Consider the following 144,179-nt stretch of genomic DNA (forward strand, 5'->3'; position numbering starts at 1 on the left):
ATTCATTCCCAAAGTTATTACTATTGTTTTAACTTCAATGTTGGCACTGACATATAAATAATCCTTTTTATTTCCTTCTCTCTAAGATCTTAATGCCACTTAGTTTAAAAAAATCACAAATAATTGCAGTAAGTCACCAACAAGAAAAGGCCCCATCTATAACAACTTTTAAAGAGGAAAAACACATACATTTTTTTTAAAAAATCCACGCTATAGAAAAAGGACAATCCTATGCAACACAGTGCATGCTTGCTGAAACAGCCTTCACTGGTAACAAATACCACTTTGTAACTGGAAAATTGGAACGTTTCCAAATAATATAAAAATATCTCCCAAAGAATAGTTATTCAAAGAAAGAAATAAAAATCCCTGAGTAGGCCAAAGGCAACAGACACAACACCTAAGAAAATAGATTATCTAAGACCAGCGAGTATATTATTTAGAGAGTTGGTACATATATATGTTTGCATATGTATTCATATGCATCTATGGAGATATTGTATATGTATACATATATATCCTACATAAATATATGGATAATATATATACACGTTTCTATAGGAATAGTATATATACAGACAGACATATCACACATAACCATATCCACTAGATTTAGAATTATTATATTCACGTGTCGTCAAACTAACACCTAAGTCTGGAAGAGACAAATTTACAAAAATTAAGCACTTCAGGAAAGAATTGCATGGATTTAAGATGGAAATTCTCATTCTCTCGGTTTTAATACTAGAGCATGTAGAATAAGCACTCAATAAATATTTGTCGAATGAATGGGTGGATGGATGGAAAGATGATATTGTGAAATTATATAGCACATCACTTTTTCTGGTATCATGTTATGCTTTAGTAATATGACATTCCAGAACCACAGGGCACACCCTCCTCTAACTGGAAATAGTCTAGTCCAGAAGTATAGTATAGCTATTCTGAGTGTCATGCAGAAATTTGAATATCATGGACTTTTAGATAAAATAAAAAGCATAAATGTTCTTATACATTGGAGTTCAACAAGACACACTATCCATGTTAATGCATGTTTTTTCACATCATCTATTTCAACTCACACAAGGTTGCTGTGAAATTAATGCTATACCTATGCAGATAACTAATTTTAAGCATTTGGAAACAAGTGAAAACTAGTCTTCTTCGGGGTCTTTACTTCCTTTCTGCTGATGAACTTTTGTGATGAAAACAAAGAAATAACATAATTTAGTTACTTGTCCTTTTCAGCTTGGTAAAACTTCCTGAAAATATTTCCTTCATTTTTTTGGTTTCCTTCTCCAAAAGCAGTTTATATTTTAGATAAACCCATAAACACAAACTTTTTTTTTTTAAATTACCCCTCCATGAGAAGATACCAACACATTATTATGCATATGAGCAGTAAACATAAGAAAAAAATCCTTCAAAACTAATAAAACTTGGGGACAAATTAAAGAGAGAAAGAAAGAGATAAGAGGGTAGAGTAAATAATGCCACACCTTGACCTAAAGCAGAATTACTTGTAATTACAAGTTATTAAAAAAAATTAGCAGAATGGGGATTTATTTAAAGGCTTAAGCAGTCTTTTCCACAGCAACCCTGCTATTTAAATTAACTAGTTCTGCCTAAAAATTTTATTCACATAGTGAAACATGTAAGCCAAAATATAAGAAACCTGAAAGACTGAATGTTCAGGTCTTGAGAATTTCCTAAAATCAGTCAATCAGTTTTGTCAGTTTATAAAGTTTGATAATCCTTGGGTGACAAGGCACACATTTGTGTGTGTGTGTGTGTGTGTGCATGTGTGTGCGTGTGTGTGTGACAAAGAGAGAGCAAGAAATAGAAAAGGGTCAACAATCGAAATAGCCTGTTGTCTAAATTGACTTTAATTCAGTACATTCTCAAATTATGCTCACAAAGGAACCATCATCTTTAAAGATATCTATGAAAATGTGGGAAAATAGTGTAGAGGCATGGAAGTTGACCAGTACAAGGTCATTGGGTCGAATTTTAATACAGATCTTTATACACACACATTCACACCCCTACATGTATCCTCTTCAGTAACTCATGATTCTTTTCATTAACTTCATTAGTTCCCTTTGGGCACTGAGATTTTTTTTTTTTTTAACAATTACAGCATCTGACGGAGGAAGGAATTACACTGCTTGGGCCACAGATGAAAACAGGGGCATATGGTGAGCCTTTCTGCTGGAAAGTGGCCTTGCTTGTTGGTATAGGTGGGACTTTGGCTGTTCACACCAAGTCTCACAGATGGGCTGGAGGAGGGTTCAGGTACAAAGACAGTCCAAGCAACTCTCGGGAGAGGCATGCTCAGACAGTTCTGAGGATAACTGGTTCTTACTCAAAATAATTTCTTCCAAGACCCATTAAGAAGGTCAGAATTATGACACAGATGTTTATAGTATATGAAAGTGACCATTTTGTAAAAGCAGCAATCAACATCAGGAAAGGCCAGGATACCATGTGGGGAGTGCAACGGAGCAAGAGGCATCACGACCTGCAGAGAACCACGGAGACACGAGATGGCAGAAGGGTCCTCTCGCTGTGTTTCACGGCGCAACTCTCAGACGGGTGCGCCATTCTGGATAGCTCCGACCCGGACCAGCTTAGTTAGATGAAATGATGTGTACTTCACCAGTGCATACCTGTCCGTGATCGTTTTCTCTGTTTTTTACAAAGGCAATAGATAGGAAATACAAATAAACCTAGGGGTTAAAACAAAACAAAACAAAACTCAGTAAGCTCATTAGAAGGAGAGGCATTTCAGTTTATATAGTTGAAAATTTTCCATTTTGAAAATGATTTACAAATCATCATAATTTAGCGATATGTGAAAATGAAAAGAGGAGAGATACCTATGGCACAAAATGTATTTACTTCCACGAGATTTCATGCTTTATTATTTTTCTTTAGGTCTCTCCCCTCTTTAACAATCTCAGTGATACCAGTTTGAAAATGGAACAATGTTTTCTATCAAAATATCAAACCTTAGGCTTAAGTCTTATTTATTAGCTCTAGTTATACCATTTGCATACTATGATATTCATACTTCAGACAGAATAATGTGTTACTTAACAACAGGGGCTGTGGAGCCAAATGTCAGGTTTCATTCCCAGCTCTACCACGTGTGATTGGCCCAGGAAGCTTTCATTTCCTCAACTGTAAAGTGCAGATAACAATAGTATCTACCACATAGAGACTGGCTCGTTGTAATAAATGTCAGTTACTTTGTAATTCGATCTGTCCCATATGTGCAAATTACTTGCTAAATAGAACTTTACATATGAAAAAGTGATAGTATTATTTAGAAAAAAATTCCATCCACTATGTGAAAGGCATCAGGGGTGCCTCTACCTACAGCACTTAATTTAATGTTCTCTAAAGCAATGGTTCTGAACGTGTGGGCTCTGGTCCAGCAGCCTCAGCATCACGTGAGACATTTTCGGAACCAGAAACCCATGGGCGGTGCCCAGACACTGAATCACAAACTGTGGAGAGGGATCCGCAACCTGTGCTTAAACCAGCCCTGCTCTCCAGGTTGTTTTAAAGCTAGAGTCTCAGAAACCACTGCTTGAAGAAACGTATTTTAATATATTCCTGTGCACAAAACTATACAAATTGCTGATACATTTTCTATTTGTCAGTGCTCAAGTATATGTTGGGTATATGTTCTTAATCACTCAAAGGTCACTAGAACAAACCAAACATCCAAGGGTGTACCAGAGCCTCTTTTCTTTGATGATCCAACCTGAACTCAGAATTTAAAAATCTGGGTTCTAGGCCACTGGTCTCTTTCATTAAAATAGTAGTTGTATGAATATCGTTATTCAAAGGGGGGTTAATGATGCTTTATAAGATACATGGTACAAAGTGCCCATTGACTGAACAAGTGCCACACAAATACATCCTATATGAAATACGAGCCTCTGAATCTGTAAATCAATTGCAAGCATGGAACAGACATCACGTCCATTTCCTGACAGACTCACATTATTACATTTGCACTCATTCTCTATGGCACTCAGAGAATTCTAATGTCAGATATGTTAAGTGTTTCTTACCAATTACAACTGCTATGGCCCCTAGTGCTAATCCCAGGACCAGGATTAGAGGTGCAACAAATAATTTTCCAGCTGGAAAACAAAAGGCAAAACCATTTAGAGTCTTAGAGCAAATTTACCCAACCATTTCAGCTATGTTTTTTTAATACCACAGTGCATATTATTTTTTAAAGGAAGTCTAACGATAATGAAGGCAGTGTTTCTCTAAGGAAATGTATCAGGTGTAGAACAATTATATACAGATGTAGGTTTAGTAACTTCACTGCAGTCCTGGGCACATTAGTCCAACATCTCATAAATCATTTATCCTTTATAAGAAAAAAAAATGACGAAGCGACTGGCTCACTTTATTCTCCTAGGACCATTCATCTTTGTGCTTTTCCTTTAGGTCTCTTCCATGTTCAATTTTCAAGATTCTGAAAGATTAAGGAGTGACCCAATCTGAGTCGTGTCTCAAAAATGTAATTAGCTCACAGAATGGAAAGCTAGTAGGTGATGTAGAGGGCTCTGCCCAAGCCCACCTCTGGAAAAGTGATTTATTTACTTCCCGGGTCCAAAGGAAACAATATGGACACCTGATAAACAACTATCAGCAAGATATTGCAGTACTATTTTAGAGAAAACAACCAATAAACATACAATATATTGGAAGTTATTCAAGTAAATCATCTTTACAAATTTTAAAAGGAAGCACTCTAGAATAAGTGCTAAGGCTAAATGTTGATAAGGATGCCAAAAGGCATCAATCAGTCTTTTTTTTTCCTAAATAAATAATTGAGCACTGATTATAACCAACTCTATGTATATGCAAACATAGCAGAGTTCACAATCAGAATCCCACTAGCTCTGAAAGGCACTAGCACACACACAAAAGCCTAATAGTTAATATCCTGTCATTATGTCTTAATCTTAATCATCTTCGTCCTGAGGCATGTGACAGGGCAGTGTAGATGCAGAGCCCAGACACACGAAGAGATGAGGAAGGAATGGAGGGACTTGGCAGTAGAAACACGTAGCTGTTCAAAAATAAAGCAGCAACACTATTCTACAAATGAAGGACAGTAATTTGGAATACCCAATTACATAAAAACAACAGAAACGTAATGAAGCCAGGAAAAAATGTCAGTATTTTTATTCTTAAGAAATGGTCTTTGGAACCATTTGGAATCATGACCAGACAGATAGAAAATACAGTTTTTAACATGTAATTGTAAAAGATTGCCATTCAATTGACACCCTGGGTTTTACTTATAGTTTTCACCAATGACAGAATCCAATTAAGTAATACTAAATCTCATTGAACAATTACATTTTGTACATTCTTAAAGCTATGCTACACTGGTTAGAATATATTGGCTTGCATATTTTATTTATTAAAATATGTTTTTATTTATTTTTAGAAAGAGAAGAAGGGAGAGGGAGAAGGGAAAAGAGAGATAGAAACATTGATGACAGAGAAACATCCATCAGCTGCTTCCTGCACATCTCCTACTGGGGATCAAGCATGCAATCTGGGTATGCGCCCTGACCCGGAATCGAACGAGTGACCTCTTGGTGCATGGGTCAACACTCAACCACTGAGCAACACTGGCTGGGCTTGGCTTGCATATTTGAAAAGAATCTGTTTCTCTTCTGTGCATGTAGCTCAGTATGTTCATTCATGTATCCTTTTAAAATAATTATTAGTATATTTTTATAATAGCAATGAAACATGACTACAAAGTTAACAGCACTGATTTCCTCCCAACCATTACAGAACTCCAAGACTCAGATATGTGCATTTTCTCTCTGGGAAGTAATAAACTTATTCCAATCATGCAATCAATGTTTAATGCATGTTTAAGTCTACTTTTGAAACTGTCTTGAGGGATTAAGCATACACCCTTTTATTCCCAGATCACTAACAATTCTTTTAAAATATCCTTCTCAATAGTTAAAATAATGCTTTTTCATAACCATTTATCATATCTTATTTATTCTTTATTATTCCCTTTCATTGCTATTTTAAATTATACTTGCTATTTTAAATTATACTTGCTATTTTAAATTATACTTGCAAATACCATTGTTGACTATCTAGATACATTTTAAAATGTCCTTCACATTACTATCAAATTTCTTTGCAAAAGAAATGCACAAAATTTCTAATTCATTCAGTAGAGTAGGACAGTCCAGCACTGAGTATTAATTTGACAAAATATTTGCTAATCAGTAGTCCAAAAAACATATTTCATTTTAAGTTACATGTCTCTGTCTACTAATAACATTGGATATTTTTAAACACGTTTATTGGCTATTTCTATGTCTCAATTCTAATTCCAGTCTTCTTTGTCCTTTTAAAAAAATATTATTTGAGGGGGTGCCATTGTTTTTGTTCATGTAAATTATTTGTAATCTAGAAATCAATTAAAGATCTGTTTTTTCTTTGCCATTATACGCTTTAATTTGATGCTTTGTATATTTGTATGGAACAATATGAGAATGAAGCATTTTCCCTCACTTTTATTCCCCAAACCATTCATTGAATACTCTGCTTACTCTCTACCAGGGAGATGCTCCCATGTCAGAGGCGGCTAATCGTCCTCAAATCTCTGGTCCCATTGTTCTCTAGAACCTCTGATTTGTAACTGGGCCTGTGGCCATACATATTGTAGACCATGGTTCCCACATTCCAGCTGTGAGAGAAGAGCAGCCCCTCTGTGCCTCTGTCCAAGAACATCTGGAGGCGGTGGTCCCAAACCAAGGGAGCAAACTGGGTTACATCACATTAGAACAGCGGGCGGGAGGACTTCCCTAGGATCAATCCTTCTTCCCTCTTATATGGCAGCAAAGGTAAGCCCTGTGACAGAGTAGCCCCTTGTCCTGCCTTTTGTGCAGATGGGAGAAGTGGGAACCACTCCACAGGGAGTTTGGTCCTCAGGAGTTAGAGGCAGCTGCGCTGGAGGTGGAAGATCTGTGTGGGAGGGAGAGCTTATCCTAAGGCCAGCTGCTCCTACTTTGCAGGTTTGTTCTGACACATGCACACACACACTCAGAACAGAAATTAGGCCCAAAAGAAAATCATTTACAGAAAGCTGACCGTAACATTTTTAAATAAAAACAGAAAAGAAGGAACAGAGAAAATATTTCCCTGCTGACAATGTCTATGGGCTGTGCATTCTACAGGCTGCCAAATAACTCGACTCTTGTAATGCCCTGAGAAGAAGATTCTAGTGAATGGAAGGAAAAGAACGATCATGCCACAAAATGGCACTGAAGTAGGAAAGAAAAGAACAATGCAAAAAATTTAGGATTTTGTGTTTTTAGGTTGTTCTCTGCATGCATAGACTTACAAATAGATTACAGCTCAAAACTTAATTTGCAATTAGTTTTCTCATGGTATTACTATTATAAATAGGGGTTAGATTCTCTGGATATCCCTCCCAAGTCTATTAAACTAATACATAAATATTGGTTATATAATTACATCATATACCATTATAAGCAAATCCAATACTTGAAAATGATTAAAACCAATGTTGACTATATTGAATTATGTTGGCTATGGAAAATTATGTTTGAATTTCCGTAAGGACATTTTTATAGAGGTTATACAAGATTTTTAGAAAATGATGGCACTGGTCTCCATAAGTTAAAGTGAATTCTAAAATACATGTTCTCTCTTTTACCTGATTGGAATGTATCATCAGCACCAGCTCTGGTCTGATTAACCATCATAAGATTCTGGAGAGGGGAGTGGTTTACAATAGCAGTGATGGAGGGCTAAAGAGAGCTCTAAAACAGTTTCATGAAGTAGCGAGGCAAAAGGAGGTAGAAAACTGGCAATGTGGAAGATGTTAACAAGTGTTGCATATACATGGGAAACTACCACAGAAAGACACAATGGGGTTCTTTGTGATGAAACGAGAGGAAGAGATCCCACAGTGGGTACATTCCAGGGGAGTGCAGTGCTATTGACACAACTATGAGGTCTGAAGAACTGCCCACAGGAAGGAGGAACCAGGCCAGAGCAAAAACCTGTGTTTTTGTTTGCATATTTGTGAATGACATTGTGTGCTGTTGAAGATTAAGAGGGAGGAAAAACTGGGGTTTGTATGCTCTGAGGGCATTTGCTACTCAGTACAGTAACTGTTAGCTATTAATACAATAGAAAAGATATACAGTAACTTATCAACTATTTGGATACAACGGAACTCCATTAAGGGCTCTGAAACATATGGATGTTTTTTATTGTATAGCATTTCCTCTATGAATGAAGAGAGGGTAGGTGTAAGATTCACCGCTAGGTATTGTCAATATAAAAATAAATGTGAGTTTCTCTCAATAGGCGCCTTACAATAGGTTACAGAAATTTAAAATTAATTTTACATTTCTGCAGAGTAATTAATAATTTGTATTTTGAACAAAATCTGGTGGCTCACATAAGACGGTCCTGCCAAGAAACTTAAGTTTTTAGTTATAAATTCGAAGGGAGAGAGAATATCTCCCTCCTGTTTGGGGGCAAAGGCCCCATTGGGACGGCTGGCAGTGGTCAGCATTATCATGGCTATCCCATTTCTCAGTTCTGCTACCACTGCTCACTTCCCCAGGGAAGATTCCTCAAGGTCACGTCCTATACTTACCACAGACCGACCCTCGCACAAATCTCCTTAGATGAGGTCTCTCTGGGAGGTAGCGATATTTGCATCCAAATATACTGAGGTTTGATGTGTGGTCTCCAAAGAAACGGAGCTGGCGGTATCTCTCCCCACATCGATAACAAAAATTAGTGTTACATTGTGAACAGGTCATGTGATCACACCCTTCAGTTCTCTGGATGTGGATCTGTGTCCGCAAAAGAGGGAAAGGGAAGGAAAGGCGATTAAAACTTTCAACAAGTAAATCTGGCAAATGTTACAGAACAACATCTACAAGTGTTGCCACTAGATAAACCTTTCTTACATAGCAGTCCTGAGCCTTTCAATTTGCTTGTAATCATGTTCTCCAGGATCGTCTTTGTGTCAAACACTTGATGTGTGCAAAGCTCAGTAACATCTCAGGTACTCATATGCTGTTGGCTGGTTATGACTAATGCTTTAAACTAACACATCCCAAAGAAAGCTCACATGTCTTTCTAGACGTACACCCAACTCAATGGTCAGGAGGCATTTTAAAATGCTGGGAAAGTGGATGTTGTGTAAGCTGTGTTCAACAAGGTGACTGGGGGAATAAGTGGAGATAAAGAGTATTCCTTAAAAGCCCATATTATGTAAAACTTTTTCTGAATAAACATCAAGGAGCAGAAAGCTCTTTGTGTGGAAGGAAATGTTAGGAGCTAGAAGTGTATTCACAATACCATTTTAGTTTCCAACTGTAATATCATTTGCAAATATGTGTATAGAACTGTTTGCTGAATTCTGTTTGTGCAACCAAGCACCTTCCTCAATGGTTGCAGTCAAGTTACATGAAACACAACTTCACCCTTCATGCAACAGGCTTTTATTCTTGAATAGTCCACCGTATACCCAATGCGGCAGTCACTGTCTCAAGCACTGATTTTACTCTTTGAGATATAACTGGATACTTGACACAGACAGAATCCTCACGGACGCTCATAAATTGGAGCCATCTTTCATTCCAGGATGTGCACACTTAGTTTCTCAGGTGAGCATTCATGAAAGAGAACTTAGTATTTCATAAAAAAGGTTTGGTAACACTGTCCCACTCTCATGTGATTGAAACAGGACCAACTAAAAGCAGCCTTCCCATTTCACTACAGAGTAGGCACTTACTACATTCAAGCTACATCTCACTTATTCTTATCATAAATATATTTTTAATCATTATATCTTTATTTAGGAAATTTATTTAAAATGTCTCCAATACCACTTTGACTATTGAGCGTTTCAACCCATGACTTTGCTTTGGGACTAGTGTTCAGTGAATATTTTAATGTAATTGAGAACGTCACAATTAATCATGTGAGTCAAAACCTCCAGTGGTTGCTTGACTCTTTTTGGTTAAGCTTTGGCCACAGTCCACAACTTTACATATTTCATTTAAAATAATGTTCTCCTTCCGCAATACACAGTGTAGTTCCCTAAGCTTCTGTAGCAGTTACAATTATGTTTTTCAAAAACTGGACAAGGGTTATGGAAATGGGATAAAGTCACCCAGGAATAAGAGATCTTTCATGTAAAAGGAGTAATTAAAAGGTTGACAGATAATGAAAATTATCCAATTCAAATCTAACCTTGTTTTACAGATTTTGCAAATAAAATTTTTGGAGTAGCTAATTCAAAATCACATGCAGGGTTTCAGTTTAGTGATTAAATAACTGACATTTTAAACTTTGATTTAAAGAAACAATATGAATTTTAAAAGGACTTCTGAGGCTGCTTTTAAAATAACCAAAGATATTAATCATAGTAATGGTAAAAGCTTCTTGAGTCTGTATATCTACCTATCTATCTGCCTATTTATCTATCTACCTACCTGTGCACCCATCTGGAAAGCTTCTAGGGGACAGTGACTATTTTGAAGAGATAATAACTAAGCACAGGGCAGCACATTACAGGCACTTAATACAAGATCCGGGAAGGAACCAAGGAAGAAAAGTGCACTAAGTTTCTGACAGGATGCTAGGTATTCAAAATCATTAGGTGGATTGTAGGTTAAATGTCCATTCTCTCCCAGTGGCTGATTCTCAGCAGGTAACCCTCGGCCACTTAGGGAGGTTGAAAGAGCCTGGGTTTTGATTTTAAGAAGCCCTCTGTTTAAATTCTGGCTCCGCTAGCTGCATAAAAAAGTTACTCGAGCCCGGCCAGCATGGCTCAGTAGTTGAGAGTCGACCTATGAATCGAAGGTCACCGTCCAATTCTGGGTCAGGGCATATGCCCGAGTGGTAAGCTCAACCCCCAATAGGGAGCATGCAGGAGGCAGCCAATTAGTGATTCTCATCATTATGTTTCTATCTTTCACTCCCTCTCCCTTCCTCTCTGAGATCAGTGGGGAAAAAAAAAAAGTTACTTGACCTCTCCCAAGCCTCAGTTTCAATATTACTTCACATGTGATAATGCATGTACAGTGCTTACTTAACCCATTGTTGGACACATACTGAGTCAGAACAATATAATATGGGTTCCCCTTTATGCACAGAAAAATGCGAGAAACGTGGGCAATGTAACAGCACACCTCCTGATCTTGGGCGGATGCTGAACTAGACAACACCTTCCTAGATCGGGGAGGGCTAGCTGTGGTTAAGGGCAAAGAGCATCTGTGGTCAACGGTTACTAACAACTCATTATTTGGTCAATATAGGCAAAACTTACTTTTTCTGCTATTGGCCAATCCATCCTTTTAAAATTGTATTGAGCCCTGGCCGGTTTGGCTCAGTGGACAGAGCATCGGCTTGCGGGCTGAAGGGTCCCGGGTTCTATTCCGGCCAAGGGCACATGCCCAGGTTGTGGGCTGGATCCCCTATAGGCGGCGTGCAGGAGGCAGCCAATCAATGATTCCCTCTCATCATTGATGTTTCTATCTCTCTCTCTCTCCCTCCCTTGTTCTCTGAAACCAATAAAAATACATTACAAAAAAAAAAAAAAAATTGTATCGACTTTTTTCTTTTACCTGACAGTCTAGTTAGAGCAGATGCAGGTTTTATGGGGCCTGAAGGTTACCTGATTTGAGGGCCCTCTTTAAGGAGAAGAACGTAAATTACAAACGCAAATGAGAGACATGCCTACGAAAGGACTTGGCAGGTGAGGGTCTCTGAAGCCTAAGCTCTTTAGCTCCCAGGTAAACTCACCCCCAGCCCAGCATTTCCCTCTGCGGTGTCTGTTTCTGGGAACGATTCTGAAGAACGATTCCTGTGCCCATATCCACTTAGCACAGCGGCTGGTGTGCAGGAAGAATGTAGGCCAAAGGTCCTGCTGGACCTTGGCACCATTTCTGATCCTTCTTTAAACCACCTGAGCATGTTTAAAGAGAACGGCTGAGCAGCCAAAATAAAGGTGACTTCGTCATACACTCAACTTTTTCATTGTAGGCTGTATTTGATCTTGAAATGGAGACAATAAAGCTCAACTTTTCCTGATCACAAAGCGCAGTGTTGTATTTGACTAGCAAAGAGAAGAGGACTAATATTTGTTTAGAGCGCATGATGTGCCAAGCATTGTAAACAGATTAGCACCTTTAAGCCTCCTAACCGTACCATGAGACTGGCATTCTTACTCATAACCAGAGCTCAGAAAAGTAAGCTGCTAGAGTGAATAGAGAACGGGTTTTGATTCATGTCTGTGTCTTTATCATGCTAAGCAGCCTCTTATTATAAACTTAAAGATAAAATCAGAGGTCAATCATATCTTTGTTAAATGACAGAATAACGTTTGCATTAGTCTGACTTACATGTTTCCAGTCTCCTGCACAAGGCAAATCTGAGTCTTTCTGCTTGTTTTAGCTTTTTTTTGGGGGGGGGGGGGGGGCACCAACTCATTTCTTCTTTTAAAACAGTATCAAAACTTTTTCTGACAGGAAGGTTGTTCTAGTAAGTTCAACTTGTCACCAACAGTTCATTTTCCTCAAAATTTCACCTACCATTTGTCACATTATATCTGTGAGTAATATTGTTTCATTGACTTCTAAAATCTTTATGAGGCAAATTTACTTTTTCATTAAAATCACAAAGACAGCAATTTATAGTCTCTCTGAACAGTCTTTCCTTATTTCTAAAATAATATTCTGAGCACAGCAGGCAACTAAAATATTGTTGGTCCAATATTTCTGTACAGGAGGTGATAAAATTCCAAGCTCTGATAATACTCTATAGAAACCTTGTACATTGCAGGATTATATGGTTCTATAGATTAATTTGATCACTTCACACACATAAAGCAATGATTTAATCATGAGAAAATAATTTCATTAATTTACCAACTGTTAAATACATAGTACTACTTCCTTTAATATTACTGTGAATATACTTTGATTATATGAAAATATATTATAACTTGATACTAACAGAAAAACAAATGGATACAATGTAAGTTACTGTGCAACAGGGGGTATTACTTTTCACATTTGTTAAGCAAGTTGTAATTTTGGTCTCCTAACACCCAGGGGATAATATATTTCATATGCTAAATGAGTTCCCTATATATTTCATTCAAGAGCACATTTTGACAATGCCATCTTTATTTTTAAAACATAGAGCCTTAAAATGCAGGCTTAAATTACATTTACATAAATTATTTTATCAACAAAAATGTTTTATCATAGTTTCAAAACATTCATCAACTTAGTGTGCTAAAAACACACAAATAAATTGCCCAGTAGCTATAATTTAGAATCAAAATTTTGTTTTTACTTAAGAGACTGAAACAGAGTAGGACAGACCAGATATTCCTAATCTATTAGCTTGAACTGACTACTCATAAACCACAAAGGTCACTTGGTTTGATATTACTCACAGGGTTTTTCTCCATCTATAACAAATAAGGATGGCTGATACTTAAAGGAGTTGAATATATAAACACTAAATGCTGTGATATACCCCTTTACGCTTACAAGTCATGAGATGAATGTTCAGAATATGCCCGATATTTCTTTAATAAGAGTTTTTGCTATTAAGTTCACAATGTAGTAGACAGAAATAACAAAACGGACCATTTTTGAGCCTATGCTATTCATAGTACATAGCACCACTTGTAAATAAGGGATTATTCATAAAAAACACATATGCTTCTATAATGTAATTCTCATTATTGTCTGGCAACCTAAAATGGCATTATGTACTGCTGTGGCAGAAAGGCAATGGCAAGGCCATCAGTGTTTGGGCATAATAGGTCCAGATGATCCCTGAAAAACAGGTATGTAATTGGAAATATGCTTACGGTTTCCTAGGTAATAACAGCTTGATTTTAAAACAATGTACCAAAAGTATTTTGATTTTTGCTTTTCAAAACAACGTATTTTTAGTACCTGCCCTCCTCAATGTACTTGTGCTTCAATGTACTTGTTTTCTTTGTTACAGGAAATTTCATATACATCCCAAGTTAAGTCTTGTGATTTATGACAGAAATTTTTGAAGACGAGTGTAGAGTGCTGTCCAATTCTTATTCTCCAGGGTAGGGCTGTACTAAAAATTAGCCCCTAATTTTCTTCCTTCTTCCCTGGAGCTGATGCCTCATGCTCTCAGAAACCTTCAGACGCCAGTTTTCCCCTCCCTCACATTCACTTTGAACCCTTCCCCTCTGCAACTGTACCCTGCTTAGCCTGCCAATAGTCCAGGTATTGCCACATCCTAATAAATCCTTCCTCTAATTCCACATGAACTTCTAGCCAATAATTACCTTCACTCTTCCATTTTTATCAAGCTTCTTAAAAGAATACTCTATAGTCACTGCTTTTCTTTTACTTTTTTCTTTTTGTTAATCCTCACCTAAGGATACTTTTTCCATTAATTTTTAGAGAGTGGAAGGGAGAACGAGAGACAGAGAGAAACATCGATGTGAGAGAGACACACGGATTGGCTGCCTCCTGCATGCATCCCGACCAGGGCTGGGGAACCTGCAACCAAGGTACGTGTCCTTGACCAGAATGAAACTCAGGATCCTTGAGTCCACGGGCTGACGCTCTATCCACTGAGCCAAACTGGCTAGGGCTCACTGCTTTTCTTACTCATCTCCTCAGCTGGCTACAATCCCGTGTTACTGATACATCCAGATCAACTATTTTTTTCCTCCAGGAAACATTCACTCATTCATACATTCGACAATTAACTATTTGTCCATTGGTAAAATCTGATATGGTCCTGCCCTGCAAGAGCTTATAGTCTACAGTGTAGGAAGACATCACTCAAGTGTACAAATAAATATACACTCATAAGCTATGACAGATGCTATGAAAGAGAAGAACAAGTTGTGGAGAGAGTACTTGATAGATGGAGCTGGATGTGGTGTAAGGGTCAGAGAGGCTTCTCTAGGGAAGTGGCATTTGATCTGAAAAATAAAGGTCAAGTAGCAGTTTACCAGTTAAGAGGACTCGGACGCAGGGAGAGCATCCCCAGCACAGATATTCATGACACTGTATCCATGAAATGAGAAGCAACCTGCACTAGCCCTGTCGGAGCATTTCTTACTCTACATCTTAAAACTCTTTACCTGTATCCTTCCATCCAAACCCTCTACTCCCCCAGTTGATGAGATCTAAAAGGACTCAGATCATGTTCATCTTATTTATTGCTTTACTAGAGCCCGGTGCACAAAAATTGTGCAGGGGGGGGGGGGTGTTCTCTCAGCCTGGCCTGCACCCTCTCCAATCAGGGACCCCTTGGGTGATGTCTGACTGCCGGTTTAGGCCCGATAAGACATCCCTCTTGCAATTCAGGACCACTGGCTCCTCACTGCTCGCCTGCCTGCCTGGTCACCCCCCGACTGCTCCCCTGCTGGCCTGGCCGCCCCTCAACTGCCCCCCTGCTGGACTGGCTGCCCCCCAACTGCCCTCCTGCCAGCCTGGTCGCCCCCTAACTGCCACCCCTGCTGGCCTGATTGCCCCCTAACTGTCCGGAAGAAGTCAGACGTCCAGAAGATGTCTGGTCACCTGGTCTAATTAGCATAATGCCCTTTTATTAGTATAGACTAGAGGCCTGGTGCACGAAATTCATGCATGGAGGGGGGTTGTCCCTCAGCCCAGCCTGTACCCTCTTCAATATGGGACCCCTCAAGGGATGTCCGACTGCCCGTTTAGAAAGACATCCTAAACGGGCAGTCGGACATCCCTCTCACAATCCAGGACTGCTGGCTCCCAACTGCTTGCCTGCCTGCCTTCCTGATTGCCCCTAACCGCTTCTGCCTGCCAGCCTGATCACCCCCCTAACCACTCTGCTGCCAGCCTGTTTGCCCCCAACTTCCCTCCTCTGCCAGCCTGGTCACCCCTACCTGCCCTCTCCTGCAGGGTTGATCACCTCCAACTGCCCTCCCTTGCAGGCCTGGTCCTTCTCAACTGCCCTCCCTTGCAGGCTGGGTGCCTCCCAACTGCCCTCTCCTGCTGGCCATCTTGTGTCCACATGGGGGCAGGGTCTTTGACCACATGGGGGCAGCTATATTGTGTCTTGCAGTGATGATCAATCTGCATATTACTCTTTTATTAAATAGGATAGAGGCCTGGTACAGGGGTGGGGGCCAGCTGGTTTGCCCTGAAGGGTGTCCCGGATCAGGTGGGGGTTCCCTTGGGGCGTGGGGCGGCCTGAGCGAGGGGCCTGTGGTGGTTTGCAGGCCGGCCACACCCCCTGGCAACCCAAGCGGAGGCCCTGGTATCTGGAATTTATTTTCCTTCTACAATTGAAACTTTGTAGCCTGGAGCGGAGCCAAGCCTGGGGCTCCCTCTGAGGCCGGCCGGCAGCCATTTCTGTTGGGGTTATAATTGAAACTTTGTAGCCTTAAGCGGAGGCTGGGCCCGGACAGGATGTGTGGAAAGCTTTGCTTCCCCTGTTGCCGCTGGCAACCCTGGCCTGCTCTCTCAAGTTCCATTCTGCCACCATTTGTTTGAATTTGTTTACCTTCTATAATTAAAACTTTGTAGCTTGAGTGGAGGCTTAAGCCTGGCAAGGGCAGGCAGAAAGCTTGGCTTCCTCTGTTACCTAGGAAACCTTGCTCTCTGTGGCTGCAGCCATCTTGGTTCGGGTTAATTTGCATGCTCGCTCTGATTAGATGGTGGGCGTGGCTTGTGGGTGTGTCGGAGGTATGGTCAATTTGCATACTTGTCTATTATTAGGTAGATTACAGAAACTTGCACAGGTCCTGTCACATAGCATGTTCTCAATAATATCTTTAAAGAACAAATGAGTATTATCCATGACCTTCTATTCGCCAAATCCAATTTTTATCTAATTGTATCTCTCAGTGTCATTTAATCGCTTGACCACGATCTCCTTCTGACCTTTTATATACTCTTGCTTCAGTGCCACCCTTATTCCAGGTGCTCCTCCATATCTCTCTGAGGCTCCTATTTCTTCACCTATCCTTAATTCCACCCAGGGCTCACCACTTTGCACATACTCTTTAGGTAATCTCTTCAATACCCAAATGGTTTCAACTTCCTTCAACTAGATCTCATTTCTTAACTTCCACTGTGGACTGACTCCTGAGCTGCAGACTCATGAAGCACCTGTTAGCTGGTAATATATACCTATATGCCTTAAAGCCATTTCAAAGTCAAATAAGAAAAAGCAAATTCACCATCATTCCATGGCCCCCTGGTCCAACAACAACAAAATAAAACTAGGTCCATCTCCACATTTTATCTCAGGTTATGGTATATCCATCCACTTAGACACCCAAGCCAGATATCTGGTAGGTACACTCTTTTTACTTCCCACATCCAACTAATCATCAAGGTCAGGCAGTTTTAGGCCTACGATACTTATCTACTTCTCCAGCTGTTTGACCACTAGCTTAGCTCATACTGTCATCATTTCCTCCTACATGTCTACAACTACCTTCATATAATCAACAACAGCCAACATGATATATACATCTGATACCACCACTCCCCTCCTTACAACTTTTCATCTGGAGTATGAAATACAAGTTTCTTAATATTGCATGCAAAGCTCAGGCTTCTGTTTGTTTCTATAGCCCCACCTCTCACCACTTCCTTCTGTGAACCTTACGCTAAGGGAACCCACAAAGTACGTGTGGCTCTTTGTTCACAGCATACATTTCCTGGCTCTGTTCCCTTGTACCTCCGATTGTAATAGTTTCACTCCTGGATACCATCCATCAGGCCAAAATCCATCCAATAATCCTTAACAACCCACCTCTCCCTGGATTCCCCAAGATGAATGAGATATCCCATTATAAATTCAATCTCAGGAGAGTGAACAAATATTAAAATTATTTGTGATAAAGATGGGGCACTGGATGCAATAACGTTTAGATCCTAGAAAGTATTTGCCATAAAATAATCAGACTTTTCTCATAACTAAGGTCTAGATGTTGGTACAAGAAAATAATAGCAGTGATAACACTGCTCTGAAAGTAATGACTTCAAGCAATCTGGAGAATTAAAACAGATAATCAGTACTGAAGGAGAAGCTATTTTATTTTCTGAATGGGCACTATTTGAAGGCAGTCATGGGCCCCTCCTTGAATGTGATTTTGTAGTGGCTTGTGTGATACCAGAGAACTGCAGGACTGTAAGATCCAACATTAACAGTCCAAGTCCTTCAGCAATCATAGCTCAGATATAAGGGCCCACAGATATGGCTTTTGTGCTAATTTTATGTGAACAGGGGCAAATTAATCATTGTCTCTGAAAATATGTTCTTGCCCAAAGCAATCTATTACAGGATCAAGAGAATAAAATATCTAAAGGGAAATAGCATGACAAGTAAATTTCCTTAATTCCAAAATCACAATAAATTATGAATGAATATAATTCACTTTCCCCTGACTGCTTTTTCCAGTTACATAACCTCTCTGAAACTGTTTCTACATCTTGAAATGGGTAATTACCCTTTCCTCATAACTTTTTTTTGAGAATAAAATGAGACAACAAATATAACTTATATACTAAATTACTGTGAAAAATCTTAAGAGTTTCACCAAAAGGTACTGAATAATTGAAATCTACATGGCACACTGGAACTTAGTATCTCAGGGTTAAGGATTTGAAGGGACACATAAGTATAAAACTACAATGGAGACTAACATGTAGCAACTATCAGTATATGTCAGATAGTATTATTATAAATACTAGAGGCCCAATGCACAAAATTCATACAAGGGCCTTGGCCCTGGCCCCCGCCCCCGCCCCCTGTGGCTGGGGGCCCCTGCTGCCTCTGCCTCGGCCCCTGCCCGCTGCGGCTTTGTCTGGAAGGAAGAACGTCCAGAAGGACGTCCGGTCTAATTAGCATATTACCCTGTTATTATTATAGGTAATTATTGTTACTGTGGTAAGAACAAAAAGGAACACAGAGCATTGTACAAAGGCATTTTCATGAATAAAATAAAAATGGCATATCAGAATTCAGCACTCCCTATTCATGTTTTGGCATTTCTTAAAAAAAAATAAATCACATGAGTATGATCAATGGACACAGACAATAGGGGATGGGGGCATGTACTGGGGGGTGGAAGCATGTGGGGTGAGGTCAATAGGGGAAAAAGGAGACATATGTAAAACTTTTAACAATAAAGAATTTTAAAAATAATTTTAAAAAGTGACTATCCTGTCACCTAGAAATAGGGAATATGTATGTTGACACTGAAATAAAATAAATGACTTAATTGCTCATTAATTCATAAATCACATTACTTATATATTAGCCTATCAACATGTATAATTTCCTAATTAATTATCTCTATTCACCGTTTTAGAAAATGTCCTAATTTGAGATGTGGATTATTTAGATAAGAGGAAAATTAAGGTGGTTAGCTGCATGCAATCTAGTTCTGTGACTATATTTGTACCACAATACATAAATGTTTGTATAAATATTCCTCTTACCTTTGTATAAAAATATCTAATTGGGAAAGGAATGTTTGAGGGATTGTCCTTTAATTTTCTAAATAAAAAGAAAGCTAACCATTTTGAGAAATATTAAACCAACTTTGCTTTAGTAAGCCCATATTCTGAGCAACATTTAACTTTTACCTGAGGAAGGAAAAAAAAAATATAACAGCCAAATCCTTAGAGGTTGTGTAGACAAGTAGAGATGTTTAAACAGCCCCAGAGCTGGAATGGTACAGCTTTCTGTTCCACTGTTACATTTTATTTATTTCTAATCATGAGCTATTTCAAACATTTTAAAAATTAGAGATAACAATGTCATAGACATACATGGATTCACTACCTACATTTAATAATTGTAATATGTTGCAATATTTACTTGAGAAATAAATTTTTGAAGAGACAATGCTTCCTTTATATACTGCCTTCTTTATATAATTGTTTCTTAACTTCCTGTTTACTTTAAACTGGCTTACGTCAAATTATCAGTTAAAGGGCCAGAAGATATGGCTACTCTTTTGGAAGTACATTTGTTAAAAATAAATATACTCACGAGGGCAGAAATCTGGCACTGGGAAAAATGGGGTTTTAACAATTTAAAACTTCATAAAGGAAAAACATGATATGGATGACAGTCCAAATCTGGTTAAGACAAGTAACACTAATTAACTAATATTAAACCATTTGAGGAATAACTAGAAGATTGGATTATTAACCATTCTTACAAAGTCCCCCCCCCACATTCTCAAAGGCTTCATAACTGTAATCTTTAATAAAGTTTAGTATTATATTGGACAGTAATACCAAGATTTTTAATTCTTCTAAAATTTAAAATTTTCAGGCCTTCAGGAATATCTAGCTGGGGTTTTGCTACACATTTATAATAAATTAAAATAAATATTTATTTAAAAATTTGTTTTAAAGAAACAAGACTTTAAAACATATGTGTTGAACAATAAAATTATATGTGGTTACCACTTTCTAAAAACAAAAACAATAAAATAGATTACTTCAGTTTAAAGAATCGTAATGAGTATATACTTCAGAATAGTTTAAGTATTTCAAGCTTTCAAACAAAACATAAATTAAAAAAATACCCACCATTTGCACATAAAAATAGTTAAGATGCTAAATGTTATGTTTCTTTGTTTTTTTACCACAATACAAAAAACATGGGAGTCCTATATTGTTCCCAAAGTCATATGCCTAAAAGAAAACTGAAACCATTTACAGTATTCAAAACAGGCAATAAATTATGACTTAAACTGACATAAATGTCGTGGAACTTGAATCTCACCAGACAGTAGATTCTCTGCTACAAGGTGGTCACCTAAACTGATTCCACCTTCCTTGGCTCCTCTCCTTTCAGCTATTTCAAAGGTAATTCCCTCTAAAGCCCCGGTCTTATAGCCACTGCCTCACAAGGGAACCAGCACGAATGCTTCCCCTTAACTGTGCATCTTTGTTAAAACTGCGGGAAGTTTTCGATGCATTCAGTAAAGTCATTACAGTTGGCTGCCTCTTCTTTCTAGTATACATCAGAGTCCTTTTAATGTTAGATGAGGGATTACAGTAACAAAGGTATGTTTCTATGTATTACCTCAATTCATTCAGGATTTCCCACTGCATAATGCTGCAGTGTTGCTCATTCAGCATACAGTCTTACAGCCAGGCTAACAGGTAATTGTTTTCATAGCTTTCCAGAGAGATATAAAGTATATTTATGTACAAAATGTTAAGTAGAATGACTTAACAGCACATCTAAATTCCTACTGGCCTTCATTTAGTCTGAAACTGAGAAGTAGCTTTCAATAAACAGAAAAGACAACAGAGGGGGAAAGGCCTTATTTTTCCATTGTCCATCAATAGACGAAGAATAAAATGTACTGAGCAGCTGGATCGGAAGAAGCCCTAAAATCGAAAGGATAACTGCAGATGAAATTGCCATCTACAGGGAAAACAAAGGAAGTTTTAGCACAAACATCTATACACCTCACTTTTAAGAGAGCCAGGTCACCTAAAATATTTCCAAAATTTCTTCCAAATGACTAAGAATGTGACATGTTATTCCAGGCAATATTTTTACTTACTACATGTATAAACTAGTATGTGCATTTGGCATAGTGATTCATGCTCATTAGCCAGCCTCAGATATTTTTATTGCTTCAAGTTGAATTCACAATGATTAATTTAAAAATTTGTCTGAAACTTCAAATTTTATTTATCTGTTGCTAAATTTCTGGGAAAGAAATTGCAAAATTGTTCTTAACAGGAAATAAAGCCCAATTTAGACATGATTTTAAAAAACAAATTTGGCAAAAGGTGGAAACCCCATATATCAGATTACACAAATACATATACATACATATAATTTTCTAATGCGAACTTTAAAAAAAACACAACACTTCAAATTTCAACAATTCCTATTCTGCCATCATCAAATCCAAAGTTTTCTGGCTGAACTGACTTGCTGCTTTCTCTTTGGACACTCTTTCAACATCAAGGTCGAAGCTCAGATACCTGCTCACGCCTGCTTACTTGCATGATTATCAAGAGAAAGATGAAAAATGGAATTCATAGAATTGCTAAGTCCTGATTTTAGCATTTTTAGATTTACAAGAGGCAAATGATCAGTTTACTGTAATCCTCAAGTGACGAGCAGTGGCAGAGGGAAAAACAAGCAAAGGATTCAGAGCCTGCCTAGTGGAGAAGTTATTATAATACATGTGGCAAACTGGAAACAATACACGTATACCATTTTCATACTAGCTTTACCCTGTACACACATCTCCGTTTGTAAGTGGAAAAGAAGAATTTGGAAGTTTAAAGACAATTATTTATATCTGACCACCCTAAATTTTGAAATGTCATGCAAAAAAGCATATACATTGCTCATATACAAAATTTTCAATTTAGTTATCTAACCTAATAATAGACAAACATGCAAACTGACCGCACCTCCGCTATGCCCACAGCCAATCAGAGTGAACAAGATGGCGGTTAATTTGCATATGCGGGCGCTGAGCAGCCTGGGTCCCGTAAACATCCTCCGGACCCAGGCCGCTCAGAGCCTGTAGGCCCGCACTTAGGTCCTGAGCGGCAGGGGCCCAGAACGCCCCCTGGCCACTGGGAGCCTTGGCGGGGCGGGAACATTCCCGCGTCGCCATAGCGACGCGGGAATGTTCCCGCCCCCAAACACTTGCAGCAGTCTGGGGTCTGGGAAACATCCTTCAGACCCAAGCCTCTCAGATCCTGTAGGCCCGCGCTTAGGTCTTGGGCGGCCTGGGTCCCATAAACATCCTCCGGACCCAGGCGGATCGCTTAGGTCCTGAGCGGCGGGGGCCCCAGAACGCCCCCCTGGCCACTGGGAGCCTTGGCGGGTGTGAACATTCCCGTGTCGCCATAGTGACGCGGGAATGTTCCCGCCCCCAAACACTTGCAGCAGTCTGGGGTCTGGGACCTAAGCCGCTCAGAGCCTGTAGGCCCGCGCTTAGGTCCTGAGTGGCAGGGTCCCAGAATGCCCCCTGGCCACTTGGAGCCTAAGGGTGCAGGCGCCAAGGGGCTGGGTCCCGCAAACATCCTCAGGACTCAGGCCAGTCCGAGCCTGTAGGCCCCTTGCTTAGGTCCTGAGCGGCAGGGGTCCCAGAATGCCCCCTGGCCACTTGGAGCCTAAGGGTGCAGGCGCCAAGGGGCTGGGGGCGGGGCGGGGCGGAAACATCCCCTGTCACCATAGTGCCCCCAGCCGCTTGGGAATGCTCCAGCACCAAGAGGCAGTTTGGGTCCACGCCCCCAGCCTGGCGCACATGATGGGGGGCTGGCTGCTGGCCTCTGGGGTGTGTGGAGACCCTTGGCGGCCACCGCTGCGTGTGGCCCAGGGGTCCCTGCATGCCCCTCAGCCTGGCGCCCATGGTCAGGGCTCATACAGGAGGCAACCAATCAAAGTGTCCCTCTCACAATGATGTTTCTCTCTGTCTCTCCCTCTCTCTTCCACACTCTAAAAATCAATGGGAACATACCCTCAGGTGAGGATTAAAAAAAAAAAAATGCATATCCTATGAAAGACACATCTTGAAAATGCCTAAAGAAAGTTGTCATTTTTTTCTTGGTGAAGGGACTGGAGTCCGTGTTGATGAAAACACCTTGGTGGCTGTGGTGACTGGTAGTGGCTGCAGCAGCAGAGTGATGGGGCTGGTGCCTTCCCCTGATCAGCCCGGTTGCCTCCCACAAAGGAGCGTGGGGAGCGGGCCTAAGCCATCAGTAGGACATCCCCTGAGGGCACCCAGTATGTGAGAGGGGGCAGGTTGGGCTGAGGGACCCCCAACCCCAGTGCACGAATTTCGTGCACCGGGCCCCTAGTGTGATATAATTGCACTTCTACAATGAAAGAGCACATATTCTTCTCCTCACCTGCAATAATAAAGTTATACCTACAATTCACTTCCATGTTGTAGTAATATTACTCAATGACAGGTAGGTGCACACATGTCTGTCCTTTCCACCGACAGGTGAGCTCACCTTGCACTTTGGACACTTCTGGGCGTTCCGCTGGCCATGCTCAATCTCGCTGGCCCAGTGGCGCAACAGTTTGTCTCCTTTTTTGTACTCCTTGCAGTTAACACCTTCATGCCAAGGAGAGTGGCACTTAAAACACCAGACGAATTGGCAAGTGGGGCACTGGATCTGTGTAAAGAAACGTAGGGTTAAGCACTCGTAGAGAAATAGTCCAAAGGATAGGAATGCTGATGCTTGGGGAAATTAGCTAAACGGTTATCATTTACCCAGTTTTAAAGTATCTCCCCCTCTCCAAGACGTAAACTATAATGCAATATGCCTGTTCTGTTATTGAAGGAGGAAAGCAGTGCTTTGGCATGGATGATTCACTTGTTTGTAGGCGACACTGGAATTAAACACTGGACACATTCTGGAAATCATTTTGATCTTAAGAAAATCTCCCAGATGGAAACAGAATACAACCTGATCCACATCCACACACTCAGGAGGCGGCCTTTAAATTCACCTTCTCTTGAACCAAGTCACCAAGCATTTCCATTGCTCTTTTTATCAATGGCTTCATTCACTTTTATAAAAATCAAAATGCCCCAGATGCTTCATCAAGTGAAAAACACACTGGCAAACATACTGCATTTGCTATACCAGCATTTGCTATGAAGCACCACCAGAGATAATGGATAGCTCCTTTTTTTGCTGTCAATCTAAGGGAGGCTAATTATAAGAATAATACAAAGGATCCTATTAGAAATGTATCAGTCTTGGTGGTTCTGTGGCCTGTTAGCTGGGAAATCATCAGAAAGATGTCATTGTATTTTCACTGTGTGGCGGCGAATGTGAGAGTGTGTGTGTGTCTGTTCATTGAAAACGTATGTCCTCCATGTGACATGGAAGACTTTACCTGACTTCCTTTATTTTGAATGACAGTGGAGTACCTAATTCTTACACAATATTTCTGGTCCTCACTCTCAGAAGACATGGGCATGCCCTAGCCGGTGTGGCTCAGTGGATAGTGTCGGCCTTCGGAATGAAGGGTTCCAGGTTTGATTCCGGGCAACGGCACATACCTAGGTTGCAGGCTCAATCCCTGGCCCTGGTCAAGGAGCATGCGGGAGGCAACCAATAGATGTGTCTCTCTCTCATATCAATGTTACTCTATCTCTGTCTCTCCCCTTCCCTTCCACTCTCTAAAAATCAATAGAAAAATATACTCGGGTGAGGATTAACATACAAAAAAGAAAGAAAGAAAACACCTTGGTACAAAGCGGGAGAACCTGCAGCTCTCAGCTGCAGAGCTTCAGTTACATTAAGCAAAGTCTGACTTTATAAACCCGCTCTTAAGATCCAATTTTCGAGTGTTCCTCTGACCGCGCAGCACCCACAGGGGCTGGGTCCCCTCCTGGAGCTGCGGGCTCGCCGGGCGCCTCGCCATCTTGCAAGGAAAGGAGGATTTTAGTGGAAACCTGACTTTCTGCGACAACTGCAAACACTGAACTGCTGGGAGCACCAGACCACCTGTCCCCTATCAGCGCAAACACTCGGATTCAAAGAAACTCTTCACTGCACCACGGAAAGGTCAGATTTTGTCTGAAATAAGCTGCGGTTTCTAAACCCCGCGGTGGGTGAGGGAAGCGCTGGGTGAGGGAAGTGCGGCAGCCGCAGGACCGGCAGGAGCCGGGAGGTCTGTGCCTAGAAAAATCAGCGGCAGTTGGAACTGCCGTGATCCGTGAATGAGGAGGGGGGTCTTCTGAGCTGCTAACAGAAGTGACCTCTTGAAAGCAACTCATTTTAATCTGACGAGGAGGGTCAGACTAAGAATTTTCAAAGGAGTGCAGGCTCCTTAGTCTGGGGCACAGACCCACGGTCCGCACACCTGGGCTCTTTCCGACTCTGATTGCTAAGCCCAACACATAGAAAAACCCAGGTGGAAACCCTGAAAGACTGCAGGGGGAAGGTGTTTTTTCGGAACCTGGGGCCAGAGCTGCGTGTGACCATCAGAGATGCAGCTCTGAGGCGCACACCTCCACAAACTGGTAGTGAGTGCCATAGAAGGGGAAAAAAAGAAAAGAAAAAAGAGCTAGAGAGGCCCGGAAGACAATTCAGAAACACTGCCACCCAGGGGCTGAAATGCTAATTGTCTCTGGTGTAATAAAAAATAAATACGAGAAATTAAGACAGGGCTGGCTTAAAAAGCAGGACTGGCTTCCAACACTGAGGAGCCCTGGAATGAAGCTGAACTGAAATACCGCCCAGACTGGGAAAAAGGCGTACCAAACAGAATAATAGAGGAAGTGAATGACAGCCGCTACTGCACATTTTAGTCTTCCTATTTTTTAATTTTCAATTCTTTTTTCAATTTTTCAATTTTTTTATTCTCATATTTTTTTATTTTCATTTTTTGCATCTTTTACTTAAGAAACTAATATTTTTTTCTTTTTCCTCACTTGATTTTCACCTTTTTAATTATTACATTTTTATTTTCAATCAGCACTATTATTACTATTATTTTACTTTTTTTTTTTTAATGTCATTAGATTTTCCCTTTCTTTTATTTTTGGATTAGTGTCCTACATTCGATTTGCATCTTTCCCTTACAATCGCTTTACTCTATCTCAAAGCTAAAATTATGCCATCACTCTCCTCCTAACCTTTCCCCTTTTGGTCCCCAGTTTATCTTAACCCTTTCTGGCTTTAGATTTTCCCTACTTTTTCAGTTTACTCCCTGCTAAAACTTCACCCTACTTATATATCTAATTCCCAACCCCCTGCTCCAAATCCATACAAACTTCTCTCTACGCTACCTTTAAAAAATTATTTTTCTCTCGGGCCTTTTGTTGTTGTTTGCTTGAATGTTGATTAGATTGAATTTTTATGCTTTTTTTATGAGATTGTTTTGATTATTCTTTTTGTTGGTTTGGTTGGTTCTTTTGTTTGCTTTGTTTTTGTTTGTTTTTTACTTTTGTTTTCCCTTGCCTCACTTGATATTAGCTGCTGTTGCAGTTTGTATTAATCTCCAGGCTCGTGTTGCTGGAATTTGCTGGGAATAGTGGTTGTTCTAGTGGAGTTTACTCCCCATATATATAGTTTGTTCCCCTTTTCTCTCTTAGTATCATTCTTGTCTCTCTTACTTTTTTTTTTCTTTTCTTTTTCTTTTCTGCTTATTTTTTCTTTCTTTCTGCTCTTTTCCCAAGTTCAGATTCACACTCTTTGTTGTTGTTTTTTTTTTTTTTCTTCGTTGTTGTTCTTTCTTTTTACTCTCCCTCTTCCACTCCTATTCCCTAATTTGTCTTTCTCAGGTGGTTACCTTTATTGGAGGTTATTAATATCGTGAATACAATTCTGTTCAGTGCCTTGTCTGTTGTGCCTGGTTGTGTTGTATTTTATACCTTTAAATCAACGCCAGAGAGAGAAATCTATATAACCAGACATCCGGAGAAGAGAGACCATGGGGAGACAAAGAAACAGCCCAAACAGGAAAGAGAAGCAGGCATCACCAGAAAAGGAAGTAAACGATTTAGAGGCAAACAACCTATCAGAGAAAGAATTCAGAGAAATGGTCATAAAGTGGCTGAAAAGGATGGAAGACAAATTCGACAATATGAGTAAGAACCAAGAAGAAATGAAGAAGAACCAAGAAGAAATGAAAAATGACATCGCTGCTGTAAAGAACTCAATAGAAAGCATCAAGAGTAGACTAGATGAAGCAGAGGACCGCATAAGTGAGCTTGAAGACAAGATGGAAAAAAATACCCAATTACAACAGCTTCTAGAAACAAAAATTAGAAAGATTGAGGAGAGCGTAAGGGAACTTCGGGACAATACAAAACAAAACAACATCAGGATAATAGGGGTGCCAGAAGGAAAGGAAACTGAGCAAGGAATAGAAAACCTGTTTGAAGAAATAATAACAGAAAACTTCCCTGATATAGGGAAGAAAAAACCCACACAAATCCAAGAAGCTCACAGAGTTCCAAGCAAAATGAACCCCAAAAGACCGACGCCAAGGCACATTATAGTTAAGTTGGCAAACACCAACGACAAAGTAAGAATCTTACAAGCGGCCAGAGAGAGACAGACAGTTACATACAAAGGAACCCCCATCAGACTAGCAACTGATTTCTCAACAGAAACTCATCAGGCCAGAAGGGAATGGAATGAAATATACCAAGTCATGCAAAGGAAGGGTCTAAATCCAAGAATACTGTACCCAGCAAGGCTATCAATCAAAATTGAAGGTGAAATCAGGAGCTTCACAGACAAAAAAGGACTAAGGGAGTTTATCACCACCAAACCAGCAATGAAAGAAATGCTAAAGGGTCTGCTGTAAAAAAAAAAAAAAGAAAGAAAGAAATAGGAAGCAAAGAAGGTACACAGGGGTATAGAATAAAAATGGCGTCAAATAAGTACCTATCAATAATAACTTTAAATGTAAATGGATTGAATGCCCCAATCAAAAGACACAGGGTAACAGACTGGATAAGAAAACAAAACCCAGATATCTGCTGTCTACAGGAAACCCACCTCAAAAAAAAGGATGCATACAGACTGAGAGTAAAGGGATGGAAAAAGGTTTTCCAGGCAAATGGAAATGAAAAAAAAGCTGGGGTTGCAATACTTATATCTGACAAATTAGATCTCAAAGTGAAGGACATAACAAGAGATAATGAAGGCCACTTCATAATACTAAAGGGAGAAATCCAACAAGAAGAAATAACTCTGGTAAACATATATGCACCCAATACAGGAGCACCAAGATACATTAAAAAACTCCTGGAAGATATCAAAGGAGAGATTGACAGTAATACAATCATAGTAGGAGACTTCAATACCCCACTATCACCATTGGACAAATCCTCTAAACAAAAAATCAGCAAAGAAACATCAATCCTAAATGACTCACTAGAACAGATGGAATTAATCGACATCTTCAGAACATTTCACCCCAAAGCCACAGAATATACATTCTTCTCAAGTGCACATGGGTCATTTTCAAAGATAGACCATATGTTAGGACATAGGCAAAGTCTCTCCAAATTCAAGAAGATAGAAATCATATCAAGTATCTTCTCAGATCACAGTGGCATAAAACTGGAAATCAACTACAATAAAAACAACCCAAAGAAATCAAACACTTGGAGACTAAACAGCATGTTATTAAACCATGACTGGGTTACCAAAGACATCAAGGAAGAAATAAAAAACATCATGGCAACAAACGACAATGAAAACACAACAATCCAAAATCTATGGGACACAATGAAAGCAGTCCTGAGAGGGAAGTTCATAGCTCTACAAGCCTACTTCAAAAAACAAGAAACAATGGTAATAAATTACCTAACCCAACAACTCAAAGAGTTAGAGAGAGAGCAACAAGATAAGCCCAGTGTAAGCAGAAGGAAAGAAATAATAAAGATCAGAGCGGAGATAAACGACATAGAGACCAAAGAAACAATACAAAAGATCAACAAAACCAAGAGCTGGTTCTTTGAAAGGATAAACAAGATTGATGGACCTCTAGCCAGGCTCACCAAGAAGCAAAGAGAGAGGACCCAAATAAACAAAATCAGAAATGAAAGAGGTGAAATAACAACAGACCCCGACGAAATACAAAGGATTGTTACAAAATACTACGAACAACTCTATTCCAACAAACTGGACAACCTAGAGGAAATCGACATATTCCTAGAAAAATACAACCTTCCAAAACTCAATCAGGAAGATTCTAAACAGCTCAACATGCCAGTAACTATGGAAGAAATTGAAGCAGTCATCAAAAAGCTTCTGGCAAACAAAAGCCCGGGGCCAGATGGCTTCACAGGAGAGTTTTATCAAACTTTCAAGGAAGAACTAAAACCTATCCTCCTCAGACTATTCCAAAAAATTCAAGAGGAAGGAACACTTCCAGGCTCCTTCTATGAAGCCAGCATCACCCTAATACCAAAACCAGATAAAGACAACTCAATGAAAGAGAATTACAGGCCAATATCCCTCATGAACATTGATGCCAAAATCCTCAACAAAATTCTAGCAAATCGGCTCCAGCAGTACATCAGAAAGATCATACACCATGACCAAGTAGGATTTATTCCAGGAATGCAAGGATGGTACAATATCCGCAAATCAATAAACGTGATACATCACATAAACAAATTGAGAGATAAAAATCACATAGTCATATCAATTGATGCAGAAAAAGCATTTGACAAAATCCAACACCCTTTCTTGATAAAAACTCTCAACAAGGTGGGAATAGAAGGCTCATACCTCAACATAATAAAAGCTATTTATGATAAACCCACAGCAAACATCATACTCAATGGGCAAAAACTAAAACCATTTCCCCTAAGAACAGGAACAAGACAGGGATGCCCACTCTCACCACTCCTGTTTGACATAGTACTGGAAGTATTAGCTATCGCAATTAGGCAAGAAGAAGAAATAAGAGGCATCCAAATTGGAAAAGAAGAAGTGAAGCTGTCCTTATTTGCAGATGACATGATATTGTACATAAAAAACCCAAAAGATTCCATCAAAAAACTAATAGACTTAATAAATGAATTCGGCAATGTAGCGGGATACAAAATTAACGCCAAGAAATCTATGGCTTTTCTATACACCAATAATGAACTTACAGAAAGAGAGACTAAAAAAGCAATCCCATTTACCATCGCACCAAAAAAATTAAGATACCTAGGAATAAACTTAACTAAGGAGGTAAAAGACCTATACGCAGAAAACTACAGGACACTGAAAAAAGAGATAGAGGAAGAAGTAAACAGATGGAAGAACATACCATGTTCCTGGATTGGTAGAATCAACATCATTAAAATGTCCATACTACCCAAAGCAATCTACAGATTCAATGCACTCCCCATCAAAATACCAACAGCATATTTCACAGACCTAGAAAGAACTCTCCAAAAATTCATCTGGAATAAAAAAAGACCCCGACTAGCCTCAGCAATCCTCAGAAAGAAGAATAAAGTAGGTGGGATCTCAATACCAGATTTCAAGCTGTATTACAAAGCCACTGTTCTCAAAACAGCCTGGTACTGGCACAAGGACAGACATATTGATCAATGGAACAGAATAGAGAACCCAGATATCGACCCAAACCACTATGCTCAATTAATATTTGACAAAGGAGGCATGAACATACAATGGAGTCAAGACAGTCTCTTCAATAAATGGTGTTGGGAAAACTGGACAGATACATGCAAAAAAATGAAACTAGATCACCAACTTACACCATACACAAAAATAAACTCAAAATGGATACAGGACTTAAACATAAGACGGGAAACCATAAAAATACTAGAGGAATCCACAGGCAACAAAATCTCAGACATATGCCACAAGAACTTCTTCACTGACACTGCCCCTAGGGCAATGGAAGCTAAAGAGAAAATTAACAAATGGGACTACATCAAAATAAAAAGCTTTTTTACAGCAAAAGAAACCATCAACAAAACAACAAGAAAGCCCACTGCATGGGAAAACATATTTGCAAATGCTATCACTGATAAAGGTTTAATCTCCAACATCTACAGGCAGCTTATGCAACTCAATAAGAGGAAGATAAATGATCCAATAAAAAAATGGGCAACAGACCTAAACAGAATATTTTCAAAAGAAGACAGAAGGAAGGCCAAGAGACACATGAAAACATGTTCAAAGTCACTTATTATCCGAGAGATGCAAATCAAAACAACAATGAGGTACCATCTCACACCTGTCAGAATGGCTATCATCAACAAATCAACAAACAACAAGTGTTGGCGAGGATGCGGAGAAAAAGGAACCCTCGTGCACTGCTGGTGGGAATGCAGACTGGTGCAGCCACTGTGGAGAAAAGTATGGAGTTTCCTCAAAAAACTGAAAATGGAACTCCCATTTGACCCAGTAATCCCACTCCTGGGAATATATCCGAAGAAACTAGAAACACCAATCAGAAAGGATATATGCACCACTATGTTCATAGCAGCACAATTTACAATAGCTAAGATTTGGAAACAGCCTAGGTGCCCATCAGCAGATGACTGGATCGGAAAACTGTGGTACATCTACACAATGGAATATTATGCTGCCATAAAAAAGAAGGAATTCTCATTTTTTGCAGCAACCTGGATGGAAATGGAGAACATTATGCTAAGTGAAATAAGCCAGTCAATGAAAGAAAAATACCACATGATCTCACTCATTTAGGGATAGTAAAGAACATTATAAAGTGGTGAACAAAAAGATAGATACAGAGACAGTAAAGCATCAAACAGACTTTCAAAGTACAGGGGGAAAGTTTGGGAAAGGTGGGGGAGTTATGAAATCAAACGAAGGACTTGTATGCATGCATATAAGCATAAACAATGGACGCAAAACTCTGGGGGGGGAGGGCATGTGTGGGTGTGGGATGGGGGGGGTAATAGTAAGATATGTACACATATAATACCTCAATAAAAATATTAAAAAAAAAAAAGAAAGAAAGAAATATCTGTTCAATAAACAAACTTAAATTTATTTAAAAAAACAAAGCAAGAAAAATAACAACAGCATGGGCAGTTGTTGACTTTCTGACGTGTTTGATTATAGTGAATAAAATATCTGACTCTGAACAACACTGATTACTGACGATTCTTCTCTGAATTTCTGCATATTAATTACTTCACATGAGTGAATTTACTGACTACAGTTTGAAAATCAGTTAGAATTTCTTTTGGTAAACAATACAAAGTCACTACTTACTTTTTGGAAAACTACTTTTTTTTGGACAATGTTGATTCCAATATATACATTAATTGAGTGGCAATTATAATCATAACTCACAGCACTGCTGTTTTCACTTATGTCAAGAATAGACAATGCTATTCCCATGCAAATATGAAGTAACAAAAGTACTTTTGCTTTTAATTTATTTAAAAACAAAATCATATTTTGTCTACATTTTTTAAGTCTTCGTGTTTATTTATTTGTTGAAATTGTGTTACATGGTAATGTTTATACGGCTGCATCACATGCATTACTTAGTTTCATCAACAAAATAATTCTGCAAAGTAGGTATGGACACAAGTTTACAGAGGAAACTAAGGCTTACAGAGATTAAATAACTTGCCCAGAGTAACATCGCAAGTGTGTGTTAAAAAGAAATTGAAACAAGAAGTCTGCCTGGCTCCAAGGCCAGCTTTCTTCTCACTGTGCCAAAAGTCTTCCTCATACTCAACTGCATTCTTTCTTAGACGATTGAAAACCAAATTATAGAAGTCAAAGAAGGTCATGTAACTAAACTATCCAGTAAGTCAGAATTTTACATGATTACCAACATAAGGTGAACTTTAAAAATCTTTTTCAAGATTTTACTCACATAAAAATTAAGATAATCCTTGGCTTTTATTTTTAAAAAAGGACTTTACTAGCCAGTCACTTAAAATAACCATTTTTTGCTTTTTACTGATCATTAAAGTGAAAATATGTCATATTTAAAGAAGACAAAGTGAAAGCATGTGAACGCCAGATAATAAAAGAATACAAAGGGATTATCCCCCCCATGTCACTGAACTGTGAAGAAAAGATCTAGATATTACTTGGGGCCTAAATGAATGTAATTTTCAAATGTAATGAATGGAATGAGGAAGCTGTCAGAAGACTCTGCTTTTCCTCACGTAGCTGCCATTATGTCAGAAGGGTCTAAATACTTAATTCAGTTCCCTTCTCGTAGACATTATTCATAATTCTCAGTAACTGGACTCTAGCACCGTCACATAACTCTCTGGGTTTTAATCAGTCAGTCTTAGGTTATCTTTATGAAATGAACAGAAGGATGAAGGTAACGACGCTTTGAAACTGGGATTCATTCTATGAATGTTAGACATTACCATGGTTCAAGGATTTCGGGGGCCACGTGCTGAGCAATCACTTCTTTGGCTCTCTAATGAAGACCACGAGGAATGTGTGATTCTCCTAAGGTACCAGAATAATAAGGCATCTGCCAGTTGGTGTCGATACGAGGGACTCCTATCCATTTCCCATACTGAACAACCAAGTCCTACTGCGGATCCCGCTGCCAAGCCCCGCTATCAACACAGACTTGGCAGCCAACTGTGGAAGGAGTTCTGCATCAAGCTCTCAAGTAAAGATGAACCCTGCCTCTCACTGAAAACATGAAAGTGACTATTGCTTTGCTTTGCTTTGGATTGAACCATAAAAGGACTAACAGCCAACCCCAACAGCCTTGTTCTTCAGACTGCACCTCAATGCTCTAAATACTGACCTTTTGGTCTGAAGATGCCTTATTCGTTCTGGCCTTTACCCTATTCGAAAGCAGCCTTACCTAACTCACACAGAGACATCAGTGCTGCATCCTCCTCCATTCATTTACTGATACCTAGTCCTCCACACGCAGTGCCCTCTCACAGGCACAGACCCCCCACAGAGAGCCTGCCCTGAGTAACTGCAGTCACACGGGGGTCACCGTGCTCCAACCTCCCTACTCTCCCTGTGGCCAGAGGAGCAGCACCTGGGAGCTTGTTGCAAACAAAGACTTCATGTCACACCGAGACCTACTGAATCCGAGCTGCAATTTCACAAGGTCCCCAGACGATTCAAAGACACGCTGCCATTCCAGAAGCACTGCTCCGTACCATGTGACCCCGTCTCCCCGGACACAATGGATTGACAGCAAGAATGAGACCCCTAAGCCAAAAACACGTATCCAGGGGCTGGCAAGCAGCCTTGGGGGGGGGGGCTGGTATGCGCCTTGTGCAGCAGGCAGCTCACTGATGAATAGAGACTCGCCAAGCCAGACTCTATTTTTTAAAATTTCTTTTTATCGTTGCAAGTATAACAGATGTCCCATTCCCTCCTTCCTCACCCTCCACCCCTCGCCGCCTTCACCACACCATTGTCTGCGTCCGTGGGTCATGCATGTCAGTTCTTTGGTTAATCTCTTCCCCAGCCCTTTCCCGCTGAGATTCGTCAGTCTGCTCCATGCTTCTATGTCTCTGGATCTATTTAGTTCCTCAGTTGGAGGAGTGAAATGGCGATACACATACCCTTTGCCTTTGCTGTGGAGGCAAAGACGGAGGCGAGCTTAGGGACCATAGTGCAGATCAGGGGACCAGGGTCCGATTCTCCGCTAGGCCTGCCTGGGTGGCGGCGGAGACTGCTCCCCTGCCCTTCCTGCTTCCTGCGGAGCCTGGCAGTGACCTCAGTAAGTGAGGGAGCCGGAGAGAGCACATCTCTGCGTTGTGTAAGCGGGGAAAGTCCCATTAACTTTTGAATATCTAGCTGAGATCTGTCTACTGAAATCATATCCAGATCAGATGCTCCTTGTTTCAAGACGTCTTCTCTGCTCCCCTCGACAGATTCGGCGTCCGTCTTACAGCACATGTACACGGCTCATCTCCCTAGCGGCCTGCAAGCTCACGAGGGCAAAGGCTGCGTCTCATTCATCCTGTCTGTCCCGAGTTAAACAACACAGAGCTTCTGGCACATGGAAGATACTCAGTAAATCATGTAAAAAGTGAATTACTTTGCCCATAGCGAGTACTATATATTGGCTAACATTAAATGAGTCCAAGGAAAAACCAACACACCTGATTTATGACCAGTGACTGAGATGTTATCCCTACCTCTTAGGTCAGCAGGTGATGTTTACTAAATATTTTACCCACATGACATTTTGCTGAGCATCATGATTAATGTGCAAACCCTTCTACCAGAGGCAGGGCGGCAAGGGTTTCATGAAGAAAGTTATCAGAGTTAGGAATCTTAATTAACGTGTCCCAGACGCCGTAAAAGGTGAAATAACTTCATTTTACATTTTTAACTTTTGAATTCCCTTGGTTTTTCCAGAAATCTGAGGTCACAATAAGTTAAACCAACCCACTTTTCCTAAGCAAATGGTATTTTCTCTGGACAGTTCATCATGCCAAATAAAGAAATAACCCACAAAGTTAAAACAGAGTTCAAAACCGAAGAGCTCCCCAGGTAAGTTTTTCTTTGCCTAAATTCCATATATTCCTACATACATAATTATTTTAAATAAATCACAAAATCACTGCTTATCAAAGTCAGAATATTAGACAACACCCACGTGTAAATGTAGCATTACAAATACAAGCTAACTCAGTTTCCCAAGAAGAATTTGCTTCATAAGAACTTCAGGTTAAGACAAGTACTCAATAAGGAAACATATTCATCAATTCATTTGCTCATTCAGCAAATATTTATTGAGCACCTTCAAGCAGCAGGTACTGAGTGTACTGATTTTAGGCACATAAAAAAGAACGAAAATACTTGTCCTCAAGGAATGCACTGAGAGCAGACAGATATAAACCCAGAGAGGTATGTAGCCATGTAAGAACTGCAAGAAGCGATGCTTAGACAAGTGGGTACCATGGGATAGACGCTCCAGGGAAGAACGGAGGGTTAGTACGGCCTTGAAATATGAGTGGACTGTCACTGGGACAAGTGACAATGGGATAACACTTCAGCAAGCGGGCCCAGCCTGAACCCCCACTGAGGCCTGAGAGCACATGGTGCATTGGGGAAAGAGCAAGTGCTCTAGTGTAGCCCGAATAGAGCAGTCACCTCATCTGGCTGGACCCTGAGTCTTGCTGAAGTGTCCAAACACCGTGTCCAATGAGTCTCACATTAATGCACCTATTCTCTAGATGTCTCTCTCAAAATACACTGTGGTCCAAAAAACTCCTGATATGAAACATGTAAAACTTATGGCTGTCAGACTAGGGTCTGCCTAAAAATACCGATCAATGTGTAAATAATAGGCAAGTCTCGTACTTCTAAAAAGCTCTGTCACAAGTTAAGAAGTCCTGACACCTTCTAGACCACTTTATAACAAGCACCAGGCTTGGCTTACTTTTCTACCCACTACCCAGCAGGCCCCCAGAGAGAAGGGTTCTTCACTTGTCTCTTGTGCTGAGGATCCAAGGGATGATGCGATGAAGTGAAAAAAGAAACACACAGTTCCCAGTCCCACCGCAGGTCCGTGTATGGTAGTTGTAAGCCTTGATTATTACACTTATTGTAGTTTTTGTCAGAGGTGGGCTAAAAAAGCAAACGAATCCCAACGTTTGGCTTCCCTCCCTCCCCCATTTGGCTTTTGTTGTTAGATGTTCAAGCACAAGTAAAGACTATAAAACACTACGGCTAATTTATGCATCAAGAAAGCAACAGAGAACAACTTTAACGAAGCATGTCATTAGTAACTAGAGGGCAAAGTGTATCCTAATAAAATTTAGTAGTACTGCATCATAGCTGTGTGATATGCATTTTTTTCAAGGGTAACATATATAACACACCCATTCATTTAAGCTGACTTCGTTAAGCTGGGCCAGACGACATCATCCTTCTCTCCTTACAAATCTACGCTAGCAACAATCAAAAAACAACGCTTGTTTTCTATCGGATCCTGACATCATGATGCATTAATGCCAAGAAAAAACAGTATGTGTCACAAACTAAACTGATCTTGCAGGGCTGATGCACAATCTAATGCTCAGTTCGTAAACACTGTCAACTTAAAGGGCTGGTGTCAGAGAAAAACCGAAGAGCAAAGCAGCATGCTAACTAGGCTGTCATGGGAAAGCTTTAAACATTTTTATACAGAAAAATAATCTCAAGTCATCTTCACAAGAAGGAAGCTTAAGCACTATTCATTCTTTCATCTATCTAATTATACATGCAAGTTATTTATTAGAAACTAGAGGCCTAGTGCATGAAATTTGTGCACGGGGAGGGGGTGTCCCTCAGCCCAGCCTGCACCCTCTCCAATCTGGGACCCCTTGAGGGATGTCCGCCTGCCCGTTTAGGCCCGATCCCGGAGGATCGGGCCTAAATGGGTAGTCAGACACCCCTCTCACAATCCAGAACTGCTGGCTCCCAACTGCTCGCCTGCCTGCCTTCCTGATTGCCCCTAACTGCTTCTGCCTGCCAGCCTGATCACCCCCTAACCACTCCCCTGCCAGCCTGATTGATGTCTAACTGCTCCCCTGCCAGCCTGTTTGCCCCTAATTGCCCTTCCTTGCAGGCCTGGTCACCCCTAACTGCCCTCCCCTGCAGGCCTGGTCACCCCTAAATGCCCTCCCCTGCAGGCCTGGTCCTCCCCAACTGCCCTCCCCTGCAGGCCTGGTATCCCCCCCCCCCCGCAACTGCTCTCCCTTGCAGGCCTGGGTCCCCCCCAACTGCCCTTCCCTGCAGGCCCGGTCGCCCCCAACTTCCCTCCTCTGCCGGCCTGGTCATCCCTAACAGCCCTCCCCTGCAGGCCAGATCACCCCCAACTGCCATCCCTTGCAGGCCTGGTCCCTCCCAACTGCCCTCCCCTGCCATCTTGTGGTGGCCATCTTGTGGTGGCCATCTTGTGTCTACATGGGGGCAGCCATCTTTGACCACATGGGGGCAGCCATCGTGTGTTGGAGTGACAGTCAATTTGCATATTACTCTTTTATTAGATAGGATACAATTAAAGAGGTGCAGCTGGGATTTGAAAAAAACAAAGGATTGACAGGCCCCCCAGAAGCAGAAATCGTGGGCAGCTGTGGCCACTCCTAGGGCTAAAGAACCAAGTGAGTAAAGAAGTTTCTGGAGCCCAGTGAGAATAAGAAACATGGGTGAGAGAATACCTATGGGGAACTTACAGTCATACAGCTACTACGAGAGCTGTGCACTGACTTAGGAAGGGAGGGAAGAAGCAATGCATCCACTATTCTCTCTTTTCATACTATCTTTTGCCAATGACAACCCTCGGCCGAACACAAATAGAAATCGAGATGGTAAGGAGCCTGGAGAAGCAGTCCAGAGAGGCACTTTCTAGAGTACATGACAGGTCAGGGATGGTTCAACAACAGACACAGGAAGACGATTACCCAAATTCCAGCAGTTCACTTAAGCATTATTTAAATTACGCCAATTAGGAATAACAAACCCCTTCATTTGACTATATCCTTAAAGACCTTAGAACAGCTCTTATACCACTTGAGGAAATAATGTATTTGTGAGGTTTTATAAAATGTAATTTCTAAACAACTCCGAGACCATGTGGATTCCAGCAACAGAGAGGAATCGACAGGACTACTCCAGCCATGAAGACAGAAGAGAAGCAGTCCAGAGACGGAAGACGCTGATGTGGCCTTCCCATACTAGCAGTTAGCAGCTGTGCATCACTGCAGGTTGCCCAGGACCAAACCAGAGAGAGTCGGACCTGCATTACCACCATTTGTCCACCATCTAGAACTGTAATGTCAGTGCTGACATGTACACATAAGGAACTGTTGGACATTGAAATTGGGTCTCAAAAGAACTGTTGGCCCAGAAAGAAACTCACTAACTCACTACAGACTGATTCATTTGCCTGTCACCATAGCCATTATTGCTTGTCTCATTTTCGGTTCTTATAAGTGTATTTCTAATAGCACATGATCTCACTCATCTAGGGGAAATAATGAACAACATAGACTGATGAACAAGAACAGACCCAGAAACAAGGAGGCATGGATCAGACTGTCGGGCCTCAAAGGGAGGGTAGGGAAGGGTGGGGGTAAAGGGGAGAGATCAACCAAAGGACTTGTGTGCAAGCATATGAGCCTAACCAGCGGTTAAGGACAACGTGGGGGGGGGGGGCATGTGTGGGGAGGGGTATGGGATGGGAATGGGGGGATGAGGACAAATATGTGACACCTTAATCAATAAAGAAATTTTTTAAAAAAGTGATTTCTACCCAGAAGGTTTATAATTACGAGAAAAAGGAATGCTAAACATATAATGTAGGAACACAGGGCAAGTTTTCCCATGACATGTTATTGTGTGTTTTTTTCTTTTACCTTACGATTAGTACAAACACTAATTTGTGAGTTATCGAGGTTTTGCTTTACCTTTGTGGGAAGAACAGTGGGGATTACTATTAGTTTTGCTTCAAGGAAACCATTAAGAGAATTACCTCTAACACGTTCCCTATGCTGATTCACGGTATATCTGCCCTTCAGTGCACTCCAAATCAATGTGAAAATGGGGATCGTTTCTTCGTCTACACTTGGAAATAAGAAGGAAACCTAGAACTGCTCCTACCTCAGTAAAATAACGACATTTAATAATTTTCAATGATTTTCATCTTCCATGAAAAACTACAACTTGCACTACTTCCCCAAACATACTTTTTTTTCATTTCTGTGAATTCAGTGACCATCCCCCCTCCTAAATATTAATGCTTTCCATTAGATCACTACTGAGCATAAGATCCATGTTTCCTGAAAATCTCTTTGATGCCCCAAAGGGTCTTCAAACTTAACATTATCAACACATCATAAATGGAATTAGTTTTCCACCCACTAAAACCACTCATCTTCCTCAAGAGAGAGTCCGTTTCATGCCTCCTTTACTCCCACCATCCATCAGTCACCCAATCTTTTATTCCACCTCTATTCTTTCTGACTCCTCTATCCCCTTCCCAATAACCCAGGGTTGCTCATTCTGCTGTCCTTGCCAAAAAATGAGAACAAGCGTAATAATCTCTAGCGTGTGTTGAGAACACTTAGGATATGTCAGAGATGGTGCTAAGCACTTAACATGCGTGACATCATTTAGTCCTTACTAAACTCTTATGACAGGTACTATTACCACCCCAACTGCCACTAAAAGATGTACAGACTGTACTCAAGGTTATAGAGATGGTATGAGGCAGGGTGAGAGTTTATTTTTTATTTTATTATTAAAATGTATTTTTATTTATTTCAGAGAGGAAGGGAGAGGGAGAAAGAAACATCAATGAGGAGAGAATCACTGATCAGCTGCCTCCTACACACCCCCTACTGGGGATCATGCCCTTGACCAGAATCGAACCTGGGACCCTTCAGTCCGCAGGCTGATGCTCTATCCACTGAGTCAAACCAGCTAGGGCCAGGGTGAGAGTTTAAATCGAGTTTGAAATTACTGCTCTTCCTACCTTTCCCTGCTTGGCACATTCAAAATTTCAAGGCTTAGTTTAATGTGTCTAGTCTTTAATGAAGCCTTCCCAATCTCTTCTATCCTTTCTTTTCCTACACTCTCATCCACATTCATTATAATACACATTCTTACTTATACATTGGCCCATTTATTAGTTCTTTTCACAAATATATTTTGAGAGCATACTCTACCTGACACAGTGCCTGATACAGGTTGTCAGCAGTAAGCAAGCCTGGACCTGGCCTCCTGGAGACCAGGGGGAAGGAGAGACTTTAAGTAAATAACCACACAAATACACCATGAAGTCCCAGATGATAATTGCTATGGGGAACAACTTCAGGTGCTGGTGACGTGTCTGTCTCCGGGCATCGCCTGAGTGCCAGGAAAGCCGCAACCTCAACCTTTTTATTTCCCCATCACTAACTTGTTCCCTGTACTGATACCCAGTTGGAGTTGAGGTAATAAATTATAGGAACTGTTTAGGTTTGAAATTAGATTTCTAATTGGAAACAATAAAATCAAACTTGCAGAAATGGAATGGTAAAACTTTTTGGTCTCATAACAAAGATTTAAAGGGGCAAGACCACAAATATTATGAATGAAAAAGGCTGTCTCAATGTAAATCTTTCAATTCAGGAATGCATTTGTTATATTTGATATAGTATGAGTTTGACAGAGTTCAGAATATAATGAAAACCTTTTTTTATTCAAACGTTTGTCAGAAGGGAGATGCTGAGTGAAGGCCTGGAAGCATAAACTGGCACATGAGAGAGTTCTTGTTACTGCTTGTCGATATATTCTGTTTACACCTTTTTCATCTACTGAGTACAAAAAAATTAACCAGTGGTACTTATAACGCCCCCCCCAAAACTATTCAAATGAAATCCCCAAATATGATACTTGAGATCTCAAATTTCATGTGAGATACAATCAAAGGTTATTTCTTGCTATAAAATAACTGTGGTAGTTTCAAGCAATTTTTAACATTCTGTGCTAAATGCTTCTGAATTGACAGCTGACGCCATAATAAATACTCAAAGAGTGACATTTTGAATTGAGATATTGTAACTCAATGACACAGAAAGAATAATATTGAAATACACATTACAAAGGTTTTATCAATAAATACAAAACCTGCTGTAGGCTGTAAACAACAATAGAAAAAGATTTTAAATTGCTCAGACATGTCACACAGTGGTAGCAACCTTTTTTATTTATTTGTTGCCTTATGACTCAATTTATTGCATCCAAATACTTGAATTTACTGCTTTTAAAGTTATGATAAACTTGGAAGTGGGTTCTATTTTTTTGGGAAATGCAATTTTAAAAAATTCAGCAAACCTAAAAATTATTCCCTGGTTCACCACAAAGAAGGAACATCCTGGTCTCAGTTGGTTTGCTGGAGTATCCATGTCCCTACTCATCACATCCAGACAGGTATAAGCATGTAAATCAGGCAGTTAATGTTAATGTGAGACCTTGGAGTTCAATGGTTTGATGATGAAAACGCTACATTAATATTACACTAAACAATCAAATCATTTCTTCAGGAATTGTTTGAATGAGTCCTAGAACTTTGTGTAATATAAAACAGAGGGTTATTTACATTTTCTGTTATAGATCTTCTATAAAAGTAAAAAGGAGTAATAGCCATAATCATCCTCCAATTCTCTGTTGCTTTATTTTTCTTGAAAGTTGCTTACTAGTTTAATTTTACATTGAGATTTTCATCTCTCACCCATTTCCATAGATTTTAACTGCTTCATAGTCAGTAACATTTGTGTGTGTGTTTTTAAGTATATATTTTTACTGATTTCAGAGAGGAAGGGAGAGGGAGAGAGAGATAGAAACATCAATGTTGAAAATCATTGATTAGTGCCTCCTGCATGCCTCACACTGGGGATTGAGTGCACAACCCAGGTATGTGCCCTGACCGGAAATTGAACCGATAGGTCCACACTCAACCACTAAGCCACACCAGCTGGGCAGTAACATTTATTTTGTATTGAATTCCCCCTCCATAAATTTCCTTCTTTGCTCACCTAAAGTAAAAACCCAAGTTTATTAGATTTAAGACTTTGATCCATTTGCCCCCTGCTTCTCTTCTTACCTACAACTGCACTGACAGACACTGGAAGAAGCCTGATACTGGGAAATGTTACCAGAGTGCCCTTGGTTCATTCAGAATTATACAAACATAGGATCCTATCATTTTAATATTTTCCATATGAAATACATCTGCATTGTGATAAATTATGTCATCATAAGATAATTTGGTGATTTGGGATGAAATGAAATCTGTAACATTTTACTATTGCTATAATTGCATATTAAATTATATCGCCTTTTACCCACTTCATAAGAGCAATATATTTTTAAATTGTGTCCACTTTGATTCAATTATCCTATAAAAGGGTAATATGCAAATAGGCCAAACAGCAGAATGACCGGTGGCTATGAGGCACACTGACCACCAGGGGACAAACACTCAATGCAAGAGCTGCTCCCTGGTGGTCAGTGCACTCCCAGAGGGGGAGCGCTGCTCAGCCAGAAGCCGGGCTGATGGCTGGCGAGTGCAGCGGCAGTGATGGGAGCCTCTCCCGCCTCTGCAGCAGCACTAAGGATGTCCGACTGCTGGCCCGTGGGGAGTGGGCCTAAGCCGTCAGTTGGACATCCCCTGAAGCCTCCCGGACTGCAAAAGGGTGCAGGTGGGGCTGAGGGACTCCCCTCCAACCCCCCCAAGTGCACGAATATCATGCACCAGGCCTCTAGTGTATACATATTTTAATTGATACAAATTCTAAAATAGTATAGTCTGAGTTTATATATATTTGTAAATATATAAATTATAAATATATAAGTTATATAAATGCATATTATATAATATGTATAATAAGAAGTCCTTGTAACAGAAGTAATTTCTGACGGCATCAATAACATGGAATTAGAACAAAAATAACCTAAGACTATACAGTCAAATAAAAGTAATCTATTGCTAAGTCAACATTCAAAATCACTGTGAGGGTATTACTTAAGTTATAAAATTTTGTAACCCCAAATACACTCTTTAGAGAAGAAAAAAGTGAAAGATTTTTTTCTTCCTTACAGTTATACCTTAAAGAGACAAACCTGCACAAAATTAGAAAATAAAAAAAAATTAACTAGGAGGGTCTAGCAGTTTCAAAAACCAATGGGCCTTTAAGAGGCTTTCACTAACCTAATCTAGCTCATCACTATAACGGTGTGGAGGAAACTACTAGCTAAGAAGCCATGGTCCCCTCAAAGCTACAGAATGAAAAAATGCAGCAACTATTTCTTCCAAGCCACGGAACATGGGTGAAAACTTACCTTCAATGGAGATGACTTCAAACAGCCTTTGAGACCACTTCATCCTGCCATTCTGCTGTAATGACAAGGATGGAAACTACTGCCGCAGCCTCATCACTTTTCCACTTCCTTTACCGCAAAGTTCCCAGTGCTGCTGCACCTTAGCGTTCCCTAGTGAGGCTCAAAAATTTGCCAGACAACTCTTCTGGGGTGGGCCTGGGCCCTGGTGTCTAAAAGCGCTCCAGGTGATTCCAGGGTGCAGTCAAGGCCTGTGAACTATTGACTCGCTCCCAGAGTTGCTGCCTTAGGTTTCCCTGCCTTCAGTCTGCCCTCCTGTGACATCCTCTATTAACACTGCCAGAATGATCTTTCTGTAAGGCCTACAGAATTCAAGTCAAACTCCTGAGCTCAGTGTCAAAGACTCCACAGGATCTGCTCTTAAACACCTGACCAGCTGCCTCCCCACCTCTCTCTCCACCAGCTCTTGTTTTCCACACGTCAGCCTCAACCTCTGGGCCTGAGCACTGACTCATCTCTTGCTCGGAAATGCTCTCCGCTGTTTATCTGTTTATCTGCCTGGAGAGTGTCTTCTCTGTGAAGCCTCTCCTGACATCCTAACCCCCAGCCTCCCATCATGTTCTCAAAGCACAGGTGCACGGGTTTCACGTTTGTCTGTCTGGTTTTGCTGTTTGACTAGTCACATTGAAGTGTTATTTTAGAGCGCATGTCTCTCACCATCATTAGGCATTGTTTTGGAGCAAGGAGTATGTCTCATTTGCCTCTGTATCCCCCAAACTTAGCACACTGCCTAGCGTATACTGACATTTTGTATTTGCTGAATAAATGAATGAACAGCATTTTATACTATTTTCAATTATTACCAACAGAGCCAGACGGGATTCATATTGGGTCTATGAACAACTCAAGCTTATAGTAAATTTAAAAAGTCTTAATATTTATTTAATATTTAGTAATAGTAAGGACCATTTCTTTAAAGATTAGCCTTCCAATTACGCTTCTAGATGAATGAGAAACGTGGTTAAAGTCAAAGAAAAACCTTAATTAAGTCCTCAAGAGTGCTCTCTGATTATCAGCCTCCCCAGACCACACATTTGCAGAATCAGAGCCAATAGATACTCACCTTGGAGTACGGTTAGGGAAGGAAGCCCACTTAATGCCCACCACAAGTTGGCCTTACTTTGGCTGCTCCCATCATGTGACATTAACCCACAACTCTGGTGAACATGCTTACTTTGTATTTGCTTTCTGATCTGGAAGGGGTGGGAATATGTCCTTTTTTCTTGAAGGTTGTAAAGTGCTTGCATTGAGGGCATGGCTTGGTGCTGGCATCAATACGGCCAAGTTCCAAGAAGTATTTATATTTTATGGAGTCTTCATGCGTTAGGTTATAGACAACCGTTGTTTCCTCCAGGAATTCAAAGCATTCTGTGATAGGGCATTTGATTTCTACTTGGCCAAGCTGTACCTGCATGAAAGAGCAGACGGGAGAGAAAACAAAGCCACTGGTTATTGCATCTCTCTTCTTTTTCTTCACGTAGTATTTTTTAATTAACTGTTATTTTTCATGATTCCTAACATGGTAAATGCTAAGCACGTTGATACCTATATTGAGCAGTACCAAAATAACTAATCACTCTATGTTTCCAAAATGATTTATATTGTGTTTAAGCATTCTCTCTCATTATAGTATTTGTGAATGTCAAAGGACCTAAACCACAGGCTCGCCAAAGTAGCAAATTATCATCCCCCTCTCTGGAAACCCCAGGGTGAGACAGCCACTAAAGGAACAGCTGGGATGACAAGGTATTTCAGATATTTCAACCTTACTCCAGAACACCTCAGCACTAAACTTCAGGCACATGCAACCATTTTAAAAGAGATTATGAATATATATCTATATGTGTAATTTAAAAACTACCTGCTGAAAGTGTAAACGACTACATACTTTTATGCTACTATTGTACAAAACAGGATCCACAGAGGTTTTTCAAATATTTGCCCCAAATGATTTTTTTTCTACTTTTTATGAGTCTGCCTACAGTTGCGATCAGATTTTATTGCATCGTTAAAAGAGTTATGATGTTATTATATCCCACATGATGTTTTATCACAAATCATTTTCATGTATAGCTCAAGACAGAAGCCCTCTGAAGATTTTTAAATAGACACTATGTGTGCTATTATAAGAAACTGGCTTAATGAGATGGACAAGACATTTTAAAAATTAATGTTTCCTCTTTCACATTCTGTCGACATTTGTCCAGCCCGTGTCTGAGCCAGGTGCCGGGTTGGGCACTGGAGCTTTGCAAGTGTCTATCAGTCAAGAGGCAGTCGTGACACAAAGTGGTGAATATGGCTAACAGGGAGGATACAGGGGAGGCTTGGTAACCTCACACGCAGAAGGCTCAGATGAGTCTTCTTGGAAGAAGTGAGGTTTCAAGTGAGATCTTAAGATGAGCAGGACTTTGTCAGACAAAATAAAAGATGTTTCCACAGACAGAAGACACAGCAGGGGCAAAGGCCTGGCGGGAAAGAGCACAGAGCACACTGCAGGAGGGACACCCATCTTTCCCAACGCCCAGGGGATCCAGTATGCCCTCCGGTACACGCGCCCTAACTTAAAGATGCAGCCTTAGCGGCCCTGGGCGATGAGCAGGAAGACTGAAGGACAATGGGTAGTTCAGAAGGATGAGGCTGTACAGACAGATCAGGGCACCAGGGCAGAGCCGCAGAGCATGAAGCCATCAGAGAAGTCTGGACGTTTTCCTATGAGAGTGGAAAACTGGCTTTAGCGTGTAAAAGATGACTTCTTTTCACTCCTCACAGGGGCTCACTTGGGCCATCTCAGTGACTCTTATTTACTGGGAAGGAACATACTTTAGGGGGTAACAGCCGGAATTTTTTTTTTTTTTGCCCCAGGTCAATGTTTTAATCTGTCCTCCCTCAACTATAAATTTATTTGTTCTAACTATATAAATGATAACAATGGAAGTAGCAATTTCACAGCCACCCAGGAACAGTCAGATCCTATAGGAATGGAATATCCTTTAGGGACCAGAATGCAAGGCAGCTTATGGGAGCGGGTTATCGCGTTACTCCTCCGGCAGCGGTGTCTGTTACTACACCACATTAGGATACCTGCCATCTAACATCCAACCAAATACCGTTTCTTCTAAAGTGTTTCTCAAATCTGCCTGCAAATCTACTCCATCTCCATGGGACACATCATTTCCTTATGCTTTCACACTGTCTGCATTTTGCCTTTTCCATACCTTCTTTCTGAAAGCTCCCAAATCCCTACCCCACTACATTGAGTCAAATGATCTCATATTTTATTAAACAGAAGCACTATGATCATTTTCCCTCATATTTCCACTGCTAACTGCCCCCATCTATTTTTTTTTTTTTGTCTTTCTTCCTTTTACGGTATAGGGCCCGAATCTACTTCCAGGACAACGGCATGAGTCACTTGAAGTATTTGTTGAAAATTCAAGTTTACTGGCCCACAAAGCACCTACAAAATTTTAATCATTGCTGATAAGCTAGTCACTGGCAATTTGGAACAATTACTCATACAAGCCTTTGAATTACTCATACCTCTTCATATGAGCAATATCCATCTTTTCATAATAAAAGGCTACTCATGGCCTATATCTCTTGGTCTCTACAAGTCTATCTTTTTTTCAGAATAATTTCCTGAAAAAAATCACTAGCAAACAAGTCATCATGATTAAGCAAAGTACATTTATTTATTTACTCAACAAGATAACATATTTCATCAATTCAAGCATGCATTTTTTTTTCAACATTTTAATATCTCAGAAGTCAAGATTATCTTACAATCAATAGTCTTTAAACTATGGCATTATGCCATAGTTTAATTTGCAGTGTTTTTATTTTCTTGGTGGCTCAGAATACAATTCTGCAACCTACAATTGATCACGTCTTAGATTTCAATGAAATGTGGTTTTCATGGGTTAGGCAGTATGATGGCCTCTGGAGAGATGGAGAGACAGGACTTCTATTGGAGGCAATGTATGATACACAAGTGACTAAACCAGGCAGACTGTAATCAGTTATGACAGATACCACCAGAGAAGGTATGGCATCTGAGGAGGTGCCAGCTTAAACTGAGAACTAAAGGGCCTGTCATGCAGAGAACTTGGGGGAAGGGGCTGCAGGCAAAGGAAACAAGGACAATGGCCCCAGGGCAGAAGGTGCCCAATGAGCCTGTGTCCAGAGAACAGAACTGGGTGACTGGAACGCATCCGAAATGAACCAGAGCACACAGGCCTTGTTGGCTGTGGTAAGAAGTGTGAATTGTATTCTACGTTCAATATGAATCATTGACTGGTTTTATGATGAGTGATATACCTCAAGTTACATTAAAAAATCAGTCAGACTCTTCCTGTAGAATGAACTGTAGAAGAACAAAAGTGGAAACTGGGAGAATGGTAGGACTCTGGATTGCACCTGTTCTTACCACCAGTGGCATCTAACTGTGGCCGTTGTCCAGGCAGGAGATGATAGAAGATGGAACTAGGTAGCCAGAGGTAGGCAGGGGTTCTATATGGAAGCGAACCAAATGGGGTTCGGTGATGAACCAGATATGGAGCATAAAGTAAAGGAAGAAATCAAGGATGATTCCAGATTTTTGCTTGAAATAATCTGATTGGTACGTGCTACTTACTGAGTTTTTAATAAAATATAGTTTATGTGGATATGTGATATTTGTTGGAAGTGATTCACTGCAAATTTATTACAGTAACAAGAAAAAGATCACTAATTCATCCAAAAAACATATCGAGCTCCTACAATATCACACATAAAAGATATAAAGTAGTTTGAGTCATGAATCTTGCCTTAATGTAATATGAGGATATAGTGATTAAATTTGTGTTGACAGCCTCTTCTAGCAACTTGGGATTTGATGGTACTAATTCATTTAATATTTTACCCAATGTTTGAAATTCTTTTATTAGGGATAATCATAAACATATGCAAAAGTTGGCAGATTGGTATTATGAGACCGTAAGGACTCCTTCTTCAGCTTCAACAATAATCAACTCTTGTTTTTTTCTGTGCGCTGACACAGATGGCCCTCTCATATTATTTTGAAGCAAAAACCAGAAATTATGTCATTTCATTCATAAATATTGTAGTATTTATGAAAGAAAACAATTCTTTTAAAAAACATTACCAGGATATCAAATATCTCTCCAAAAGACAATAATTCTTCAAAATCAATTTAACAGTTTAAATAATGTGTCATCAAAATTGTGTATAGGATTTTATGTACTTAATATACTTAAAAACAAGGTATTTTTAATTTGTTATTTTCAATGCTGATACTACTGTTCATATCACTGGAAAATACACTTTCTAATTCTTCTGAACAAAATATGCCCAATCTTGTAAGACAAAATTTACTTAACTCTAAAACAATCTCCAAGGGTGCTAGTACTAGTAAGAGATACTCTTTTCCAATTAGTGCTCAAACTGCATGGATAATTTGCCACCCGGGAGGACTCAAAAGTAATTTAGTGACACAGGTGAAGGAGAACTCCGAAAGAATGGCAGATTAATTAATTAAATCATCCAGGGAAAAGAAGAGAGGAAGCATAAACCTTAGACTTTGAAGCTCAATTTATCTAATGTATGGTTTATGATTTTGGCCTTGGTTTTGAGTGTTGGTCATGATAATTTACAAGGTGCCTTGGCCTTTTCTTCACTTAATACCAGGGGATTTCATATTTCCATTTTTCCTTAAAAATGGAACATGTCAGGCCCAGCGGGCATGGCTCAATGGTTGAGCATCGACCTATGAAAGGTCACAGTTCAATTCCCTGTCAGGGCACATGCCTGGGGATGTGGACTCGATCCCCAGTGTGGGGCATGCAAGAGGCAGCCGATCAGTGATTCTCTCTCATCATTGATGTTTCTACCTCTCTCTCCCTCTCCCTTCCTCTCTGAAATCAATAAAAATGTGTGTTTGTTTTTTAAATGGAATATGTCAAGGTGGCAGGGAGAAGAGACCACCACAACAAAAGCATTAACAATAATAATGAAATGTATGCCATACCCCCTACATGCCAAGCACTGTTTTAAGCACTTTCTGTGCATTAATGATTTTGTGGAGCACAATAGAGTCAGATGCATTTTCAGGTTCATGGGTTTTCCCGTAAGTTTATCATCAGTGATTATAGGATGTGGCTGCTTTATTGATAAATGGGATTTTCTGTTTACAGAGCACTGTGCTAGGCACCTTTAATTATTAAAAATAATGAAAAACATCAAACCAAATATCCCAGAAACTCCCTCTGCCCCGTGCAAGATAAATATATAGAAAATCACACTTAGGCCCTTAAGTAAAAGTTCCAAAAGCCAAACAAAAGAAAGTTTCTTAAAGCAACAGAGAAAAAAGATATTCCCACATAGAAAACTTTGGTCCCAGGTGCCTTGTGGGTCAATTTCACTGGGAATTTAAGTATGAAACACCAATATTACACAATAACTATTGGAGAACAGGGAAAAGGCTGGGGGAGGATCACTGCTCAAGTTGTTTTATGAGGCCAGCATAATCGTGATACCAAAACCTGATAAGGATGTTGCAAGGAAGGAAAATTACTGACCTGTCTCTGCATAAACATAGATACAAAAATCCCAAACACAGTATTAGCAAACCAAACTGAACAATACATGCAAAAGATAACATATCAAGATCAAAAGGTTTATTCCAAGAACGTAAGGCTGGTCTAATATTAAAAAATCTATTGATGTAACTCACACATTAATAAAGGAGAAAAATCATATGATTATCTCAACAGAAAAAAGTATTAAATAAATTCAGCATTCATTCATGTTAAAATCTTAGCAAACTAGGAAGAGACGGAAACTTCCTTCATCTGACAGAGTATCTGTAAGAACATCTACAGGAAACATCATATTCAATGATGAAGTCCTGAGGGCTTTCTTCTTGAGACTGGACATGGGGCAAATACGCACTCCTTTCATTACTTAACACTGACTAGGGCTCACAGCCAATGCAAGAAAAGCAAAAGCAAAATGAACATAAAACAACTAGAAATGAAAATATGTAATTCCCCATTTCTTGCATATTGCAAGATTGTATACATAGAAAATCCAAAATAATCTACAAATAAACTATTAGAATTAATAAGTGAATTTAGCTAACTTGCTAAATAGGTTAGTATTCAAAAGTCAAATGTATCCGAAACCGGTTTGGCTCAGTGGATAGAGCGTCGCCCTGCGGACTCAAGGGTCCCAGGTTCGATTCCGGTCAAGGGCATGTACCTTGGTTGAGGGCACATCCCCAGTGGGGGGTGTGTAGGAGGCAGCTGATCGGTGTTTCTCTCTCATCGATGTTTCTGACTCTCTATCCCTCTCTCTTCTTCTCTGTAAAAAATCAATAAAATATATTAAAAAAAAAAGTCAAATGTATATCTATATGCTAGTCACAAGCAATTTGATAATAATATAGAAACACACTCTTGAAACCTGTATAATCTTGTTACCCAGTCACCCCAATACATTTAATAAAAAGATGGAATAATTGAAACAAATGAATATTCATAGGAAAAATATCATTAGAGCAATATTAAAAATATCAAGTATGAATAAATCTAATACAAGTTGTATAATACCTCTACACAGAAATATTTGAAATATTTTTGAGAAAATAAAAAGAAGCAAATAAATGGAGGGATATATCAGGTTCTTGAATTGAAAGGTTCAATATAGTAAAAATGTAAATTCAGTCTATATTGACCTACAGAGATTCAAGGCCATTTCAATAAAATATCCAGTTCTCTCTCTCTCTCTCTCTCTCTCTCTCTCTCTCTCTCTCTCTCTCTCTCTGTCTCTGACGGGAAGGTGGCTTCTAAATTGCAAGCTGATTCTAAAAACGTATGGACAGTCATGATACTCTTGATCTAGAAAAAGAAAGTAGTAAGACTTGTTCTACCAGATATAAGATGAAGCAAAAAGTTTTAGTAATTACAAGAGTGTGACGCTGACCCAAGGATAGATAAGGTCGTATAACAGAACAACAGAGCAGAAAAGAGTGCAGAACCTTACCATTTACCTCTGGACACTAGATGTACTGACACAATAGAGCAGTGGGGAGGATTGTTTCCCCCAATAAGTTATTCTGGGTCACTTTCCCTTGGCCTCCAAAATATGCTTAGATATCCTAAAAATGTCAAAAGCAAAAGCCGTTGGTGGTTTAGTTATGGAAAACTATTCTGTCCTTCCACAAATCCTAATAAATTCTCTAGCTAGCGGTCGCCAACTGGTGGTCTGTGAGGTCCGAAAGGTTGGCGACTGCTGCAAACGACTCTGAAAAGTGAAACAAGAAAGCGACACTTTGCAAATATAGATGATTTTGAGGTTTACGAATAGGCAGATTAGTGCCTTTGACTCAAGTGTGGACACATTTAAGGTAAAAGATTCAGGGAAATTATTGCAAAGTTGCCATGTTGGCCAAGAAGAGTAATATAGCAGCTCCCTAAATTTGTTCCGGTACACAGGCATTTTTCATTCTCTCTTGGGTCTTACAGGATGTGTTTACCCACGCTTCTTGGTCAAAGGATCTTCAAATATGAAGACAGTTATTGTGTCCCTCCACTCTCTTCTCCCGGGAAGACACCCTCACATCTTAGTTCCTCACATCTGGTTGGAAGTCCTTCCCTCTTCCTGGCTTTGTTGGTTGGTAACAAAGTGGGTCACCCAGAAACCAAAGCCATGATGCTAGTCTGGTCTGGCCACCGAGGAAACAGGATTATCCTCAACCACAGTAAAAACGGAAAGAAAGGAAAATGCAAAGAAAAAAGCTCCCAGGAATTTTAAGTTACCAATGTGAACCCAAGAAGTGGAACACCTGAATGGGCCAATCACAGTAGAAGACATTAGGGTATGTTGTCTTTCAGGAAAGCATCTATTCTCTGGGTTGTCACCTGTTGCAATGGAATAGTCTCTTATCTTCTCCCTCTTTCTCTCTGTTGTTTTATCTCTTTTCTCTGCTTTTACTTTCTTTTATCCTCAAATAAGGACCCTAAAAGAATTAATCTTTTATTTCTTAAAATAACTAGCTTGGGGGCTTGCTTATATTGCGGTTTTGTGTTTTTTGTTTTTTTGGTCTTCCTTTTTTAAAAAAAAAAATTACGTTCAATGTTGTTCTCTTCTGGCTTTTATTTGTTTTATTTTGTTATTCTTTTCCTAGTTTCTTAAGATGATTCCTTAGTCCCTTTGGTTTTCTGCTTTTACTCCTTATGAATACAGTTTTTGCTATGCTCTAAATTTGGGGCATAAAATGTTTCGTTTTCACTTCTTAGTGTTTCTATGCAGTTCTTTTTGGTGGCTTTTTCTAATATTCATATTTAACTTTACTTGATTATGAATAGAGAAAGTGGACTGTAAAAATCTTAATTTTAAGAATATTAAAATTATATTTCTAGCCTGTTAAATAACCTTTTAAAAATGTTTCTTGGGCATTAAAAATGTCTACTCTCATCAAAAGATGTAAGATTTTATGTAGATGTCTACTAAATCATAACTTTGAGGTTTCAAGTAAATTCTTCTATGAGCTCATTATTTAGCTATTCGACCCGATCCTTAAAGAGGAGTATTAAAATTGCTTACTATAGTTATTTCAAAGTGTCTTTGCACTTTTAGTTCGTGCATTCTTGGTTTATACATTTAACTGCAATGTTGTTGGTACAAACAGGCTTATGACAGATCAGTCTTTTCCCTACTGATGTTTTTACACTTAAATTCTCCCTCTACCTCATCAGAAATGAATACTGCCACTCCCCCCCCCCTTTTTATTGGCATTTTCCTCCTGTGACTTTGCTCCCGTCTTCTCAACACAACTTCTTGTTACTAGTAAATCACTTTGCTGTAAATGATTCTATGGATTAGTTTCAATTCAATACCCAAGTATTTATTTAGTGCCTACCATGGGCAAGGCAATCGACTAACTACTTGGGGGAATTTAAAGATGAATAAATTGCTACCCTCAAGTAATTTCAGGTTTATCAATGGAGACAGACACGGGCATAAATAACCATAGTTCCCGCAAAGAAGCACAAAGGAGAACTTGGCTTGGGCTGTCCATGAAAAAAAGGTAGTATTTTAATTCAACCATGAAGAATAAAAAGGACTATAATGAATAGATTTGGTTATGTCTTATTTCTTAAAGAATGTGAAAAATAATACAAAAGACACATCTGATGATTTTAGATAAGAAAACATAATCAACATTGTATTTATATAAGTATGTAAAAGTATATGTGAAAAAACATGAACTTAGAGGGAAGAAGGACTGGCTAAAAATTGATTTTTTTCAGGTTATAAATTATAATTTTCTTATTTAGAGTTCTAATGTTTTTTGTTAAAATTTTGATCATACAGTAATTTTTAAAATTTTGCCTAAGTAGTTTCTGAACTATAATAGATGATGGATCCAGAATTATTAGCAAAATCAGTAACTAAAACTTAGGATTGGTCTTGAAAATAAGATAGGACACTGAGAATTTGGGTAAAGGTTTCTACCTATCAAAGCTAAAGTCTGAACATTATTTAAGTTTGTTTCTGAATACTCTAGGTAGTCTCAGTTATGTCATACTAATGAATTCTGGGCTTTGTCCCAAGCCTCTGCAGTGCGCAGTGGAGAAAGCAGTCATGTCCTAAGTAAACCAAACGCTGCGGGAATCCGTCCCACACGGCGCTGCCGTCCGCTCGGCAATGTTCTTTTATGAAGGTGATGTCAAATATTTGTGCGTTTTAAAAAAATCCCAAACCTTTCTTCTGGAAAACTATTTTAACAAACAGAACAACAAAATAACTTGTAAACTTGAAGTAATCCAAGTTCGACATATGTTCTATATTTTTACTCAAAACATTTTAAATGTTTTTCACCCCTCACAGGTTTTGGTGTTTCAGTACTGGCAAGCATCAATGGTTTCCTAAACATCAACCAAGTTAGCATAGTTCTTTAACGTAGAAAGAGCAATTTCAACAGCATCTTTCATGCCAAAACAAAGTATCTTTGTGCACCATCCACCCAGTTCTAGGAATAGTCTGTTCATTACCTGGAGTTTGTAGATTCCATAAAGAGAAAAATAATTCCCTCCTTCCTGGCGACTAGTTATTATTTCCAGATATAAAATTCTGTTTAGTGTAGAGTGACCGAATTTTCCTGAATATCTATCTCTCAAGAACAAAGCTCAAGTGCATTTGATTCTAAAAAAGAGAAAAAACATTGTCTTCTCCCTTGATGTTTGGATTGTATACTTCCAAAGTAGAGAGAAATCTTATCCTAGGAGTATAGCAATGTCTTTTTAAAATGTGAGTGGGATAGAGAGGTGTCCAAAAAAACAACTTGCATGGTCAATGAAGATACTATAAACTTTTACTGAAAAGTTCTGTGATGAGGTTGAGAAAGAACTGAAATAGTCACAACGTTAAATGTCTTGATTTGCTACAAATACATTTCAGAAAATCCTACTCTGCTTCAAAAATAATGCTAACTGTACTGTTAGTACATCGTTGTACTTTTGTATTTGCTTTCATCGTTTTTATCCAGCCAGGGAGATGGATTTGGGCAGTTACGTCATTCACACACCAGCCCCGCCCTTGGTTTCCTGGGAGTCACCCAGGAAAGCAATGCAATTCCTGAGGAGGTTAGGGACTGGATATGGAAACTTGCCTACTAAAAGATGGACTTGATAAACCTCTAAATTCTCTATTTTTTTCAGAGAAAGGTTTTTAATGTTTATTTTAGTTTTATCCTTTCCAAAGAGGAATGCACAGTGCCCTTTGGCATTCTTTCTGCCACAGAAAAGTCTAGTATTTATGACATGTTCCTGCTCTACAGTAAAGGTTTAAATTGTAAACTTTCCAGAAACGTCTGGTATTGTCAGATGAACTGAATAATAATGATAGCAGCAGCTATTATTACTAAACTAGAGGCCCAGTGCACGAATTCGTGCATAGGTGGGGTTCGGCCGGCCCGGCCCCAATCGGGGCCGGGCCTGTCAGGAAGAGGAGACAGCAGGAGGTTGGCTGGCCTGCCTGCCACAATCGGGGCAGATCAAGGCCGGGTTGGCTGGGGGAGGGGCCGTGGGAGGTTGGCCAGCCAGCCCCACCACTGATTAGTGTGTGTGGCGGCGATTGGGGCAGAGCAGGCTGGGGGGAGAGGCTTCAGACTGATCAGGGTGGGGCAGGCAATCAGGGGCGGGGCTGGCCTGGGGGAAGGGCCATAATGGGATTGGCCGGCTGCCCCGCCTCCGTTAGGGGTGGGAGAGGCCGATCAGGGGTGGGGCCTGCCAGGGGGAGGGGCCTCGGGAGGTTGGCTGGCCAGCCGGCCCCACCCCTGATCAGGCTGGTCTGCTGGCCACAGTGGGCATCATAGCGACAGGTCATTTCAATTGTACTGCCTTCTGGTCACTGGCTTTTTATATATACTAGGTGTACCAGTTAATAATGTGGATTTTTTTCAATAGATGGAGTTACACATATGTTGATATATATGCAATTTGACATGTATGTTATTTTGTTGTATTGACAACAAGCTTCAAAACTTCATATGTCAAATTTGCTGAAGGTGCTAACATCATAGATATTTTTACGCTTAAAAACGTCGAATTTCATGCCAAAAAAAGGGCATTGGTGGGAAGTTTTAATTCATTACTTTATTTTGAACAAAAAGTTATCGTATACTTCGGGAAGCTTATGGTGAACATACTGCATCTCAAGATACTTGTGAACACTGGTTTAAACGCTTTAAAAGTGATGATTTCGACATGAAAGACAAAGAACATCCAAGTCAACTGAAAAAGTTTGAAGACCAACAATTACAAGCAATATTGGATGAAGATGCGTGTCAAACTCAAAAACAACTTGCAGAAAGGTTAAACATTGCTCAGCAAACAATATCTGATCATTTACAAGCAATGGGAAAGATTTTTAAGGTAGGAAAATGGGTACCACATCAACTGAACAAAAGACAAATGGAAAACCGAAAGTCATCAGTAAAATGTTGCTTCAATGGCACAAAAGAAAGTCTTTTTTGCATTGAATTGTGACTGGTGATGAAGAGTGGATTTATTCGGAGAACCCCAAATGCCCAAAATCATGGGTTGATTCAGGTCAACCATCAACATCGACTGCAAGGCCAAATCGCTTCAGAAAGAAGACAATGCTCTGTGTTTGGTGGGATCAGGAAGGTGTGGTATATTATGAGCTTCTAAAACCAGGTGAAACCGTTAATGCTGATTGCTTCCGACAACAAATAATCAATTTGAACCATGCTTTGATTGTGAAACAGAATGTTCCAGAAGACACAGCAAAGTAATTTTGCTTCATGATGATGCACCATCACACACTTCAAAACCAGTTAAAGATACATTAAAAGATCTTGCCTAGGAAGTATTAACCCATCCACCGTATTCACCAGACCTTGCTCCTTCAGATTATCACTTGTTCAGATCGATGGCACACGCACTTTCTGAGCAGCACTTCAAAACGTACGAAGAAGTGGAAAATTGGGTCTCTGAATGGTTTGCCTCAAAACAAGAAAAGTTCTATTGGGATGGTATCCACAAATTACCTGAAAGATGGGGAAATGTGTAGCTAGCAATGGACAATACTTTGAATAAAGCACTTTTGATGTTTCTCTTGAAATTATCATGTTTTCTTTGATTACAAAATCCTGGTACTTCTTTTCTGGGTTCCCTGTGGTCATTTCCTTCATTGCAGGCTATATCCTGAGACATACAATGGTTTGCCTCTGGAGTATGCTGTTCCTTCTATCTGAAAGAAAAAAGACTGGCATGCAGGGAAAGAAGCACTTATGGCTCTGTCTGTTGGTCAGTCCATTCTTCCAGTCCAACTCCTTCAAAGTGTCCTAGGCTGCTCCAATTAGAGGGCATTCATTCATTTTTGTGTTTTTTGTTTTTAATGCAGCAGTTGCCAAAACTGTTGTGGGCTGACCAAAATTCCACTGATCCCTACTATATAGAATGGAACTATATAAATGCTGTCTAGTTTTTGAATATTGTCATCATTTTTGAGGGAGAATAGAAACATATTTTTCGACAGGCCCACTGAGCTCATAAACCCACAGGGTGCACTTGGGAGCCACTTTGAACCCCCGCTGGGTGCGATCTTGGACAAACAGGGACGCACTCCCCCAGCAGTAGAAATTCTGAATTCACTCATCCTGGATACCTGCCCACAGACACCTAGATTGAGTGGCTTCAGTGCCAGGGCTCTTCAGAGTGTGTCAGTACACCCTGTGGGCAAATGCACCGCGGGTGCCCCTGTGAGTCGCCACTGGGGATGCATGTATCCAACCACGGAGGCAGCAGCAAAAGCTGAGTCTGCCCACCCCACAGCTACAGAACTCTGGACACCACAGTCACGCCTTTTCAAAGTGCAAGCCTCCTGAGCCCCACCACCCTGACAGACGGCTCCTGGGTACCACTGTGAGTCCCCACTGGGCACGCGCAATTTCAACCAAGGGCGCAAGACAGCAAAAACTGGGACACCCCCCCTCTATAGCTGCTGACTTCTAGACACCACAGTTGCACCTTTCCAGCTCACAGGCCTAAATCAAGAGAACCCAAATAGCTCAAGTAGGGAGCTACGCTAGAGTACCAAGCCCAGGAGACCTGAGAGACCACATCAGTAGCACCATCCCCAAAAGAACCTAGGTAGCAAAGCAATCGGATCTACAATTAAAACGTTACAGCAAAACATGGGAAGACAAAAAAGCAATCCCAAGAAAAAGAGGAATCACCAGAAAGGGAGTTAAATGAAATTGAAGCAAGTAACATGTCAGAGAAAGAATTCAGAGTAATGGTTACAAGGATGCTCAAACAGCTGGATGACAAATACACACAACTCAATGACAAATGCATACAACTCAATGAGAATTATAAGGAGCTGTATGAGAATGTCACCAACAGGAAAAGGAACCAAGAGGAAATAAAGAATGACATAGCTGCAATAAAGAACACAATGGAAGGTTAAACAGTAGACTAGAAGAGGCTGAGGACCGCATCAGTGAATTAGAAGACAAGGTAGGAAAAAACACACAAACACAGCAGCAACTGGAAAGAAAATTTAAAAAGCAAGATGAGAGCCTAAGGGAGCTTTGGGACAACACAAAATGAAACACCATTCACATAATAGGGACACCAGAAGGAGAGGAAGAGAAGCAAGGAATAGGAAACCTGTTTGAAGAAAAAATGACAGAAAACTTCCCTGATATTGGCAAGAAAAAATCTACACAAGTCCAAGAAACACACTGAGTCCCAAACAAGATGAACCCCAAAAGACCAACACCAAGACACATCATAATTAAACTGGCAAACACCAACGACAAAATAAGAATTTTAAAGGCTGCCAGAGAGAGACAGAAAGTTACCTACAAGGGATCTCCTATTAGAATATTAACAAATTTCTCAACAGAAACACACCAGGCCAGAAGGGAATGGAATGAAATATTCAAAGCGATGCAAAGCAAGGGACTGAATCCAAGAATACTATACCCAGCAGGCTAGCATTAAAAATTGAAGGTGGAATTAGGAACTTCACAGATAAAAAAGGGCTAAGAGAGTTTATTACCACCAAGGTAGCAATGCAAGAAATGCTAAAGGGACTGCTGTAAAAAGAAGAAACAGAAAGGCAAGAAGAAACACAAACATTAAGAATAAAAATGACTACCAACAAGTACCTATCAATAATAACATTAAACATAAATGGATTAAATGCACCAATCAAAAGACATAGGGTACCTGCATGGATAAGAAAACATGACCCATATATTTGCTGTCTACAAGAGACCCACCTCAGAACAAAGGATTCACATAGACTGAGAGTGAAGGGATGGGAAAAATTTTTTCAGGCAAATGGAAATGAAAAAGCTGGGGTTGCAATACTCATATCTGACAAAACAGACCTCAAAGTAAAGGCCATAACAAGAGATAAGGAAGGCCACTACATAATACTAAAGGGAGCAATTCAACAAGAAGATATAACTCTAGTAAACATATATGCACCCAATACAGAAGCATCCAAATACATAAAACAACTTCTGGAAGATATCAAGGGAGAGATCGATAGCAATCCAGTCATAGTAGGGGACTTTAATACCCCACTGACACCACTGGATAAATCCTCTAAACAAAAAAATCAGCAAAGAAACAGCAGTCCTAAATGACTCACTAGAACAAATGGACTTAATTGACATCTTCAGAATATTTCACCCCAAAGCTACAGAATATACATTCTTTTCCAATGCACAAGGGACATTTTCAAAGATAGACCACATATAAGGACATAGGCAAAGTCTCTTCAAATTCAAGAGGATAGAAATCATAACAAGCATCTTCTCAGATCACAATGCCATAAAACTAGAAATCAACTACAATAAAAACAATGAAAAAAAAAAAGCAAACACTTGGATGCTAAATAACATGCTATTAAACAATGATTGGGTTACCAAAGAGATCAAAGAAGAAATTAAAAGCATGCTGGAAACAAATGACAATAAAAACACAACAATCCAAAATCTATGGGACACAATGAAAGCAGTCCTGAGAAGGAAGTTCATAGCTCTACAGGCCTACCTCAAAAAACAAGAAAAACTGGTAATAAATTATCTAACCTTGCAACTTAAAGAATTTGAAAGAGAGCAACAAGAAAAGCCCACAGTATCCAGAAGGAAGGAAATAATAAATATCAGAGCAGAAATAAATGACAAAGAAACAAAACAAAACAAAAACAATACAAAAGATCAATGAAACCAAGAGCTGGTTCTTTGAAAGGATAAACAAGATTGATGAACCTCTAGCCAGGCTCACCTAGAAACAAAGAGAGAGGACCCAAATAAACAAAATCAGAAATGAAAGAGGTGAAGTAAAAACTGACCCCACTGATATACAAAGGATTGTAAAAAAAATACTATGAACGACTCTACTCCAACAAACTGGACAACCTCAATGAAATGGACACATTCCTAGAAAAATACAAGCTTCTAAAACTCAATCGGAAAGAATAAAAAAACCTGAATAGGCCAATAACTACTGATGAAATTGAAACAGTAATCAAAAAGCTTCCAGCAAACAAAAGCCCTGGACCAGATGGCTTCACAGGGGAGTTTTACCAAACATTCAAAGAAGAACTAAAACCAATCCTTCTCAGACTATTCCAAAAAATTCAAGAGGAAGGCACACTTCCAAGCTCTTTCTATGAAGCCAGCATTACCCTAATCCCAAAACCAGATAAAGACACCACAAAGAAAGAGAATTACAGGCCAATATCCCTGATGAACAAAGATGCTAAAATCCTCAACAAAATACTGGCAAACCAGATCCAGCAGTACATTAGAAAGATCATATACCATGACCAAGTGGGATTTATTCCAGGGATGAAAGGCTGGTACAATATCCACAAATCAATAAATGTGATAACATCACATAAACAAACTGAGAGACAAAAATCATATAATCATATCAATTGATGCAGAAAAGGCATGTGACAAAGTCCAATACCCTTTCTGATAAAAACGCTCAGCAAAGTGGGAATAGAAGGATAATACCTCAACAAAATAAAAGCCTTATATGACAAACCTACAGTCAACATCATATTCAATGAGCAAAAACTAAAACCATTTCTCTTAAGAACAGGAACAAGACAGTGATTCCCGCTTTCACCATTCCTGTTCACCATAGTACTGGAAGTGCTAGCCAAAGTGATCAGACAAGAAGAAGAAATAAAAGGCATCCAAATTGGAAAAGAAGAAGTAAAATTGTCATTATTCGCAGATGACATGATACTGTACATAGAAAACCCTAAAGAATCCATCAAAAAATTATTAGACTTCATAAATGAATTTGGCAATGAAGCATGATACAAAATTAATGCCAAGAAATCTATGGCATTTTTATCCACCAATAATGAACTTATAGAAAGAGAGATTTAAAAAAAAACAATCCCATTTACCATTGCACACAAAAAATTAAGATACTTAGGAATAAACTTAACTAATGAGGTAAAAGACCTCTACTCAGAAAACTACAGGACGTTGAAAAAAGAGATAGAGGAAGACATAAACAGATGGAAGAACATACTGTGTTCATGGATTGGTAGAATCAGTATCATTAAAATGTCCATACTACCCAAAGCAATCTATAGATTCAATGCACTCCCCATTAAAATACCAACAGCATATTTCACAGATCTAGAAAGAACTCTCCAAAAATTCATCTGGAATAAAAAAAGACCCCAAATAGCTGCAGCAATCCTGAGAAAGAAGAATAAAGTAGGAGGGATCTCAATACCAGATTTCAAGCTGTATTACAAAGCAACTGTTCTCAAAACAGCCTGGTACTGGCACAAGAACAGAGATATAGATCAATGGAATAGAATAGAGAACCCAGAAATAGACCCAATCCACTATGCTCAATTAATATTTGACAAAGGAGGCAAGAACATACAATGGAGTCAAGACAGTCTCTTCAATAAATGGTGCTGGGAAATCTGGTCAGCCACATGCAAAAAAATGAAACTAGACCACCAACTTACACCATACACAAAAATAAACTCAAAATGGACAAAGGACTTAAACGTAAGATGGGAAACAATAAAAATATTAGAGGAATCCACAGGCAGCAAAATCTCAGATATATGCCAAAGCAGTATCCTCACCGACACAGCTCCTAGGGCAATGGAAACTAAAGAGAAAATAAACAAATGGGACTACATCAAAATAAAAAGCTTCGGCACAAGCAAAAGAAACCATTCACAAAACAAGAAAACCACTGCATGGGAGGACATATTTGCCAACGATATCTCTGATAAGGGTTTAATCTCCAACATTTACAGGGAACTCATACAACTTAACAAAAGGAAGACAAAGAACCCAATCAAAAAATGGGCAACTGACCAAAATAGATACTTTTCGAAAGAGGACAGAAGGAAGGCCAAGAGACATATGAAAACATGCTCAAAGTCACTAATCATCAGAGAGATGCAAATCAAAACGACAATGGTGGTACCATCTCACACCTGTCAGAATGGCTATCATCAATAAATCAACAAATGACAAGTGCTGGCGAGGATGCAGAGAAAAAGGAACCCTCATGCACTGCTGGTGGGAATGCAGACTGGTGCAGCCACTGTGGAGAACAGTATGGAGTTTCCTCAAAAAACTAAAAATGGAACTCCCATTTGACTCAGTAATCCCAGTTCTAGAAATATATCCCAAGAAACTAGAAACACCAATCAGAAAGGATATATGCACCCCTATGTTCACAGCAGCACAATGGGGGAATAAGGACACATTTGTAGTATCTTAATCAATAAAAAAAATAAAAAATAAAAAGAAACATATTTTTCTTCCTTAAACCAAATAGATCTGGTTTGGACCTCGCCTTCTAGAACTAATAGGAAACTGGGTATCAGTAATATTGGGGCCTGGAGTATGAGGATGTGTTTGATGACAGTCTTGGGGGTCTCTTGTACGGTTGAGATTTTTTAAAGACCATTTGGAAAACTGAAAAAAAAAATTAAGCTTTGTCCTATTAGCCAAATATGACCAATGTTAACATTTCCATACATTTTTTCCTAGAATATACTATATTTATTCTTTGTGCTCTCCAAATTTAATTTGCTATCTTGCAGTCCCATAACATAACATGAGCATTTTCCACATTACTACTGCAGAAAGTAGATGAGCCACACTTAACCTGTGGAAGCTGATTCCAATTTTGTGCTATTATAAATAATGTGGTTTTGAATAACTTCACACATAAAGCTTATTTTGTATTTCAGATTACTTCCTTAGGATAGATTCCTAGAATTGGAATTACTGGGTCAAAGTATGTGATTATTATAGGACTCTTGACACATACTGCTAAACTGTTTCCCAAAAGCCATATTTATTTACAGTCCATGATACTAACCACTTGCCACACCTTGCTCTATGAACGCCATCATTTACAAAAACAAAAACAAGCATGCAAACTAAAACATGAAAACCTATAAAACTTTTGCCTTTATTGTGGTAAGCAAAAATGGCAATATTATTTTAATGTGTGGTTTTATTTATTTACTAGAGGACTGGTGCACAACATTCGTGCATGGGTCCCCTGCCACCGCCACCTGTCGCCTCTCTCTGTGGGGCGACCGGCGGGGACCCAGCTGGCACCCACCTTGGCTGGCCTGGGGCCTGCGGGCTGGCAGCAGCTCCTGCGTTGAGCATCTGCCCCCTGGTGGTCAGTGCACATCATAGTGACCGGTCATTCCGCTGTTCAGTCGATTTGCATATTAGGCTTTTATTATATAGGATTTTACTAACTGTAACCTTTAATATATATCAGCATAAATACTTGTTGTTGTTCCCTTTTCTGTAAATCTGCCAGCCATGTGCTGACCTGTAATAGCTTGGTGCTGTGTATATACTCTGCAGTATTCATGGAGATTATATAACATTCCATGTGAAGTCAGAATAGTTTCCAGCAAGATGAGCCAAAGCAACAAGCCTGGATCCCGAATCCAACCCTGAACAGATGTTTGCTTGGCAGCTTCCTTGCAATAATTAACATAAGAAAGCAGGGCAATTAAAAAAATACAAGCTGATCTCACATCCATGAATCATGGGTCTGTAAATGTCCCAAACCATCTGGATAACGGGGCTCCACTCCTCCATTTTGAGAAAGACCAGCATGACAGTACGAAAGGCAGGGGACCCTCCGACTCTTAAATCACTTCTCATTCTCTACCTTTTAATAATAGATAGCGATGTAACTGTCTCAAGCCCTCTTTCCCTGGATTCTATACTTCTCACAGGCACATACCACACTTTATTTACCTTGGTAGTCTAGGAAACCACCAGGACCCTGCCTTGCATACAGTGAGCACTTAAGATTTTGTGTGTTGAAATAAATTGAAATAGAATAATCAGAGGCCTGGCAGATGTCTGACTTCAAGCCAGAGGATGTCTCTTAATTGTACTGGTAGTTGTTTATCATCACAATGAACAGCTCTGTCTAATGTCCTGCTGATGGTGGGAAGTCTGACATAGGAAACACACCAGCCACACCGCGTATGAAGAGCGAGAGAGAGAGAGAGAGAGAACAGTGCTTGGCTTCTGAGGCAGGTGGAGTGCCTTCCCAGCACGCATGGTCCTTGCCCAAAAAGCTGACTGAGATATGCGGCAAACTGTGACTTCAGTTTGATAAACAAAATTGGCAATAGACTACCATTTTAATGTATGTTATTTTAACCGAGGATTATTCGTCTCCCCCAGTAAACAGATGGCAACAGGCAATTCTCAAAGGGAAAGAGAGGCGTGTCCCACCTGAATTAGCAACCTAGAGATTTTCATTTTAATGCCTCGGTATTATTTTTGAGTGCATATTTTCAAAGCATTTAACTAAGATCAATCCCACATTTTAGGAAACATGCCAAATGCCTTCAATTCCACACCATTTCTTTTGCAAAATCAAAATCTTTACTAAGTCAATGGACTGGCAAAAAATTTGCTAACGTACTTAAAAAAAAAGAATGCAAGATTCTTCAAAGAACCCAGTTTCTTCTAGTGGGGAATGATATTTAGAAACCAAGATCCAAACTTCAGATGATCTTATTTCTACTGGGGTATCATTATTGCATCTAGGCCCTATCAGAGTTATTAAATACACACATACATATAATTTTATATTTATATATTATATAAATCTAATATCTATTTAAATATTTTAAAATATAAAACACATATTTAAGTTATTTTTTCCTTTATTTTAAAGCTGATCATTTCAAACTGATGTCTCCAATTCTAAGCCAATGCTAAAGGGTTCTTTCTCACATCCCCTCACTCTATATTTATATCTCTTTCCTCCTATGGTGAGCAAATAGATATCAATTTATTTATTTGCTTTATTTTTCAATACATATGTAAGTTTCTTAATTGCTATACCAACAAACTAGCAACAACAAAAAAACAAACACTACATAAACATCAAGATTTATTTGAAATTCTCTTTGTACTCAGAATACTGTATATCTTGCTAAGCACAGTCAAAGCACTGTGTTTAAAGTTGTCTGAACTAATTTTTCTGTGTCTTTACGCAACCAATTTTATAAGTTAGCTCCTTTATTTCCATTTATAGTCTATATTCAGGCTTACTTTCTTTTTAATCTTTTTAACTTTTTATAAGTAAAAATGTTAACATGGTTCAAAAGTCAAAACTGTATCGAAGGGTATATAGTCAGAGCATTTTTACTCCTACTTTACCTTCCACCCCATTCCCACCCATCTCCACAGGTAAACATTTCACTCTTTTTTTGGTGTGTCCTTCTTATGTATCTTTTAGCAAAGTTAAGCACTTCTATTCATATATCATACTCTTCTTTCACATTTTGCTCCAAAATATTTTTAATCTAGTTGAAGAGATAAAGCATTCCCGCATAACAGGTTAAGAATGCAAGGCAAAATATCAGTGACAAAAGCAGTCCAGAAATCACAGGCACCTAGTACTAAACATTCTGGTGGTCTTCAGTAAAGTTGCCAGAGGTATTCAGATTGTAAACAAACTTTAACAATCAGTTCAAACTTTCGCAGAATCCAAAAAGCCATAAACATCCAAAAATTTGCATTACCAAATACATAAGAGTAAGAATAGAATTTTCAAAATTACCTAAAGCAAGTTGTAGTCAATTTTTGTACTTATTCTTGACCATAAAATGAGCACTAATGTGCTATGCACTTGACAAGACAGGTTATCACTATGTGGAAGACACTGAAAATCATAAAATCTGCCAGGCCTCTGATTATTCTATTTCATTTTTAAAAATTTTAGAATTTTAAAAATGTTTAGTAAGAGTAGATAGAAGCTAAAAGTTCTTTTTATAATAGGATATAAAAGCTAATACTTCACTTTAAAATAGAAGACTTAAAACAAAGAGTTCTAAATAAATAACTCTAACTGGCCTCAGAAGTAAAATCTTTATTAGTGATATGACATTTAACTGGAAATGGATTAAATATCCCAACATGATTATTTCTGGATTGAAAAGTAATTAAGTAAAGCCACATCTGATTTTGCATAAGGTTATCATAAACTTGGTGGATTAGAGAGTAAAATATATTTGTAGTAAAATATTAAAATTGTATTATTATTTTAATACTATAGAACACTGGTAACATATACCGAGCACCATACCAGTATGTGCCATTTTGCTCTCTCTTCATAACATTCATATGAGCTTATTTTTATTATAATTAGCATTATTATTCCCATTTTGCAAATTATGAAACTATGGTAGCTTGAAAGCTAAGTAACTTCCCTAGGGTCAAAGGGCAATAAAATATTGTCTATGCAGCTTAAAAATTAGAGTTAAGTCACCTATATGTGACTAGTCAACCTATTTTCATCAATATTATATATGTGTTATTTTTAAGTCAAATGATTCTGACAAGGTAGATAACAAAAACAGAGACCCAACTCTCCCCCTTATTCTAAGAGAGAAAAAGTTTTCAACTCTCATCTATTTCTTTTGTTATTACCTTTATATTTCTAGAGAATAGTCTTATGTTTTTATATTAGAAGATTTAAACTTAGAACTCTCATACCTTTCTCATCATTTTACTTATTTCATCCACCCAAGAGTTGTAACACAAGTTTTTGTTAATTAATATCCCATATGTAGAATACTGTGACTACAAGAGTAATATATATTATCTGCTGCAGAGCCTACAAGTATATTATAATGACATTTAATTTTTTATATAACTACTAGAGGCCCGATGCATGAAGATTCATGCAAGAATGGGCCTTCCTTCCCCTGGCTGCCAGCACCACCTTTGCTCTGGCCCAGAGCCACCTTTCTGCCTTCCCATGCTGCCCAGAGGCCCAGAGTGGCTAGAGGCAGTGTGGAATGCCTGCGTTGTCACCATGGCAACAACACAGGCATCCTGCCCCACCCCTGGCTGCTCGGCACCTGCGTATGCAAATTAACCCGCCATCTTTGGATTAATTTGCATACTCACTTCTGATTGGCTGGTGGGTGTCACAAAGGTACAGTTAATTTGCATCTTTCTCTTTTATTAGTGTAGATTGCATTCCTAAGACTTTTTTTTTGTTTTTCTATTTTCTAGCTTTCTATATATACTATCACTAATATTTCTTAAAGTTCTCCAACTGAATTATAAACTTTCCCTGAGGATTATTGTTTATATAATCAGAACAAACTCATCAAGTTCCATCTCTTATTTCTGAGAGCATACTTTCTGGAGCCTCTGTCCTCCTGCTGCAGCATGGACTGGTGCTGAGTCTGCAACTCTTCTCCTATGTTGGAGCCCACAGCTTCCTGATTGCATGTTACCCGTTATCTTGCTTCATCTCCCCCGTGCTGGTGGAGAGCATTGTCATGGAGGCATCACACAATCCATATTTCAGAGTGTGGCGGTGAGAAGCTGACTGAAGATCTGTGAGCCAGCCTCGCTGGCTGATTGCATCGCTGTAATCATGTGGCAAGGTGGCTTTTTGGCTGGGAAATCGCTCGTCAGCACCATAGGTACTTCCCCTGGTGCTATCCACTCTCCAGAGAAGAATCCCCCAGTTTTAGACCTGGAAGTGTGGGGACAGCTGCCAGTGCTGGAGCCAGCAGGTCTGGAAGATTTATTGCCCTTTTTTATGAGCACTTGCCCACAGACCTTATTTTCACTGCAGGGCCCCTCTCTCATCACTCGGGGCCTGCAGCACCCCTCCCAAAGCTCCAATTACTCTGACAGAGAGGGAATCACCTAACTGGGCAGGGTCCAGAAAGGTTAGGGGGTGAGGTTCCTCTTCCTTATTCAGATTTTTCACTGACCCTACTACTCTCAGCTCCACAACTCATCACCATCTCCTAAATCATCTGGCTCCTCCTATTCCAAAGCCTTTCTGAGATTCCCTGGTGCAGACTTAACTTTGTTGGTATCCCCCCCTTTTTTAAGCACTGAAGTTTCGAATAGCCCTGCTAAGTCAGCTATCTCTCCATCCATTTTCTCCTTTAAAAAGAGGTATGGATTTCTGGCCCACAGCTGTCTTTCCCCTTGTTCTCGTTCTCCTTGTGGGTTGAACTCCAAGTTTTGTGAATGCTAACATGTTTGGAAAGGCTTTAACTAAAACAAACAAGATGTTATGATTTCAGTGAAAATTCTTGTACTCAAGGAGATTTGTCCTTGAAGTAATATAATGAGCTCATTCTGGTATATCAAAATAAGGTATGAATTAAGCTGAGTAAACAATTCTTTTCCTTTTTTTACTGAATACTAGTGCCCTCTGGATTACCAGGAAGTCACTTAATCTTATGAAAATAAAGAAAACTGTAACTTTCCTCCAATGTAAGGTGAAAGGCTGGACTAAGAAATTATTAAAAATACAAAATACAGATATGAAACAGTAGTACCTCTTGGTTCTGTACTTCATTAATTGTTGCTAATGTCAAAGAAAGGGGTCCTTCTACCATGCCTCTATACAGAACATAAAGCTCTTCTTAATACTTAACATGTTACTCTATCACACACTCCTGAATAGCTAGCATTAAAAATAACTAGTGGTTCTACTTACAGAAACTCTAATTCTATTGATTGTGCACTATTAGGTTAGGTATAACCTAATAGTGCACAACCAATAGTGCACAATAGATTTTCAGAGCTAAATGCATATGAAAATTTTATTAAGGGAAATAATGTGGTAACTTTTGTTAAGTAAATGATTCTCTATATCATTGGCTTTGTAATTCTATATATTTTATTTTAACCTTTTACCATCAAATGTGCTAATCCATTTATAACGCTAGACTTGTGCCAAAAGAACTACTGAACACAATTTGAATAGAAAGGTTAAAGTGATTGGTGCCCACACTGTAAAAATATACACACAGTTAAATCTTAATAACTTCTCAAAATACCAGTGGCATTTTAATATACATAACTAAGGAAAGAATTAAATCCCTATTTTAATCATAGGATCATATGTACTTGAGCTTAAAGGCCTATAACACACATGATCCTTGGACCAAGCAGAGAGAAATGTGTACACTTCCCAAAATAGCATTACCTATCCAGAAACCTTTCTTAGTCTGTGATAGGTTATTTTCTTTAGTGTATGCATTCATATGCCTATTCTCTATACCTAATTTATAATTCCACGGGACCCTACAGCAGCTTATGATAAGAAAAACAAGTACAATAAAGTTGAAAAATAGGGGCCCAAGAACACCTATCTGGCAGTTCACCAAAGCGCTAATGTTGATGAAACAGCTTGCTTAGGACAGCCCTAATTAAGCCCCAAATTTAACTTTGCTTTTCCTAGTGCAAAGACAAATGGGAAAAACCATGGCATAAATAGCTGTTATTGTCCAATTTTTGAAGAAGCATTCTAACTCACTGGGAGAAAGATTATTTTCCTACGTGAGTTTCTAAGAGAATTTGTATGCCATTTCATACATTGAATACCATGAAAGGCAGAGCCATCAAATGTCATTTTCAAAAGGTATCTTCATATGGCCATGTCTTTTTTCTTTTTAGTTGTATTTACAGCTAAGATTTATGACAGCAAAAGGGAAAATAAGGAAAGACAAAAAGCGTATGGGAGAGTCTAGAAAAAGCCAGGTGCAGGTTTCCAAGAGTGCTCTCCCCGCGGAGTCACGCAGAACGCAGGCTAGGTCCGCCAGCAACAGACATGGTGTGTGAGTATCCTGGTTCATTCAAGACCTCAGTGCCCTCAGTTTTTACTGGGAACAGTTCCTGTAAACTTCCTCTAACTGGCACCTACCAAAATTCCAGACTCCCAGAAGTAAATCAGGTTTTCAGGAAAAACTATATTGTGGGCACAGGTCAGGGACAGTGATACACTCTAAGGGAAAGGTTTGTATCCGTTTAAGAAAATGCTTACCACTCAAGTTTCCACATGTCAGCCTAGGGGCCAACTTACAAGCAGGACTTTCTAAGGTTGGCAGGCTCAAGTCTGCTATGCTAAACTCTTTTCTGAACAGATTCCATTAAACTAAGCACTAACGACCCACTGAATTGATTTCACAACTCCTTAATGAGTTTGAAAACACAGTTTTAAGTATCCCATTTTGAACAGAAAATATTGACACCATATTCCCCAAAAGGGCCTTCATTTTTCGGTTCCCTTGCACTGTAAAATTTGTCAGAGTGCTTTATGTTATATCTTACTTTCTCACTTCCAACTCAATGTTTAATATTTTTGAGAAACTTTTAGATCTAGAAAAGTACAAATAATGAAAAGCATGTTCCTGCCATCTAGTAATAGCTATTAATTGGTTATATTTGCTTAGACTTTCATTTATGTTTGTATTTTAAAAAATGAAATACGTAGTACAAATACTGACGTCATCTTTAATCAGCCCCATTATTCTCATTTTCTTATTTCTTCTTCCAATGGCATCCACTGTCATTAGATTGGCAGGCCTTCAAGTTCACTTTATACTTTTATGGACAAGTGTATCCATTTGAATAGACAGTCCATGTGCAGTATTCTGTGTTGTGCCTTTTTCACTCAACATCTTTTGAGACTTACTTAAAGTTGGCAGATGAAGATTTAATTTTTTCAATTGAAATGTTATATACTATCCCATTATATGAATATATCCTATTTTATTAATACAATCTGTTCTGGGTGGACTTTGAGGTTGTTTCCAAATATTAGTTCTTAGAAATAGTTTACTCATGAATACCCCTTAATGTTAGTTATGTGTGAATGAGTATCTCCAGAAGTGAAATTCTTGAGTCCTGGGAGAACTGTCTCCTTTCTTACATTACTGTTTTCTTTACGACGATGTGAGGCCCAACCAGTGTGGCTCAGTGGTTGAGTGCTGACCCATGAACCAGGAGGTCATGGCACAAGCCCGGGTTGTGGGCTCGATTCCCAGTAGGGGGCATGCAGGAGGCAGTCAATCAATGATTCTCTCTCATTATTGATGTTTCTATCTTTCTATCCTTCTCCCTTCCCTCTCTGAAAGCAATAAAAACATATGTTTTAAAAAATTTAAGATGATGTGAAAATATGGAAAAACATAACTATATATAGTAGTATCCATATTTATACACTATGTGATTCCATATGTACATATAGTTTAAATAAAATATAATAAAAATAAGGGATCATATTATATACACTACTGTAATTTTACATTCATGATTACTATGTCATAACCATATTTCCTGTCTAAAATATATTAAAGTGCTGCATATATGGCTGACTCATTATTTTTAAAAAATATATTTTAGTAATTTTTTACAGAGAGGAAGGGAGAGGGATACAGAGTTAGAAACATCGATGAGAGAGAAACATCGATCAATTGCCTCCTGCACACTCCCTACTAGGTATGTGCCTGCAACCAAGGTACATGCCCTTGACCGGAATTGAACCTGGGACCCTTGAGTCCGCAGGCCAACACGCTATCCACTGAGCCAAACCGGTTAGGGCGGCTGTCTCATTATTGAACCAATATCTACCACTCAGCATTTAGCGTTTCCATATTTTCTCTATTATATAATACTAGAGGCTCGGTGCATGAAATTCGTGCACTGGGGTGGGGGGTCCCTGAGCCGAGCCTGTCCCCTCTCACAGTCTGGGAGCCCCCGGGGAGCAGGCCTAAGCCACAGTCTGGCCTCCCTCTATGGGAGGTGACCGGGCTGATCAGGGGAAGGTGCCACCCCCATCACCCCACTGCCACTGCCGCTGCCGCTGCCGGCCACCACAGCCGCCAAGGTGTTTTCATAAACACAGACCCCAGTCCCTTCACCATGAAAAAATGACAACTTTCTTTAGGCATTTTCAAAATGTGTCTTTCATAGGATATGACATTTCTTTCATAGGATATGACATTTCTTAGCCCCTCCAGCAGCAGACCTTCATATTTTCCTCCAGGAGTGAGGTGGAAAAACCCTAGATCACCTTCTTGGATTCTTATTACCCAAGTTACCAAGAACACTGCGAGTGGCGGCGTACAGGGAGCTTAGCCAATGAGCAATCAGAAAAGGTGTTTCCTCTGCAGCTCACACACAGAGGCCCCCCTGGTGTGTGTCCACTGGGGTGGGGGGCGTGCTCCAAGCCGTGCCACGGCCGCTCGGAGCATGCCCCCACCCCTGGTGTGTGTCCACTCCGGCCCGCCCCCAGCCCCAGCCTCCCCGCGGCCACTGGGGCTGGGGGTGACACGCAATCCCCTCCTGCCCATCTGCACACGCAGCTCCTCCTGAGCTGGTCGTGATGCAGCCTCCTCCTGAGCCGGTTGTGACGCCTTAAGGTGTCCTGGCTAATTTGCATACTACCTCTTTATATATATAGATAGTGGTGAATATTTGTGTGTGCATCTGTGTGCATTTTTTATTTTCTTAGGGAAGCTCATACAATTGCTGACTTTAAAAGTATGAACTTTTAAAAGGATGACTGATACATCTAATAGATGGCTATCTTTACAGTCACTAATTACATGAAGAGCGATTTTACAAGGATGTAAAGTCATGCAGCCCAGATTTATAGCTTTCTGAAGACATGACTTCAGACAGGACACTTTAAATGTGTCCCTCTGCTTCCTTTTCTAGAATATCGACAATTTTTGTTGACCTTCTAATAAACAATAGATAGTATGTGCATTGATGTCAAGAACCTGCTAAGTGGTTGCTAAGTCACTGGGTATTTAAATGGCAATGTTGATGGCTTTCCATGAAAAAAACAACATGTGACTAAAAAGATACAGAGTTGCAGGACCAGCTCCTCTCAGAACACAGGGGGTCTAAAGAACATCCTGAGCAGGGTCAACATGTCCATCAGGAAGCAGCTTTGGATTTGCTCATAAATTCAAACAAGCAAATGACGAAGTCCTCATCAATGCTATACTATAAATTATGTAGGAGATAGACGATCTTGATCTGAAATAGTATTAGCTTTTAATTAAAAAGAGTAACTTCCCTATATTACAAAAATAGATTCTTCAGAAAATTGTACCCCAGGTAAATGAAAGAGTCACTAGAGGAATGGAAGTCTTTATTACTGTCCATCAAAACGCCAAGTGTCTAACAAAAACGAAAAGTTTGATTTTGCTGTGTTTGACTTTTGAACTGTTTCTAACAAGAACTGGCTAAAAGATTCAGTTATCTCTTGAGGCTGATTATTCTATCAACAGTTGGATGATGTAATAAGTATACAGAAGAATTCATATCCTATCCCTACCATCAGTAAGGATACCGCTCAATTAATAGCTGTGCCAAGTAATTTAATCATAATATTAAATAGGGGAAGCAGAACTGTACACAAATTATAATTTGATTTATTTAGATGTGCCTTGGTTTCATCAGCAACACGTACCTCATAGAGTTTTCCTGAGGATTTAGGGAGCTCATGCATGCAAGGCATTTAGAGTAAAACCTGGCATGCAGTACAAATTTAGTAAGTATTAGTTATTATTATCATTATTATTCAAAATCTCTTCCTATCTACTCTACAGTGGTATTTTGATAAAAGCACAGAAGAGCTTTGCATCTATCCTGGAATTCCTAGTTTACTCAGAGCCATCCATCTTGGCCAAATCCAGGGAACACTATGAATGATACTTCCTGGGGCTGTCTACCTGAACGGCGCACACTCTGGAGTAACATATAAGCCCTGAATTTTATCCAGATACAGTTCCCATTTAGAGAATAACAAGTTAATAAGTAAAAATCTTACATATATATATTTTTATATATTTTATTTTTTTGTAAACTGAGACTGGCTGACCTCATATAACTTGCATATGTAGCTTGGATGGGTTGTATTTCTAGGATTTATACTAATTTCACAAATAATTAATTTTCTATCTTAAAGCAATAACCAGTAACTGCTTTTATTTATTGGTGGTGTTACATGTCATTTACCTTACAAACATTATCCTGTAGGTAAATAATGACCATGTGGGGATTTGGACCTTGAACTACTTACTTCACAGAAAATCTTGTGCCCTTTCCAGTTGCCACTCACTGAATGATTAAAATACTATGAATATACATGGAGTATTCTTATTATATCCCTTGTCTCGGAATTCATAAAATATTCTCTTTACTGTATTACTTCACATGAACTAGATATGGTAGATGAATAAGAACTATGCAATGAATAAATCTGCATTAAGAAACAGCAGGAGCTTTCAGACATTTTTTAGCCCGATCATACTTCCCAAATTCTGTAAGGTAAGATACTCAAACTTAAAAATCTTCCTTCTGTTATGCTTACCAGGACAGGTCTTTGTAATGCTTTATTTTAGTACTAGAGGCCCGGTGCATGTGCACTGGTGGGGTCCCTTGGCCTGGCCTGTGGGGATTGGGCTAAAATCGGCTCTCCAACATCCCCCGAGGGGTCCCAGATTGCAAGAGGGTGGTTTTCGGGTGACACACCCTGGAATCGGGCTCCCCCCTCTCTGGTTCCGGGTGCATCACCCGAGAACCCCAGCTGCCAAGTCACTGCAGCTCTGCAGCTCCTGTGTTGAGCGTCTGCCTCCTGGTGGTCAGTGTACATCATAGCTACCGGTCGGACAGTCGGATGGTCAGACAGTCACTTAGGCTTTTATATATATAGATTATATATACAGCGTGTCCCAAAATAATGTATATACTCTTTAACAGCTGAGAGCTCAATTTTGAAATGAAATGTTTTTTAATAAACACTTTATATTAGCATAACCAACGGACACAGACACTGGGGCAGTGGGGGCTTGCCCGGGGTGGGAATGGTTGTGTGTGTGGGGGGGAGTCAATTGGGGGGAAAGGAGACATATGTAAAACTTAAGATAATTAAAAAAAAGAAACACTTTATAATTATTCAAAGTGTGTGTATACATTTTTGGGGGATGCCCTGTATTTAAAATATTTGGAAATACCTAGAATGCCTCACTTCATTTTTTAAAATTAATATATAATTGATTTCAGAGAGGAAGAGAAAGGGAGAAATAGAAACACTGATTGGTTGCCTCCTGCACACCCCTTACTGGGGGTTGAGCCCGCAACCTGGGCTTGTGCCTATCCCCTCCATCCTCTCCCTCCGCCCCTACTGCCTCAGAGCAAACCATGGTCCAGGAATCAATTCTTACGTAACCTCCTGGTCACGGCTCAACCACGGAGCCATGAAGCAGGGCCTCACTTCCTTTCTATTCCTTAAGTGTCTTACTGCTTCACTTTAAGGACTAGGTATCAAACCACTTCTGGTCATCTCTTTTATTTAATCTAGGCTTTCAGTAAAATTCAATATATATTTGTTCCATGAGTACCCTTTTGAAAGGAAAAAATTGGCTTTTGATTTAAAAATAATTTTTGGCCAGCACCTCCTGATGTGTCCCTTTCCGCTCCCACTAACATGCATATGAAGACAGAGCAAAAAGACCAGAACTCAGCACCAACAAGCTGGGCTGGCGGTAATATGCTACGGGAGTAGATGGAGGAGGGAGAGTAGAGGAATGAAAAAACAAAATGCAATGGCAAACAGAAGCTATAAGGGAAAATACCATGAAAGAAATAATACTTGGTTTCCAATGAGCATTCATTTTAAAATTAAAAGTGACTTTTTCAGAACCTAATATTTCCTTGTTCTCTCATCTAAAGCTTCTGTACCTAATTCAACGAAAGGTAAACCTACACTAAGGCGTGTTTGCCAATGCTTTCTGACATTACCTAACCCAGTGATTTTTGGGTTATTACATAAAATTGTCAACAAATCTAAAATAATCAGATCAAGAAACTGAAAGTCACAACCGATGGCACCTGACTGACAGAAGATAATAAACACTGGCTGTGATTACTCCCTGTATCAGAGAAGGTGAGAGCCCAATGACACTCACTATTGGCTTTTAGTCTTTAAGTTTCTACTGTCCCTAAAGACTAACATCTTTGTGAAGTAAACCCTAGACAAAACTTTAAAATAAAATAAAAATGACTGTGGATTTCTGCTTCCTTCCCATTTAACATCCCCACCTCATTTCTTGAATTCTTGGTTCACTTGATCACCACCATACTATCTTCAAAATCATTGCTTTCCAAAATGATTTCATTCTAAACAATCTGTGCTATGTCTGGCATGCCAATAGCTTAGTGTGTTAACATTTTAACCCCGTCTTTTGGAGGTATATGTTAATTGACATCATAAATCTAAGAGCATTAATTTTAGCAGAATTAAAGACTAATGCAGGCGAGGGAGGGGTAGACTTTGTGGCTGGCAGATCATGCCTCAGAGCTCTCGTCTGCTGCCCCCAAGCACAGCAGCGTTAGGGAGACTCCTAAAGGCACTAAAACACAGCCCTGGCTTAACCTGGGATGTAATGAGGTGGCTGGGAACCAAGGGGCGAAAAGCACTCTCCTATAAATGCTGCTTCAGGCATTAAATAGCTGGGTCTAAGGGCAAGTATATATTTAAGCAAAAGTGGATGCTTTTTTCCCTTAAAATCCACTGTTTAGTATTGAATTTAAAAATCTCAGTGGAAGAAGCATTTTGGACAAAACTTCCTAGTGATTCGACGAGAAGTATTTGTACCAGAATAGAAGTTGGTGCAACGCTCCCTGGGCTACTTCATGAACTGCGTGTTGAGAAGACAATTATAGTAATGCAGATATTTAATATCATGATAACTTTTTGCATCAAATCACTTCATACATTACATTGAGCACATTACAAGAAGGCTCAATTGAAATTGAACATATCTCATCAATAATAAAACAAAAATAATAAAAAACATGGTATACCACTCATTATGTCCTGGAAGTTCCTATCTTAAGAAGAAGTAATTTATAGTCACACTAACAGCTTTATATCTACTACTAAATAACACTAGCTTTATTGCTTTAGAGCAAACACTCAAGGAGACTAATTTAAGAAGATGTTAGCAGCTCCTTTCAATTCTGAGATGCAGAGAAAATATACAGTACATCCCGAGAGTGGCTGGCCACCTGCTGTCCATTCTGTTCTCTGTAAAAGCCAAATTGCCGACCTGAAACCCTGTCTGACCATTAGATTTCATGAAAAGGAATGCTGAGCTGTCTCTGCATCAGCAAAAATTGGAGAAGACAAGTATCAACAACAACAAAAACATATTTACTGAAACCAGTCTAAAATAACTGGAGTAATAAGAGAATATGAACATTTTTTAATAATTTTTATTGATTTTTTTTACAGAGAGGAAGGGAGAGGGATAGAGAGTTAGAAACATCGATGAGAGAGAAACATCGATCAGCTGCCTCCTGCACACCTCCTACTGGGGATGTGCCCGCAACCAAGGTACATGCCCTTGACTGGAATCAAACCCGGGATCCTTGAGTCCACAGGCCAATGCTCTTATCCACTGAGCCAAACGGGTTAGGGCGAATATGAACATTTTTAACGATTCTCTAATGTAACATGGGTAAGATCAATTGGAAATAAACTTGCAAGAATATAAAGTTTCTGCAGAAATTTCTCTCAATGAATGGGCATGGAGAGGGAATACAGCTTGTTAGCTGTTTATCTCTGACAGTAGCTGGGAAGACAAAGGCTTTGATATTTGATCAAGACACGTCTAAGGCCAAAACCGGTTTGGCTCAGTGGATAGAGCGTCAGCCTACGGACTCAAGGGTCCCAGGTTCGATTCCGGTCAAGGGCATGTACCTTGGTTGCGGGCACATCCCCAGTAGGGGGTGTGCAGGAGGCAGCTGATCGATGTTTCTCTCTCATCGATGTTTCTAACTTTCTATCCCTCTCTCTTCCTCTCTGTAAAAAATCAATAAAATATATACTTTTTTTAAAAAAGACACGTCTATGTGTTTCAGAGGCATAACACAATAGGAGGAGAGAGAAGTGAGGGGAGAGAGGGAGAGAGGGAGGGAGGGAGGGGGGAGGAAGGGAGGGGGGAGGAAGGAAGAAAAGTCGAAGGGAGGAAAGGAGGAGGGAAGAGAGAAAGAAGAGAAAGGAGAAAGACGATATATATCTAGTTATAATACCGAGTATAGTCAGCTGCTCTGACCCTAAGTCTGTGGCATCTTGATGGCCTATTACATGAATACAGCTCTCCGTGGCAGACATTTATTCTCCCCTCCCGCTCTTCCTCCTTCCTATTCTTCTTAGAAACAGGCACGTCATCCGAAGAAGAATCGCTGCTGCTTCTAAGCAAGTGAAAACAATCTCCTGTCCAGGTGCCATGTCTGTCAGGGGGCTGGACGGCAGGTGTTAGGAAGAAATTACAAGGGCTCCTGCAGCACAAATAAATCTGCCCTTTTTGTCTACACACCTGCCTTCATCCCTTCCCTGAACTGGCTTACAAGTGTGGCTGAGAGGAGAAGAAAACTAGTTAGACAACTGCCTTGATTTTCCTGTCCTGGGCCTTCACCCAAGTTCCAGCATCAGCCCCACGAATAGGAGGGAAAAATGGTGCAAGGTCAGAGAACAAATCCTCTTATATGTACATCCCCGACACCTCTGCTCAGAGAAGCCCGCTCTACCTACTTCCATGTTCTTTGTCAGCTAGTTATGTAAAATTACATGTAATGTGGTGTAAAAATTCACGTAGTAAGGTATCATTTTCAAATATTAAATCAGGAAAGAACATTTTAAATAACTGATTGCTAATGTTAGTACAAAGAAACGAATTCTCCTGTGCATTGCCAGTGGCATAGTAAATTAGAAACTTTTTTGAAAAGTAATTTGGTGACTTCAGTTCAATATGATGGACTGAGCCAATAGGGAAAATCTCTCCATTAGACACAAACACATAAAATTACTGAATAAAATAAAACATTGTTACTACCTAGTTAATCTTGAAACCAAGAGAACAAAATCTCCAGGATCCAGAAGAAAAAGGGATCCAGAAGGCAGGGGCCAGTTACAGGCGAGAGCTGAGGCCAACCAAAGGAAGGGAAAGGATCAGTCACAAGGAGATCATGACCTGAGCTAAATGCACAGAGGACTTCCCATCAGCCTCCACTGGGGGTAAAAAGAGAGACAATTCAAGAAGGGAACCGATGCCTGGACTGTGCTCAGGGCTGGATGCCCAGACTCATAGTCCCCCTGTGACTCATGGACCCCAAACAGAAACCCGGATCTATGCCTGGTCTGGGAGTAGCTCATGCTCCACTTCTTTGTAAGTTCGGTACTGTAAACTGGAGCACAAGGGATGTCTCCGGGAAACAATCCCAGAAAAATGCCTGTAACCCCAAGGAAGTGCAAGGTTAAGAACACAGAAACGCACATGTGAGAAGCATTAGACACCGCACACTAGAGACTTCTGTATCCCAGGCACTGGAGATAGCAGGACACTCGGGAAAAGACTTTAAGCAGGCTTCCAATGCTCAAACTGATAAAAGGAAGAATACAAAACAAACTATGAGCATCAGCCAGAATAAGGCTGCTGCATGAAAAAAAGTAAAAAGAGGTGAAAGAGAAGTAGAAATTCTAGATGAAAAGCAGAACCACTGAAATAATCCCACTGACAGCACCCTAACCGGTGACGGTGCCAGGGAAGTGAGCTTATCCTATATAATAAAAAGGTAATATGCAAATTGACCCTCACGCCCTCGCACAAGATGGCCGCCCCCATGTGGTCAAAGATAGTCACCCCCATGTGGTCAAAGATGGCCGCCACAAGATGGCCGGCAGGGGAGGGTAGTTGTGGGCAATCAGGCCAGCAGGGGAGGGCAGTTGGGGGCAACCAGACCTGCAGGGGAGGGAGGACAGTTGGTGGGGACCAGGCCTACAGGGGAGAGCAGTTAAGGGCGACCAGGCCTATAGGGGAGGGCAGTTAGGGGTGACCAGGCCTGCAGGGGAGGGCAGTTGGGGGGGACCAGGCCTGCAGGGGAGGGCAGTTAGGGGCAACCAGGCTGGCAGGGGAGGGCAATTTGGGGTGACCAAACCGGCAGGGGAGAGGAGGGCAGTTGGGGGCAAACAGGCCTGCAGGGGAGGGCAGTTAGGGGCGACCAGGCCGGCAGGGGAGGGAAGTTAGGGGCGATCAGGCCGGCAGGAGAGGGCAGTTGGGGGCAACCGGGCCTGCAGGGGAGGGCAGTTGGGGGCAACTGGGCCGGCAGGGGAGGGCAGTTAGGGGTGACCAGGCTAGCAGGGGAGGGCAGTTGGGGGCAACCAGGCCTGTAGGGGAGGGAAGTTAGAGGCAATCAGGCCGGCAGGGGAGTGGTTAGGGGGTGATGAGGCTGGCAGGCAGAAGCGGTTAGGGGCAATCAGGCAGGCAGGCAGGTGAGCGGTTGGGAGCCAGCAGTCCCAGATTGTGAGAGGCAAGTCTGACTGCTGGTTGAGGCCTGATCCCTGTGGTGTGATGGGGCCTATACTGGCAGTCAGACATCCCCCGAGGGGTCCCAGACTGTAGAGGGTGCAGGCTGGGCTGAGGGACACTCCCCCCCACCCCCCAGTGCACAAATTCCGTGCACCGGGCCTCTCGTGTATATATATATCTCCGTAGTCTTTTCTGGAGCCCTGCAGTTAGGAGCTGAGTATCACTAACCGCCTGCATTAGATGATGACTCTCACTGAAATTTCTCAGTTACATGTAAATTTTGGAATACTGAGAAGGAAGTTCAGGTCGCTCTTCTCTTCATTAAATACAACTTAAACATCTCCAACATAAAGGGATATTCTACTTCTATGTTCCCATTACTCACACTTTAACCCACATGCTTATGGGCAAAACCTCCCTCTGAGGAGCAGGAGCTCCCTGAGAAGCATTCTCAGGCCTCTGGCCATTGGCAGGAGCTGCCGGAGAGGATACAGACTTTGCCGAAGATGACAAAGACTTTGCCAGCACTTTGCTGGGCCTGGCAGAGTGCCTCAAAAAACATCTACTGAATTAATAGCTGAATCATTTACGAGATTCCTATAAATGGACACCTTTTCTTACCTATGCCTCAAGGCCGCAAGATGGACACAGAATAAATCATCTTTACCTGCATTTTAAATACTATTCATAGAAAGTGTAATATAAATCAAGCCTGAATTTGTCCCATAAATAATAATTTCCCATAATTCCTAATTAACCTTGAATGCCTTATGTTCTACAGAAAACCATATTTAATTAATTAGCAATCTATACTTGAAAGTTTTTTACTGCATACCGTTCAATCAAAGAGACTAACATAAATTCGCATTTAGAATTCATGGTATAAGAATTTCTAGCACTGCATCGTAAAAACTGAAGATTAAGTGTTTCTTCAAGGTTTCAAAGGTTTGGACTTAAGAAAAATTTCTTTCAAAGGACTTTCAAAGGAAGCTTTGAGGATCTGTTATTGCAAGCTCCAGTGATAACCACTTGATGACTGAAAACCCAATTCCAATATCTGCTTCTATCACCAAAAAATGTTCCTGCAGAGCTCAGGTTTCTCATCCTGCTGCCTGCAAAACAGAGTCTGTCTGCTCTCTCATCATCAAGGAATTTCACCTTGTACCCTCATGTTATGCAAGATATATCTGCCTTTAAATTGCAGAGTCAACATCTTCCCACGGAATTTTCTTATCCTTTGATGTCTCAGTGTGCTGATATTTCAATGTCAAGAGGATTCGGACACTTCCCCAAATGACCTGAGGCATCATGTGTGAGGTGCAGTTTACAAAATCAGTCCTTTCCAATGTAACTATAAACCCTACACAAGGTCCTTTAGAAAATCCCTCCCCCCACCTTTTGTCAACTATTTTTTAAAAAACACCTGGCCCTAACCGGTTTGGCTCAGTGGATAGAGCATCGGCCTATGGACTGAAGGGTCCCAGGTTCGATTCCGGTCAAGGGCATGTACCTTGGTTGCGGACACATCCCCAATAGAGGGTGTTCAGGAGGCAACTGATCAATGTTTCTCTCTCATCGATGTTTCTAACTCTCTATCCCTTTCCCTTCTTCTCTGTAAAAAAATCAATAAAAATTTTTTAAAAAACAGCACGTGAATACAGGGTGGGGCAAAAAAGGTTTGCAGTTGTTCATATGGAAGAAAATACAATAATTAATAAATAATGATAAAAGAATAAACTCTGTTTCATGTACTCACAACTGTAAGCCTACCCTGTATTTGTGTGACTACAAAACAGTGAGACTGACTTTTTAAGAAACAATTCAGAAGTAGTATTTCAACCTGAGCTGTGACCCTTGGCCTTTGTGTATGTATTTATGCATTTATAAGTTCACCTCTCCCTCTGCACAGAAGGCTTGTAATGACCATAACAGAGAATCATTAAAAAGCTTTAGCCCGGCCAGCATGCTCAGTGATTGAGTGTTGACCTATGAACCAGGAGGTCACGGTTCAATTCCCGGTCAGGGCACATGCCTGGGTTGCGGGCTCAATCCCCAGTGGGGGGTGTACAGGAGGCGGCCAGTCAATGATTCTCTCTCATCATTGATGTTTCTCTCTCTCCCTCCCTCTCCCTTCCTCTCTGAAATCAATAAAAATCTATTTTTTTTTAAAAAAAAGCTTCAAATCCTCCCAGAACTTAAGAGCCTTGTTCTTCTTCCAATGATGTTATCATGGCTTAGAACACTTCTGTACCTGCCTTTAGGTGCAATTTCTTAGACAGGCAAGAACATCATTCTCCTTATCTTGAATTTGCCTGACATTTATTCTCCTTCCGGCTAGGGCCTTCACTGCTCTGCCGCTTTCCCCTCCACTTCCACCCTTATCCTCTTACCATGTGATCCATCAATCAGCTACAGGAAAACTACCCTGGCAGGTGTAGCTGGAGGGTAAGGACAGAGGAAAAGGCACTTAGAGTTGGAAGGCTAGGGAGCAGGAGAGAGGAACCCACCCTGTGATGACAGCCATCTCTGCACAGGGCCACCATTAACTGTAACTCAGAAACGGGGTTACAACTGGATACAGGCCCAATTGGATACAGAGAAATTATTTGATTGGGGGATTTTAAAGAAAAAAACTTTAACTCACCATTAAAGAAAAAAAAAAGATCAGAAGCAAAAATCTAATTAAAGGACATGTACTTCAAGCGCAGAGTTTTGCAGAACTTGAAATCTTTTGGTTGTTGGACAAGGAGACTAAACACAGATGTTGGGATCAATTAGTTCTGAGTTCCTATCACAGGCTTCCCTAACTTCTCTGAACTTCCATTTCTTCTCCAAAACCATTTACCTCACAAGGAGATTTTGAGGACTAAAGGACAGTATAAATGAAAGGGCACCGTATGAGATCTGACAATAGCTACTGACAGACACTCAATAAACGCCTGGCTTCTCCTTTTTTACAGTTACCTTTTGAAGATGATGAGGATGTTGCTGTCTATCGTCGTTGAGTGTTTATACATAATAAACACTAGTTACTATAACGCCAACTATAATAATAAAAGCATAATATGCTAATTAGACCGGACATCCTTCCAGATGAAGCCAGGGCTGCGAGGGAAGCCCGGGTCCCGGGTGCCAGAGGGAAGCCGGTGCCAGCAGCCGGGAGAAGGAAGGCCTACTCTTACACGAATTTCATGCATCAGGCCTCTAGTTATAACAAGGACGCTGAGGCTTAGGGAAGTTAAAAACTTTTCCAAGGTCACAAGCCAACAAGCCATATCCTTCTGACTCCAGAGCCAGTGTTGTTTTCCACAAAGAAATGTTTACTCCCTTCTCTTATCCGTTATTACAGAAACATGCGGACACTCCATTCTGCTTCTTCCTGACCTGAACTTGAATAAACCTATCACGTGTAACAATGTATCGAAAAGTATAAATCCCAGGTTGCCAATCACAGCTATGTATGTCATACTTCGGTAATAAATACGGACAAATATTCCAAAAAGAAGAAAAACAAGAACTGTTTTTATTCCAATCAATGCATTGTAGACTAAATGCTAATGCTCATGACTAAATCACAGTACTGGAAGTCAAGACTTTAAACCTCATCTATATACCCACAGAGCTGATTCTTAGCCACCTTCACATGGCTGGGCATGAGTGTGTATATTTATGTATGCGTATGTACTTGAACGACAACTTTCAAGTATAGATTGCTAATCAATTAAATATGATTTTCTATAGAACAAAAGGCATTCTAACATAATTAGAAATTATGGAAAATTATTATTTATGTGGCAAAGTCAGTTTATATATATGTGTATGTATGTGTGTGTGTGTGTGTGTATATATATATATATATATATATATATATATATATATAACATATATGACAGCAAGTTCACTGCTTTCTAAGGCAGGCCATTCAATCTTTGGCCACCATTGTTACTAAATCAATCTTTATAATATACAGCTCAATTTTCTTCACTTTCTCCTTATCCTACAATGGGGTTTCCAGACTTCACAGCATCCTGGGAGTTCTTACCTATCTATATATATAAAACCCTAATATGCAAATAGACTGAACGGTGGAACAACTGAACAACCAAAAAACCGGTCACTATGACGTGTGCTGACCACCAGGGGGTGCGTGCGGAACATGGTGGGCATTGGCAGCAGGCAGCAGAGCATGGAACATGGTGGGCATCGGCCGTGGTGGGATGGTGGAGCAGGTGAGTGGTGGCACCAGACCAAGGCAGGGCGCTGGTTGCTGTGATCCAGATGAGCCTCTGGTGGCTACTGAAAATTCTTCACTCCTGCACGCCCGGGTCCCTGCTGCCAGCACCAGCCCCACTTGCACCCGTTGCTGGCATTGAAGCCTGCTCTCACCCGATGCCAGCGCCTGGCACTGGCCCTGATCGCTCAGTGCCATCAGCAGGTGCGAGCAGCAGCTGCTGGTCCCTATTGCCCCTGAGGGCTTCTCCACCTCCCCCTGCTCCTGAGGGGTGATTGGGGCAGCAGCCGCCACTCACACCCACTGATGGCACTGGCCCTGCTTGCACCCATTGCTGGCATTACCCCAATCGCTCTGCGCCATCAGCAGGTGTGAGTGGGGCCGGTGCCATCAGCATGTGGGAGCAGCAGTGGTGGGAGTGGGCTGGAGGGGCCGACCAGGGGCACAGAGGATGGACTGAAACCTGTCCCTATGCCCACCACAGCCTCACAGCCCACAGTTCCTTTTAAGGTGCACAAATTTGTGCACTGGGCCCCTAGTCTAATATATCTTCCTTATTCTGGGGATCTAGAACTATCACGATACAACAAGTGGCCTCCTCTGACTAAGAGTTGGCAAGCCTCTCTCCTTCAACTACATATAACAGAACCAAATAGATTCCACAATATACATTAAGTACTTAGTTGTAAAAATAACACCGTAGGGAAGATTCCACTCTAATGTGGGATATGAAGTGTGATAAGCCAGCGCACAAGGCGTGCGGACACTGGCAGAATGCAGAGAAGAGAGAAGAGGAGAGGGACTCAGAGAGACTTCCAACAGGAAGGCAAGGGGCCAGAGTTAAGCTGCCAACAGAAAAGAACAAAGGAAAGTAGGGTGGCAGCAACAGGAGTAAGTAATAGGGTCAAAGGAAGTAAGAACTCTGGTGATGAAAGTCAGGGAAGGTATCCAGATTGGAGGGAAATGAGCAAATGAAAGCAAAACAAAGCACAGTGAAGCGAGCAATACTCCTAAGTCCCATTGCGGCGGGGCGGGGGGTGGGGGGGTGGGAGGGGTGTCCAAGAGAGCATTGAGATAGAGACAGAAGCAAAGGTAGGACAGGAAGTCAAAGCGACTTGAGCCAGTTAGAGACCGTGACGCTTGTGATGAGCAGGAGTAGAAGGCTGAGGTCATGGTTTACTTAATTCACAAGTGAGCACACTGTTCCAATGTCTGGGAAGTGGCAGCGAAATCCCCCAGCAGCCAAAGAGGCTTCCTCATGCTCAATAGCAACTCGCCAGGCAGGCAGAACTTCATTGACGCTAACAACTAGACAAAGATTGGGATAACCAAAGTAGGCCACTTGGGGGTGGTTATTCTTCCCAGTATTTTGCTCTCGAACAATACCAAAATAATGTCATGCATACCATCCACTAGGAGTTGGAAGTTTTTAAAAATTTCTGTAACTAAAGATCCTATTTCATATTTAGAATACAACAGCAAAAATCAGATGAGTACACCCCGCCTCGATGGAAACACGGTAATTCTAGAGGTCTGCCTCAGAACACCCCCCTCATCTGTCAGGGATAATTGATGGGGTAACATTTGTTCTCCAGCTGCTGTGCATTTTTTGACTTATCGTTGCTCTGGATCACACCACTCAGCATTAAAAGATAATCATTTTGTTTCCCTCAGCACAAATAATACAAAATCCATGCAGTGATGCATGGAGGATTCTGTTACCATGTCTTGCTATCACACAGGGAGAAATTCTATACCTCGTTCATATTTGTAGACTTAAAAGGGAAAACCAAACAAGTGTGTGAAATTCTGGAATAGTGGGCAATAATCTCCGATGTTAATAACTGGGATTCCAAGTTTAACTTTATATTTTAATACTTAAAAGAGCATATTTATGAGAATTATCAGGGGTTAACTAAATTACTCCAACTTATTTCTGTCGTATTTTTTTAAATATATTTTATTGATTTTTTTACAGAGAGGAAGGGAGAGTGTTAGAGAGTTAGAAACATCGATGAGAGAGAAACATCAATCAGCTGCCTCCTGCACACCTCCTACTGGGGATGTGCCCGCCACCAAGGTACATGCCCTTGACCAGAATCGAACCTGGGACCTTTCAGTCTGCAGGCCGACGCTCTATCCACTGAGCCAAACCGGTTAGGGCATTTCTGTCGTATTTTAAATGCTAATTGACAAAACTGTATCATTACCACTTTATCTGTCATGTTATAAGATACTACTAGGTGGTAAAATTACTATGGCATTCCATGTGCCAGTCTTCACCAGACCTTCATTCTATGGTTCTCAAATGAAATCTAAGGAGCCTAAATGAAATCCAAGGAGCCACTTATCACTGACCTCAAAGGCAGAGCCTCCAAAAACAAATGGTAGGAGGAGTGGAGTATGGGGGGGGAAATAACAGAGAGATGGATAACAAGGAAAAACACATTAAGAATATACGAAAACATATAAAGAACTTTACATAAATAGTGAATACAGGATTCCCTAATAGAACTCTAATCCTCAGAACACTTTTGCCTTCTTTTACTTCCCTTATGAGAAAAATCTCATAAATCAGAGCAGGTAAGTATCAGTCAATAAAGAAATCGAAGAACAATTTAAAAATTAATATTCTGCAAAGTGCCAAATCAATAAGTGAAAGGTAATCTCTGAGTTGATGATTGAAAATTTGTGACTCTTATAGTTCAAGGCTGTTCTGGAATTTTTAGATTATGTGCAATAGAAAGATAGTTCTCACATATTACACTTCTATACTTTTCAAATACCTTATAGCATTAAAAAGAAAAGGAGGAACAAAAATATCTGAGATAAGTATCTAATTCTTCAAACCTAAGATGTAAGCTTAATCTATTTTTTTTAAAAATCTTTTACTATAATAATCCATTCAGGACTACCTGTTCCCATTATAAAGCATGTTTTAAACTGGAACATGGAAAACTTCCTCAAAATGTATTGGGTCATGAAATTATTTCTACGCCCTTAAAAACATGCAGAGAGTCCACATTTCAGTCAATATATTTGGATAAAATACATTCTAATGTGTCTATTTCTGTAATAGGCATACAAGTCTGAAATGTGCCACGTTTTCCTAGAATACTTCACTAATGTAAGAACACAAATTTCCTTAAGAAACCATGAAAAAATAACATTTAAGGGTGAACAAGTCAACAGTTGTGTTTTTCAAAAAATAATAAAATCAGTTTCCTATTTATATTCATATAAAAATGACAGTGGTCAAATTATAACTTTTGTCTGACACCGCTAATACCTCCCCTTGTATTATACATTAACACATCATATAACATTATGTTTCAGTGCTTCTTAAACTGGAATCCAATATGCAGTGACTACCGCTGTACTCACAGATTATTTTTTTAAGTTTTGAAGACAGAACTCCTCTTCAAGTGACTATTTGTGTCTTGCACCATTTAAATCGGATATGTCTTTAGATTCTAGATTCTGAAATAGATTAAAACACTGATTTAAGATCAAGATAACGACACAACATGGCAAGTTTTGTACTACCAACTGCCAGGGGCTAAAAGGAAAGTAAGAGAGCTGTAAATGCAGAAAATAAATATTAAATTATGAGATCCCATTATATAAACTGGGGTTTATCAGTAGTCCCAACCAAGACAGGCTGGAGAGAATCTAGTCATCACATGACCAATGGCAGAGTAATCAGGGCAGTTTTCATCTGCGCTGATTTAGTTTCAGTGAAAAAAAAAAAAAGTGCATTACTCTCAACTGTTCTTGTTAATTTGTCGTTTAGTTATTGGCTGTGTAACTGCATTGGGATCTACATACATTACAATTTGTTTCAGTTTTAGCCCTAGACCTGTGTGAGAGCAATAAGTATGAAGTATGTGAAAAGTATCACTGGCTATATTATAGAGTTAACTCTATAGCAGGGAGTCCACGTCAGTATTTTTCCTTTAAAGGTGATCTGAATATTTCTCAATTTTAAGAAATCCCGCTCCCCACTTTTCAGCGCAGTCTCTACCATTTCACCTGACCTGCAACAGCAGCCCTTCGGCGCTCCCCTCCACTGTGAAGATCAGGCAAAGGTGGCTCAGGGAGGTGACCTGCCTGCTCGTAGGGACACTTCAGGTTCTGGCTGAGCACAGCGCTTTTTTCCGTAACATCACACTAACCATGTCCGAGAGGTGGAATGACAGGTGTAAAGCTTGGGAGAGAAAAAGGAAGACCAATTGTATTTTGCTACTTTTCTAAAAGACGTGGGAGAGATGAGAGAAGAAACACGTTTATAGATCTTCACAAGGCAGCAAGCATCCCGTGAAACTGGAGGAGACGCTGCGGGGCCTGTCAGCTGAGGAAGCGATGAGAGGCCCTGCCGGCTCCCAGTGCCAACTGCCCCCTGCACCTGCGGTGAGCTGCTGATGTCACAGGCAGGCTAAAAATGGAACCTGTTTCTACAGGAGGAAATTGGAAATGAAATTTCCCAAGACCAACCACGCTCGGGACTTGATTAGGAGACTCTGAACCAGAGCTAACAAGAGCCAGCAGGCCCTGCTCGTCCTCAACCATAGCATGTGTTTCCTTGTGCGTTCATTACAGGATCTAGGTCACCTTGAGACGTGGAGTTGTGTGTGTGTGATAATAAATTTTGTTATAAATCAATTGCAACTTCTAGACTACTTATAAAGGTATAAACCGATGTTTATTATTGAAAACAAAAGGTGGCAGCAAAAAGCACGTTTGAAGGACTCAACATACATTTATTCAGCGCCTGTTATATGTAAGGCAGGCGTCCTCAAACTACGGCCCGCGGGCCACATGCGGGTGTTTTTGCTGTTTTGTTTTTTTACTTCAAAATAAGTTATGTGCAGTGTGCATAGAAATTTGTTCATAGTTTTTTTTTAAACTATAGTCCGGCCCTCCAACGGTCTGAGGGACAGTGAACTGGCCCCCTGTTTAAAAAGTTTGAGGACCCCTGATGTAAGACATTGTTCTTGACCAAAATGGGAATATAAAAAGAACCCTTGCCAACTACAAGCTTATAATCTTATAGGTGCTTATAGTCTTATGTTGACAAATAATTACTATCCACTTGATAAGGGCTATAACTAATATAAAAATGTGATGGGAAAATGGTAGTTAGAGAATTCTGCATTTCGGGATATTGAGCAAAGTAAAGATCTAGGTAAGCTTATGGATTTACATTAGCATTTTTTAAAAAAAACACTTCAGTCGATGACTTCTCACTGCCTTCAGGATAAAGCCCCAAATTCTTTGCCCTGAATTACAAGGCTCTTTGTGACTAATTCCTACTCATCTCTCTGGAGTATCTCCTGCTCTATTGAGCCACTTCAATCCAATGGAAGAGCTATGCTTTTTCAGTCGTGGTTCTCTCAGGCCCAAACCTCTTTACTCAGTCCCTTCTATACCTGGCTAACTTCTACCTCCTCTCCAATCTCACCTGAGACCCTACTCTTCTTTACAAAATCCTCCCTGACAAATACCTACATATCCTTCCTTCCAGTACCTGCACCCATCCCTACAGTAGCACCTGCTAAGCTACGAGATAAGTGCTTTTACTTATATGCCTACCTGTCTAGCCTGAAATTCCTTGACTTAAAGACATGGTCTTGGATCTCCAGGACCCAGAATAGTGCATGGAGCGTCTAGAAAGTTCTCAGTGAATATTTGTTTAATTAGAGAAAAACCTTATTCTCTCATATTTCCTCAGCCTTTTCATCAAAGAAAGAAAAAACTAACTACCTGCTGGTCAACAGACGGGCTAATGATAATAACTTTAATAATAATAGTGTGAAGGGGGAGGAGGAAGAGAAAGGCAATATTTATTAGCGCTTACTACCTACCACTTATTATTATAAACACACTGTATTAATTCATTTAACCAGAAAACCCAAGACACATGTTAAAAATACAGATTCCTGGGCCCCATCCAGAACTAAATCAGCATTTCTTGGGGTGGGGCCCAGAAATCTATTTTTAATTGGTGCCTCTTGCATTTCTGAGGTTAAGTCAGCTTTAGGATAACTGGCCTAGCAGTACAGAGAAAAATAAAGTTCAAATGATATCATGTACAGTTCTCATTTTGAAGTTCAATGTTGCCTAATATTTATTATTCCATGATATGTATGGTACCTTTGAGAATAATCTAAGTGTAGGCAGGCCAATGATATTAGTTTCTCGGTTTATAAAATGGACATTCTACTAAATTGCAGAATTTTGAAGGCTTCACAGCAATGTCTTTTTCTGATATCTAAATATGACATCATCAAAGAAATAAACTGTTTCAGGTAAAAGAGGCAGCTTGGTCTTATTAACAAATATGAATAAGTTTATTAAAATTTCAAGTACTTCAAAGTTAGAATTTGAGAACAAAGTATATTATAACAAAGAATATCTTTCTGAATAATTATTTACAAAATTTTAGAAACTACCAGTGTAATTTTATAATTCAAAAGTTAATCTCATGCTTTTCAAAACCAAATCCAAATTTTGTACAACAATAAAGCCAATTTCAACCAGAAAAGCCTCCCCTCCACTCACTATTCTAAACTTTCATTACACAAACCAGAATGAACTAACATCACCCATTATTTCACCCTACGAATCAGCTGCATAGCCATTACACTACTTTACATCTACACCTCATGAGAAATGCAAAGCATCACAAAACATCCTGTCAGGTACGGTCTTAAAATGAATGTTCTGCAGCCTCTCAGTTTCCTCCTTTCTCCTGCTCGACTATGTATTATTTATGAAGCTTTCATCTGAGAACAGGGAACATGCTTTAATAGATGTAGCTGAATGTGAGACCAGCGTTAAAGATAGCAGCCAGTTTTCTTTAGAAAACATTATCCTAATTACAAAAGTACACTTCTGTGAGAACAATGAATGAATGTCCTACTAAAATAACAATCCAAAGGAAGTGGTCCTGAGCATCTCCTGGATGCTCTGCAGCCTCACCCTTCAGAGTGTGCTGCCCCACACCAGCAGCCCTGGCATCACCTTGGAGCTTGGCAGAAATGCAGAACCTGGGCCCCATTCCAGACCTACCGAATCAGAATCTGCAGCATTAACAAGATCCCACAGGGCCTTCCTATGAGAAGCGCTGCTGCATAATTTTCATAAATAATTTGGGTCCGTCCAGTCAGCACGGCTCGGTTGGTGAGCACCGACCTAGGAACCAGGAGGTCAGGGTCCATGCCTGGGTTGTGGGCTCGATCCCCAGTGTGGGGTGGGCAGCAGGCGGCCAATCAATGATCCTCTCTCATCATTGATGTTTCTCTCTCTCCTTCTCCCTTCCTCTCTGAAGTCAATAAAAAATATATTTAAAAAATAATAATGTGGGTCCCCTAGGTTCAATTCCAATTCTGGACTAATGACCTGTATGGCCTTGGGGAATCCATCACCTGTATAAATGAACTTTCTGTGACGATGGATAAGTTCTATACCTGGGCTGTCCAACACAGTAGTTACTGGTTACATGAGTACTTAGAATGTTGCAATTGAGACTGAGGAACTTAATCTTTAATTTTAATTACTTTTAATTACTATATTTAAATAGCATCATGTGGCTGACAGTGCAGATGTAGAGACTTCTGATAATATAAAATCTCTTTCTGCTCTAAAATCTTACAATTCTAGATCCAGAAAAAATGATTTACAGAATAATACTCGGGACTGTGTTTAAAAGAAAGATCTGTTGAAGACCTACTGTGTGTCAAACACTTATGTTTCATCAGTGAACAAAACAAACCCAAATCCTTATTCTCATGGTTTACAATCTCACAGGGAGAGAAAGTAAAAAAAAAATAAATACCGCAAATAAAAGGTAACATTGTTGGAAGATAAGAGGCTATGGGAAAATAGAGCAGATTAAGAAAAGATGTAGAATGCTGGGGCAGGGATTAGGGTTGGTAGCATGAATACATGGAGTGCTAAGAGGAGGACACCGGGAAAAGCTGACATTTGAGCAAGGACTGGGAGCGTGTAGGAGTGAGCCATGTAAATATTAGGAGGAAGAGTGCACCAGAGAGAATAAATGGTTTCTGCAAAAGTCATCATGTGAGTAAGGACCTGATGTGAATGAAGAACAACAAAAAGTCCCAGGAAGCTGTATGTGAATGAGCCATGGCAGGAGAAATGGGAGATAGTCAGACAGGTCAGAAAGAGCAAAGGCTCATGGATCATGTGGGGCCTTCAGGACACTGTGACTCTTAACCTTTATCCTGAGGATCCATTGTAAAGGAGAAACATGTCAGCTCTCATATTTTTAAATGATTCCTCTGGCTTCACTTGAGATCATTCTACGAAAGTACCAGGGGGCAGAAGCAGGGGGGATAGTGAGGATCTTACTGCTGGACCTCTGGTCAGAAATGATAGTGGCTAGTTCATAGCGGCAGCAGTGGAAATGGTGAGAAGTAGCTGGAGTCTAGATATACACTGAGTGGCCAGATTATGATGACCTCTGAACGCATAATAATCTGGCCACTCAGTGTATATCCTATATAATAAAATGCTAATATGCAAATTGTCCCCTTGATCAGGAGTTTCACCAGCAGGCAGGCCGGCCAACTGCCCATGTCCCCTCCCCCTGGCCAGGCTGGACGGACCCCACCCATGCACAAATTCATGCACCAGGCCTCTAACACACACACACACACTCTGAGTGGCCAGATTATTATGCGTTCAGATTCAGAGATCATAATAATCTGGCCACTCAGTGTATTTCAAAGGTAGACCTAGTAATGGTGTATGAAATATAGAAAGGTAGTGTGAAAGACAGAGTCAAAGTTGATGTCAAGGTCTTCATCTATGTAATTAAAAAAAATGGAATGACCATAACTGACATGGAGTGTAGAGCAGGTATATAAGGAGCTGCACTTTTCACATGTTAAGTGTGAGCCACCTATTACACAACCAAGTGGAGTTGTATCACACAGAAGGATACCCCATTCTCGAGTTCAATGGAACAGCCTAAGCTGGAGATAAAAATTAGAGAATCAATGACATTCAGAGAATATTTGCAGAAATTGTCTAAGATGACAAGAGTAGTGAGCATAAATAAAGAAGAGAGGACCAAGATCGTTGGGAGTTCAAACAAGTGAAGTAACTCATAAGGAAAAAAATTAACAAGGAATCATAAAAGAAATATCCAGTGTGAAAGGAAAAAATCAAGAGTCTATGATGTTTTTTAAGCAAAGTGAAGAAAATGTTTCAAAATGGAGGGAGTGATTGTGTCAAATACTGTTGAGAAATCAATCATGTTATAGCAAAAAAATGACCACCAGATTAAACAATGTGAAGGTCATCATGACCTTGACAAGAGCAGTTACAGTGGAGAGGCAGAAACAAAGTTTGATTGAAGTGTGTTCCAAAGATAATGGAAAGAAGAAAAATGTGACAGGGAGTATAGACCACTTTTGCAAAAATTTGGATTGTAAGGTGAGCAGAGAAAAGTAATACTAGCTTAGCTGCAAGGGAAAATGAGGCCACAGGGTTTTAATTTGTCTTTATTTTGTGGATTTTTTAAAAAGAAAAGAGCAATTTCAGTCAGTTCATGTGCTAATGAGAATGAACCAATAAAAGAAAAAATCAATAATATAGGGCACAGTTCAGCAAACTATTTGGTCTGTTAACTGTTTTGTACAGCCCATAAGCTAAGTGATTTCTACTCTTAGAAATGGTTAAGAAAAATCAAAAGAAGAATATTTCATGACATATGAAGCAAATTATATCTAATTCAAATTTCAGTGTCCACAAATAAAGCTTTATTGGCACATAGCCAGGCTCATCAATGATGCATTGTCTGTGGCTGCTTTTGCTCAACAATGGCAGGATTGAATATCTGTGATTATGTGATAGGTGACATTTTATTAATTCCTAGTGCTGCACAGTGCTCTATGAATTACAATAATCTATATATATATATAAAAGCCTAAGTAACCATCCAACTGGTAACTATGACGCGCACTGACCACCAGAGGGCAGACACTCAATGCAGGAGCTGCTGAGCTCTAGTAACTTGGCAGCTGAGGTTCCCCAGTGATGCACCTGGAACCAGAGAGGAGGGAGCCTGATTCCAGGGTGTGTCACCCAAGAACCGCCCTCTCGCAATCTGGAACCCCTCAGGGGATGTCGGAGAGCCGGTTTTGGCCTGATTCACGCAGGCCAGGCCGAGGGACCAGGCCTCTAGTAGAGTTATAATAGGACATCATTTCAAGTGTCATGCATATTGTAATGCAGTGACACTTTATTTTTTCATTACCAATGCAGTCAAAAGGAAAGAAAAAGGACTTCAAATGCCATGCTTTGAAGGCACAGTGGAGTGTGGATTATTTTATTATTGACCAGATAGCAAAGGATTTTGATTGTTAGATAGTAACACAATAACTACACTAAAAAATATATATAATAAGTGTCGACATCACCAGCCTAAGCACTCATCAAAATATGCCTCTCATAGAAAAACAATGGTCAGAAAAATTAGAAAATTTAAAAGAGAGTATCTACCACAGCAGAATTTCTTCATTAAATGTAAAAACTAAAATGAAGCTGCAACAAATAGTTTTTAAATGTCATAAATTTTAGACAAGCAGCAAAAAAGTTGTTTACCAAGTGTACGTTAATTAAATTACGTTATATTGCATCTGTCAAAGATGTTTCTAAAGAAAAAAACTTGTTTAAGACTATTTGCCTTTTGGTGAGAACACTCCTTACAGAGAGTTGAGGAAATTGGGAGCCACAACAGTAGTCAATTTAAATACGAGGCAAATGACTTCAAGTCACTATTCTTGGCTTCATCTACATTCATAGATGTATAGACACTGCTTTATTATTGTTGTTTGAGGAGTCAATGCTGAGTCTGAAATGATAGAAAAAATAGCCTTTATGAACAGTCTGCAGGGAATAACCACAGGCAAGGCTATTTTTTAAGAAGTTGAGAAAACACAAATTCAGTACAACCTGAAGTGGAATCTGCTAAGATGTGTTTTAACAAACTGTGGTAAAAATACCTGGAGAAAAAAAAAAAAAAAAACCTGGAGAATAGAAAAAGGCTTAGTTGGACAAATTTGTCAAAGCTAGTGAAAATTTGAAGTCTTTAAAGACTATGATTACTCACTACATTATTCATCAGCAGATACTTAGTGAAAAATACTCAAATCTATCATGTTATTGAACCAGGATTGTCACCAGTGAAATTCACTTGCTTTCACAGCTGTAACTAGCTCTGTGAATTTTGACAGAAGTAGAAGCTGAGTATCCTGACTTGCGTGAACTGACCACACACAGCAGTCTGAAGGGCTAGCAATGGTAACATTTAAATGCAATTTTTTGAGCTCAGGGTCAGCTTGAAAAAAATTTTTTGAATGATAAGAACCACTTTCAATCATCTTTAGAAACTAGCTTTTGCTAAAAACGTTATACTGTTTATTAATGAATTCAACCTAAAATCACAGGAACTACAGAACTTATATGCAAAAGTTGTGCTTTAATAAAATCATTTTGACTACTAACATTTGAATCACAAGTAAGGTCAAGCTGCTTTATAAACTTCGTGTTCTGTGAAAAATTAAAATGAGAAGCAAGATCTCCACTCCCATGCAAATTTGCTGCAGAGATATTTTCTGAGCTCAAACTACAATTCCAACAGCATTTTGTAGGCCCTGATGCAGGTTCAGTAGCAATTTCATATTTTAAAATCTATTTAATCTCAAAAGACCACATATGATATAATTCCATTTATTTGAAAGGTCCAGAAGAAGCAAATCTATACAGATAAATAGATTAGTGGTTTCTTAGGTCTGGTGAGTTGGGTGAGAGGAGAAGGCAGGGAGTGCCTGACTGTTAATGGGTATGGGGTTTCTTAAAGAGAGAATTAAAATATTCTAAAATGAGATAATGATAATGGTTTCACAACCCTGTGAATACAGTAAATAACATTTAATTATATAGTTTAAATAGGTGAACTGTACGTGTGAAATACATTTCAATGAAGATGTTTTTAAAAATCCACTTAATTGTGCAATTGAGGAACTTCCACCTAACCTTCAAGTGGAAGTAATTAATTTACAATGTAATGACATTCTAAAAAGCAAATACCAAGGGAACAATCTAATGAATCCTATAAAGAAATCCCAAAAGATAAATATAAGTGCTTGCTAGTGGGTTGATATCAGTGTTTGACAATGCCTACCTGTGTGAAAAACATTTTAAAGATGAAATATGTAAAATCTCAATATATATCAGCTCTGACTGATGAATATTTTCAATTAACATTGATAATAGGGAACACTAACACTGAGCTCAATTAAGCAAAATATCACAAAAATATAGATATTTCTTATTAGATCTGTATTACAAATAAAAAAAATACTGTACTACTATTTTATTTTCAAGTTTGTCAAAAAATATATAGAAATTTGTTTTTTCTCTTCTAAGTTCCTACATAATACTCTTGATTTTGTCTCTTGGCCTGCAAAAACTAAAATACTCATTATCTAGCTCTTTACTGAAAATGTTTGCCAACCCATGACATAGGAAAAATTTAGTAAGCAAGAAAAGGAAGCTCTTGTACCAATGAGGAGGTTGGTTAAAAAATATATCTGAAATGATGAGGCACAATGACTAACATGGAAAGAGGACATAGACTAGTAATCAAAACAGATTACCGCAAAGGCGGACGACAACTGGGGGAAGAGATTAATGATGGAAGCCATGTATATTATATCTTTGTTAAATCCTGAGAATACTTGAGATCAGTATTTGAAAATAATCATAAAAGAAAGTCTGTCGCCTGATGGTTGTCCTCTCTTTTCTCTAACAACAAAACCGCATCTTTATCAATGTGGGGGGAAAAAGAGGCTAACATGACAACAACCAAAAACAAGGTCATGAAAGAAGGTAAGGCATTTATAGAAATAGTGAGCTTTGGCTCTGTAAATAGAAATACTAGTATAAGATCAAGAATACTGTCTTGGCAGTGGAGACAGATGCATACTTGCACTTGGAATGCAAAGTGAGAATTACGCTCCTTTCATGGAGATGATCATTTCTCCCTTTGTAACCTATCTAGATTTCTTTTCAAAAGGCCGCGAAAGAACTGAAGGCAGAGGGGAATGCTCAGTTCAATCTTCATGTAATATCCTGGTGAATAATTATGGACTATCACATAATTTCCATCAGAGAGCTTTGGCTAGTACACAGGGTAACAGAGGTAGGGCAACACCTAAGAGTGTGAGTTTAAGCCCAATCATCTTGACTGTGGTATGCAGCCTTGTACTTTGCAGACATATGCTATCTAGTCATAAACGCTCAGCTCACTTACAAAATAAACCTAGATTATCTGTCACCAGGGATATCATAAGAGGACAACGATTACACAATATTAGAGTCAGAAGAAATCTTGGAGGTTGTAGTGTTCATATCCCTGATTCTACAAGTGCCACAGAGTGTTAAAGTGGACTTAAAAATAAAAATACTTATTTTCCAAAAATCAAACAAATATTAAAAAGTAGATTAATGTAACATACACATGTTCATGATATCCATTATTAACAAATATTAACATTTTATCATGTTTTCTATTTTTAAATAAAAAGTAGAACATTACAGATAAACCAATTCCTTACCATCTCTCTCTTTCCCTCTAAAGAGACTTAGACACATATATGGGTGTGTTTTTTATTCATAGTATAATAAAACCATTATTTCCTCAATATGTCAAGACTTTATGTCTTCTTTAAAATTTCAATGCTTTGAAGCTGCTTAAATTCTAAAACTTGGCTGCTTTTTACTTCACATTGCATTTTCAGTATCTATTTCATGTTAATATCTACAGATACAGTTAAATTTAAGTGCATTTGACTGTTCTGTTTTATGAATATACTAGAACTCACTCAATCCACTTCCTAATAATGAAAATTTGCTTACAACTTTTCAACTACTACAAATAATGTTGTATTACGGTCTGGTACATGCCTCTCACACATGTGGTTTTCCTAGGAACAAGCAGTGTCTGAACATCCCTTTGCTCCCAATCCTAACCAGAACTTGGTTTGCATCAGACTTCTTGATCTTGTCACTTTTAACTGTAAAATACTATTTCATTTTGCTGTTGTAAATTGATGATTTCCTCATTAGTATAAATCACAATGCACCCTAATAATGAATATAACCTTTTTGTATATCTTTTTTGGCCATTTATATCATTAAACTGCATTTTCATGAGTGGTTTTTCTATTGATTTGTAGGAACAGTTATGTACTATGGATAATAATCCTTTATGACATATATATATATATATATATATATATATATATATATATAAAACCACTTTCCCAGGGTATTGTTCTTTACCGAAGTTTATTGTTTCATTTTCCACTCTCAGAGATTTTTGACTTAGATAGAATCAAACAGTAATTTTCCTTTAGAGTTGTGTTTCTCAGTTGCTACCTAAAAAATCTTCTCCTATATCAAGGTTATTCAGACATCTGAAAATCAGTTCTACTAATAGATTTCAAATTTGACTTATACATACAGGCCTTTAATATAACTGGAGCTTATTTTTCCATAAAGAATCACTTTTAAGTTTTACATGAAAAGCCAATCATCCTTGCACATTTATTTACTGCAATGTCCACTCTACCCTCATTGTTTTATGAGGAAATCTCCATTACCTCCCAAGTCCTCATATACAGGCGGGTCTCATTCTTAGCTCTTTCCTCTGTTCCTTTGACTTACTTGTCTACATCTATAAAAATGCTATGCTATTTTAATTAATGTATCTTTAAAACATATCTTGAGACTTAGTAGGGCAAATATTCTCTCCCTACTTCTCCAAATTTTGTTAACCATGGACCTTTATTTCAACATATACAAAGCATACCTGCTCATATACATTAAACTTAAAGACTAATTCACAAAAACTTCCATCTTTATGACATTGCATCTTCCCATTCAAAAGGACATATCGCTGCATTAATTCAGGTGTTCTTTTGTTCCCCTCAATGATTAATCATTTTTTTCAGTAGAGATTAAGCTTGTCTTTAGATTTACTTCTAAGAACCTATTTGAATTTAATTTCTTTTTCTCACAAGGTCTGGCTGGTGAATAGCACACCAAGACTTCTGTGGGCTGCCTCTGCATCAAGCAAATCTAAATCTCTTGTTGGTGCTAACAGCTTATCTCTGGATTATAAAATAGATTTTTCAATATTACTAGGAAGAAAGCATTTTGCATTCAGGAGATAAAGTCCCCTTGATTGTGCTGTAACAGTGTTTTTTTAAAAAATACATTTACTGGATTTTACTGTCTAGCATTTTATTTAGGATTTTTTTTTTAAATATATTTTATTGATTTTTTACAGAGAGGAAGAGAGAGAGGGATAGAGAGTTAGAAACATCAATGAGAGAGAAACATCGATCAGCTGCCTCTTGCACACCCTCTACTGGGGATGTGCCCGCAACCAAGGTACATGCCCTTGACCGGAATCGAACCTGGGGCCCTTGAGTCCGCAGGCCGACGCTCTATCCACTGAACCAAACCGGTTTCGGCATTATTTAGGATTTTTAAAATTAATATTAATGACTTCTACAATATTGTTTTTCTTGTTATTTTTGTATTCTCCAAGTCTGCCTTTATTTATCAAGCTCATACTGGTTTCATTAACATAAACACTGTACAATGTGCAAAGGTTTCTTTTACACAAACCCATTAAAATGCCCTTTCCTAGAGTCACATGATTGATTATTAAATGTCAAAGAATGAAACTCAAATGTTCTTACTCCAGGCCTCTTTCCACTGGCCCAATAAGTAAACAATACATTTGATATAGGCCCACAAAGTACTGTAGGAATTAACTAATTAATTCAATAGGGGTTAAAGGTCACTATTATGCACCTCCCCGCTTATAAAAGTGAATGTCTCCATAGCCGATAAAACAGAACGACCCATATTTTTCACTGGTCATCTCTGTTTACATAAGTGTATGACTGCAAAGGTAGCTTTGATACATAGATAGCTACCTTGAAATAGATGACCTCTAAGGTCCTCTCCAGCAGTGAAAGGTTAGGGCATAAATCCACTAAACCACTCAGGCTCTCAATTTACACCCCTCCTGGCCATTTGTTCATTCACTACCCCTGTGGACGAAAGGGGCCACTTGCTAACCTGACGAGCTCAGGGGAGGCCTGCATGGCGGTCTTGAAAACTCCGAGACCTAAAGTAACCACCAAGGATGGTCTGAAATTAAACTTTAACTAAACACAGTTATGGTGGGCAGTTATATCCGAGGCTGGTATCTTCACTGACAAAGCCAACCTTTACCTTAACTGAGCCTATGTGTCATTTTGCATCTATGATAACATACCCTTGAAATGTTTGGGTAACTTGTAACTTCCCTTTTTTCTGGACCCCTTAGGGCACAACCAAATGTTCTGGGTGCCAGGACAGATGCCACAAATTCCTTCATTATCATCATGTTAATTGTTCCTGCACCCACCTAAGTATGTGTCTATCCTTTTACTTTTTGTCCAATCCCAGGGGTTTCCCCCACTTTGCTTTCTTCCACCTCTCTAGTCTATCACCAATGGATTTCATGTGGCCCACCTACATCCCTTCCTTTGATTGCAATCTATAATAATCTATAATAATAAAAGCATAATTTGCTAATTAGACCCGACAGCCGAACGACCTTCCGGACAAAGCTGGGGCTGCGAGGGCCGAGGCAAGCTGTCGTGGCTGCCAGGGCCAAGCCCCTTGCACGAATTTCGTGCACCGGGCCTCTAGTGTATAAATACAGATGTAACCTGCCATTCTCCAGAGCATTATCTCAATTCACTGAGGTTCTGCTTCCCGGCATATGTCGACAGTTTGGCTCAAACAAACTCACAAAAATTCTTTACAGGTTTGAATGTTTTTTACGTTAACGCCCCTAAGTTAATGTGCCTTCCCCAGTGCACAAAATATCGACTGAATATTCAGAGCTCTAGCCCATATCTTGTTTCTCATGAACACCAAATAATCACCAGAATTTGGTTGTCTCTAGCTCCCAAGACATGAAAACCTTTTAAAGTTAGTGTCTCTAGACCTTTTTTGGGTCGTGGTCTGAAAATTCAATAATTGTTATGGACCAACTCACAAGAAAAAACACATTTTGCATAAGACTTCAGGGCATTTATAACCCTTCTGGCGACAATTCATGAACTGATAAAACTACAAGTTAAGAATTGCTGGGGAGGGAGCTGAAATAATAATGAACAGGAAACACCTAGAAAGCTTTTCTTTCCCTTTAAAACAAAGTACTCTGTAAAGTGGTCCTTCTACCATGAGAATTACCTCTCTTTCTTCCATTTTTCCACATGATAGCAAACATGCTAACCAGGGAGTGACAAATGACTTCCCTTCTGAATTCTTCAATCTTACTAAAACACACACACACACACACACACACACACACCACACCAAAAACAAAAACATCTGAGTAATGCAAACCCATTTCCATTCTTCTCACCATAAAATGAGTAAATTACTTTCACATACCATAAAATCAACAACTTCTGACATTTTTTTCTTTAAAATTCATCAGTAATGGGCCCAGGGTGACTTAGGAAACAAGTGTTTGTATGTCACCCGGAAACATTTTTTAAGTCTTAGAGGCTGGGTAAATTTCATTTCTTTTCAGGTAGAATCTACCATAGCATCTAAAGTAAATATAATGTTAATGACCAACAGTCTAAAAGATGGCAAGGATAATAAATGTAAAATGTGTCACTTATGCAAAATGCAATATAGGAATACTTTCTTGGTGGTTGAGGATGAAGTTTAGAGTACAGAATTTTTATGAGATAGCAACCACATTTTTGCTTTAGAAAATATCAATAAAGTAACATTGAAAAATATATTGCATTACCTTAGGAATTAGCTTTTATTTTTCAATAAAATGTTACTTCTGTAATGTGTTGAGATCCAAAAATTAAATCCCGTTCATACTCATGGAGGAAAAACAATGAATTCACTTTAAAATGAGTTGTTCTTGACAGGAAGATTAAAATAGGGGGAAATGGAGTTAAATTCCTTGCAAAGAATTGAAATGAGATATTATAAACCTAATGAATGTTGCAAACATAAAATATAAAGTCCAATTTTAAAATTACTTTAATGTTTGTCACATTGTTTTATAAACACTAACGTACTCCTAGATACCACCCAGCCCCTGTGATTGCTCACAGTGTCTAATTGGAAAATATTTTAAATTTAGGAAACACTACTGTTACTTAAATTACTTTTATCCAGTGGTGTTTTATGGTGACACAACCCACACATGGGACAAACCTGTTAAATACTTGAGGTTTTCTTATAAATAAATAAAAAAATCAACATCTTATTACCTCCAACAGAAATATTACTAGTTTTATGATTAACAGTCGAATGTAATTAGAGGAAACACTTCAGGCCTCTGAAATAAACAAATGAAAGTATGCAGGGGCAGGGAACTCAGTTCCTCAGCTTGATGTAGTTACTTTACCAATGTACTCTTACTAAACACAAAGAAAACAACAGCCACGATCAAAATAAAAGAGCTATTGTATGGTTAAGCCATGACCCCAGGGCCTTTCCCATTAAAGGCAGAGGAAGTGGAACTGACACCAAAGTGCACACTGTTACAAAAACAAGAATTAGAAGTAGGAGATAAAGCCCAGTCGGTGTGGTTCAGTGGTTGAGCTCCGACCTTATGAAGCAGGAGGTCAGGGTTCGATTCCTGGTCACGGCACAGGCCGGGGCTGCAGGCTTGATCCCCAGTGGGGGACCTGCAGGAGGAAGCCAATCAATGGTTCGTATCATTGATGTTTCTATTTCTCTCTCCCTCTCCCCTTCCCCTCTGAAATCAATTAAAAAAAAAAGGGGGGGAAGTAGGAAATAAAGATGTGTAAAGAGGTAGGAATTAACTGAGGAAACAAATGACAGTCATCAAAACAATTTTAGAAAGGATAAGAACTACGTAGAATTACCCCCCAAAATTCTAATAACTTCCTCTGAGAACTAGAGGTTGACCAGTAATATTTCTGTTATCTGTGGGAACGGAAGGGTGGGAGATTTGTGTAGAGCAGAAATCGAGGACAGAGCTAAAAATAACAAATTGCAAAAAAATTAGGTAGCAGGAGATGACTCAACTTTTTGGAGAAATTGATTCTGACAATCAGTAATAGAAGAACTATGGACACCTGAATCAAAAGATGTTTTCAGCCCTAGCCAGTTAGGCTCAGTGGATAGAGTGACGGCCTGCGGACTGAAGGGTCCTGGGTTCGATTCTGGTCAAGGGCATGGACCTCAGTTGTGGGCTTGATCCCCAGCCGTGGTCGGTGTGAGGCAACAAACCCACACATCTATGTTTCTCTTTCTGTCTCTCCCCAGCATGGAAAAGTGTCCTCCGGTGAAGATTAACAACAACAACAAAAAAAACACCCAAAAAATAAATGTTTTCATATTTTTCTGTCAGTAACTTGTTACATGGTGTCTCTGGAACCAAACAATGAAAACCAAACAAATAAAACCATCCTCCACAGGTAAAAGATGAGTGAAAATCAAACTGAACAAAGGTTAATCCTATGCTGCTTGAAAGATAAAGAGACTACAGCTGGTACATGAAGCTTTACAATTTTCGGCCTCTGAATAAAAAAAGGCTGCAAGAACTGGCATGACCGCATCAAACGCAATGCAGTCCCAACATATTTTAAAACCAAAACCCCAAGAAGTAAGTGATAGGATGGAAAACAGGGCCATCTCCAATGCAGGCCGACTAGTGCAAACCACCGTCTGGTCTACCGGTCTTCCCCGCTATCCAAAAGCAGAGCGTTGTTCCTACGAAAAGTTCAGAAGGTGAAATGGCGTAAAGCGAAGAAGCAATTACCTTAGGAAACATCTTGCAAACAAATGCACAAAATAAACGGAGACACAGCACAGATGCTCACAGACACAGTGCGAACCTATGGCCACCCGATGCCAGGATGCTGACAGTAGCTCCCCAGATGGAGCTGGCGGGGCCACGCCCACCGCCCCAGGTGCAGGCTGCCTTTAGAAGAGCTCCCTGCAAAACTGAGCATTTTCGCTCTTAGCCTTTTTCTTAAAAGCGAAAACCCTCTTTGGATTTCTTTCAGCTAGCGAAAACAGGTACGAATGTGGGTCTTTCGTAAAAGCGAAGTGGCATAAAGCGAATTTTCGAACAGCGGGGGGCACCAGTACTGCCACTGCCTCCTCACCCATTTTCCTGCTTCTTTCCTGCCACTCACTCCTCCGTTTGTTCTCCACACTGAAACCAGAATCTTTTTAAAGCATCAATTATCATGTTACAACTCTATTAAACTTGCCAATGATTTCCCATCACAGCTGGAATAAAGTATCAGTTCTAGAGACGGGCAACACAGCTCCAAATGATCGGACCGGTATCTGCCTCTGTGAGCCATCTCAGACCAGACACCCCTTTAACTCTGTCCCTCTGCCCGCCTGCTCTGCGCTGTGCTGAAGGCTTTGTTCCACTGACTATTGTTTACCATTTGGCTCTCACCTCTCCACCTGTATTTGCCATCCTGTCCACCCCAGCACCTCTCTATTCATGGTCACCTGCACACCCTCACTGTATCTCCACAAGTGTGTTTCTGAGGGTGTGGAAGTGCTGGCTTACTCCACCTCACTTGGAGAGATACCCCACCACCCCTAATTCCCTTCTTTTGCTCTCCCTGAGCATCCAACCAACCATTTTTTAGACAATAACCAGTTTCAAAACTTTCTGCTCCCACAAACACAGCTTTCTCTTCCTACACCCACTTAAGTCAACAATTAGCATCACATACTAGTAACTTAGTCACAAACATTTCCCAATCTTTGCGTAGAGTTTACTTTCCACGTACTGAATTTCTAAACTTGCTAAGTGTTTAGAAATTGTCTCTCCTTCTCATAGTAATTAGCCTAGTGCTAAGCAAATATTGTGCGTTCAGTAAATGTTTATAGCAGAATAAGATTCCCTTAAACCAACTGCATAGTCGGTCCTCGAATAACATCAGTTTGCTATAACCGTGATGAGATGCCATAAGAACTTAACTTAGTATCAATTAACCTATGTTAAAATTGCTTTGCTTTGAAGTCGTTTCCCTTAAAAGTCCCAGAACCTAACAAAGACTTTTAGTGAGGACTTATTGTAATAGAGAACAGGTATTTTATGGCTCAAAGTGAAAGCAAAGACAGTCTTAGCCAGTGTGAAAGATTTCTCTATGTAGAAATTTCTGCAACTCACTAATTATCTACTAAAGCACGTGCTTTATATTGTTTTTTGCAGAAACGTTGAGATTAATGGTAATTCTTTCATCTTGTCTCAACTACAGCCTTATGATCAGAAGCAGACACGTTATGATATAACTGTGTAGGGTTAAGGGTAGTGATCAGAAGGTCACTAAACAGCCTGTGGGAAGTTTAACTGCTAACCTTGACCTCTGTATACATATGTATACAGAATAACCCAAAAGTTCCAGTGATTTTTAGCATCTTAATTTAAATTTAATTAATGATATAAAACACCTTATCACTAATACAATTACTAATAGTTGTGAAAGCAATGTGTTATAACTGGCTTCCTTATATTTAAAAAATCCTCGTTCAGCATTTAGTGATACTGGGGCATCTAAGGCCTTCGTTCAACTTATTTTCATTGTTTTAATGAGTGTCAGAACATAAAACAACTCAGACCAGTTGCAAAAAAAAAGAACATTGTTACTAAATCATTATGCTTACTTTTATGTCTCATCTACTAATTATTCAATGATTATTAATGTAATTCACCTAGTAAATTTACAACTTCCCAAATATCAATCAACTATTCTTGCAGCTAATCAGAAATTGCTAAGTTTTTAAACAAATGGACTAAAAACTGTTTGAAGCAATTCATCTGGGTGATTTTTAAGCCTGAGGGAGAGGGGGATTGTTTCCAAGTTTTTAAAGTTTATAGTGATTTTTAAGGGGAAAAGCATTTTTGAACAAACAGCATTTTTTTAGAAGTCCCGAAAACTAAAAAAAAAAAAAAAAAAGGGCAAAGTATTGGGGGAAAATTACGATCATTTTACGTATTTCCTCTCCAAGCATTCCTTCTGAGCTCTCTCTCCATCTTAAGGGTGAAGAATCATCAGTGACTCACCAAGTGACATATTAAAAACTAACAACAAAAAGAGGTAAACCCAAGGGATGCCTATTTTTGTTGATTCAAACTATATCTGAAATCCATGAATTTACCCAGAAATGAATATACTTGTATTTTTACAAATCAAGATCAGCAAATAATCCTCTTATGATATCAAATAAATAATCTTGAGTCCTTGACACACTCACTCACACATACACACAAATTTTAATATAAAGCACTAACACACTGGACGTATTAAAAATGTCTTTGTTTAGAAGCCTATTATTTTCAAAATGTTTCTTTCACAATCTTGAAGAGGAAAAATGGTAACATGAAAAAACAACACTGAAGTTAATGGTAAGACTAGCTAAACGTAGGATTAAATTAGAACTCTTGGGAATGCACCTGTCATTTCCCACTAAGGGCAACTCTGGCAGGCGACAGCCCCTCCCTCTACTCTCTACAGACTGAATGAAAGGAATTCTTTCTCCCACAGAGGCTCTGCGTTCATATAAAAAGAGCACCATGCACTAAGGTCAGGCCATATTAAAGTCAATTCTGATTGGACCCAACAGATCTACTTAGACATACTAGTAAACTAAACTGTAAACATTAGAAAAATGGCTTTGGCAAAGGAAACAAAACTCTAGTGAAAAACATGAGCAATTGTTTTCTTTTACCTGATGTTTTAAGTTGTTAAGCAACCAGAGGAAAAGGCTGAAGTCATTTAATTTGCCAGGGACGACTCAGAGCTGATGAGCTTCAGGAACCCTGAGGATGGCCAATAATCATGGGAGGAAATAAGGCAAGAAGCAACACCACAAAAAAAGAAAGTAATTTGCTAGGTAGCCTATAATTAGCCTCTGAATCTTACCAATCTTACCATAGAGAATAGTATTGAGGCAAATAGCTTAGGAAGATTTAAAAAGGGATTAGTCATTCACATGAATGAATAAGCCCAGAATTTAGTTACCTGAGCCAGGGAAGGGGGAGGGACACATCGTAAAAGCGATATATGCCCTCTGTTTCAGGGTGCACAGGTCCTCAACCAAGAAATTTTAATGGTTATCTTCCGGAAATTTAAATGGTTATCTATCTGAGAGGACACTAATCAAATGATAAAATCACCCAATCATAAGTTGCGTTGGTGGTATAGTGGTGAGCATAGCTGCCTTCCAAACTAGAATGCCATAAACAATAAAAACCCAAAGGTGGGCCAAGTTAACAAAGATGAGCTAGGGTAGTTAATTCTAAGGTGTCATTAGATATAACATTATTTCTGTATAAAAAATGCCTGGGCTACAAAAAAATATCTGTTACATCAACTCTTTTTATTCAGAAAGATACTCAACTTTTTCAAATAATATTTTAACCACTACTGAAGCTAAAATTTTGATACTAGAAAGGAAATTAGTGGTTTTAATTAGAAGAATTAGAAGCTGAAACTGATCTTCAGATATTTCAGTTTACAATGAAATTATCTAAAATGTTTCATTTTATTTATTTATTTTTAATATATTTTTATTAATTTCAGAGAGGAAGGGAGAGGGAGAGAGAAATCGAAACATCAATGATGAGGGAATCATCAATTGGCTGCCTCCTGCATGCCCCCTATTGGGGACTGAGCCCACAACCCGGGCATGTGCCCTTGACTGGAATCGAACCTGGGACCCTTCAGTCCATAAGCCAACGCTCTATCCACTGAGCCAAACCAGCTAGGGCTAAAATGTTTCATTTTAAAAGCGAATGATTTTTATGTACGCTTTGCTTAAAACTATGTGAAGCTTAATTATTAAATTATTCAAGGATAAAGCACACAAAACCCACACCACCAAAGTACATTAATTAAAATAATGAAATTAGTTGGGTATGTTTAATTAAATGATTGACAAGACATGAAATATTTTTTAAAAAAAAACATTAAAATTGAGGCTCAAAAGCTTTACTATCTACATTCACACCATTTCTGATTTTGTCTGAAACAGCATAGTAATTTAAAAACATGGCCCCCAATTCTTTGACACCTTCACATCAAAAAGTTGGGGCCTAAGTCCCTTCCCCTTGAATCTAGGCAGACTTGTGACTGCTTTGCCCGAGATGCTATGTGGCTTCCAAAGTTAGGACAGAAAAGATCATGCAGCTTCCACCTGGGTCCCTTGAGACTCTGGCCCTGGAGGAAGCCAACCTTCAAGTAAGAAGTCCACTGCCCTGGGACTGGCAGGCAATGCCACGTGTGGGCACTTCTGAGACAACCGCAGCTGAGCATCCTGACCGTAGCCAGCATCAGCTGCCAGCCAAGTGAGGGAGCTGACATTTGACTACAATCCCATGAGAAACCCAAGTGTGGACGGACCAGCTGAGCCCTTCCCAAATTCTTGACTCACATGTCACGATCAAAATAAAGTGGTTGTCTCACACCCCTAGGTTCTGGAGGAATTTGTTAAGCGGGAGACACAGTAACCAGAATAAGTTTTATAATTAAAGAAGTACCTCAGTGACAGATGGGATGCCAGGTTAAAGATTCAGGCCATGGCATTCTCTTGCTTTAAAAAGTTGAATATATTGTGGAATACGATATCCAAAGTACAGGTTCAAATATCAACCTTACTTTTTCTACCAACCTAAACATATTATAAGTTATTTTCAATTATTCACTCAGTCTCTTAAGAAATACCTATTGAGCAACCCCGGCACATGCCCTTGACTGGAATTGAACCTGGGACCCTCTCTCTTCTCACATAATCTACTATTAGTGGGATCATCTCATTCACTCCCATGTTACTTGAAACCATGAGAGCAAATGAGATGATCCCACTAATAGTATATTACGTGAGAAGAAAGGAGAAGGTTTGGGATAGGATTATACAGACACCAACATTAAGAGATGGCAAAATAAGAAAGCTCAAGTGGAAACAAAAGGAATGGCCAGAGCCCTGGCTGGTTTGGCTCAGTGGGCAAAGCATCGGTCTGTGAACTGAAGGGACCCAGGTTCAATTCCAGTCAAGGGCACGTGCCCAGGTTGCAGGGTCGATCCCCAGTGGGGGATGAGAAAGAGCCAGTTGATCAATGGTTCTCTCTAATCATTGATGTTTCTATCTCTCTCTCTTCTTCTCCCTTCCTCTCTGAAATCAATAAAAATATATTTTTAAAAAAGGAATGGCCAGAGAGTTAGGAAGAACACAGGAAAGTATGCTGCCATTGAAACTTAACAGCAAGTCAAATCATAGCTTTTCTAAACTCAATTCCTCTTGATTTCCTTACATGAAGATGAGGCTGAGTTTGGTAGAAATCTTTCTCAGGATCTAAATTTGGGTAAGAGCCTTCTACTTCCTCAAAACATGTAACTGAGCGTCGTCTTCTTCTTGGACTGGAAGACTTGTGATTTTGTGCAACACAGAAATCAACTTAAAGGAAAAATAAAATAAATACTTTTAACTTATAAATACAGGATGGGGCAAAAGTAGGTTTAGAGTTGTAAATACACACAACAGTTTATTCTTGTATTATTATTTACTAATTATTTTCCACACAAACAACTGTAAACTTACTTTTGTATAATAATAAATTTAAAGTCTGTAAAAAAGGTCATGGGTTTCACAGCCAAGTGGGCCTGCATTTAAATACTACCTTTGCCATTTTCTAGCTGTGCGATGTAGGGCAAGTTACTTATTCTCTATACCTTCGCGTTCCCTCGTAAGACATTATGCTACCTACAGCACAGAAATGAAGCTGTTCCTGTTCTCTTGAACCCACTCTTATCAGAAAGCCAACCCCAAGACTGCCAATGAAAACAGCATTGATCATGGTTACATACGATCATCTTGTTGGGACAGTCAATGGTAAATTTCAATCCTTATCCTGTTGAAACTTTCAGACGCATTAGACAAAGATGACCACTTCTTCCTTTTAAAACAGTCTTTGTTAGGCTTCTGGGTAACCATCCTACCTGGATTCTCTTCCTGCCTAACTGGCCTGGCCCACTCCCTTTCAGACTCCACTCTGGTTCTTTCATAGGTCCCAGGCTCCATATATGTAAACACCAGTATGCCCAAACTCAATCCTCAATCCTCCCCTCTCCACTATCACTCCCCAGGTGACCTCATCCAGTCTCATGGCTTTAAATATCATCTATATGCCAAAAAAGTTCAAATTCGTGTCTTCTGTTCAGCTCTCTCTTCTGAATGCCAGACACCAAATGCCTACTCAACATGTCTTCACGAATGTCTAAGCAGCTGTTCAAACTTAGTACAAATTTCTGATTCTCCCTAAACCTAGTCCTCCTTCAGTGTTCCTCATATTAAATGGCAACACCATTCTTCTGTTTGGGCTCAAAAGCTGTGTCATCTGTCATTCTTTTTCTCTCGTAACACAGACAATCAGCAAATTCTCTTAGCTTTCACTTAGGATATATTCAAAATTCAACCACTTCGAATCATATTCACCTCTATCAGCCTTGTCTGAACTATATAATCTCTCCTCTGGATTACTGTCAGTCTTCCAAACTGTCTTTGTTGACATTCTTGACTCCTATAACAGTATGCTCTCCACAAAGAGCCAGAGTAATTAATCCCTTTTAAAGTTTAGGTCATATCTGGTTAGCGCAAAACCTTCTTATACCTTAGCTTCCCAGCTCACTCAGACAGAATGCAAATTCTCTATGGCCTTAAAACCCTATCCAGCCAGCTTTCCCCACTCCTCCTCCTGTTTTCTTCTTATTGCTCCTGATTTCATTCCCTGTGCTTTGGCCACATGGATCTCGTTGCCATTCCTGGAAGACCCCCAAGCATGCTCCTGTCTCTGGAACTTTATACTTGCTATTCCCTTAGATATCCTCATGGTTTGCTCCCTATCATCATGAAAATCTATGCTCAAAAGTCATCCTGTAAAACAAACCCTCCCTGACAACTCCCCCCAAAACTACAAATATATAAAGAAATCCTCCCCCAATTTCTCATCACCCTTCCATTGTTCCTTTTTGTATATAACCCTTATTTCCCCTAATATACTTTACTTATTTTCTGTCTCCCCTCGACCACAGCCTAGTATATAAACTCCATGAAGGCAGGGTTTTTATCTGTTTTTGTTCTCTGTATCCCCAATACCTACAACAGTGCCTGGTATGTAACAGGTATTTAACATGTAAGTAAATTAAAATTACATTACAAAATATGCATTCAAGTGCTTAGAATATAGATGTTCAACGAAGGGTTGTTATTATTTGTGGAAAATTAAAAACTCAGATATTAATTACCCCAAAATTGATGGGGCAACAGTACTGGTGAGGTTGAAAGAGAATGTTGTATTCTAGGAATTATTTTCCTGTAGACACTGAATTTTTATTTTAAGACAGAACTTGATATGGGAGTTTCATTTAGTTTACCATATGAAACCCTTCTGACAAAGTGATTTTGAACAAAATAAACAATTTTTAAACATGTATTATAGCTCTAAAGATGTGCCATATTGTCATGAGTGATCCAAAACAAACTTAGTAAAATTATGTTTTCTCTCAAGTGAAGGGAATAAATATTTTGAAAGGAGCAAGATGTTTACTTGTATTCTATTTCCAACAATTATAAAGAGCTCTAAGAAATATGTGTATTGAGCAGTAAGAAATGGATGGCTTTATTACTTTAGATTTCACATAATAGGAAGAACTGTATTTACTGAAAGGTTAGCTGGTATTCCAGAACTGATTTAATAAAGTCTTCCCAGAAAGGAAGCAGAGGAGGAAAAGAGACCCACAGATGTCCGAGCACTTAAAGGAAAGCCTACGTATGTCACCAGATCAAGCTGAGAATACAGAATACTGCTAACAAGGTAGTCAAGATGGCTTCTTGAGGGCATTAAATACATTTTTAGAGTATCTCATGCTACTTGGCACACAGGTAGCCAATCAATGTTCGTTAAGTGCGTAAATGGTAGACTAACAAATGAGTAAGTTAATTATAAGAAATCATCAATCAGCCAGCTGGCATGGCTCAGTGGCTGAGCATCCACCTATGAACCAGAAGGTCACACAGTTCGATTCCCGGTCAGGCACATGCCCAAGCTGTGGGCAGGAGGCAGACGAATGATGACTGTCTCTCATCGTTATTGATTTCTCTCCCTCTACCTTCCTCTCTGAAATCAATAAAAACATAAAAAAAAAAAAAAGAAATCACCACTCAGGTATGTCCACATTGCCCATCACAAACTCAATAAAAAGCTGGGAGCACAAGTTCTAATATTCTCCTTTTTCTGTCTCTCACATCAGAAGTAAGAAAGAACCTTCAATTATAAAATCTGAGCTCTACTGTAGGAGGGGGAAAAAATCACCACTCGGAAGTTTGAGTTGCCACCTTAGGTAAGTGGTACTAGTTATGTTATTTGAGATCTCTCAGGCAGTGGAGGGCAACGCAGGGTTCCTCTATGTCACCTCATCTCCAGACAGCTGGAAGAGACAGGTGACACGAGGCAGCCCCAGACCAGGTCCTGCCGGCCCAGAGCTCGGCCTTTAACAGGGTTCCCTCTACAGAAATCAAATGCCAGTTAAAATCAGATTTGAACCATAAGAGAAAAAAATACAGAAATTATTAAAGAGATATCAAAGGAACAGAAGAGGTACAGAAGGGCATGAGTCAGTAAGGTATGACAGCAAATGTTACCTCACCCACCCACCCCAAACACACAAATTCAGTTCACAAAAGAGTAAGTTTACACAGTGACTTAACAGATTTCAGTCTCATATTCTTTATCACATTTTCAGGACTACCAGAATCACACTTGGCATGACAGGATCTGTAAATCCACCTGCGTGAAGACGCCTGCATTCAAACTCCATACCAAACTCGATGGTTTCTAAAAATGTACAGGTTGCTTTAAGGTTTATGGGGGGGTGGGGGTAATAGGTTACGCTTTTACCCATAAAGGTCTGGATGACTCAGAGTTTAATAATACGATACGTGAGCTTTCGCCCCTAGGTCACTGATTCTAGGACGACTACAGTAGACTGTCATTTTACGGCATCGCCATCTCGCAGCTGTTTGGTTCACAATCCGCAGGAGAAATGTTCTGCGTGTCTCTATTAATATTCACTTGACAGGTGTATGCATTCCAACTCCTATGCATCTGCCAACTGCGACCACTTTGAAGCGGAGTGATGAAAGCCACAACAGCTGCCACCTTGAGACAGCCCTGAGCCTGCCCAGTTCTCTCCCGTCTTTATCTAAAGTACTAAATATTAATACTTCGTATTATAACAGATTTTACCGTCTAAAACCAAAATCATAAAGGAAAGAGATCTGTGGAGGATTTCTGAAATGAAATCAGTTCATTTCACAGCACTGTATACAACAAGGGAAACAACAACTTTTCCTCCCAGGAAAATGTGGTAAAAGCCAAGCCAGCTGAGAAAGTCAGCATCTCTCATGGCTCAGTGACCTGCAGGAGACTGCAGACATCCCTGGGACTGCGTGCTTCCGCCATGGTCACTGCTGCACTGGCAGGTCACTTGGAAATGCACTTCTAAGTTTTACACCAAAGCATCATGTACCCAGACAATATGAACCAACAGAACGCCCACTATCTCTGTCATGGTGCTCTACAGCCGCTAAGTCAATACCTATGTAGAGCCAAAGACTATAACTTATCAGTTCAACCCCTCACCATGGCAATTGGAAACTAGATGGTACCTACTACACTGAAAAGTCATCCCACTGCCCTAGCCAGTTTGGCTCAGTGGATAAAGTGTCAGCCTGCGGACTGAAGGGTCCCAAGTTCAATTCCAGTCAAGGGCACATACCTCAGTTGCAGGCTCCTGGCCCTGGTCAGGGCATGCGGGAGGCAACCAATCAAAGTGTCTCTCTCTGTCTCTCCCTCTCCCTTCCACTGTAAAAATCAGTGGAGAAAATATCCTTGGGTGATGATTAAAAAAAAAAAAAAGTCATTCCATTAAGAAGGGTTCCCCACAGCCTCAAGTCACAGCAATACCTGGAGAAGAATTATATTTTGAAAAACAAAACTATTATTTTTAAACCACGGTATGGAGATATTTGCTATTGACTAATCTGTTATGTCTGTACTGAAATAATGATGACAGTTACCCATTGACCTTTACCACATATTCAGTCCATGTCTCAAATGGAAATAAGACTCGTCTAGGAATCTGTATTCCTATTTTCCACATCCACATTCATACCTTCTTTCAAAGAATGCAGCATCTCCTTTTAGGAGAAAGTTAATTTAACCAGGTGATAGTCCAACTCACATTTAGGGTGTATTTTTAATGTTTGTACATAATGCTTAATAGGGATCGGCTTTAAGTGGTGTTAAATACTGCCCTATTTGGCACAGACTCGGAAAATGGTGACAAAGTCACTAAAAACTTTTTATTTGAAATATATTATCTAAAATATATATATATATGTTGTGTGTGTGTGTGTGTGTGTGTGTGTATTGATTTCAGAGAGGAAGGGAAAAGGAAAGAGAGATAGAAACATCAATGATGAGAGAGAATCACTGATTGGCTGCCTCCTGTACAATCCCCACACAGGGGATTGAGCCCACAACCCAGGCATGTGCCCTGACCAGGAATCAAACCATGACCTCCTAGTTCATAGGTCTATGCTCAACCCCTGAGCCACCGCGGCCGAGCTATATCATTTTATTTTAAAAGGTCTTAAGAATGCTGCAAGTTCAGGCTTGACAGATTTGCTCCTGTCAAACCCAAGACACCTTATAAAACGAGAAAGAAAGCACTAACTAGGCCCTTTTGATCTGGTTTAGTAAGGCAACAAAACAAACCTGCGGTTTGATTTTGTTTTGCTTTAGAACTAGTGTGTCATTACAGATCACGATCTGCAATTCCACTTCATCGATGAGGAAATTAAGACACAGAGAGGTTAAGTGACACAGAAACACAGACCCTCTGAATAGAAGGGACCTTAGTTACAACCGCAAGCCCACATTTTTATCCAACTAAAAAAAAAAAAAAGTCATTGTTTTTACAAGCTAAAAAGTTTGCCAAAAAACTCTGTAGTTCTAAGTTTAATAGCAAAGTTAGCAAAACTATCAGTTTTGTCTGTCTTCTATATTAAAACCATCAAGTCTTTGTCTTTTGCCTTAAACATCAAGAAGCTCAGAGAGAACTTAGTGCCCAAGCAGAAGACCACTTCCTAGCCGTGGTTCCTGGGGGTTATCTCACCCTTTCTTCGTCACTCGGCTTTTCACCAATTCAGTAACGATTAGTTGAGCATCTGTGATATGTCATACAGTGTCCTAGGTGCTAAAGAGACAGCAGTGAACAAGTCATGAGAACACTCCTGTCTTCGTGGAAATTAATTACAGAAATATAAGTTACAGCATGTTAGCGTGTTATGGACAAAAGAAGCAGGAAAGGAGATCAGGATGGTGGGGTGCGGTTCCTCTTTGAAAAGAGTGGCTAGTGAAGCCATAAGGGTGACATCTGCATCCAGACCTGGAAGGGAGGAGGGGGAGGAGAAAGCCAGCATCAAAGCTATTCCAGGCACCAGGAACAAGTGCAGCAGTCCTGAGGGGGGAGCATGCTTGGCCTGCATGAGGCATCTTTTCGTTGTTGTTTATTATTTTAAATAACACATTTTTCTTCACTGAAAGTTCTGTCCAATACTTTGGAAGAAGGTCAGGAACAGGCATGCAATCATAAGTGCTGCAAACAACCTTCAGATACTAAGAGTTTTCAGTGGTTGCCTATTGCAATGACACTTCACCTGGCCCTCCCACTCCCATTCCTTCTCCACTAGAGATCAAAACATTGACTTCCTAAAACTAACTCACAGAAGTAAGAATAAGAAAATAAAATAAACCTGCTCTGGGGGAAAGGCCCACTTTAATTAAGGAAATCAATCAAACTGCAATGCAGAGAACCCGGACGCAGTGACTACCTCTCTGGAGCTCGTAACCCACTGTACTTGGATCCAGTGTTTAACCTGAAGCACTACCTGGTAGTGTCACTCTGTTTACATCTCAGCATTTGCTACTTCGGATTGTTGTGTACACATCTGCTCTCCCAGTGATTTCACTGGAGCACGGCCCATCTATTGGAAATGCCTGACGCCCATCCCATGGGCTGCCCGTGGATGGCACAAATATTTGTTTGACAGCTTCATTTTGTTTGGCGGTGATGTCATAGAAACCACCACAACGAGCAGCAGACATCCTCCTGTTTTAAGTATCTGTTTGTGGATAAACCATGAGAGAAACACCACAGTCTCTCACAGACGTTTGGATAATCTCAACAATCTTGGGCAAGTTACTGTTTGTGTAACATTCCATTCTGTCTAAATTTCCCTTTGCATTTTCAGTTGGGCACAGTACACACTTTCCGTCTAGACACAAGCAGAGATTAGCCACGGCACACAAAGGAGCCACACTGCGCTTGTGTGAAATCCTGTTCCGTTCGCTTCAGTCAGTGTTACCAAACACTATGAAAGGAAAGGGACTCAACATGAAACTAACTACCAGATGCAAGGAATGTAAGTCACCGTCCATACAGTCTGGCAAGACAAACCAACACATAAAGAATAACTTCAGTGGATGTAAAGCACACGGAAGTATTTTGAAAGGATATAAACAGTGGCCTGGGGGAGGGCGGGGGAGGCAGGGGGAAGGCTACACAGAAAAGTTGGCACCTGAACAGCCAGGGCTTGAAAGATGAATAGGCCTAGGACAGTCAGAGATCAAAGGGCATCCCAGATTGTGCAAAACACACTGGCAGAAACATAACCCTGAAAACTGCTGGAAGAAGGCATTCAGCATCCGTGAAGGAAAGCAGGTCTGTTGCCCTCTTCATCTTTCCAAGGGGGAAACACACACACACACACACACACACACACTCACACACACACACCAAAAAAACCACCACGCTTTCAAATAAGGAGCAAAGGAAGCAAGTTTCATCAGCCACTTGTTTTGTTAAACCTCTTAGCTCTGCTTTGCCCTTTCTGTGTCGTTCCCTCCTAAATAAATAAAGGACTGTGCTGGCATAAGAGTTCCGTGAGGAAACGTACTCCAGCTTCCCTGTGGAAAAAGAAAAACCGAAAAATGGGCAAGGGCCAAGGGATACACAAATGACACTTCTGAAATAGATTAAATGGAGCACACTTCAACATGCAGCACTCCCTGGTCTTGTTCCTCTGTGTACATGTCATTATTTGCTACTTTTTAAAAAAAAAAATCAGATATCATGGACCCTTCTGTTCACCAAGGCCATACATGTTTATCTCATGTTCACACAGTGTTGGTCTCTGCGACCCCAGGCCTGGGAGGCATCCTCATTGCCCTCCGCTTGGGGCAGGCTCTGGCTTGCCATCTAGTAAAAGAAAGCAGCAGCAGAGGGCCATTCCCTGTCCCCTGTTCCTTCCGCGGTTGCCAACCAATGCCTGAAGCTCGGAGCGGAGTTAGGTTCCAGCCAAGTTACCCAGGGAGGACAAAACACACTGGAATCAGGACATTTCAACAACCGGCTTGTAAGAAACCGTCAGAGGTGCCCGGGAAGGGTGGACCCCACCTCTTCCTGCGAGCAGGGGGCCGGCGAGGGGCCTTCCTGGCCAGTGGTTTGGGACGGCGGACTGGGGCGCAGAGCAGGGGACGGGACGGGGGTGAGGTTACCTGGGAGCTCAGGTAGACTTTGAGGCACTCCTCACACACGGCCTTCTTGCAGCAGGGCAAGGGCTTGATAGGCTTGTCTTCCAGGCACACCCGGCACATCAGCACCATGAGGGGCGCATAGGGATCCCCTACCCCGCCCAGGCCAGAGTAGGGTGGAGCTCCCAACAGGCTGGGCGCGGAGAAAGGTTCGGGCGCCAGGTAGAACTCCAGCTCGATGCCGCCGCCATCGGGGGGCGGGCGGCCCGTGGGGAGGGACAGCCGGGGGCCAGGGACGGAGGAGGCGGGGGTGCCGGGAGCGTCCATCACCGGCGGGGCCCGAGGCGGCGAGGCGGGCGGCGAGCGCGGCTCCGCGGCGGGGTCCGGGGGCAGGACGTTCTCCACGCAGAACACGGAGCAGAAGACCTGTCTCCTGGCGGGGGGCGGGCGCCGCTGGCCCAGCACGTCCAGAACCAGGGCGTCCGGGGTCCCGACGCGGGTCCCGGGCTTCGGCTCCTCTCCGGGGGGCGCCTCCGGCGGCTCCCGCCCTCCCTCCCGTCGGTCCCCAGCTTCCTCCTCCTGCTCTTCCAGCTGCTGTGGCAGAGTCTGGGGATTGAGGGGCCCGGTGAGCGCCAGTCCTGCGGGCGGCCCGGGGGCTCGGCTCTCCGTCCGGCCCGGGGCCCCCCAGCTCCCCGCGGGCTCCGGGACGCTCGTGTCCGCGCAGCCCGAGTCGCTTCCGCAGCCACCGCCGCTCGGATCCGCGGAGGCGGCGGCGGCGGCGCGCGGCCCCGGGCGCCCCGCCGCCGTCCCCCCGCGGCCTCGGGGGCTCGGGGTAGCCCGTGGCGCCGCCAGCGGGGTCGCCCGCCTCCGGGGGCCCGCCGCCGCTCACCGTGCTCTGCTCCTCGCCCATCGCCGCCCGCGGCCCGCGCCGCCGCTGCCCATCCAGCCGCCGGGACCCCCACCCGGCGCCGGCGGGCAGCAGGGGCAGCGGCGCGGCTCCACTCGCGGCTCGGCTTCTGCTTCCGGGTCCCTCCTCCGGGCCTGGGACGCCAGCGGCTCCCTCCGGGGAGCCCGTGCTCCCGGGCCGCGGCGCGCGGGGAACCGGGCCCGGGCCGCTCCTCCTCCTCTTCCTCCTCCCGCGCGGCCGGGCACCGCCTCGGGGGCGCCGAGGGCCGCTCTCTCCCGGCGCGAGCGCCCGTCCCACATGCAGGTCTGGGAGGCGCCGGGGCCGCCGCGCACCCCGGGCGGGGCACAGGGGTCTGGAGGAGGCGGCGTCAGCCCCGCGCCATCGCCGGTCCCCGCTGCGGGCCACGCGGGACGGGCGGCCGGAGGGCGGGGTCCGGGGCCTGGAGGCCTGTGGCACCGGGGCGCGCACGGCGAGGTGCAGCCTGAACGCGAGCGAGCCGCCGGGGTCCCGGGGACCGAGGCGGGGCGGACGACCTCCCCGGCTCCCGAGTCACCTAGCGCCCTCCTCGCTGCCCCTGACCCCACCCCTTGGCGCTCACCTCCCCACACGTACACACGCGCGCAGGCACACGCGCGCTCACACACGCGCACCCCGAGTGGGTGTGATCGGAGCCGCGATGCGCTCAGGCGCCCCGAGTTCACACTCGGCTCCAGCAAAACCCTTCCAACCAGGCAGCTGCCCTTGGGGCTGCGCACCGAGTAGAACTTCCTACAAAAGGACTCTGTACTCAGGGCTGGACCGAACACACACTGAGGATTTGCTTTCTCTTGCTTCTCTTGCGTTCATCCCATTTTAAATCCCTCAAGGAGTTAAGAGAAATAACTCTAGGGATTACCTACTCGTTCAAAATGCGTTCTGTACAACTTTCTGCCTAACTGGGTAAAAAGAATCTTTGAAACCCACAAAATAAGACAAAAACAAACAAACACTGGAATCCTTATGAGAGTTGATAAGTAATTTCAGATTTATCACTTTTTTCCTCCTCTTCAGTGCTCTTTTAGGAACTATACTTAACCCTTTAAATGTTCCAAAATGGATAGCACCGGGTCTTAAAATGGCCTGGCCTAATTAATGGACTGGATCCTTGGTGGGAATCACGAGGAGTTTCATTAGCATAACCATATTTATTCCCAAAACTGTTTCCAAGACAACAATTATATTTGAGCCAGAACTTAATTATGCGTTGACCTGTCTTTATTTCACAGGAAGCATTAGTCACCCAGACTGGTGTGTTTTAGTTCCCTAAAGCCAATGAAAACATTTTGGGGAAGCCAATCCTTGTGTTTTTCACCTTGAGAGAGCATTCAACGTACACATCCATGTAATAGGAAGGAGCTGTGACGGGTGTACAATTTTTTTCTTATCTTGAAGTTGTTACTGGGTTGTTCTGAACTATTTTCCAAATCAGATAGAATGCTGCAAAGATGACTAGCTACGCAATACTAAGCAAGCAGTGTAACGCCATAGAATATGTCTATCCAGTGCATATGATGCTCAGTTGCACGCCAAAGGGATAAATCCAATTTAGCAGTCTAAATGACACCTCATTTATCAGTCTGACCCAAGAATGAAGATTTCTTATTTGGAAGATTAAATGCTATTTAAGGTTCCCCTCTCCCTCTCCACCCCCCCCCCCCCCCACACACACACACACACACACACTAACTTGGCTAATTAATTTCCTGGTAGCTGCTGTTTTCTCCAAATGATACTTCTAGTGTTTATTGTTTTAAAGGCAGGAGCAAGAAGCCCACCTATGTGCCTTTGTGTATCCCACCTGAAAATGATTCTTTCAAAAGGATTATAAAAATAATGTTTTCCAGGTGAGCAGAGGCTGAGCGTGAGACCAGAGTAAACATCATGGGTCCAAAGAAGTGTATCTCCACAGTGTCTGTAGCAATTCATATCCCTCAAGGTCCTCCCATGGTTTGGAAATCCCTCCCGCACACATTTGTCATAGGTATTCCAAGAATTTGTTCTTGCAAAGTCTACCATTTTGTTCCTTATCCCTCAGGTTTCAGTTCACCGGCAATGGCTCTCCTTGACACTGAACCAACTAGAAGTTCCTGCTGGGATTCCTGAAGGCGGCCCAAAGCTCTCGGCCCTGATTACTGCCATGACTTCCTTCCAACAGAATTCATCTGGCCTTTGGGAAGAGCGAAGCATGGCATGTCCTATCTCCAGCCCCGAGACAGACTCAGCCTGGCCTGAATCATGGGCCCAGCATCCCCTGGTGTTCAATCTGGGACCCATGGCACACCCGGAGCGTGGACAGGCGTTAAAAGGCAAAGCGAAAACACTGGTTCTACCATCAATTTTCTCTGAAAAGAAAAGCATGAAGCACCTAGCATGATTGTGCTGATAGGATTGACTTTTTAAAAAATTTATCTTTATTGTTGAAAGTATTACAGATGTCCCCCGCTTTTTTCCCCTCATTGGCCACCATCCACCCACCACAAAACCCTCCCAGGCCTTCCCCACCCTATTGTCTGGTGCATATAAATTCCCTGATTAATCTCTCCCCACCCCCGCCTTCCCTCTGAGATTTGTCAGTCTGTTCCATGCTTCTATGCCTCTGGATCTATTTTGTTCATCAGTTTATGTTGTTCATTAGATTCCACATATGAATGAGATCATGTGATACTTATCTTTCTCTGCCTGGCTTATTTCACTCAGCATAATACACTCCGGGTCCCTCCATGGTATCTCAAAGGGATCTTCTTTGTTATATCTGCATAGTATTACATGGTGTAAATGTACCACAGCTTTTTTTTATCTACTCATCTACTGATGGGCACTTGGGCTGTTTCCAGATCCTAGCTATTGCAGGATTCACTTTTTTTTAAAGGATTGCTTGAAAATATACTCTGGCATAAATTTCACTTACCTACCACACGCTAAATATTCCTGAAACTCATACCATCTGTTCATGTCAGACTATATTCAGTTGTTAGAACAATATAAGCACTATTGCCACTACCAGTTTCCAGTTCTCAATATTTCTTAACCTGTAATGGGCTATGCACCTTCCCTAAACCTAAGACTTCAATATCAGGAGAATTGAGGAAGTCAACTGCTTTTAGTCATTAATGAACATTATCTTTTCTATTAGCACTTTTCTTACCCTGGCCTTCAAATATGACTTGTTTTAGTTTTCTTGAAAAAATGTTATTCAGACATTAATTAGAAAATGAAAAAAACCTAGATTTATTAACTTATTAGAAAAAAATGCTATGAAGTATCAGAAGAGCTATAAATCATTAAATTTTACATATTAAAGGTGAAACTAATTTCTTAACTGTTGTGGAGAAGAAATACATGATGTTTAAATACCATGAAATAATTAAACAGCAAATAGCTGACTTGTATTTCTACCAGTTCTTCAACTATCAGACCAGGTAAAAAGAAATAAATGTCATTTAAAAAATTTATTTCCTGAAGAGGAATGGACAGGGCAGAATTGTTGTCTAGGTCTTCTTCTGAAAGGCACCGTGGAATGTTGGTCCTCCTTTTCCTATTGTCCCCCTTCTTCAGCCAGGGAGGGAGAGATCTTCAAATTATTAAGGGAAAAGGCATCAAATAGAAAAGAGAGGAAGACAATTATTTCACTTCCTTTTCCCCACATAAATTCCCTAAGGAAAATCCACCAATAGCAGACTTTTATAAGATAATGTTAAAAATAAAAGAAAAATATAAAATGAAAGCCCCAAAGCTTGGAAAACAGAAAACCAGGAATAAGAGGGAAGAGTGTTGCCCTGGCTGGTTTGGCTCAGTGAATAGAGTGTTGGCCTGCAGACTGAAGGGTCCCAGGTTCGATTCCGGCCAAGGGCACATGCCTGGGTTGTAGGCTTGATCCCCAGTAGGGGGTGTGCAGGAGGCAGCTGATCAATGATTCTCTCTCATCATTGATGTTTCTATCTCTCTCTCCCTCTCCCTTCCTCTCTGAAATCAATAAAAAAACATTTTTTTTAAAAGAGGAGGAGGGTAAAAAAAAGAAAGAAAGAAGAAAAGAAAGAAAGGGAGAGAGGGAAGGAGGGAGGGAAGGGAAGAATTTTATTACCCACCACTCAAAATAGCCATTGAAACTATTTTAACATATTGATATATTTCACTCTAGTGTCTGCATCTATGTGTATTAAATATGTATTAAATGATGCATGCTTTTGTTTGTTTGTTTTTTAACTTAGTAATATATCCCGAACATTTTTCATGTCATTAAAACATCTGTACATCAAGATTTGCGATCATAAAGAATTTTACTATATAGATGTGCCATGATTTATTTAGCCAGTTCTGTTTTACTTAAAAATTTGAAATGAAAGCCCCAAATTTTATAATTTTAAAAATGTGTAACACTTAGTATGTTAATGTGTATAATATTAACATGTAAACCTTGCACACATGCCTAACATACCACAGCATAAAGTTCTAAAAATTAAATTGCTGCAGCAAAGGGTAGATGTAGTATTGAAGCTTTATCACAGAAACTGAGCACCGATTTATAATCCCATCAATAGTGAGAGAAACTACTTGGGGAAGTAAGACCATTATAAGATTTTTGAAAATTAAAAATGCTGTCAATAACATCTTAACTTTAAATTAATGAGCACATTTTTTAAATAAAAAGGGAAAAATAAAATATCAACTGTCGATGACTCAGGGGATATTTGCAATGCGGCACTAATATACACTGAGTGGCCAGATTATTATGATCTCTGAACGCATAATAATCTGGCCACTCAGTGTAGACTGACCACAGAGTTGGGATTTTAAAATAAGGTTTTTCCATGTATAATAACTGCATTGTGGGTAGTTAGAAAGAAGCAGAGGACTTACTAGCCAGAGGCTGGGGGCCACTATCTCCTGGTCCCTTGACATATCAAGATTTGCAAGCTTTCCCTTATACATAAATACACTGAGTGGCCAGATTATTATGCGTTCAGAGGTCATAATAATCTGGCCACTCAGTGTATTATGGCTCTTCATTCCTGAGGTGATGGTTGGGAAAGCTTCCCCCTCACCTTAAAAAATAAAGAATTCCTCTTGTAGTGACAATAGGGCTCTAAAAATGTTCAGAGCTAAACTCAGTCATCGCTAACACTTCTAAGTATACATCCAGGATGCCAATCACTCACTTACAAAATACAAGTGTATTTACTCGAGTGCCCCAAACCCCTTCCCAAATGAACACTGTGCCAAGGAAATCCATCTCTCAGCCTGAATTAAGGCAAGAAGAGGTTCACTAACTGCAACACCAGCCCCTCCTAACCCGAGAGACCAGTTCCCTCCTCCCTGAAGGAGTCCCCGAGCCCTTGCTGTTTAAAGGCAACTCGAAGTTTCCACCGCTGTGGTTTTTGTTTACTAGAAAGATGTCAGCCCTATCTCTGCATCTAGAAATCCCCAGTCTCCTCTTCCTGGGCACAGAGTCCCATAAAGAGAGAGGCCTGCGCTCTGTTCCCCAGCGGCCCTTTCTGAAGAGGGTGTCAAGTCCCAGCTGCCTCCGGACAGGCTTTGTTTACAGGAGTCAGAGAAATTTACAGCCTGCTGGCTTCTCCCGTCCCTGAGACTGGAATGCCTGCTGGTTGGGTAAACAAGAGCAAGATAAATCTCCTCTGGTACCACCGCCCTCAGCATCATCCTTGCTGGGTAATTCATTTTGTCCAAACTAAAGGTTAATCAAGCATCCAAGTACGTGTACCTGACAACAGTTTCAGTTCTGAAAAGAGTAGTTTTTCTTAGCAAAAGGGAAAGTTAATCTCTTCCAAATGAGGGAAGAAGGAAAAGGTCATTTAGAGAAAATTTATTTAAAACAAGGAAGAAGTGCTTACAAAACTATGTTAAGTGAAAAAGGCAAGGGACATGTAAGGGGTAGCATGACTACAACAGTGTAGCATGTGCATGATAAAATAAAGACAAAAGTAGTAGTGGTTATTCTGCTGAGAGCCCCCCTCCCCCACCAACCCCCCATCCCCACCCCAGCCATGAGGGGCGATGGAAAAGCAGGCTCCTCACAGAAAGGCCTCGGAGACCGCCTGGAGCAGGAGGAGCAGAAGCCTTGAGGTTAGAGCAGGCTGGGACCCCAGACCGCCTGGAGCAGGAGGAACAGAAGCCTTGAGGTTAGAGCAGGCTGGGACCCCAGCCCGGAAGTAACAAGCCGTCAGGGGACCCCCACAGAGGCGCCCAGGGGTGCCCTCTGGATCAGAAGTCCTGGAGAGGAGCCAGCAGTCTGCACACCATAGAACAAGTATGTCAAACTCAAAGGCTAACATGGGCCAAATAAACAAGGTGTAAGTCTATGTGGGCCGCAAAAAAACAAAAGCTTCAATTGTCATAGAAATGTAGGTTTATTTCGATAGAGACATGCTGAATACAAAGGGCTGAAGTAAATGAGCAATTGTTAACATAGAATAATAGAATATTTTAATAAAAATTAATACTTTTTCGTGAACATTAACTTACTAGACACTAACTGCACAAATTAATAAGCGTAATGCAAATAAACCTATTTTTCTTATTCTCCAAAAGCAAAATATTTCCTGTTGCACACATCAAAGAAGTCAGTCCAAGATTAATGATGTGGCAACCAGCTGCTAAAATATTTGCTGCTAGTATTAGTGGAGAGAAATGGTGCAACTGCATGTAAGGGAAATGAATGCAACACGATTATAGTAATCAGTCATTAGCAAACGTTGTAGTTTGTTATTAATAACTAGAGGCCTGGTGCACGGCAATCGGGCTGAAACTGGCTCTCTGACATCCCCCAAGGGGTCTCAGATTGCTGAGAGGGCGGTTCTCGGGTGATGTACCCCAGAATTGGGCTCCCTCCTCTCTGGTTCCGGGTGCATCACCCAAGAACCACAGCTGCCAAGTCACCACAGCTTGGCAGCTCCTGCGTTGAGCGTCTGCCCCCTGGTGGTCAGTGCACGTCATAGCTACTGGTCGGACGGTCAAACAGTCGGCCAGTCGGCTGGTCGCTTAGGCTTTTACATATATAAATTATGTAAAACAAGATATTGTAAAAATTAAGTTACGAAATTTTTATTAAAACGTTTCTTACATACCGTTATATTGGCTGGGCCGCAAGTTTGACATACTTGCTGTAGAGGATGAAATCGACCAGTCCATCCTTGAACTTTACTTTGTGAAACTAACTAGTTTCTGCAATTCCCCCCAACTGTTATTCCCATTTGGGAAACACCTCGGCAAAAAACTCAGCCATTGAAACTGCCCAGCCCTTCTCCATTTAACTGCAACCCACCCCAACCCCTGCCCAATCCTCTCCCTCGGGCCTTGACTGTTCGAGGAACCAGCTCACCCACTCAGCTGCTCCCACTCCCCAATAAAGTCCCTTCCTTCTGGGCAAAATAAGTAACAGTGGTTGTTATATAAAGGTGGTGACGTGGTAATGATTTTCCTCTCTCCTTCCTAAAATTTCTAAAATGCTATGTTGCTTTTATAACAACATACAAAAGAGAGAAAAGATTCTCTAAAAGAGTGAAGGTTTCATTCTAGTGAACAGAGAAACAGGCTTTTGTTGATAGATGCTATTTGCATGCACACTCGTGACAGGTAAGGTAAGCAAGTCCTTCTAGTTGTTACAATTTAATTCAACAGACATTTCCTGACTGTCTTTCAGATCCTGTGACAGCTCAGGAAAACTCAGTTTATTTATTTGTTCAATGGAGAAAATAATCCTTTCCCCAAATTTCACTTCTTTATTATTAACTTTATGACATCTACGAAACCTTTGAACTGTGCAGAGCATATCTTACTTGTATACGAACACCCAGTTCCTGGCCTCCTGCACAAATTTAGTTCTCAGTGAAACATTTTTAAAGGAAAAAAATGAAAGAAGGTCTTCTATAGTGACTTAAGCATTATATAGAACTGTGGTTCTCAAACTGTGTGCTAAGGTACCCTCAGGCACAGCAGCAAACTCCAGGGCCCCATGGGATATTTAAAATTCATCAGGGAACCACATGTTGGACACCAGGCCAATGACTACAGTTAAGTTGTTGAGAATTTCTTTTGGCCTGAAGGGCTCCACGAAAGATAACTAAGACACGTGAACCAAGTAAGTTTGGAAGCTTGGGTTGGAAACCTCAGGTATAGGGCAGAAACAATGGGACAGAGACCCTAATCTCTTAGGATTTATATTTAAAACTTATAAGACACTCATGTAGTGAAGGATAAACCTTGCCTAAAATGTTTGGTCCTTGCCCTCAGCTCCTGGGAGGTAGCCTCTAGGCAGGCCCTGACTGAAGAAAAAGCCTGACTAATGAGTCTCTTTGTTTCCCTGGGGTCCATAGGCCCTGCACTTAGTCTGTGCTAACAATGTGATGTATGCTGGGGTCTTAGGTCATGTGGTATCAGCTTGACCTGTGGAGGGGCTGGGAACAAAGATCAGCCATGTCTATCTCACTGACTTCTAATGAAAAGCCTGGACGCTAATGCCTAGTGAGTAGCTGTGGTTGGCAATATTCAGTGCAACATCACCGCTGGGAGGAATAGGTGCTGTCCACACACCTACACCGGGAGAAGATAGCTGGTGGCTTCATGCCTGGTCACTCCTGGCCCCCGCACTGTGTGTCTCTGCCTGTTGCGAATTTTAACTTGTGTTCTTTCACTGTAATAAACCATAACTGTAAGTCAACACTTTTGCTGAGTTCTCAAAGTCTTTCTAGAGAATTATTGGACCTGAGGGTATTCTTGAGAACTTCCTGAACTACAACAGTCCAAAAACAGAAGTTCATTAACATTTTTAGGCTTTCATTTTTTCCTCAAGCAAAAAGATGGCATCGAGAAGGTATGGTATTCACTAATGCAAGAATAAGACAAGTTTAATATAAAAAGGCGAATAAGAGAAAAATGTAAACCTAGTTCTGGACACACAAGAAGCTTTGATTTTTGCTGATAATAGAGATAAAAAAGCTGACTTTTTTTTTAATATACAGGTTGCTTGAACTCGGTTTTAACATTTTGTTGGACAAAATCTAGCAGGAGGATTACATGATTCTGCAATTTTCTAGACTGACAGCATAAACCATTCAGTTGTATTTATTTTATAATTATAGCAAATAATTTTATCTATTTATCTCCTAACATACTGTTACCAAGTTGGAATGGGAGGACCAGCTGCCTTTGGGGGCTGTTAAATATCACAAGCTGCTTCTCAAACATTGTGGAATCAATACAGCTCAAAATATTTTCTCAAATACTTTTCAAAAATCTCCCAGTCTGCAAGTATCTTAGAAGAAGTTTTATTCACATATTCCTAACTCATTTACATTTCATTTTTTCTTCTCTTTAGAAGACATTGGAGCTGTTATTATGAACTTTATGAGAGTGATGCTTTATTTCATAATTGTAAAATAGGAAAAAGACAAGAATGGGCAAATGAATATCTATATCTTAATCATATTTTGTCATTGATTGTCTATTTTTCTGAACTTTCCTGGGCCTCAATTTTTGCTTCTGTGAAATGGGAAAATTGGACTGGATGACTCTAAGATTCATCTCAATAGTAAAATCATTTTCTGTTTAACCAGTAGATATTTATCTGAACGTGTGCGCATTGTTGTGAAATGCATAGGGCTTACAAATGGTGAATATAACTTAATCCGTGCCCTGAGGACTCTTGCAATTAAAACAGAGAAGACAGGTGCCTGACTATAACATCAGAAAAGTTTTGATGGATGCTATTATAGAACTATAAACTCAGGGCCTTGGGAGTTGCAATGCAGGGGAGATTTCTGCCTGAGAGGATAATAGGAAGTTTCACAGATGGCCTGAAGATGAGTTAGAATTTTGCAGTTGGAGAAGGTGGTAAGGATAATAGATATTTCAGTAGGGGAATTCTATGAGCAAACATATGATGACAGAACATACAGGGTGTCCCCCCCAAATGTATACACACTGTAACAACTGATAGCTCAATTTTTAAATATATATTGTTATTGATTTCAGAGAAGAAAGAAGAGAGAGGGAGAGATAGAAACATCAATGATGAGAGAGAATCACTGATAGGCTGCCTTCTGCATGCCCCTGACTGAGGATCAAGCCTGCAAACTGAGCATGTGCCCTGACCAGGAATTGAACCATGACCTTCTTGTTCACAGGTCGATGCTTAACCACTGAGTTATGCCAGCCAGGCTGATAGCTCAATTTTGAAAATGAAATGTATTTTAATAAACACTGCCTTTATCAAAGTGTGTGTATACATTTTTTGGGACGCCCTATGTATGTTGCCTCAAGTGGCAGCTAATGGTCCTGGGTGTCTGATCATATGCAATGTGTATAGAAAGGATAGGAGATGAGCAGAAAGCTGGCTCAAAATTGTTCAAGGATTTTGTGCTGGATAGTTCTATTTTCCCTTCTAGATCCACTTTCTGCTTTGTCTACCCTCTCTGCCTCAAAACAAGATTGTCTAACCCAGTTTAGTTACTTCTGCATTTTACATTTGAACAAAGGTTTTTCTACATTTCAAATGTCTTTAAAAATCTTAATGTTAGTCATAGAAATTAGTCATTATTATCAGACATATGAGTAGGGTGTGACTCATCTACGTTTTTAAGATGGTGCCTCTGATTTGTAGTCTGTTATTCCATTAACAGATTCTTCTGATACTGTTCTGTCTGTGGGTTGTGGCTGGGACTTCTACCACATTTTCCCCCCTTTCCCTTAACTTCATGTAACAGTCTTATTTGCCTATGCCTCAGTAGTTGACGCAATGCTTCCATCTTTATATGAAACTAGGGGCCCAGTGCACGAATTCGTGTACCTTGAAAGGAACTGTGGGCCGCGAGGCTGCGATAGGCACAGGGGCAGGTCTCGGCCCATCCTCTGTGACCCTGCCCAGCCCCTGCCGCCATGGCCCCCTGTCTCCTGTCTGCCACCGCAATCACCCCTCAGGAGCAGGGGGAGGTGGAGAAGCCCTCAGGGCGATCAGGGCTGGCAGCCACTGTTCACACCCGCTGATGGCACCCAGTGATCAGGACTGGCACCAGGCACCGGCAGCGGGTGCGAATGGGACCGGCGTCGGCAGTGGGTGTGAGCAGGGCCAGCACCGGCAGCAGGTGTGAGTGCCAGGTGGGATGGCGGTGCATGGGAGCAAAGACTTTTCAGTAACCACCAGAGGCTTGCCCCGATGACAGTGACCCACGCCCCACTTTGGTCTGGTGCCCCTGCTCACCTGCTCCACCATCCCGCTGCGGCCAAAGTCCGCCATGTTCCACACACGCCCCCTGGTGGTCAGCGCACATCATAGCAACCGATTGTTCGGTTGTTCCGCTGTTCCGTCTACTTGCATATTAGCCTTTTATTATATAGGATAGTTAATTTAGAGAATTAGCCAATGTGTTTGACATGATTATCCATCTTGTTCTGTGATGTATGATATTTGTTATGTAATTTCTTGCTTCCAATTTTATGGGTGACTAAGAGATATTGTGAAATTACAACTCAACAAGGCTCTATGGCACAGGCTCTCCCACACTTAAGAAACTGTGCAGTCTGTGCCAGCATTTCTTCAAATGGCGTCTGTGGCTGAAATTGTGCAGGTTATGGGGACACAATATGCTGACCTCTGATTGTTACCATGAGTCATGCCTGGATCCACAAAACCTCTCAGACCCTGTGCTCTAGAGAGCATTTATGTTATTATTTTAAGAACAATCCCTTTAAATTGATAGGGGAAATGAAGGAAGAACATTAGGATAATTTTTAATGTTACCAGTGATAAATAACTGCCAATGAACTTGAAGCAAACACGATGGCTTTGGGGAAAATTATCGTCTTTGTTTCCCTCAGACCATAAGATTAATAAAGTATTTTAAAGTTTAGATATAATGCTTACTTTTTATGTTCATTAAAATGCAGCAGTGGGAACTCAGAATGTATAATCATTTGTTTGTATTTATAATACTCATTTGAAAGATTGTTAAGTAAAAGTTAAAATAGGAACTTAGAGAGAAATTCAGTTGTTTGTTGAAAAATTACATTATAATCAAATTACAAAAAAAAAAAAAGTCAAATTTTGGCACTTTCCTGGCTAGGGAGAATTATGACTGCTGGTTTTATGCCATTTCCCTCCAAATCTAAAGCAGCCTGGTTATTTCTGCTGATATTAGCTTTGCAAAAATATTGTGAAGGAAACACTTCATGTGTTGGCATTCCTTCTACCTTGTTTTGCTATGGTATAGGTGCTGGAATCTTGTGCTGCTACATGAAAAATACTGTTGCCCATCATATTCACCTGGCAGAACCCAGAATTTTCCTTCATCATTCCCTCCATCAAAACCTACCTTACCTACCTCCAATTCCTTCAGGCCTCTGTGCTGCCTTCCAAATGACAAGGAGTAAATATTATCATTAATAATATCACCTATATCTATAGGACAATTTGCAGTGTGTTTTTCACATGCATTATTATCTCATGTCATTATTCAACATTATACCAAGGGAATGTCTGATATACAGAAGTTGGCAATTTTTTCAGCTTCACAATTAGAGGCTTTACATGGATCATTTGAATGTCTTCCATCTCTAAGGGCTGTAAGCCTGAAATGCCATCACTAGCCAAACTGTAAATAATTATATTCTTCCAGGTCCAAAATATATAAGCAGTTAAGACAATAAAATATGGCAAGGGACTTGTATCACGACTTTAACTCTTCTGAAGGCTATGAAAGTAAACTAGGATTAGGTTCAATAAAAAATACAACTTTTCAAAATACATATCTACTTTTCTTGACATGTTAGATACTATAATTGAATGTTTCCTCCTAGAGATTTAACAGTTCTACATGCTTTTCAATTTCAAAAACGGGCAATCAAGTTCGGCTTCAGTAGCCATGTAAGTTTCTATCAGACTGACCCTTCCTAACATAATAGCTCTGATGTCCCTACTCTCGGACCATACATGGTAGTTAATTGGAGAGGGAAAGCCTTAATCACTGGGCTTTTAAAGAAATCCTAGGAGAATATTTTTGTGAGTTGAGCATAGGCAAAAGTTTCTTAGACAGATTATGAAAAGACAACTATAAAAAACTAATTGAAAATTATCATCAAAGGACATGCATGAACCATCAAATTTAAGTCTGGGAGAAAATATGTTTAGAACATATATCTGATAATGAAAGACTGGTATTCACATTGTACTAATGACTTCCATGACTTGATAATAAGAAGGTGAAACAATCAAATAAAAAAAATGGGCAAAGAAGACATATGAATGACAAATAAGCACAAGAAAAAGGTGTGTGCATCAATTAGCTGTCAAGAAAATGCAGATTAAAACCTCTAGAATTGAAAAGACTGATAATACTAAATGTTGGTGAGGAAGTTGAGCAAGTTGAATTCTCATACATACCTCTTGGTAATGTAAAGGGGTATAACTACTTCTTAAAAAATTCCAACAATTTTCCATAAAACTAAACATATACTTACCCTATGATCCAGTAATTCTACAAGATTTATCATAGTTTAATTCATAAACGATTCTTTGTGAAAGGGAGAAAATAAGTCCTAACAAGGTGCTATAGACTGAATATTTGTGTCTTCCCCAAATTTATATGTTGAAACCTCTTCCCCCAATATGATGGATTTGTCTAGAAGAAATAGTTTCACTAAAGCTGTGGGATTAAAAACATGATTATGAAGTGTTCTGGAAAAAGGTGAGTGATTAGCCATATATTTGCCATTAAAATTTCTTCTTTACTTTCTTAGCAAGCAAAACATTGAATACACTAGAGGCCCAACTGCCCTCATCGGCTGGCCTGGTCCACACCAACTGCCCTCCCCTGCAGGCCTGGTCCCCCCCAATGGCCCTACACTGCAGGCCTGGTCCCCCCCAACTGTCCTCCACTGAAGGCCTGGTCCCCCCCAACTGTTCTCCCCTGCTGGCCTGCCCCCGCCAATTGTCCTTCCTTGCAGGCATGGTCCCCCCCAACTGCCCTCCCCTTCAGGCCTGGTCCCCCCCAACTTCCCTCCCCTGCTGATATGGTCTCTCCCAACTGCCCTCCCTGCTTGCCTGATCGCCCCCAATTGCCCTCCCCTGCAGGCCTGGTCCCCCCCCAACTGCCCTCCCCTGCAGGCCTGGGTCCCCCCCAACTGCTCTCCCTTGCTGGCCTGGTCTCCCCCAACTGCCCTCCTCTGCTGGCCTGGTGACCCCTAACTTCCCACAACTGCCCTCCCCTGCAGGCCATCTTGTGGTGGCCATCTTGTGTCCACATTGGGGCAGCCATCTTTGACCACATGGGGGCGGCCATCTTGTGTCTTGTGTGACAGTCAATTTGCATATTACTCTTTTATTTGATAGGATTAACTTGCTTTGTAGATTAGCAATGCCAACCACATTTTACTTTATTTAGTGATTGTTTCTTATAGACACCATGGTTTTATTGGTGCAATAAATCAGACACAAGCTTATAGGTCAGGGGTCATAGGAAATATCTCTGAAGGTCTCATATGCACTTTCTAATGAGCTATAGGTTTCAAAGTAGTATCGAATTACTAACTTGGACCAGTAGGATTACAGCACAGTGCTTTCATTGCTAACCCAGTGAACTGGCTTCTGTTGCTTCTGTATACCTTATAGCCCTTTCCCAAATAATCATTTTTAATGTGTTGTACTTACTCTGTGTATGACTTTCCAGCACATAGGACTTTATCCTCCAAGAGTTAAAAAGTATTGAAAGTGCCAGTATTTCAAAAAGAACCTGGGAAAAGTAAAGAGAAAGGAACCATTTTGGGCAATAAAGGCAAAAAAAAGAAAAAGTAGCTAGTCTTGACTTTATTTCACAACTAAAACAGTTCAAGAAAATAAGAGCATAGTTTTAGAACTAGAATTATAGAATCAGAATGAATACTTTGCTTAATTATATGTTCTTCGGAAATGCATTTGGAGAAACCTAAAATGATCATCTAATTTATTTAGAGTTGTAGTCCTATCAGAAGAATCCACATATTAAGAGCAATTTTTTTTATAAAGAAGGAAACACTGGGCAATAGTTTTTATGTTATATTAAAGTTAAGAATTAAATATTTCCATAGTTTCACATGATGAACATTAGGCAGACAAAACTATAACCAAGAAGCAAATGGATTATAATAGACATTATTAAATTAACCAGCTGTACATTCTAATATACAAGTGAATGTTGGAATAAATTAAGACTTAGTCACTGTATTATCCAAATTAGATCATGTATAATTCTCAACAGAATGGTTTATCATTTCCCTCTGTTTCTTTTTTTTTTTTTCTTACTTGAAGCATTATTAAGCACTGAACGTTTGTAAAAAATCACTTGGAGTAGTAATATTACAAAACCTTATTTCATCATTCAGATTAAGAGTTTCATAATATTAATAATTTAACAGTATTCCAGGAAATAATGTAATTGAGCAATTAAATATGATCAATCTGTACATAGGATAGATCAATTTTGCCACTTAATCACATTTCTCTTCTCCTTCAGGCAAAAATTTCAGAATTAGATTTTTAAAAAACCTTATACTTACATGAATAGATGAAATAAGATTTACTTCATCATCTGACTTCATCTGTTTCCTAAAGAAATTTACTTTATTCTACAAAGCTTCTCTGTTAATTATAGTGTGGAGATTCAAATAATGAATTAGCTAAATTTCAATAAATTTAATACCTCATGTGATATAACTAAATTCAAAATTAAATTATCTTTGAATAATAAGGAAAAGAATAGTATTTATGGACTCCTATTTCATATGACTAGCACAATGCCCAGGACATATAGTCTATAGATTTTTTACATTTCATTTTAAATAATCCAATGATGTCTTAAAAAATCAGGTAATCATAGATTAACCACAATGTTAGAAAAAGTTTTTAAATCAGATTTTTCTCAAACTTTTTTTTTTCTTCTTTGTTCCAGTAAGTGTAAGTAATTCTGGGGAAGGTCTTGGTGGCCTGGTCCACTGAGGGATATATGAGAAACTGAGGCCCAGTGTTGCTTATCTCTCCCATTCCAAATTAAATCACTCTTCTAGGTCATTGCTTCACAGACCTTTTGTATTGAGATAATGTTTGAATACAAAAATGTTGTTGAAAATTTGGAGCATTTAAAGGGCTCAAAACAAATCAGCAACATTTACAATAAAAATATTCTGCATATAATAAGATCATAAAGATTTTTAGAAAAGCATCTTTATAGGAACAACATTATTTATTTGACAGCTTTCTGAACCATGCCTTTGAGAAAAACTCTTCACTGCTCTAGCTCTGTCATATACTCATAAAGCAAATTTCTTGGCTCTCCTTGTAAATACATTGTTTTTCTTTAATACCAGTTGGACATTTTTACAGCCAGCTTTCTCTCTCTCTCTCTCTCTCTCTCTCTCTCTCTCTCTCTCTCTCTCTCTCTTTTGTCAAACCTACGCATCTAAATGTTCACTTTACAATATTATGTATCTTCATTTCCCACAGAAATAATTTTTCCACTGTATAAAAATGTCCACAAAGCACTTTGAATTTCCTAGTAACACCGTGAAACACAATGCGTCATGACTGAGAAACATTCTCCTAAATCTAATCTGCTCATATGTCCATTTCCTTTTCTCCTGATTCATGCTTTTATAATCTAAGTTCCCTATTGTTCTACGTCATTTAATATTTCCCAGACATGCAGTCCCTTTTGCTTCATTTCCTCTTTTTTGTTGCTGTTGAGCTGTCAGCCTTTTCAATTCTTTGGTTTAAAAATCCACTACCAATTATTGCTTTTCTTTGGACTCATTCCAACTTTTGCAGTTGGTGTGTAATAGAGAGAGGGAAATGAAAAAAATCCTTGAATCTAGGCTCTGAGGATGGGGACAGAGAAACTCTGGGCATGCTCTCCTTTTTCATCCTTAGCATAGTCTAGAATCTACCATCCACGTGGCTCTGGAGGAGTGCCTTTTTGGGGCTGGGAGACTTGGCAGAGGTCCAAAACCACAGTGTTTAGGAGCCTCGCAAGTCATGAGCATGACTCATCAGGACAATGAAACTGTTCCACTGTACAAATATCAATTTTCAGCAGGAGCTGAGCTGAATCCTTTCACTCAAGCCAGGGGCATAGAGTAACTTGCCTCCACTGCTTGTCTGGAATCACAGTGTGAACAGCTTGAGGTCTGGACAATGGCCAACCTTCAACCTTTCTGACACTGCCGTAGAGCATGCTGCTTTTACAGCATTGTGTCTGTGGGCCCGTATTTCCATCAGACCTGAGGACCTGCCAGGTGTTTGCTTAAGGAAGTCATTGAAATTCAATGCAAATCAAGGCCAGATTTCCAGGAGAAAAAAAAATCAGCAGTATTTTCCAGGCACAAGATGCCAAGACGCGTTATTTAGATGTTCAATATGTGGATATGGTACGAGTAGGTAGAGTAAGTTTTAACTCTTTAAAATGCAAGCCCCTTTGCAATTTGAAATAAGGAACACTTTGGTTGGGGTATATAATACAGCATATAAAGACATTTTTACGTTTAGGGAAATTTTGTTTATTTAATGGTGATATACTGCGTTATATCATTTCCTGGGGACTTGTTCAAGATGCAATTTTCTACTGAGAATTTAAAAGTGATATATTGCCATATAGAAAAGTCAAGAAGGGCTAATTGTAGAGAAATGTAATAAAGATCAACAAACAAATAGTATTCATTATTAAATTCATTTTCACTCTACATGGAGCTAGTCAGGTGCTACTTACAAAAGAAGATCCGAAAATGAAGAAACCAATAAGGGACACAGAGTCAAACTAAATGAAAAGATGAAATGAATACATGACATGCTATGTAAATGCCAAATTGAATGTTTACAACTTATCTAAATATAGCATTCATGGAGAAAAACCTCTCACTTTCTATCTAGCACCCTCATTTTGTAGATGAAAAAACCCAGGTCATAAGTTGGTAAGAGATTCACTTGCTGTCACACAGCTGGCATGGTTGAAATGTCTCCCTGGCTCCCGACCTAATGCTAAGTGAACCAGATAATAAAAAAAATTATAGCTCTGGCCAGCTTGCCTAACTGGTTGGAGCATCAGCCTGCAAACTAAAGGGTTGTGGGTTCAATTCCAGTCAAGGGCCTCAGATGCAGGCTCGATCCCCGGCCCTGGTTGGGGCATGTGCAGAAGGCAACCAGTTGATGTGTCTTTCTCACATTGATGTTACTCTCTCGTTCTCTCTCTCTCTCTCTCTCCCCCCTCCCTTCTAGTCTCTCTCTAAAAAGATCAATGGAAAAACATACCTGCAGGTGAGGAATAACAAAACAAAAAAATTATACATTAAACATATTCTTTAATCAATGTTAAAAATAATTTTAAATTTGTAGTATTTTGATTTGAGAACATATTTTTACACCTATGATTTTAATAATTAGCTCCTAAGAACATCATAATTGATACATTCATATGAGTATTGGAACAAACTGATACATATTGATAATAATAAGAAGAAAACGTATTTAAAAACTATATGGGCATAACTAAGATGATCACTTTTATTTAAAAACTAAAGACCCGGTGCAAGAATTGGTGCACGGGTGGGGTCCCAGGCCTGGCTGGCGATCAGGGCCAATCAGGGCCAGGCCGATCAGGGCCTGCTGGCCGGGGGGAGGGACAGGACATGGGAGGTTGGCCGTTGGCCCCAAGGGGGCAGCCGGCCCTCGGCCACCTTGGGAAAGGGGCTGTGTCCGCCTCCACCCTCCCCCTGTTCCCTGTCCCAGCCCGGGGCCCAAAGGCCCCAACAGGGTTGGGAAAGAAGGCGATGGTCACCGGGCCGGATGCCAACACTGCCAGCCAGCCATGGGAGGTTGGCTGTGGGCACGCACTGACCACCGGGGGGCAGCTCCTGCATTGAGCGTCTGCCTCCTAGTGGTCAGTGCACGTCATAGTGACTGGTCAACCAGTCATTCTGGTCATTCGGTCGTAACAGTCGCTTAGGCTTTTATACACAGTATATAGATGTTAATGTAGAATATTTAATTACAAATAATTCATCCCAAGATGAAGCTCAGCTTATTTTCTCATCAGAAATATGAATTTATTTTCTTTGGAAAGTGTTTTGAGACAGAAACAGGTATCTCTTTGGAAAAAAAATAGGTGCTGGGGAAAAGGGGCATAAAAGCCCAGGAAAGTCAGAAAGAAAGAAAACAAAAAAAAAATACAGTTATCTCCTGTAATCGAGTAGCTGAAGGAAGCCACTGGAGTGATTTTCAAAAGCAAATTAGATCAAATCTTGCATTTCCTCAAAATTGGTCCTTGGCTTTCTGAAGCCAAGTAAAACAAAAAGTTCTTATCCTGGCCTAAAAGGGCAGCCTGCTTCCTCTAAGATATGTCCTTTCTCTCCTCCTATTCCACCGAGGACACCTTGGCTCTTTTACCCCGAAGTCATTGCCTCCTGGGGACCTCCGTGCCTCTCTTCCTGCTGCCTTTGTGCTTTGACCCCAGATGTCAGGGTGGCTGACCCCTGCATGCCAGTTCTATCTCTCCACAGATGTTGCCCTTGCAGAGCCAACTTCCTTAGCACAGCCTCCCCACCCAACTCTCTCACTCTGACATCTTTATCCCATTTTATTTCACTGCCTAGCACTTATCACTACCTGCTATTGTTATCTATTGCCTGTCTCTCCCAAGGGAATATAACATCTGTAAAGGAAGAAACTAGCACTTTATGAAAACATACAAACATGCTTTTACTTCTATAAGAATAGTACAATTTCTTTTGCATTTACTTTAATCCCTGCATTATAAGTGCTTTACACTCATTTTCTCTTTATAGTAACCTTATTAGAAAAATACTATTATTATCATCATTTACAGGTGGGGAAACTGAAGCTTGTAGACGTTAAAATTTTGCCTTAAGTCACATAGTAGTAAATATTTGGTACAGTGTTCAACCTTAGACCTTTTTGACTTTAAACCCTGAGCTGAAAACTAATAAGAGAAATGGTGTTTCAAGGCAGGTAGGTGACAAAATCACTCATATATACAAAGTGATAAAACTAAAGCAGAATTCAGGTATGAGACTCTCAGGGAATAGACTCAGAAAGAGAATTTTTATACAGACCACTGAAAATGCATTATATCATCTAAGATAAGTGGAACTAAATATTTAGTAAGCTCTTAAAAATATTTGCTTACATAAATGCAAAAAAAAATTGTTCATGCTATTATCAAGTCAATTATACCATCATGCTTGAATATAGAATTATGGATTGTTAGAAGTGGACAATGTTTTAAGATCTCATGCCCTGGCTTTCTGCTTCACTGAGGCTAATACCTGAAATGTCAGAAAGAGACCCTCTTCATATATTAGATATTCCTGGGGTGGATTTTTCTTTCCTTCCTCTTTATCAAATAAATTATTTACTCTTTTAACCTGCACTTGATTTTTTCTGAACAAAGTCTCTTTCTTTTGGTGAGTCTTTTTGTGGAGTTGAGAAAACAAAGATCTGTGTGTCCTCTCATAACTCATCTTGGTTATAGATGTCCTTCTATGTTGTCGAGCTTCTATCCAGCTCTACAGACAGCAAAGAGACCCCTTTCTTGCTCAGGAACCAATTCTTCCCTTTATATAAATCATGAAGCTTCCAAGTTGGCTGAAGGTATAAAAGAATTTCTCTTTCTCTGGCCGGTGTGGCTCAGGTGATTGAGTGGCATCCCCTGCACCGAAAGACCACGGGTTCGATTCATAGTAAGGGCACATGCCCAGGTTGCAGGTTTCAGCTCGGTCATTCAGATTGTGTGCAGGAGGCAACCAATCCATGTTTCTCGCATTGATGTTTCTCCCTCTCCCTTCCTCTCTCTCTAAAATCAATACATATTTTAAAAAATGAATTTATCTTATCTCTGAAGCAGCTGGGGAGTTGCTGTTTCCTGGAGTGAGCATGTTGTCTTGGTTAACCCTTTGGGATTCTCAGTTATCCTGGAGTACTTCATCAGAAGACTACGTCCCGGAAACACAGAGACTACAGTATCAACTATCGAAGTCACCAAATTAGAGGACTGGGGTAGAAGGTGAATCCATTTTGGTGGAATACATCTTTGTCAAACCTGTTTAAATGCACAGATTACAAGCTAATTATCTATCTACTAGAGGCCCAGAGCGCAAAATCGTGTGAAACCCAGACCTGCCACGCCGGTGGGACCCAGACTGACTCCCGCCACACAGACTCCTGCCACACTGTGAGACTGAGACCCGCTGTACCACGAGACCCATCAATGCACCTCCTGGTGACCGGTTGTTTGGTTGTTACGGCATTATGGCGTTATGGCGTTATGGCCACTGGCCTTTTATAATATAGATACAAAAGGCTAATATGCTAAGTATCCTTCCCGCCTTCCGACAGGGGCAGTTGCTCAATGAGGGAGCTGCTGTGATGTGCACAGACAAACGGCACCACAAACCTGGCGCCCACAAAGCAACACTTGGCTTCCCCCAAGTAGGACACAGGCCCTGCCACCATCCTGGAGTGACAGCCCACCAAATCGCAGCCAACGCTGCCAACACCCCATGGCCCAAAATGCAGCCCACAGCCCAGCCCAGCCCAGAAATGATCACTGTGGGTGCCAGGTAATAACGTCACGTAACAATGCCTGGCTTCCTCTCCCTAGCAACTAGTCTCCTTGCAGTTTCTTCAGCCAGGAACACGACTTGCTTTATAGCCAGGTGGAAACATTTTACACTTTAACCAAATGTCTGTGAAGCATTTTCCCATGCCTCATCTCATTTGATCCTCAGAGAAGTCCTGGAGTAGGTAGATAGGAGACTCAGGGGAATACTATTTTCTTTTCATTAGCCAGAAAACGGAGATTTAGAAAACTCAGAAACTTGACCTGACTGTAAAGAAGTAAGAAATGGTGGACCTTGAAAATGACTTCAGGTTTTCTCACTGCACAGAATATAGTCAAACACTGCTACAGTTAAATATTTTACCCTTTGTTCTCCCTGCGTGATCTATAATAATAATCTGCTTTGTGTTGATATTTACTGCTGTGTTGCTGACAATTACCTGAAAGAGAAGTTGGGGTGCTTCACTGGGCTGGAAAAAGTTTAGCTAAATCAGAAAGCAGGTCTAATTAAACAAGTTTATTCTCTCTATATAAAAGGCTAAGTTGACTCACGCATGCGCAATACATATAAAGTTCTCACCAGCGCCAATCGCACGCATGTTTCAATTTGTTATTGTCGAACGTGAACTTGGTTGACATTTTTATTATAGAGAAAAGGTGAATAGCAATATTAAAATATTTCTTCTAATTGATTTCCTTTCGATGTGCACTAATTCGTGCACCAGGCCACTAGTTCTACTACGAAACACAACTGTCTTATTTGCCTTTGGGTGCTTAAACAGAAAACTAAGTTTAGACTGGCTCAAATGAACTTCGGTGAATCAGGCTTCCTATGAAATTAATCAAACAATTATGTCTGGTACTGGCCCAAACATGCTCTCAGGGATTTTGGGGGTAGATGATGTCATGAGTAAGAGTGTGAACGACGGAGCTAGCCACAGATATTTCCTTTTGTGAGACAGAGTAATTCTTGTCTTTACAAATCTCTAATGAAATCCCTAAAAACATGGAGTATAATTAACTTCGGAGCTTTTCAGGTGATTGAGGTTGTCTGTGTGTATAAACATGCGGTTCAATTGGACCAGCTTTAAAAATTCCGTGGTTGGCTTGTCTGCATTTGCTCTTGCTGTTCACAGTGCTTTAAAATGGCCCTGTTAAATCAGACTTTCAAAATAGTGAGGTTCCCTGTTTGATTTACTCATGCCACATAAACCCACGCAGGCTGTTATGAATGCCACATTTGAGAAAATCTCCCATTTGTGAAAACATATTGGGTCACATTAAAAAGGAGATTAAATGAGTCCCTTTTTCAAATAGTGTTGGGTAGGTAGAAAGGAATGCTGAGGTGATGTCTGTGTAATGGTAGAACTACAGATGTCTCTTTCTCGTGGAAATCTGCTCTATGGGCTAAATTTCGTCATATTGGGGACGGGAGAACTATAAGAAGCATGCTTCAAATTAGCCTGAAATGGAAGACTGGCAAGTTAAAACCTGACCTTCTGCAGAGCAAGAAGTAGCCCACACGTTTTCAAAGAAACCTACTGTGAGCATTGCTATACCTCAGCATTGCCAGACTGCTCTCCTTCACCATTCTCCATTGTAGCAGGCAGTCATTTATGTGTGTGACCCATTTATTTCTACAGCATTTACTAAGGGCACACTTTGTTTGAAAGGTCTCAGATCCATTGCTTTTAAATGAAATTATATAGTCCATGGATTTAAATGCATATTTAGGTATATTACATAGTGTGTCCTAAGTTAGATAAGGTAGGGTTTTATGGAACCTGGAGTGTCTTCCAGAGTAGAGTGTGCCAATATCCAGCAAGGTGCATGTGAGAGCATAGAATGACTAATGCCTACTCTTGGGGATCATAATTCATGGGAGGCACTGGGGATAAAGAAAGGGATG

At 40.3% G+C, this 144,179-nt stretch overlaps 1 protein-coding gene across 1 annotated transcript; it reads right to left on the reverse strand.

Annotated features, from left to right (window-relative positions):
- Positions 1-2,594: 2,594 nt before the first annotated feature.
- On the reverse strand, positions 2,595-120,630 carry RNF217 (ring finger protein 217). Its single transcript, XM_028150772.2, is given in 7 exon segments — positions 2,595-2,729; positions 4,086-4,157; positions 8,708-8,909; positions 24,090-24,254; positions 45,613-45,846; positions 119,744-120,499; positions 120,501-120,630. Coding segments are annotated over 7 exon segments (1,632 nt in total). The 5' UTR covers position 120,630; the 3' UTR covers positions 2,595-2,655.
- Positions 120,631-144,179: the final 23,549 nt, after the last annotated feature.

Source organism: Eptesicus fuscus, chromosome 10 (assembly GCF_027574615.1).
Source record: "Eptesicus fuscus isolate TK198812 chromosome 10, DD_ASM_mEF_20220401, whole genome shotgun sequence".
Taxonomy (NCBI): domain Eukaryota; kingdom Metazoa; phylum Chordata; class Mammalia; order Chiroptera; family Vespertilionidae; genus Eptesicus; species Eptesicus fuscus.